Source organism: Ranitomeya imitator, chromosome 10 (genome assembly GCF_032444005.1).
Source record: "Ranitomeya imitator isolate aRanImi1 chromosome 10, aRanImi1.pri, whole genome shotgun sequence".
NCBI lineage: Eukaryota > Metazoa > Chordata > Amphibia > Anura > Dendrobatidae > Ranitomeya > Ranitomeya imitator.
Window position 1 is genome coordinate 89,748,147 of NC_091291.1, and position 144,179 is coordinate 89,892,325.

A 144,179-nucleotide genomic window follows, 5' to 3' on the forward strand; every position below is an offset into this window, starting at 1 on the left:
TGTAATCTGATGTCTTATTGCAGAGAAATTCATGTTTTTCTTATATGTAAATGAGCTGTTCAGGACTATGGGCTGGACACTGATCTACATGAGAATCTGCCTCCAGTGTGATGTCCGCTCTCTGCTCTCCTGATCTCACTGCAGAGCTGTGTGTGATTATAACTGACTCATCTACAGGCTCCTCTCAGCTTCTATCTCACAAGTGGACGGGATGCAATACAGCAGAGCTCAAGAGCTGCAAAAAATGTGTTTGTAGGAAGACAAAGCTCAGTTCTCCTGTTCTGTTTTAGTTACATGTCTCACACTGGTAACTCTCCCTTTTTATGATAATCTCTGGAGGCAGATTCTCTAATTCCTGCAAATAGCCTGGAACGGCTCATTTACATACAAGAAAAATGTGGATTTCTTTAGAATAAAACATCAGATTGCAGATATTTTGGTATCATTTTATTCAGCTTCCTATGACTTGCATGCCCATACTGTATAGATGGCTTATGTGGGTGGGAGAGACAGGGATAGTTTGTTAGAGGTTAACTCCCCCTGGAATGTAACTATTATGCACACTTGCCAGGGTCTAGGCAAGCACTAATGGCCCAGTGGCCAATAAATCAGCTATGCACTATAAAAGATAAATGCTCTCACTGTACGAGAATAACAGCACATAGATAGGCAGAGTCGGCTCTCTTTGGATCCTATATGGATCCCCATTAAATATGTGTTATGGATCCCCATTAAATATGTGTTCACCATAGGTGAACATATATTTAAGGTGACGTCAATATGTCTGAAACTCCGCCCTACCAGTTGTCAAAACCCACGCCCATGTGCAGCCAGCCAATTAAATTGATGAATGGGCGGGGTTTATCACAGGTGGGCAGGGTTACGTCTGCCAAACTTGGGAATTATACACCCAGTGAGAGCCATTAAGAGAATTCAGTGGCTCTCACTGGGGTGCCGGCTCCGATCGCCCACAGCATGGAGCCGACTCTTTTTCTCAGATCGTTCACGAATGACCCATCACTACTGAGCACCGAACGCAGCGTCTACTGCGGGCGGATCACGTGTCGATCACCGCTGCTGCCTCTCAGAGCCGTGTCATGTTATACAACGATACTGAAATCTGTTTCTTATTCTGTAGTTTCTTTTTTTCTTTTTTCTTTGCAGGGTTAACGTCAAAAATAAAAATCATAATAATAGAATACACTACCGTGAGGAGCCCTGACGTGAGGCCTAAAATCGGCTACAAAAGTTATAAAACTGCCCCAAAATGGGCACCGAAGGGCATTATCGAAAGGGTTAAAGAACCTTGGGCCACTGATCTCATGTTGCAGACACAGATCAGGGCCCCATATCACACTCAGGTCACTCCAGTCTAGCCCAAATGGGATCAGGGCATCAAAATGGGCAAATAGCCAATTTTCTTAGCATTGAATAAGTAATTGGTGTTTTTCAGGGGTTAAATGACTGTGGGCCGCTGATCTCACACCACCATTACACAGACAGTCATGGCCCAGATCAAAAAGTGATGATGTTGAGGCATTTTTGACTGTGTTCCCAAGGCTAGTAGAGCGGGAGAAACTGCTGCTAGAGCAGCGGGCGAAGGTGCTGACCCCATAATTAAGAGGTAAACCCCAGAAGGCTTCTTATGACCTGGCCTTACAGGATGCAGAGGAGTATGTCAAATTAAAAATTGAGATATTGTCATGTCCAGGAGTGACTATGTTTGTTAGAGCTAAAAGTGTCCACCACTGGGGGTATTGCGGTGACAAACCCCCTCGCTCCCAAATGTTCGACCTACTACATCTTGTACAAAAGTGGTTGCAGCCGGAGTCCTCCACCCCAGCCCAGATTGTTGAGCAAGCTGTTATGGACCGATTCATCTACTCCCTTCCAAGGCCGATGCAGGCCTCGGTTGCCCAGGGAGACCACCGGAATGTGGACAACCTGGCGGGCCTAGTGAAAAGTCTTTAAGGAAACAGGGCGGTGTTGCCTCCCCGTATTGAGGTACCCAGAATCTGTTGGAGATTTCACGGTCCTGGGCATATAGACATCCGTTGTCCTATGTCCACCAAACAGATGGCCTGCAAGGTATGGAGCCACTGTTCATACTATGTTTATATCAATCAAGAATCCAAAGAAAATGTCATGTGCTCAACATGCATATACAGGGTGGGCCATTTATATGGATACACCTAAATAAAATGGGAATGGTTGGTGATATCAACTTCCTGTTTGTGGCACATTAGCATATGGGAGGGGGAAAACGTTTCAAGATGGGTGGTGACCACGGCGGCCGTTTTGAAGGTGGCCATTTTGGATCCAACTTTATTTTTCCCCATGAGAAGAGGGTCATGTGACACAAACTTATTGAGAATTTCACAAGAAAAATAATGGTGTGCTTGGTTTTAACGTAATTTTATTCTTTCATAAGTTATTTACAAGTTTATAACAACTTATAAAAAGTGCTGCCCATTGTGTTGGATTGTCAATACAACCCTCTTCTCTCACTCTTGACACACTGATAGCAACACCGCAGAAGAAATGCTAGCACAGGCTTCCAGTATCCGTTGTTTCAGATGCTGCACATCTCGTATCTTCACAGCATTATCAACACATTAGCCGGATGATGGGACGACTACTGTCCCATCATTGGCCAATGTGTCAATCACTGTCACTGTAACAGGCATAGCCGGATGGGACTTGTAGTCCCATCGGAAGATGCCTGCACACGCACACCTCCGGCAGACACCCGCACACCCACGGGATTTGAATCCCCCTCCAAACCTCAGCTGGCGGTCGGCTCAGCCAATGAGCAGAGCCGCGTGGCTTTGGCGGGGGATTTGAGTCCCGCGCCACTCATTGGCTGAGCCCAGGGGCGCTCAGCCAATGAGCATTGCCACGCGGCTTGGTGGGGGATATGAATCCCTGCCGCCATATCAGAATACTCATAACTTGGGTGTTCCAATATGGCAGTCGACGTAGTTCTGATGCGAGCAGCTGGGAGATGAGCGGCTGGCACTGCTCATCTCCCGGCTGCGTCGCCGTGACCTTCCTGCAACGTGAGATGAGCTGCGGCTACCGTTGGGAGATCAGAGGCTAGCGCCGCTGATCTCCCGATGGAATAGCTGTGCAGCTATTGTCACAGCTTCCTGTTGTGGTGGATTGTGGTAGCGACACAATCGCCGGAAGCTGTGACAGAAGCGATTGGTAATTATATACTAGATGTCTCACTGATTTTGTATATATATATACATATATATATATATATATATATATATATATAATGGATTCATTGGCTGAAATATTGGTGGAAATGATATATATATATATGTATATATATATAATTTCCACCAATATTTCAGCCAATGAATCCATTATATGTCCATTTTGCAAGCCGGCAAGAAAATCTCGCCATACGGATGTCACACGAATACTTTTTTGAGAAAAAAAAAATCGCATCCTCGCATTGTATACGGATGACATATGGAGCACTGTTCATGAACATTTCTGCGTATCTTACAGATTTTTTTTTTTATACGCTGTGTGTGACGCTGGCCTTAAGCCCAGAATATTCTATCAGGTGTGCAGCGCAGAGGTCCTAGTCGACCCACACTAGGTGTGTATGAAATGTAACTGTGCTCCTTTCTTATGTTGTTGGGGTACTCGGGTTCCATTGTTAGTAAAAAAAATAAAGTAGTTCCTTGACAACATTGTCTGGTTCCTGAGCTGTGTCTGGTAGCTTATCTGGCTCAGGTACAAGGTATAATGACGGCGTAAAGCAGGGCTCCACTTACAATAACCCAGTGCAACATTTGATAGTGGCAGAAATTGACGCTCTTTTTAGTGCACCAGTTCATTTTGCTCCAGTCTGCAACAAAAGCCGAGTCCTTCATACCCCAAACAGCTCTTCATTTAATACCACCTAAATCCGCAATCTGACCATCATATCAAGATAGGAGTTTATCTAATGTGCACAGTCGATAATGTAGATATTAATTCACTCATCGTTTGCTGCATTTCGCCATTATCTGCACAGTTCCATCCTCTGCACTAGGTGACCACAGATGTAGCCGGATCACTCACCATTACCCGTCAGGACGGGAAGTCGCTCTGAGACTCCCATCATGGCCATCATTGGAATGTACAGCGAAGCCCACCACTGAAGGCGCCGAGTGGTCCGGCTAGTTACATCACCAGCACCTAGTGCAGAGGAGGATGAACTCCAGTTGAAGCGTCTCCCTACTATACAAGCTATGGGGGATTCTGGGAAGTGTTACGGGATGGTGGGGGTTGCGACCCCTGTACAATTGCTCTTTTTACTATTGCTGCCTTGAATAATACATAGTTTCCGATAAAAAGACTTAGTACAGCTTCCATATTGGTGTTGACTTTTTATTTATCGAAAATATATTAAAATACAAATAATTCATTTGCACTGAAACGTATAGTAAAAAAAGAATAAAATTACAGTGACGTGAGGTCCCAATTGTGTAAACTCTGCCAATGTGTTACCGAATGCGCCATTTCTAGATGTATTGGTATAAGGTGGTGTGCCTTTACACACATTTCCAATGGCTTAAACCTAGGATCAATGTAACTATTCTACAGAATTTAGGCCCCTTTCCCGTGCAAATGTCAACGAATAGATAGAAGGGGGCTGGCTCAGCTATGTAAATGAGTAGTCAGCCTGCCCCCTCTACAGAGCGCGGATGACAGGCTCAGCCCAGGAAATGCCCCACTGCGCTGACTACACGACAATAAGTCGGGGCTGCCGGGGCAAAGCGCCGAAAGTGACAAATCAGTGCAACTTTGCTGATCAGTGCATTAGAATGATATATGAAGTTACACCAGGAACACATGGAAACAGCGGGTTTGTTGTAAGTGAATAACCAACCCCTTTACTAGAATATATGATGAAAGAGCAAAAATGACAAATAAGACCATGGAAAATGGTACTGTAGTGTTGATTTTTTTACATGTTCGACAGATTTTGTAGGTAGGAGATGTACAAGGGGCTGTTTTATAATTAGTATTGTGCTATACTGATGCTTTATATGATTGTACAGAGTGGATAATGAAAAATATACAGGCAGAAAATGGAGGAAAAAAAAGTAGACAATTACGTGAATTAGTCTATTGAAAGTAGTAAACCGGGGTGTTCACACCCAAAGAGTGAGGAGGAATAAAGGCAACATAGAAACTATGCCGGAGTAGGAGGTGGTGATGGCCGAGCTGGTCAGGCGAGATCTGTAGAGGTCCAGCAGCTGCATGATCACTCCATTGGTCCATCCAAAGCCCAGCTGCAGAGAAGGAGAAGAGCGGACGGTGAGAGGACTGGCATCAAAGTGCTCACAACCAGCTGGGGATTCATGGCCAACAGTATATGTGTATTTAAAAAAGCATTCCCTCCATGGACACAATGCCCCATCTACAACAAAGGTATGGAGTTGTGATCGAGATCTCTCATTCTATGGAGGAACAAGTGGCTATTTGCAGAGTTCTATCATCAATCAGAAATGTACCCGGCATTCTGTAGACTGGTAATGCCTGCCCACTGTGCGACATCCCCTTAAAGGAATCTGTCACCAACTTTCTGCTACCTCATTTGAGAGCAGCCTAATGTATAAAGAGACCCCAATTCCAGTTATGTGTCACTTAGTCTACTGGGTGCAGCCGTTCTGACACAGAGTTCTTGGTTGCAACATGTAGCAGAGCTCAGAAAGAAGCCCGAGCCCACACCACAGCTCTTCCTGTACATTGTCTATTGACAGTGAGGTGCTTATGAGAGGAGGGGGCGTGGTCAGACCAGGGTTCATGGAAGCTATAGTCCTGGCAGTGATAATCTTCTGCTGATAATACCTTTATTGTCTGGAAACAACAACACGCAGTGTAATAAATGACACATGGCGGAAATCACTGCCTCAGCCCCTACCTCATTCTGTCCTCAGATTACATAGCAAAAATCTGCTGACATATTCCTTTTAAGAAAAACTAAGTTACTCTTTACCAAGTTTATAGTTTTTTTTTAATTTCTTGTTAATCATCCGGTCATCTTACCTGTACTTCATATTCCCCTCCGCCACCTGGTTTACCATCACCTTCAACATTATACTGAGGAAAGACAAGGAAAGCAACAGTCAGCACAATGTGGTGTCAGGACAATCATCCATGGATCCAGCACCATCTACTGCGGCGTTCACCTCGGATTAATTATTGTCCAAATAGTTTATTGGGGATTTAGTTAAAAAAAAAGTTCAACATAAAGACGATTCCTGTGTGTAACCAATAGGCTCCTATACTATTAAAGGGGTTGTGTGGCCTTAGGTTACAAGTCTGCAGGCACTCTATGTGACTGCAGACTTGTGATTCTTCACATCGTGAGCACTGCGGGCTGTGAGATTCCTCCAGCACTAGGAGCAAGCAGTGAGGCCACAGACGCGCTCCTGTCACGGAGAATCCTCACAGCGAGCAACGCACATGGTGCGAGGATTCACAGGTCTGCAGTCACATAGAGTGACTGCAGACTTGTAACCCAAGGCCACACAGACCCTTTAAGAAGTATGTAGATGCGAGGTCTGTGAACGTAGAAGAGAAGGGTTAGACGGAAAGCGCTGGATGTGGCATCATTGGGGAGGTTGGCATATGTGACTGGGTGGCAGGCTGCTGGCTGGGCAACAAGGGGCTGTTATGTGTGAGTGAGGGGCCACAGAGAACAGCGGCCTACAGAGAGCTGCCAAAGGGGCTCTACCAAAAACTAAAGACTTTCCTCTTAATTCAGAGACTGTGAAGGTCATTAATAATGGCATTTTGGCCCTAATTCATCACAGCAATTTCACCAGAATTCTGCCATAAATTGCTTTGAAAAGTTACAAATTTTTATGCCACACAGAGTTGTGCAAAACTTTAGCGCATTTTTTCACGTTCACGCCAGTTTCTCCCAGCTCACCTAATTTTTGACGAGCTGTGGCGCTCCTTAGAAATCTTACTCCTGTAAAAGACTGGAGTAAGAAATTCAGCATGGTGCACAACACTTGACAGATGCTCCTGATTCATTACGAGACATATGCCTCTTATTGAATCAGGAGCGTCTGACTCCAGCATGCCCCCTCGTCAAAAACCCCACCCCCGCCAGTCTTGATTAATTGGGGCCTAGGTGTTTAATCTGGTGAAGCCACTTAATTGTGTTGAGCTATTTAAAGGGGAGCTATCAGTTGATTCATGGTGCCCAAACCACAGGCAGCATCAGTCGGTGTCTGGCTGTACGACTGCAGTCAGGTAGGTTTTTTTCTGAAACATTTCAGAGAAAACAGTTTAAAGCAGCGTGGAAGCAGAGAGTAGACTATAACCGGCATCGCCCTCAGACGGCTTCTTCCCGAACGTCCCAATTGATGAACAGGTCCCTCCCAGTAGTGTTGCCTCCAAAGGGGACAGTTGCCCCGAGCCCTGTGCTCAGTGGGGCCCACCCAGCGCTACAGCTACTCCTAACTATGCGGTGCATGCCGATATAGCTAAGCCCTACAGGAGTGCAGAGAGTCATGATCTCATTGCATTACCGCTCTTCTTTCTGTGGACCACAGGCTGCTTTATACCTGCAGTCTACAGAACTGGCCAAGGTGTCCCGTGCGTGCCCCGGGACTGTGACATCAGCGCGTTGGTCCACCCGCACTCTGACAGAGGACTCGTTAGGATTGAGGATTAGATGACGATATGATGATTTTTATTTTGATCAAAACTTGTTGTGAAACTGTGAGGGCATGACAGTATGTTGGGGCCGTTAAACAAAGTGGGAGCTAATTTGGGGAAATTAAGTATAGGGGAGTTGTCTGCACATCATACTGTGTATAGGGGAGTGGAGGGCCATCATACTGTGTATAGGAGAGCCAAGGGCCCATCATACTGTGTATAGGGGAGCCGAGGGCCCATCATACTGTATATAGGGGAGCTGAGGGCCCATCATACTGTGTATAGGGGAGCTGTCTGCCCATCATACTGTGTATAGGGGAGCTGAGGGCCATCATACTGTATATAGGAGAGCCAAGGGCCCATCATACTGTGTATAGGGGAGCTGTGGGCCCATCATACTGTGTATAGGGGAGCTGAGGGCCCATCATACTGTGTATAGGGGAGCTGTCTGCCCATCATACTGTGTATAGGGGAGCTGAGGGCCATCATACTGTATATAGGAGAGCCAAGGGCCCATCATACTGTGTATAGGAGAGCCAAGAGCCCATCATACTGTGTATAGGAGAGCTGAGGGCCCATCATACTGTATATAGGGGAGCTGAGGGCCCATCATACTGTATATAGGGGAGCTGAGGGCCCATCATACTGTGTATAGGGGAGCGGAGGGCCATCATACTGTGTATAGGAGAGCCAAGGGCCCATCATACTGTGTATAGGGGAGCTGAGGGCCCATCATACTGTATATAGGGGAGCTGAGGGCCCATCATACTGTGTATAGGGGAGCGGAGGGCCATCATACTGTGTATAGGAGAGCCAAGGGCCCATCATACTGTGTATAGGGGAGCTGAGGGCCCATCATACTGTGTATAGTGGAGCCAAGGGCCCATCATACTGTGTATAGGGGAGCTGAGGGCCATCATACTGTGTATAGGGGAGCTGAGGGCCATCATACTGTGTATAGGAGAGCCAAGGGCCCATCATACTGTATATAGGGGAGCTGAGGGCCATCATACTGTGTATAGTGGAGCCGAGGGCCCATCATACTGTGTATAGGGGAGTGGAGGGCCCATCATACTGTGTATAGGGGAGCTGAGGGCCCATCATACTGTGTATAGGGGAGCGGAGGGCCATCATACTGTGTATAGGGGAGTGGAGGGCCCATCATACTGTGTATAGGAGAGCTGAGGGCCCATCATACTGTGTATAGGGGAGCGGAGGGCCATCATACTGTGTATAGGGGAGCGGAGGGCCATCATACTGTGTATAGGAGAGCCAAGGGCCATCATACTGTGCATAGGGGAGCCGAGGGCCCATCATACTGTGTATAGGAGAGCCAAGGGCCCATCATACTATGTATAGTGGAGCCGAGGGCCCATCATACTATGTATAGTGGAGCCGACGGCCCATGATACTGTGAATAGGAGAGCCAAGGGCCCATCATACTATGTATAGGGGAACCGACAGCCCATCATACTGTGTATAGTGGAGCCGAGGGCCCATCATACTGTGTATAGTGGAGCCGAGGGCCCATCATACTGTGTATAGGAGAGCCAAAAGCCCATCATACTGTGTATAGGGGAGCCGAGGGCCCATCATACTGTGTATAGGAGAGCCAAGGGCCCATCATACTGTGTATAGTGGAGCCAAGGGCCCATCATACTGTATATAGGAAAGCTGAGGGCCATCATACTGTGTATAGGGGAGCTAAGGGCCATCATACTGTGTATAGGGGAGCAGAGGGCCATCATACTGTGTATAGGGGAGCTAAGGGCCATCATACTGTGTATAGGGGAGCAGAGGGCCCATCATACTGTGCATAGGAGAGCCAAGGGCCATCATACTGTGCATAGGGGAGCCGAGGGCCCATCATACTGTGTATAGGAGAGCCAAGGGCCCATCATACTATGTATAGTGGAGCCGAGGGCCCATCATACTATGTATAGTGGAGCCGACGGCCCATGATACTGTGTATAGGAGAGCCAAGGGCCCATCATACTATGTATAGGGGAACCGACAGCCCATCATACTGTGTATAGTGGAGCCGAGGGCCCATCATACTGTGTATAGTGGAGCCGAGGGCCCATCATACTGTGTATAGGAGAGCCAAAAGCCCATCATACTGTGTATAGGGGAGCCGAGGGCCCATCATACTGTGTATAGGAGAGCCAAGGGCCCATCATACTGTGTATAGTGGAGCCAAGGGCCCATCATACTGTATATAGGGGAGCTGAGGGCCATCATACTGTGTATAGGGGAGCTAAGGGCCATCATACTGTGTATAGGGGAGCAGAGGGCCCATCATACTGTGCATAGGAGAGCCAAAGGCCCATCATACTATGTATAGTGGAGCCGAGGGCCCATCATACTGTATATAGGGGAGCTGAGGGCCATCATACTGTGTATAGGAGAGCCAAGGGCCCATCATACTATGTATAGTGGAGCCGAGGGCCCATCATACTATGTATAGTGGAGCCGACGGCCCATGATACTGTGCATAGGAGAGCCAAGGGCCCATCATACTATGTATAGGGGAACCGACAGCCCATCATACTGTGTATAGTGGAGCCGAGGGCCCATGATCTCATTGCATTACTGCTCTTCTTTCTGTGGACCACAGGCTGCTTTATACCTGCAGTCTACAGAACTGGCCAAGGTATCCTGTGCGTGCCCCGGGACTGTGACATCAGCGCGTTGGTCCACCCGCACTCTGACAGAGGACTCGTTAGGATTGAGGATTAGATGACGATATGATGATTTTTATTTTGATCAAAACTTGTTGTGAAACTGTGAGGGCATGACAGTATGTTGGGGCCGTTAAACAAAGTGGGAGCTAATTTGGGGAAATTAAGTATAGGGGAGCTGTCTGCCCATCATACTGTGTATAGGGGAGCGGAGGGCCATCATACTGTGCATAGGGGAGCCGAGGGCCCATCATACTGTGTATAGGAGAGCCAAGGGCCCATCATACTATGTATAGTGGAGCCGAGGGCCCATCATACTATGTATAGTGGAGCCGACGGCCCATGATACTGTGTATAGGAGAGCCAAGGGCCCATCATACTATGTATAGGGGAACCGACAGCCCATCATACTGTGTATAGTGGAGCCGAGGGCCCATCATACTGTGTATAGGAGAGCCAAAAGCCCATCATACTGTGTATAGGGGAGCCGAGGGCCCATCATACTGTGTATAGGAGAGCCAAGGGCACATCGTACTGTGTATAGTGGAGCCGAGGGCCCATCATACTGTATATAGGGGAGCTGAGGGCCATCATACTGTGTATAGGGGAGCTGAGGGCCATCATACTGTGCATAGGGGAGCCGAGGGCCCATCATACTGTGTATAGGAGAGCCAAGGGCCCATCATACTATGTATAGTGGAGCCGAGGGCCCATCATACTGTATATAGGGGAGCTGAGGGCCATCATACTGTGTATAGGGGAGCTGAGGGCCATCATACTGTGTATAGGGGAGCAGAGGGCCCATCATACTGTGTATAGGAGAGCCGAGGGCCCATCATACTATGTATAGTGGAGCCGAGGGCCCATCATACTGTATATAGGGGAGCTGAGGGCCATCATACTGTGTATAGGGGAGCTGAGGGCCATCATACTGTGCATAGGGGAGCCGAGGGCCCATCATACTGTGTATAGGAGAGCCAAGGGCCCATCATACTATGTATAGTGGAGCCGAGGGCCCATCATACTGTATATAGGGGAGCTGAGGGCCATCATACTGTGTATAGGGGAGCTGAGGGCCATCATACTGTGTATAGGGGAGCAGAGGGCCCATCATACTGTGTATAGGAGAGCCGAGGGCCCATCATACTATGTATAGTGGAGCCGAGGGCCCATCATACTGTATATAGGGGAGCTGAGGGCCATCATACTGTGTATAGGGGAGCTGAGGGCCATCATACTGTGTATAGGGGAGCTGAGGGCCATCATACTGTGTATAGGGGAGCTGAGGGCCATCATACTGTGTATAGGGGAACTGAGGGCCATCATACTGTGTATAGGGGAGCAGAGGGCCCATCATACTGTGTATAGGGGAGCTGAGGGCCATCATACTGTGTATAGGGGAGCTGAGGGCCATCATACTGTGTATAGGGGAGCTGAGGGCCATCATACTGTGTATAGGGGAGCAGAGGGCCCATCATACTGTGTATAGGAGAGCCGAGGGCCCATCATACTATGTATAGTGGAGCCGAGGGCCCATCATACTGTATATAGGGGAGCTGAGGGCCATCATACTGTGTATAGGGGAGCTGAGGGCCATCATACTGTGTATAGGGGAGCTGAGGGCCATCATACTGTGTATAGGGGAGCTGAGGGCCATCATACTGTGTATAGGGGAACTGAGGGCCATCATACTGTGTATAGGGGAGCAGAGGGCCCATCATACTGTGTATAGGGGAGCTGAGGGCCATCATACTGTGTATAGGGGAGCAGAGGGCCCATCATACTGTGTATAGGGGAGCTGAGGGCCATCATACTGTGTATAGTGGAGCTGAGGGCCATCATACTGTGTATAGGGGAGCTGAGGGCCATCATACTGTGTATAGGGGAGCAGAGGGCCCATCATACTGTGTATAGGTGAGCTGTAGATCCATCATACTGCGTATAGAGGAACTGTACATGGTGACTCAGGACATTAAATGTTAAGTGGAAGTATTGTTATAGGGGCACAGGTTATTATGACTGTCAACGGTGCGCATGGGACTTTATTATTTTCTAGGGGCAAATTTTGGACACTTATTTAGTGCACTTGCAGAGGGTATTAATATTTTCTAGGGGAAAATTTTACCATCTAGAGGGCATTTGGCTTTGTGAGTGGCAGAGCGATGGCCAGTTTCATGTGAGGTCACAGTGATGCATATTATGTGGGGGGCACAGTGGTGGGCATCATTATGTGGGGCATTGAGAGGAGCCGTTATTGTACCACACAGTAGGTGCAGTAATAGGGACACATACGGCAGCAGCGGCTCAGTATTTGGGGTATCAGCAGAATGAGGAGTTTGTGCAGGTTGGAAATAGATGGGGATGGTGCAAAAAATGTGAGAAGTGAAACGTGTCTTTGTTGTATTCTCTGCAGCTGAGTCATTGCTGGAAGAAGTTGTCATGTCGGTCTGGGCCAGAAGGAAAAGACGGGAAAAGTGAACAATTCCATCAGAAAGAACGTCAGCTGCAAGTCACCATCTATAACTGTACTGTAATCTCTTATATGTTCTGTAGGACTGGTATCTACCACTGACCATATGGCGGTAATATCCATGTTGGTTTTTGTACAGCGGGTTATTTGTTTTAATTAAACTTATTTTAAGGAGTTTGTACATTATGAAAGTATACATTTTTTCCGTTAGACCATGCAAAATGTAACAATTTTAAAAATTTAAAAAAAGGAAAAAAATTACCTTAAAAATGTAAAAATGTCCTGGGTTAGACATTGTTGTGATATACTTAAACGATCCCTATATTTCTACAGTCACACATTTCGATTAAAAAGATGTCCGACTAACATCTCCAGAGCGCTCCAAGGGGCAAAGCAAACAGAGCGCTGCAAGGGGCAAAGCAAACAGAGCGCTGCAAGGGGCAAAGCAAACAGAACGCTCCAAGGGGCAAAGAAAACAGAGCGCTGCAAGGGGCAAAGCAAACAGAGCGCTGCAAGGGGCAAAGCAAGCAGAGCGCTGCAAGGGGCAAAGCAAACAGAGCGCTGCAAGGGGCAAAGCAAACAGAGCGCTGCAAGGGGCAAAGCAAGCAGAGCGCTGCAAGGGGCAAAGCAAACAGAGCGCTGCAAGGGGCAAAGCAAACAGAGCGCTCCAAGGGGCAAAGCAAACAGAGCGCTGCAAGGGGCAAAGCAAACAGAGCGCTGCAAGGGGCAAAGCAAACAGAGCGCTGCAAGGGGCAAAGTAAACAGAGCGCTGCAAGGGGCAAAGCAAACAGAGCGCTGCAAGGGGCAAAGTAAACAGAGCGCTGCAAGGGGCAAAGCAAACAGAGCGCTGCAAGGGGCAAAGCAAAAAGAGCGCTGCAAGGGGCAAAGCAAACAGAGCGCTGCAAGGGACAAAGCAAACAGAGTGCTGCAAGGAGCAAAGTAAACAGAGCGCTGCAAGGGGCAAAGCAAACAGAGCGCTGCAAGGGGCAAAGCAAACAGAGCGCTGCAAGGGGCAAAGCAAACAGAGCGCTGCAAGGGGCAAAGCAAACAGAGCGCTGCAAGGGGCAAAGTAAACAGAGCGCTGCAAGGGGCAAAGCAAACAGAGCGCTGCAAGGGGCAAAGCAAACAGAGCGCTGCAAGGGGCAAAGCAAACAGAGCGCTGCAAGGGGCAAAGCAAACAGAGCGCTCCAACAGGCAAAGCAAACAGAGCGCTGCAAGGGGCAAAGCAAGCAGAGCGCTCCAAGAGGCAAAGCAAACAGAGCGCTGCAAGGGGCAAAGCAAACAGAGCGCTGCAAGGGGCAAAGCAAACAGAGCGCTGCAATGGGCAAAGCAAACAGATGCTACGAAGGGCAAAGCAAACAGAGCGCTGCAAGGGGCAAAGTAAACAGAGCGCTGCAAGGGGCAAAGCAAACAGAGCGCTGCAAGGGGCAAAGCAAACAGAGCGCTGCAAGGGGAAAAGCAAACAGATCGCTGCAAGGGGCAAAGCAAACAGAGCGCTCCAAGAGGCAAAGCAAACGGAGCGCTGCAAGGGGCAAAGCAAACAGAGCGCTGCAAGGGGCAAAGCAAACAGAGCGCTGCAAGGGGCAAAGCAAACAGAGCGCTGCAAGGGGCAAAGCAAACAGACGCTACAAGGGGCAAAGCAAACAGAGCGCTGCAAGGGGCAAAGCAAACAGAGCGCTACAAGGGGCAAAGCAAGCAGAGCGCTGCAAGGGGCAAAGCAAACAGAGAGCTGCAAGGGGCAAAGCAAACAGAGCGCTGCAAGGGACAAAGCAAACAGATGCTCCAAGGGGCATAGCAAACAGAGCGCTGCAAGGGGCAAAGCAAACAGAGCGCTGCAAGGGGCAAAGCAAACAGACGCTACAAGGGGCAAAGCAAACAGAGCGCTGCAAGGGGCAAAGCAAACAGAGCGCTGCAAAGGGGAAAGCAAACAGAGCGCTCCAAGAGGCAAAGCAAACAGAGCGCTGCAAGGGGCAAAGCAAACAGAGCGCTGCAAGGGGCAAAGCAATCAGAGCGCTGCAAGGGGCAAAGCAAACAGAGCGCTGCAAGGGGCAAAGCAAACAGAGCGCTCCAACGGGCAAAGCAAACAGAGCGCTCCAAGGGACAAAGCAAACAGAGCGCTCCAAGGGCCATAGCAAACAGAGCGCTCCAAGGGGCAAAGCAAACAGAGCGCTCCAAGGGGCAAAGCAAACAGCGCTCCAAGGGGCAAAGCAAACAGATGCTCCAAGGGGCAAAGAAAACAGAGCGCTGCAAGGGGCAAAGCAAACAGAGCGCTCCAAGGGACAAAGCAAACAGAGCGCTGCAAGGGGCAAAGCAAACAGAGCGCTGCAAGGGGCAAAGCAAACAGAGCGCTGCAAGGGACAAAGCAAACAGATGCTCCAAGGGGCATAGCAAACAGAGCGCTCCAAGGGGCAAAGCAAACAGAGCGCTCCAAGGGGCAAAGCAAACAGAGCGCTCCAAGGGACAAAGCAAACAGAGCGCTCCAAGGGGCATAGCAAACAGAGCGCTCCAAGGGGCAAAGCAAACAGAGCGCTCCAAGGGGCAAAGCAAACAGCGCTCCAAGGGACAAAGCAAACAGACGCTCCAAGGGGCAAAGAAAACAGAGCGCTGCAAGGGGCAAAGCAAACAGAGCGCTCCAAGGGACAAAGCAAACAGAGCGCTGCAAGGGGCAAAGCAAACAGAGCGCTGCAAGGGGCAAAGCAAACAGAGCGCTGCAAGGGACAAAGCAAACAGATGCTCCAAGGGGCATAGCAAACAGAGCGCTCCAAGGGGCAAAGCAAACAGAGCGCTCCAAGGGGCAAAGCAAACAGAGCACTCCAAGGGACAAAGCAAACAGAGCGCTACAAGGGACAAAGCAAACAGAGCGCTACAAGGGACAAAGCAAACAGAGCGCTACAAGGGACAAAGCCATATTACAGAGTCATGTTGTCAGCTTTTATAATGGAGCAACCAAAGAAATGTATGGGCTAATGCTGCACATACAAGTGGATTTTATGCAGAGACATAAAAAGGCTTTTCTCAGACTCCTGTGGAAAAACTTTTTTGCAGACACCATAAAGTGATACATCAGCTTTAGACACAGCTCAGAGCTATCCCACCTCTCGTGTCTCCCCTTTTCCCCATAGTTTGTAAGCTTGCGAGCAGGGCCCTCACTCCTCCTGGTATCTGTTTTGAACTGTATTTCTGTTATGCTGTAATGTCTATTGTCTGTACAAGTCCCCTCTATAATTTGTAAAGCGCTGCGGAATATGTTGGCGCTATATAAATAAAAATTATTATTATTATATGGACTCCGTAGCATAGCACCATGCAATCTTTCTGCACTTGACTCTGCCATGTGTCGGGGGTCTTATTCTGTGAGGACCTTGGAATAACCAATAGCAATGAGCGAACATGTTCGGATAACCTTTATCTGAGCATGCTCAGATGTTATCCGAGTATCTAGTTTGTGCTCGGATAATATATTCGGGTCCCTGCGGCTGCATGTTTTGCGGTGGTAAACAGCCACAACACATGCAGAGATTGCCTGTGTTTTTGCAATCCCCGCAAACATTGCAGCTGTCTACCGCCGCAAAACATGCATCCGAAGGGACCCGAATATATTATCCGATGATTCGAAAACTAACAACTTACTTTTTCAAACATCGCTTTATACTTCTTATAAGCATCGTAGTTGACCTTGACCCATTTTTGTGCTAAACTAAATGCAATCTCCTTTGCTTTTTTAGACTCGGTCTTCTCCAAACCTGCGAGAGATAATACAAGAATTACAAGTCATACATAGGAGATGTGGTCATGAACCGCATTTTAATCTGTGACATGTTTGCAATTAACAATACAGTTGTATAGTGCTTCAGAGTCATTAATAGGACCCGTCACCTGGTCAAAAGGGGACAGTTCTGCACCTATTTTATTCTTACTGCTCCCTTGAGTTTTCCAAATTTTTTGTTATTTTTGGGGGGAAGTGAACTAAAAATTGCACAAAGAGAATCTTGCACCATTGTGAACTTGCACTGACAACTTTACAACAAATTTGTCATTCATCTCAGAAATTGTACATCATTTCTTTTGCATCTAAAGTGTCTCTCACCTTCAATGACCATGTGCTGTAAAGGAGGCCAGGCATTTGGAAAATCCCACTGCTGACCAGTTTCGTGTAAGGATGTTGGAAGTCCGTTCTGATAGGATAGTGCTTTACTTTTCTGGCAAAATTCATTACTGCATTTTAGTTTAAATATATAGAAAATGAATGCATAAAAAAAGGGTTGAACAACTCGAAAACACAATATTAGCAAGAGGTGTGCATGTCAGTCATGATTCGGTAAAGGCTTTGGACACCTTCGAGATGAAATTTTTTTTTTTTTTTTACTTGTTACATTTAGTTAAAAAATCAAAACAAAGAAAAGACAAAGTGTGCATATACCCTAATGAAAATAAATAAGTAAAAAAGCAAGTGCATTAAATAACATAGGGTATTTAGTAAATAATGTTTTTGATTTTTTTTAAAAGAGCGTAAAGCTGTCCCACCGTGGCAAGGTGTACCCAATTGTGACAGTACCTATTATCCAATGTTAAAACCTACCTAATATGAACAGTGGCAGAGAGTAACGGGGTCCCAACCGGACACCCAGCTTTGGAGGGACTATATATGAATTGCACAACTCAAGGAAAAGGGGGCCACACCCTATTTATACTGAATACAAAAATAATGAAGAAAAACAGAAAACAGACAGAGTATGACTTGAAAACATGCATGATGTAAAAGCATGTTCTCACTGGCCATGGGAACAAACAAAAAGTGTGAACATTCTTTTATATCATGCATGTTTTCAAGTCATACTCTGGCTCAGCTTTCTTTTTTTTGTTACATTTAGTTAATACAACTTCACAAAGATTCAGGCTGTAATCTTTACTCTTCCCTTCATTTTCATATGTAGCCTCTAGCCTTATGCAAGTTTCTGATTTTTCTGTTGTCTGAGTGTCCTTTGCAGTAATATAGGCTGGATCTGAGGTCTGGGTAATGCAGTATTCATTAGCATCTATCTTTCACTTTGCTTTCTCTGCCCCCATAAGACTTTAGATGCTTTCTCCTCTGCTCCCCATAAGGCTTTAGATGCTTTCTCCTCTGCTGTTGTGAATTCTGCTCTTGGGCTCCCTCCGGTGGTTATGAGTGGTAGTGCTGCTGTCTGTGGATCGCAGCATTTATAAGGTGTGTTCACTTTTTGCAATTTGGACTCAGCTATTTAGTCCTGCTTGATCCTTTAGTCAGTGCCAGTTGTCCATTGTTTTTGGAGGATTCACATCCCTTACTGGTCTCTCCTGTTTGCTGTGCTTTTCAACAAAGATAAGTCCTGGCTTTGTTTCTGCTGTCCACATGCTATGGGCCTTATAGTTCAGTGCATTTTCATGTTTTGTCTTGTCCAGCTTGTCTGTGAAAGGATTTTTTGCAGCCAAGCGGTATCTCTGGAGATGCAGATATACCCTCCATGTCTTTAGTCAGATGTGGAGTTTTGTATTTTCTGTGGTGGATATTTTCTAGTGTTTTAATACTGACCACATAGTTCTCTGTCCTATTCTTTCTTTTTAGCTAGTAAGGCCTCCTTTGCTAATCCTGATTTCAGTCTGTGTTTGTCATTTCCCTCTCCTCTCACAGTCAATATTTGTGGGGGGCTGTCTATCCTTTGGGGATTTTCTCTGAGGCAAGAGAGTTTTCCGTTTCTATCTTTAGGGGAAGTTAGTCCTTAGGCTGTGTCGAGGTGTCTAGGGAGTGTTAGGTACATCCCACGGCTATTTCTAGTTGCGCTGCTAAGTTCAGGGTCTGCGGTCAGTACAGGTACCACCTTCTCCAGAGTACGTCACATGCTGCTCCTAGGCCACCAGATCATAACATCTGCCCCGTAAGACTTTAGATGCTTTCTCCTCTGCCCCCATAAGACTTTAGATGCTTTCTCCTCTGCTCCCCATAAGACTTTAGATGTTTTCTCCTCTGCTCCCCATAAGACTTTAGATGTTTTCTCCTCTGCTCCCCATAAGACTTTAGATGCTTTCTCCTCTGCTCCCCATAAGACTTTAGATGCTTTCTCCTCTGCCCCCATAAGACTTTAGATGCTTTCTCCTCTGCTCCCCATAAGACTTTAGATGCTTTCTCCTCTGCTCCCCATAAGACTTTAGATGCTTTCTCCTCTGCCCCATAAGACTTTAGATGCTTTCTCCTCTGCCCCCCATAAGACTTTAGATGCTTTCTCCTTTTTCCTCTAACCATCTAACACTGAGAGAAGAGAGGGGGGAGCAGAGTGCTATCAGAAGCTGAAACATTTGCTCTGATAGATTAGTACCAGTTTTGGAAAACACTCATCTAGATAAATGACTTGTAGATACAATGCAGCAGTAAACTGGTAGAAAAGTTTAAATGAAGAGTATTTAGAAAGTTGCTTAACTTTGCATTCAATTCACTAACTCCATGGATTATAATGGCACTTGTTCTGCACTACACGATTGATGGATGTCTGTAATTAGGCCCAGTCAGTCACAGATCTTATCTACAACAGCGGAGCTCCTCCTAAGGTACCGTCACACTTAGCGACGCTGCAGCGATACCGACAACGATCCGGATCGCTGCAGCGTCGCTGTTTGGTCGCTGGAGAGCTGTCACACAGACAGCTCTCCAGCGACCAACGATCCGAGGTCCCCGGTAACCAGGGTAAACATCGGGTAACTAAGCGCAGGGCCGCGCTTAGTAACCCGATGTTTACCCTGGTTACCAGCGTAAAAAAACAAACAGTACATACTTACATTCAGCTGTCTGTCCCTTGCCGTCTGGTTCCTGCACTGACTGCTGGCCGTAAAGTGAAAGTGAAAGCACAGCACAGCAGTGAGTCACACAGCGGTGACTCACCGCTGTGGCTGTGCTCTGCTTTCACTTTACGGCCAGCAGTCAGTGCAGGAACCAGACGGCAAGGGACAGACAGCTGAATGTAAGTATGTACTGTTTGTTTTTTTACGCTGGTAACCAGGGTAAACATCGGGTTACTAAGCGCGGCCCTGCGCTTAGTTACCCGATGTTTACCCTGGTTACCAGTGAAGACATCACTGAATCTGTGTCACACAAGCCGATTCAGCGATGTCTGCGGGGAGTCCAGCGACAAAATAAAGTTCTGGACTTTCTTCCCCGACCAGCGACAGCACAGCAGGGGCCTGATCGCTGCTGCCTGTCACACTGGACGATATCGCTAGCGAGGACGCTGCAACGTCACGGATCGCTAGCGATATCGTCTAGTGTGACAGTACCTCTATTCAAACCCTTTCAATTCCACAAGTCACAATGGAATTCACAAAATGTAGAATCCCCATGAGTAATCACATATATCCCCCCAAAGTATAAGCTAAAAGAAGTGATTTTGCCCTGTAGGCAATCAGTTTTTCTGGATGAAAATTGGACAATTTTTCTTATAGACTGTGAGGGGAATAAAGCAGAATGCGCTAGTCTCTGTTTTTCAGATGAGACTTGGTCATTGAATTCAATGAGCGCATTAAAAAAAAAAGAGAGATACATTGCTGACTCCGTAGATTAAAAAGGGAGGATTTTTAGACTCTCGTTTGAACTTAGAGATGACCTTAATTAAGCTCATCTCTGACTATGGTCGAAGAAAACGATAATAAGACATCAGCCAACATAAGGTTGTCTACAGCTCCTGAGATTTCTCACTGACCTTATACAGGGTTTGTTATAAAGTATGACACATCAATATTAGAAGGAAATGGACAAACCTCCAAATAGGAGACCGCTTTATCTACGACTGTGCTGTCGGTATAACAAGAAGCCCAAAGTGGAGCCAAGTTGCTTGGGTAGAAGTTTTGATTTCTACGAGCGTCTTTTATATAATAGTCCAGCCAGATCCCCAGACCCTCGTCCCACAGGACAGCCTGGACGGCCTCAATTCGCTGATCCAAAGCAGACGAAAATTTAGATGCCTTATCAGCCATACCTACAGCAAAGAACAGAAAATAAATCATGCCAAGATGCAGACATGTTCGGTACGTAAGGATATCACAAAACTCAGCATTCAAGTAGAGAGAACCATCCAGTGGAGAATTATTCAAGTCAAAAGGAATCTGGGCCTAGAAAAATCTAAATCTCATTTAAATTAAAACAAATGTGTGTATATCTCATAGCCCAGTTTTAACGGTGGACTATGGGATTGACAAAAATAGTCAGTGTCTACATCTGACACCAGCTGTTGTGGTGGTGCCATGCATGACACCGCTCCATTCAAATGGGACATAGGACATGCGTGGAGACCAGCGGTCATACATTTATCAGCTGTGGATTGTGATGAATATTCTTTGTAGGCCAGTTCCCTGTAGGGAAGATACATTACAATGTTCATGCATTTGACATCTACTTGTACGACGTGGAGCTTCAGGTCCTAGTTTGTGGTTAACTCTACTCCATATTTTTCATCTTTGACCACTAGGTCTTCTGTGAAACAGTGCTGCCAATATCTTTCGTGAACACAGGCGTACATAGTGATTCCAAAACACCTTCTTCCCCTAGTTCATTTTACATGGACATCAGTTCAGGTTATGGCTCTTTAGTTTTGGAGGTTTCTCACCCAGATCAGTGTAGAATTTAGCCAATGTTCTCTCAACCCGACACAAGATGGCATTAAGGTCGACAGGGATGACTTCGTTGGTTTTTGTGTCCAGCAGACTGTTGGTAGAACCATAGAACCAACGTGACGAGAAATCCCAACCGGACTCAGCCGCTGCCTTCAGCTCGGAATATAAAAGCTGTTTTGCATCTGAAGAAAGAGTAATAAGTTGGTGACAGTACATGACACCAGCGTGAGTTAATAGAAGGCAATCTAAAGAGTGTCATACCTGCTGTGAGACCGTCAGCCAACTCATAATCCTTAGAATACGACTCAGGTCTACAAAAAAAAATATGTTTTTCTAAATGTGTTAGCTTCATTTGATGTTAGCTTAGACAAGTTTCATAGATTAATTGTTAGCATGTCTCTAACGAGTCATTATCTCAGATATGATGGCCATTATTATGCTGCGTGAAGTGCTCCACCTCACCCAAGACTTCGTATGTGGTGCTCCGATCCCTACATCAATCTCTAATAAAAGGAATCATTTTATCAATATATTTAGGGTTTTGAGTAAGTTTAAGGCCCTGAATGAGGGAGACCACTCTATTAATAGAGGTTGCCCACAGGCTATAGGAAATCTGAACTTTGGGGCCCAACCGATCATGAGAATGGAAGTCCTGTGTAACTAGAGTAGCAATGTGTATGTGTGACCACTGCACCCTTCAGTATTTAAGAGAGCGATGATCACATAAATGCACTTCCACACCTGAAGTCAATGCAGTGGTGGCAATGAATGCACACTACCTCCACGTTCACACCAAACTTTGGACCCTCCCTTGCAGGATCTCTGGGGGGTCTAACCATTCATAATCCCACCGATCACCTATGCCTCTAAGAAGGTGACAAATGTTCATGGCATAATCCCGCAGAGTCCCATAAGGGAAAAGGGGTTTCTAGACCAGACAACCACTCTTGTGATCACGTGTAGCCCTTGTAGAGAGACCACTGAATGTTAGATTCCATGATTTTGTTCTCCATATGCCGGCTCTTGGATCACCGTACCTTGGACCTCCTGCCGGCACATAATAGCGATTTAATTTATAGGTCTTTCCATTCAGCTCCACAGAAATACTCCGATTTGTCATCCAAAAATTATACTCTTTTTCCAAAATGTTGATGTTATTCCTTAGAGAGAAGAAAAGTGTTATGTTATTAGTGTCTGTAATCAGACTAGACGGCAGATCCGTGATGCCAATACCTGAGAAAGGTCTCGTCGTTGCGAGTCGCCATGTAGCTCTCCATCATCAGGGTTAGGAATGGTGGCTGGCTCCTATTCAGATAATAAACCCTGCCTCCATTGGGGATAAATCCATAACTGTTTGATCAATAAGTAATAGAACATTTCTTAATTAGTTTTTAATTTTTCCATTTTTATTATAAACTACCAGTATACATGCGTAAATGCCGCTGTTCTCCCGAATAGGACTTTTTTCTTTTTTACACAGCATCCCTCCATTCCTGACATATAGCCCATCTTCTCTGTATATAAATCTAGTCTTTTTAGCCAAGTGGGCATGGACCTCATGAAGCCTCCCACAAAGGGATAACTTGAGATATACAGTACATACAAGGAACAAAAGGCCATAGTTCAGGATTAAAAAAGAAAATCCAAATTCAGAAGAACAGCGGCATTTACGCCAGGTAAAAAAAAAATTACAGGTCCTCTTTAATTATTACACAAGTGTAGTTGTGTTTTGTTCATAATTCATACATGATTTGACAACTTGTAAGTTACTTATTTATCTTTTTTAATCTAATGAGCTCCGAATTCCCTGCAGAATTATCTGGTACCACCACTAGGGGAACTTGTGAGCTTATTGCATATTATTAATTCATTCATTGGACATTCATGGTATGCAGTAAGTTTCCAAACTCCTCCCCTGCGGAACCAGAATGTTATTATTGAATCGTATGCAGGTTTTTCAGAGTTCTTCATCGGAAAAATGAAGCATCAACCCATCTAAAGATATACATTTCTCCAGCAGAAAATGGTGATTCTTTCAATATGAAAATTAAAACTTTGATGTCGTTTGTTAAATTAACTAAAATTGTGATCTTCTTCCTCTTTGGTCCATCACCTGTCCACCATGTACAAGAAGTTTTCTATCATCCCTCTGGCCGTGTCGTACATCTCTGACAAAAGAAGTCCATTGATCACCCAGTAGGAATCCCTAAGGAACAATTTATAAAAAAAATTAATTAAAAAAAAATCTGGAATTGTACGCCAATCTGACTATGTGACAGTATCTCACAAGTAATAAGACACCCATATACTATGAAAATGGTTCAGCAGAAGGAGAATCCGTTCTAGACACAAGCTGTGGGGGGAATCAGGAAACCTGTTGGGTCAGGTCACCTTCGTTGCAGCCATCTTGAATGCCGCCATCTTGTATGAAACTTGAATTTTTTAAAATGGTAACGTAAATGTGCGATACATCAAACCCGTAGTGAATTTTACAAAAAAAAATTAAAATAGTGAGCTTCGTGGTAACTTCACCCTATTTGTTTTCATGTTACAACAGTAATTTTTCTTCTATCCGCGTGCTGTGAAGAATGGCGGCATACCAAGCAGAATGTGTTGGGATCACGGTCTGTCAAACCATTTTTGGTTTCTGCGGGTGCTACCTTTCTTTTGAGACACCCTGTATATTACTTTATTTCCAATCCATCACTTACAAGTGAATTACTCATGGGCCAAGGTACACTTGGAAATCTGTAGAAAGTCATTTTCAGTGTAAAGATGGCTTGTCCGGTGCAAAAACCATCTTAAAGGGAATTGGTCACCAGTTATTTACTACCCTATCTGAGAGCAGTATGATGTAGAGGCAGAGATATTGATTCCATTGATGTGTCACTTACTGGGCTGCTTGTCGCAGTTTTCATAAAATCACTGTGTAACCCCGCCCACACCACTGATTGGCAGCTTCCTGTGTACACTGTGCATAGGCAGGAAACTGCCAATCGCTGGTGGGGGTTGGGTTTTACAGAGCTCATGAGCATGGAGGACTATGTGGCAGCATGCTTACTAGTCCTCTAGGTATACTCTTAGTAGAAGACTAAGTGATACTTCACTGGAATAAGGATCTCTGCCCCTACATTGTGCTGCTCTCCTATTAGGTGGCAAAAACCTGGTGACAGATTCCCTTTAAACCTATAATTTAGAACTTCCCCAGATTTTTCACCCACCAGTAGTAAAATTCTATGAATCGACCTCCTGGTACTATAACTGGGTTTGGGACATAGATTTGTGAGTGACGATCTGGTTGATTCTTAACATTTAGACTTATCTGAAAGATAAATGTGGAAGACTCGGTTATGATCTGCACTTACAGTCATTATGATTACAGATAATGAATCGTCATTCTGATTTTCTTTGCTTACCTTTCTCCCCAAAAACTTCCAGAGATCATGAAGGTCGGCAGCCCAAGAACGCAATTTTGAATCAGTGATATGATTCAAGAATTGAGGACTGTCAGGAAAAGAAAATTGAAAAGTTACGGTAATAATTCAAATTTGACACTGTAGAACATACTGTTCTGGCAAAAATTAAGAGACCACTGCAAAATGTTCAGCTTGTCTGATTTTTCTCTTTATAGGTATATTTTTGAGTAAAATGTAAATTGTTCCTTTAGTCTATAAACTTCTGACAACATGTTTCCAAATTCCCAAGCAATACATTTTGTTTTTTTGAAAAGGAGAAATGGTCAAAATTAAAAAAAAACAAAAAAAACAGTGCTTTCAGACCAGAAATAATGCAAAGAAAACAAGTTCATAATTATTTAGAAACAACATTACTAATGTTTTATCTCATGAAGAGTTCAGAAATCAATATTTTGTGGAATAACCATGATTTTTAATCACAGCTTTCATGCGTCTTGGCATGCTTTCTACCAGTCTTTCATACTGCTTCTGGCGCAAAAATGTAAGCAGTTCTTCTTTGTTTGATGGCTTGTGACTATCCATCATCCTCTTGATTACATTCCAGAGGCTTTCAATGGGGTTCAGGTCTGGAGATTGGGCTGCCCATGACAGGGTTTTGATGTGGTGGTCTCTTAATGAGGAAATATGACGTCATTGGAATCACTGAAACTTGGTGGGACGATACACATGATTGGAATACAAGGCTAGAAGGATACAACTTATTTGCAAGAAACAGACTTGATAAACGAGGAGGAGGTGTCGCATTATATGTTAGAAAAGCGTATATCTGCACAGAGATTGAAGCTTCAGAGACTGGGAGTTCCGTGGAAACTGTTTGGGTAAGAATACATGGAGAGAACAAAGGAAAGGGCACCATTGTAGGCATTTACTAAAGGCCGCCTGTGCAAGCTGAAGATATGGATGAACTCTTTATGCATCAAATGGCCAAGTTGTCCAAAAAATATGACATAGTGGTCATGGGAGATTTCAACTATCGAGACATGTGTTGAGAATCTCTCTCAGGTAAAACAAATTCTTATCCTCTCTTGCTGACAACTTTATCTTCCAAAAGGTAGGAGAAAAAACAATGAGATCTAATCCTTATAAACAAGGAGGAAATGGTTGAGGAGATAAGAGTTGCTGGGACCCTAGGAGGTAGCGACCATGCTATTTTAGTATTTGGATAACTAGAAGAGCAAGACCTGTGAAGACTCAGACTTCAAGGTTGGATTTCAGAAAGGCAGATTTTAAGGGACTCAAAGAGAATAGGAGGGATCCAATGGCTGGATGGGATATTCTTAAGGACAAAAATGTCCAGGAAGGTTGGGAAATCTTAAAAAATGAGATTCTCAAAGCACAATCGTTAACAATTCCAAAAAGAGGGAAGAATACAAAGCATTTAAGGAAACCAGGATGGATGAACACAACTTAAACACATGCTAAAAAGGAAAAAAGAAATGTTAATCAAATGCAAAGAGGGATGCATATCTAAACAAGAATATAATGCTGTCCGCAGAACCTGCAGGGCACGAATCAGATTAGCTAAAGCTGACAATGAATTAAGGCTTGCAAGAGATGTCAAAAGCAATACAAAAGGATTTGGGGGATGTGTCAAAAGTAAAAGAAAAGTCAAAAATGCTATAGGTTTTTTAGAGGATGAAAATTATGAAATGGTAAGAAAGGATGTTGAGAAGGCCGAACTTTTAAATTCCTATTTTGCATCTGTTTTCTCTAAGAGAGGAAATGTAACATCAACTGATCTTTACTGTCCTATTAAAGGAGTAGAAGAATCCAGGATATCTATAAACAGAAATATAGTGAGGAAACACTTAGCTAACATAAATGAATTCTCCAGGTCCAGATGAATTACACCCCAGAGTACTAAAGTAGATAGCAGAAGAAATTTTTGAACCACTCTCCATAATCTTTGAAAATTCTTGGAAAACAGGAGAAGTCCCAGAAGAGTGGAGAAGAGCAAATGTTGTTTGGATCTTCAAAAAGGGGAATAAGGTGGACCCAGGGAACTATAGACCCATGAGTCTGACTTCCATACCAGGAAAGATCTTTGAACAAATTATTAAACAACATGTATGTAAGTACCTGGATAAGAATGAAGTGATTAACCAGAGTCAGCATGGCTTTGTAACTAATAAGTCATGTCAAACTAACTTAATTTCCTTATATGACAGAATCACTGACTGGGTGGATCAGGGAAATGCTGTAGATATAGTATATCTTGACTTCAGCAAAGCATTTGACAAAGTATCTTACACCATCCTTATTGAAAAAAATGACTAAGTATGGAATGGATAAGGCAACTACTAGGTGGATTCATAACTGGCTTAGTGATCGGACCCAAAGAGTGGTCGTAAATGGCTGCACATCCAGTTGGAAGAATGTCTCAAGTGGGGTACCACAGGGCTCTGTCCTGGGCCCTGTATTGTTCAACATCTTTATCAATGATTTTGATGAAGAAACTGAGGGTACCCTGTCACGATTCCCCTGACCGCTGTCACCAATTGGTCAGGATTCACACCGTGACCGTCACCCCTACGTCACGGCTTGAGGTGACTTTAGGCCAACAGACGGCTATCACATGTGCAGGGGGCTTATCTTAGTTATCCCTCCACTCCACGATGTGATGAAAAACCACACACAGGGCTATTGACCTCTTAGTTTAAAGCAGGGGCTTATTCTAGGTATCCCACTGCTTTTCCATATACCACGAACTGCAGGGATTTATGTATATCCCGCTTACAGTTCCACTTAACACTTGCAGCTCTCTGGCGCCCCCTTACTCTCAGGTCAGATTAGGTACTGCACCCTGGGTAATTAGTCGCCAGAAAGGCTGCCTGCTATGTACTGGCTATTGGGCACGCTGCAGCGATGCGATAACTACTCCCACTCAGGCAGGAACAATAATTATCAATGCCGCAGTCGCTTCAACGTAACCCAAAAGTCAGCGCACTCTCGCTGCCACCAGCTTCGATTAAACGGGTCCGAAGCTAACCCAACACAGTAGCGTAATTCTCTTCAAGAGACTTAGGGTACGGTTTAGAACAGGAGAATGAACTAACATATAATAGTATATCCCATTAAAAAAATTAGGCAGTGCTTTATCAAAAATATTTTATAAAGATGTTACAAATGAGACAATTGCAAATATGTACAAGGGTAATTATAACATAAAGGGAATAAATGAGAAAAGATAACACTCACATGTTCAAAACATTGCAGGCAACCAGGCTAGTGGAGTTTTCCATATGTCCCAGCTCATTAGGACGGGCTGCTGGCTTCAGGAGAAGACAAGAAGTCCAGAAGAAGAAATCAAGCAGAGAAACTGAGCTGGGGATGTGTGCAGACAGTTATAACTTCAAGGCTGTGACATCACAGAAAGGCTGGCTTATCCAGACCCTCCTCTCTCTACCTTCTGAGTAAACATGAAACTATTTTCTCTGATTTCTATAACTTCACTACAAAACATGTCAGAGTCCTAACAAACTCATAATTCATCTCGGATTAATGTGAGCATTCTAATGAGATCAAATATGTCCTATCTGGGATACATATTTACAGAGAAATCCCTACTTCTTTATCAGATGGAGTTAGAAGCCCGAGTTTTAAGGGATGGGTAGGTACACCGAGTGGGAATACGAATATATATTTTCGTGTTCTTAACGTAAACATGGTGCATAATATCGTACAAAAACCAAACAAAGGATCTTTCATGAATTTTGGAGCCATTTTTCCTGTTCTAGCTGGAGGAAGATTCTAACCTGGTCGTAAATTCCTCTCAGCCATAAAACTTCCCCCAGTACATTGGCCAAGCAGCTCTCAGCTGAATGAAAGGGAAAGGGCTTGAAGCTACAAACTGTGGCAGTATCACTCCAAGAAGGGGGGCTTAGCCCACGCAGGCTAGCAAGAAAACTAACTTATGATATACATTTTCCTCACACCTCCCCCTTCAGGTCTGCGCTAGGGAGGCAGGACCTGATGGTTCTCCTCCATGCGCACCTCAGCAGGTTCACCCTGGTGGGCCAACCCATCACCATTGCCATGCTCTGGCTTCAGGGTGTTCCCGCCTACCCGGTGCCCCAGGTAGTGAACCTCACTCATGCCCATCTGACACTTTCCCAGCTTGATAGTCAGTCCTGCTTGGTGAATTCGCCTGAGCACCTCCTCGAGATGCTGCAGGTGTTCCTCCCAGGAGAGACTGAAGATGGCAATGTCATCCAAGTACGCCATGGCGTACTTCTCCAGTCCCTGAAGCAGGAGGTTGACCATCCGCTGGAAAGTGGCAGGGGCATTCTTCATGCCGAATGGCATGACCGTGGACTCGTACAGTCCAAAGGGTGTGATAAAGGCGGACTTCTCCTGCGCCTCGGGGCTCAGGGGAATCTGCCAGTATCCTCAACTCAGATCCATTATTGTTAGGTAATTTGCGCCAGCTAACTTCTCAAGCAGCTCCTCGATGCGCGGCATTGGGTGCGCATCCGAGGCTGTGATGGCGTTGAGCCCCCTGTAGTCCACGCAGAACCGGGTGGTCCGGTCCTTCTTTGGCACGAGAACTATAGGTGATGCCCACGCGCTCTTTGACCTTCGAATCACCCCCAGCTGTAACATCTCATCGATCTCTTGGCGCATAGTCTGCTGCACCTGGTCAGAGATTTGATAGGGTGTTCGCCGTAGTGGGGCGTGATTCCCGGTGTCCATTTCGTGGACTGCTAACTGAGTCCTCCCAGGTCGGTTGGAGAACACGACCCGGAAGGGTTCCAGTGTGGTTTGCAACTGCAACCGCTGGGATTAAGTTAACGAGGCGCTTACCTCCACGTCCTCGATGGACCCATTGGCCTTGGCTTGGGCCAGCATGTCCAGGAGGGTGTCTTCCTCCCCGTCTTCGGGTAAGCTGCAGACCGGTAGGACGAAAGGTTCGCGTTCGTGATGAGCCTTCATCATGTTGACGTGAAAGGCCTTTCGCCTACCCCGAGCGTGGTCAAGCGTGACCACGTAAGTGACCGGGTTGAGCTGTTGGTGGATGACGTATGGGCCCTCCCAGGCTGCCTGAAGCTTATCCGTTGGTACGGGAACCAGCACCCACACCTTTTGACCCATGTGGTAGGTCCGCTCCCGGGCGTTCTGGTCGTACCAGTGCTTCTGATCAGCCTGAGCCTGCGTCAGGTTGTCATGCACCAACTGCGTCAAGGTCTGCATCTTGTCACGGAAGCGCATGACATACTCCACTATGGACACTTCAGAAGGGTTCGGCTCCTCTTCCCAGGATTCTCTTACCAACCCAAGGGGTCCCCGGACTCGCCTGCCGTACAGGAGCTCAAAGGGGGAGAACCCCGTCGAGGCCTGCGGAACCTCTCGGTAAGCGAACAGCAGGTGTGGGAGGTACCGCTCCCAGTCGCGCCCTTGAGTCTCAACCAGCATGCGTAGCATCTGTTTGAGGGTACCATTGAAGCGTTCACACAAGCCATTGGTCTGTGGGTGATACGCACTCGATACCAGGTGCTTCACCTGCATTCTCTTACAGAGAGCCTCCATTAGGCGAGACATAAATTGGGTCTCTTGATCAGTAAGCATTTCCCTGGGAAATCCTACACGTGAAAAAATAGCCAACAGGGCATCCGCCACCTTATCTGCCCTAGTTGACGACAGAGCTACTGCCTCTGGGTACCGGGTAGCATAGTCTACCACAGTAAGGATGTATTGCTTTCCAGAGCTGCTGGGGACGGCCAGCGGGCCCACAATGTCCACCGCGATCCTCTGGAAAGGCTTCTCTATCACTGGCAAAGGGATCAGGGGAGCCTTAATAGCAGGCCCCGCCTTCCCCACTCTTTGACAGGTGACACAGGAGCGGCAGTAGTTTGACACATCTGTCCCCATCTTAGGCCAATAGAAGTATTGAGACAGCCGGGCCTTAGTTTTGCTGATCCCCAAGTGAAGAGCTAGCGGGATCTCATGGGCAATCCGCAACAACTCACCCCGGAATTGCTGTGGGACGACCAGCTGTCTTTCCCTCAACCACTCCTTTTGTGATTCTCCGGGTACTGTCTCCCGGAACAACCTTCCTCGTTCCCAGAACACCCTCTCCTTATCAGCCTCGGAGAAGAGCGTCCCGGCAAGTTGTCTCAAACTCTCTAGGCTCGCATCTGTGTGCAGAGCGGCCTGAAACTCCTGGCTAGGGGAAGCCAAAAGCGATGTCAGGGTCCCTTCCCCACGGGAACCCTCTTGGACCTGCTCTGGGTCCACCTCTGGTTCAGTCACAGTGATGACTGAGGAGGGTCCGGAAGGCAGACAGTTATCTGCGTTCCGGGCACTCTGACTGCGGGTGACAGCAGCTACTTGGCTGTCTCCCCGGGGATTTCTAAAGACCCATCAGCCAGCGCTGCTATGGGCTCTACCTCCCCATCCACCCCCAACACTCCAGGGGCAGTGCTAATTATGGGCCAGTTACCTTCCTCGGTGGCACTGGTCACCTTCATGGCGTCACCTTGCTCACGGTTCCCATGCATCTCCCCATTTCCTGTAGCACCGACACTTGCCCCTGTTAGGGGTTCCTCAGCCGTCTCACTCCGCAGAGCGACGTGGCTGGGCACGCCTGTACCTATGGACACATTAACCTTCACAGAAAAATCATTATCAGGTTCAGCTGGCACAGGTACAACATTTTCACCATCAATCCTAGGAAAAAAATGGTTAATAGATGCATCATTACAAGATAAAGCATGGTCAGGTAACACACGCGATTTCCCATCATCATCATCATCAGGGTTAACTTTACCCTCATTAGTAGATTGGGGAGGGGTGTCAGGGACGTAGTATGCAACCATCCTCCCCAAATCAGTCCCCAACAAAACATCAGTGGGCAAATTATCAGACAGCCCCACTTCCTTCACCCCGCTCCCGGCACCCCAATCAATAAAAACCCGGGCCATCGGTAAGGGACAGCTGATGCCCCCAATCCCAGTGACAGTTAGGGTTTTCCCCGGAATGATTTCTTCAGGGGCCGCCAGTTCGGGTCGGATGAGGGTTCGTTCAGCCCCGGTGTCCTTGAGGCCTGTCGCAACATGGCCTCCCACAGTGACGTGCTGTACATTGTCACACACCCTCCCAACCACACCACCCACCAAAAGAACTGCTGCATTAGGCCCTGGGGCATTGGCTGGGGTGTTCTTCTGCTTGGTTGGGCAGGAGGGACTGATATGACCAGTCCGCTTGCAGTAGTAACACTGGCGAGGTTCGGTGGTAGGTCTGGTGTTGTTGGCCACAGGGCCAGGACCTCTGGTGTGTTGGCTGGCAGGGGTACTGGCGTTGGTTGCAGGCTTACCCCCTCTCCAGCTGGTGGTGACTGGCTTCCGCGCTTCCGATCTACGGTTGGCCTCATAGGCATCGGCAATCTGCGCTGCTTTCGTCACGTCTTTGGGTTCTCTGTCCATCACGAACTGTCGCACCTCAGCTGGGAAAAGATGAAAGAACTGGTTTTTGATCATCAGGTCTCGCAGCTGTGCAAAGGTGGTCACTGACAGTCCTTGGGTCCACTGGTCAAAGTGGGTCCCCAGTCCATGCACCACATCACTGTAACTGTCGTGTGGGCCACGTTGGAGGGTCCGGAACTTTCTACGGTACACCTCGGGTGTAAGCTGGTACTTGGCTATCAGAGCCTGCTTGATGGCCTCATAGTCACCATCTTGTTCTTGAGGGAGGGCAGCAAACGCCTCCAGAGCTTTACCTCTCAGCCCTGGTGTCAGGTATCGGGCCCATTCATCTGTAGGCAGCCGGTACTGTCGGCAGGCTTTCTCAAAGGCCCGCAGAAAAGTGTCCAAATCCCCGTCCTTCTCCATAACAGGAAAGTGATCAGGCCGGGGCTTCGGTGTCTGAGCGCTGCTAGGCTCACGGTTGGTCTGGGACAACCCCTGCATTTGCAGTCGGGCCATCTGCAGCTGGTACTCCCGCTCCGCTTGGGCCTCTTGCTCGGCTCGCTCCTGGTATTGCTGGATCAGCTGCAGACGTCTCTCTAGGTCATCTGCGGAGCATTGTTGCAGAGCCAGCTGCAGGAGGAGGTCTGCGCCCCCCTGGTTGCCAGTAGGGCCCGTATTCAGTGGTTGGACCTCTGCTGCAGCACCATGTTCGCTTGTGCTGGCCTCTGCGGCCTCTGGGCTCTGAGATTGGTCTCGAGCGGCTTCCCATTGCACCAGAACTGCGACCAGTTGGGCTTTGTTTTTGCCCGCAAAGTCAATGTGCTGTGACTTGCATAAGGCGACAAGGGTGTCTCTGGTCTGCTGCTCATAGAAGGTTTCTCCCAGCACAACCATGGTTGCCAAATAAAAGATAGGATAGAAAAACGAAGAGAAAGGGAGGGGATAATTACCCGTACACAATTGTCTCAAGACTAATAAAACACTGAGTTCGTTCTCCAAACTTATTTGCGCAGAGTCCTCGTAAGAACTTTCTGCAAGTTTTTAGTGAGAGGAATGATTACTCAAACCAAATCACTAATGCTCTAAGATATCCCACCGCCTTGCCACCAATTGTCACGATTCCCCTGACCGCTGTCACCAATTGGTCAGGATTCACACCGTGACCGTCACCCCTACGTCACGGCTTGAGGTGACTTTAGGCCAACAGACGGCTATCACATGTGCAGGGGGGCGTATCTTAGTTATCCCTCCACTCCACGATGTGATGAAAAACCACACACAGGGCTATTGACCTCTTAGTTTACAGCAGGGGCTTATTCTAGGTATCCCACTGCTTTTCCATATACCACGAACTGCAGGGATTTATGTATATCCCGCTTACAGTTCCACTTAACACTTGCAGCTCTCTGGCGCCCCCTTACTCTCAGGTCAGATTAGGAACTGCACCCTGGGTAATTAGTCACCAGAAAGGCTGCCTGCTATGTACTGGCTATTGGGCACGCTGCAGCGACGCGATAACTACTCCCACTCAGGCAGGAACAATAATGCCGCAGTCGCTTCAGCGTAACCCAAAAGTCAGCGCACTCTCGCTGCCACCAGCTTCGATTAAATGGGTCCGAAGCTAACCCAACACAGTAGCGTAATTCTCTTCAAGAGACTTAGGGTATGGTTTAGAACAGGAGAATGAACTAACATATAATAGTATATCCCATTAAAAAATTAGGCAGTGCTTTATCAAAAATATTTTATAAAGATGTTACAAATGAGACAATTGCAAATATGTACAAGGGTAATTATAACATAAAGGGAATAAATGAGAAAAGATAACACTCACATGTTCAAAACATTGCAGGCAACCAGGCTAGTGGAGTTTTCCATATGTCCCAGCTCATTAGGACGGGCTGCTGGCTTCAGGAGAAGACAAGAAGTCCAGAAGAAGAAATCAAGCAGAGAGACTGAGCTGGGGATGTGTGCCGACAGTTATAACTTCAAGGCTGTGACATCACAGAAAGGCTGGCTTATCCAGACCCTCCTCTCTCTACCTTCTGAGTAAACATGAAACTATTTTCTCTGATTTCTATAACTTCACTACAAAACATGTCAGAGTCCTAACAAACTCATAATTCATCTTGGATTAACGTGAGCATTCTAATGAGATCAAATATGTCCTATCTGGGATACATATTTACAGAGAAATCCCTACTTCTTTACCAGATGGAGTTAGAAGCCCGAGTTTCAAGGGATGGGTAGGTACACCGAGTGGGAATACGAATATATATTTTCGTGTTCTTAACGTAAACATGGTGCATAATATCGTACAAAAACCAAACAAAGGATCTTTCATGAATTTTGGAGCCATTTTTCCTGTTCTAGCTGGAGGAAGATTCTAACCTGGTCGTAAATTCCTCTCGGCCATAAAACTTCCCCCAGTACATTGGCCAAGCAGCTCTCGGCTGAATGAAAGGGAAGGGGCTTGAAGCTACAAACTGTGGCAGTATCACTCCAAGAAGGGGGGCTTAGCCCACGCAGGCTAGCAAGAAAACTAACTTATGATATACATTTTCCTCACACACCCTAATTAAGTTTGCTGATAACACAAAGCTAGGAGGGATAACTAATACTACAGAAGAGAGGATTCAAAAATATATAAATAATCTGGAGCAGTGGGCAGCAACTAATAGAATGGTTTTTAACAAGGACAAATGCAAAGTACTACATCTGGGCAATGCAAATGAAAAAAACATTTACAGAATGGGAGGAATAAGGCTAAGCAACAGTACATGTGAAAAAGACTTGGGTATGCTAATAGATCACAGACTGAACATGAGTCAACAGTGTGATGCAGCAGCAAAAAAGCCAAATGCAATTCTGGGATTATTAACAGAAGCATACAGTCTAGAATAGATCATGCAGAGTCATTATTGCCCACTACTCCTCTTTGGTCAGACCTCATCTGGAATACTGTGTCCAGTTTTGGGCACCACATTTTAAAAAAGGCATCAACAATCTGGAGCAAGTTCAGAGAAGAGCGACCAGAATGGTGACCGGTCTGCAAACCATGTCCTAAGAGGAACGGTTGAAGGATTTTAGCAGGGAATGTTTAGCTTGCAAAAAAGAAGACTGAGAGGAGACTTAATAGCTGTCTACAAATATCTCAAGGGCTGCCTGTGACATTGTAGAAGGATCATCTTTATTCTCATTTGCACAAGGAAAGACTAGGCACATTGGGATGAAACTGAATAAGAGGAGACACAGATTAGATATTAGAAAAAACTTTTTGACAGTTAGGGTGATCAATGAGTGGAACAGGCTGCCACAAGAGGAGGTGAGTTCTCCTTCCATGGAAGTTTTCAAACAGAGGCTGGACAGACATCTGCCTGGGATGATTTAGTGAATCCTGCTTTGAGCAGAGGGTTGGACCAGATGACCCAGGAGGTCCCTTCCAACTCTAACATTCTATGATTCTATGATAATTTTTGTCAGAGCTATTTGTCAACCAAACCTCCGAGAGCAACCTCAGTGTATAACAAATGAAGAAATTATCCCCATGTGGAGTAAAAAATGTTTTTATTGAGAATAATCTCAAAAACATAATTAAATAAATAATGTAACTAAAAGGGGGATAAAAAAAATCAAGAAAAATGGTGGTGACAGCAGTAATAGGTAGAGATGAGCGAATTTGCTCGGGTTCCCTCTTATTCGGCAAGCTGCAGAGGGAACCCGGCTTCCTGGATCGCGCTGGCCCATCAGCTGATCGGCGCCACAGTTGTATGTGTCGCAGATGTGTGACAGTCACGACACATGCATGGAGAGCTTAACAAACAGGCTCTCCATGCATGTATCATGATATTTATATATATACGGTATATATATATATATATATATATATATATATACATACATATACACACAACTATAAATAAATAAATATACATATAAAGAGAAAAATCAGAAAAACTGAACATTTTGCAGTGGTCTTAATTTTTGCCAGAACTATATATATTAATTTTCCTATGTATAAGTCAACAGGGCAAGGTGAAACTAGTTCCAATAAATAGTACAAGTGCATAAGTCTGTAATGAGAACCGCAGCAAATATAAAGTAACATATTGAACTGCTGACTAGATACATCTTCCCCGTGCCCCAATGCACGTTTCGCTCTGCTTCCTCAGTAGTATGGTAGGTCGGAGAGAAGGAGTGGTTGCCTATTTAGCATAAAATCACATGGGATCCAAAAGTGCAGTACTAATAAAGACTCGGGAAATCTCGCATGGATCAGGTCGGAGCAGACACAACTTCAGGAACCAGCAAGTTAGAAAAAGATCTAGTGTATGAAGTCCCAGATAAGTAAGCATGAATGAAAAATCTCCAGGGTATTTAATCTGGCACATAAATAAATAGGTACAGGTAGCTTAACGGACCTACGCATTTTGACTAGACGCAAAACTATGAGTAAGGCAGCTAGCCGAAACTCATAGGTCTGTTAAGCTACCTGTACCTATTAATTTATGTGTCAGGTCAGATACCCTGGAGATTTTAAACAATTTCATCAAATGTTAAGTTTCACTCATACTTATCTGGGACTTCGTACCCGCTAGATCTTGCTGGTTCCATAAGTACAATGACCATTTAAGTTTGGTAAAAGGGAATTGCAGAAATCTTTGAGTATACCTCTTGTGCCAGTCCTGAGGGTTCCACTCTTCAAACTCTGTTCCAGGAGGAGCAAAAGACGTGTTCACAAACTCGATCAGCTGAGCCCGATCAATGGTATGGTTTTTCAACATATTCTGAAACTTGCTTATTATTTCAGCTGGAATGATAGGTGTGATATTAGCGCAGTAGTGCGGGTTCTTCACTGCATGCCGTATGTTATCTGTATGATCAGCTGCTTATTAGGCCACAGTCAGGGTTCTGTTTATGACAATGCTATGGCAAGCTCTGGATTTAATACAGCACCCGCAGTAGTCTACGGAGCCATACTGTACATCCTCATGCCTCGGATTTTATTTTTCCAAGACCTAGAATTGAAGTTTTATTTCTAAGAAAAACTCCCATCCTCGTTCTAGAAACGTATCAAGTACAAAACTAAACATTTATTCCAGCAACTCCTCAACGGGCAAAGGTTGCTGATGTGATCTTGCCCCCGGACCTTTGTCCAGTAGCGCCTGACATGTCATGGACTTCTGTGTTATCAGGCTGTTTTCACACTGTAATCTTACTCCGCTACAAGATACCGCAATTCATTACTATGGGGACATGTTGAGTATTTGCTGCAAATATTTCTGCCGCAAATACCAGAGTGTCGGCAAGAAAAACACTGCGTTAAATACCTATAGACAACATTTTATACAGATTTGGTGTGTTTTATGCTCGGCTTTTCCCCCCCCATTTAGTTAAATAGGTGGAAAATGCTGCAAAAAATGCAGAATTGACAGGTTTCAGAATTGGAGTTTCAAATCCACGCGGTAAAAATAAGCAGCGTGTGTTAGATCTCAGAAATCTCATTCATGTTGCTGATTGTATAAAACGCTGTGTTTTTTCCCTTGGTGAAAATACGCAAAGTATGTACAAGCCCTTGGAATAATAGAGATAGTCATGTTTTGTTTTAGAATAATGAAAACGTAAGGCCGCCATACACACTGGATTAAGGCAACCTGAACACGCTGATTTCGGTGGGATTGACCCTCTATCTAATACCTCCTGACTTCTCCTTTAAAGGGGCAATCAGATGCCTGTATAACACAGACGACGATCTCATCGTAATGCTTGGACTGGCTGTCGGCTCTCATTACCTACGCATGGCAGCATTTATTTCTATGCAGCTGTCATGATGGGGTGAGGACAGCCGCCGGCCAGTCCAGGCACTGCGATGAGATCGTCGTCCATGTTATATGCCCTAAATATGATATTGGGGGAATTTCAACAGGAGATCCATTTTTTTGGCATTGAGGCAAGCCTCTCTCATAGAACACACAGGAGTGTTCTACCAAGAAGACTATTCCTGCGTATCGAAGAGACGGTAGAGATAGGTGTCGGCCATCTGTTCACTTTTAATAATAAGACTCATTGCAATGTAAGGGTATATACTGTATCAAGACAGGAGAACTGGAAAACGGAATGTATACCAAATAGAGAGATATCTTTTTTTTTACGTATGTCAGCTCCACACAAAATCATTTCTGTCGAATTTTGTTTGTGTGATTTGTAGAAGAGAAGACCGGGCTGCCAGAACTGCTGAAGTGCTGGGTCCGGAACTGCTGGGGCCGAGCCTCCTGTTCCTGGGGGGAACGAGATTGCAGCCGGAGCGAGCCAGTAACCAGGATAAAAGGGACTTGGCCAGTCAGCATGTGGTAAAATGGGTTGCATGGCAACGGAAGCGGTCTTCCAGCCAGAATGCTGCTGAGGTACAGGCCGCAAACACTGCGAGGCGAGCGACAGGCCACGGCGTGAAGAGAAAGGGCGGCATAGTGAGGGACTCACTGAAACCAGCGGGTGCACAGGGGAGCGTGCCATGCAGTACAGACGTCTGGGTGTCGGCCGATATCCAGAGAGGCGCACGCCGGGTAAAGCATTGCAGCGCAGCCCTTCAGGTCATAGCGGCTGCTTAAGGAGACCGGCACGGAGAGGAATCCTGCGGAGAAGAGCTCTACTCTCTTACTCCACAGATATATGGACTGGGGGCTCAGCGGGCAAAACCGGAGACCGCCCGCTGCCGCCAGAACATAACATAGTAACATAGTTATTAAGGTTGAAGGAAGACTTTAAGTCCATCTAGTTCACCCCATAGCCTAACCTAACATGCCCTAACATGTTGATCCAGAGGAAGGCAAAAAAAACCCATGTAGCAAAGAGTAAGCTCCACATTGGGGAAAAAAATTCCTTCCCGACTCCACATACGGCAATCAGACTAGTTCCCTGGATCAACGCCCTATCAAGGAATCTAGTGTATATACCCTGTAATATTATACTTTTCCAGAAATGTATCCAGTCCCCTCTTACATTTAAGTAATGAATCACTCATTACAACATCATACGGCAGAGAGTTCCATAGTCTCACTGCTCTTACAGTAAAGAATCCGCGTCTGTTATTATGCTTAAACCTTTTTTCCTCCAGACGTAGAGGATGCCCCCTTGTCCCTCTCTCAGGTCTATGATTAAAAAGATCATCAGAAAGGTCTTTGTACTGTCCCCTCATGTATTTATACATTAAAATAAGATCACCAAGAAGATCACCACAAAATAAGATCAAGAAGGAGAACCGTGTGCCGGGCAAGGACGCCAGCAGGCACCACACTGACCGCCGCCAGCATCCTGCCACCACGGGACCTTCCGCCAGTGACAGGCTGCGGAGTCGCCATAAGTGAACTGTTAATCAGGGACTCTTAGTTAAACAACCGTTTATTTAGCTTTGTAGGCTTTTACCCTGCTGTCTCGCTGAGCAGAGTTCCCTACTCTTGACTAATTAAATATAGTTAACCCCTGCTCTTCAGCATTTGTGTAACTGCATCCCAGCACCTGCATATTACAATTATTTCTCCAATTATACCAAGTAATGTCAAACCAATCTAATCAGTTTTTATGAAGAGGTATGCTATAGGCTGGACCACGGTGAGTCATTGGACGTGGTATATCTCGATTTTTCCAAAGCGTTTGATACCGTGCCGCACAAGAGGTTGGTACACAAAATGAGAATGCTTGGTCTGGGGGAAAATGTGTGTAAATGGGTTAGTAACTGGCTTAGTGATAGAAAGCAGAGGGTGGTAATAAATGGTATAGTCTCTAACTGGGTCGCTGTGACCAGTGGGGTACCGCAGGGGTCAGTATTGGGACCTGTTCTCTTCAACATATTCATTAATGATCTGGTAGAAGGTTTACACAGTAAAATATCGATATTTGCAGATGATACAAAACTATTTAAAGCAGTTAATACAAGAGAAGATAGTATTCTGCTACAGATGGATCTGGATAAGTTGGAAACTTGGGCTGAAAGGTGGCAGATGAGGTTTAACAATGATAAATGTAAGGTTATACACATGGGAAGAGGGAATCAATATCACCATTACACACTGAACGGGAAACCACTGGGTAAATCTGACAGGGAAAAGGACTTGGGGATCCTAGTTAATGATAAACTTACCTGGAGCAGCCAGTGCCAGGCAGCAGCTGCCAAGGCAAACAGGATCATGGGGTGCATTAAAAGAGGTCTGGATACACATGATGAGAGCATTATACTGCCTCTGTACAAATCCCTAGTTAGACCGCACATGGAGTACTGTGTCCAGTTTTGGGCACCGGTGCTCAGGAAGGATATAATGGAACTAGAGAGAGTACAAAGGAGGGCAACAAAATTAATAAAGGGGATGGGAGAACTACAATACCCAGATAGATTAGCGAAATTAGGATTATTTAGTCTAGAAAAAAGACGACTGAGGGGCGATCTAATAACCATGTATAAGTATATAAGGGGACAATACAAATATCTCGCTGAGGATCTGTTTATACCAAGGAAGGTGACGGGCACAAGGGGGCATTCTTTGCGTCTGGAGGAGAGAAGGTTTTTCCACCAACATAGAAGAGGATTCTTTACTGTTAGGGCAGTGAGAATCTGGAATTGCTTGCCTGAGGAGGTGGTGATGGCGAACTCAGTCGAGGGGTTCAAGAGAGGCCTGGATGTCTTCCTGGAGCAGAACAATATTGTATCATACAATTATTAGGTTCTGTAGAAGGACGTAGATCTGGGTATTTATTATAATGGAATATAGGCTGAACTGGATGGACAAATGTCTTTTTTCGGCCTTACTAACTATGTTACTATGTATGTTACTATGTAATGGTTTCCTATACACCAAACCTTACCATATAAAAAAAAGACTACTGATCTATACGTGACATAGAAACTTGTGAGACTTATTAATACATGACAATTGTTAGACATTGTATATACTGTATATCATACTTTTCTGTGCAGTTTTTTAAAAAAAGGTACAGTGACACTTACCTGCAGGTTTGTGGCACCCTGTGGTATGTACTGAACATAGGAAGAAAACTCTGAAGTGGTACAATTACTGTCACCAGCTTTTGTTACCCCATTTGAGGGCAGCATGATGTAGGGACAGAGATCTTGATTCCAGAAATGTGTCACTTATTGGACTGTTTGCTGTAGTTTTCATAAAATCCCTGTTTTGTATCTAGCAGTTCTCTGAATGCTGAGCTCTGCATAGCCCCTTCCACACCACCGATTACACAGTGTACAAAGAAAGCTGCCAGTCAGTGTTGGGGGTGGACTTATACAGATCTCATCAATATGGAGGACTAAATAGCAATCCTCTAGTGATAATCGCCTGCTGTTAAGTGAGTGAAAACTTACATGAATCAGCCCAGTAAGTGATACATCACTGGAATCAGGGTTTTTACACTATGCTACTCTCTGATTAGGTGGAAAAAAACTGGTGATAGATTTCCTTTAAAGAGAATCTTTCGGCTCAAATTGACTGTATAAAATAATCACAGCGCCTTGTTGAGGATATTGCTGTTATAATAAATAGCACTTTTAGGGATTTAATTGCTGCTTCTCTTTTACAGGAACTGAAGTTTCATCAAATATGCTAATTTGGCTTCTTGGTGCACCCCGGGTGTGGCCAAGAGGCTTAGTCACTGTTCCGCCCACTGGTGATGGACAGTGCCACCTGGAGCAAGCGCTGTCTGCAGAGAAAGACCCCACCTTCTGGTGATGAACAGTACCACCTGGAGCAAGCGCTGTCTGCAGAGAAAGACCCCACCTTCTGGTGATGGACAGTACCACCTGGAGCAAGCACTGTCTGCAGAGGAAGACCCCACCTTCTGGTAATTGACAGTGCCACCTGGAGCAAGTAATGTCTGCAGAGAAAGACCCTGCCTTCTTGTGATGGACAGTGCCACCTGGAGCAAGCACTGCCTGCAGAGAAAGACCCCACTTTCTGGTGATGGACAGTCCCACCTGCAGCAAGCACTGCTTGCAGAGAAAGACCCTTCCTTCTGGTGATGGACAGTGCCACCTGCAGCAAGCACTGCCTGCAGAGAAAGACCCCATTTTCTGGTGATGGACAGTGCCACCTGGAGCAAGCACTGCCTGCAGAGAAAGACCCCACCTTCTGGTGATGGACAGTGCCACCTGGAGCAAGCACTGCCTGCAGAGAAAGACCCCACCTTCTGGTGATGGACAGTACCACCTGGAGCAACCACTGCCTGCAGAGAAAGACCCCACCTTCTGGTGATGGACAGTGCCACCTGGAGCAAGCACTGCCTGCAGAGAAAGACCCCACTTTCTGGTGATGGACAGTCCCACCTGCAGCAAGCACTGCTTGCAGAGAAAGACCCTTCCTTCTGGTGATGGACAGTGCCACCTGCAGCAAGCACTGCCTGCAGAGAAAGACCCCATTTTCTGGTGATGGACAGTGCCACCTGGAGCAAGCACTGCCTGCAGAGAAAGACCCCACCTTCTGGTGATGGACAGTGCCACCTGGAGCAAGCACTGCCTGCAGAGAAAGACCCCACCTTCTGGTGATGGACAGTACCACCTGGAGCAACCACTGCCTGCAGAGAAAGACCCCACCTTCTGGTGATGGACAGTGCCACCTGGAGCAAGCACTGCCTGCAGAGAAAGACCCCACCTTCTGGTGATGGACAGTGCCACCTGGAGCAACCACTGCCTGCAGAGAAAGACGCCACCTTCTGGTGATGGACAGTGCCACCTGGAGCAAGCACTGTCTGCAGAGAAAGACCCCGCCTTCTGGTGATGGACAGTACCACCTGGAGCAACCACTGCCTGCAGAGAAAGACCCCACCTTCTGGTGATGGACAGTGCCACCTGGAGCAAGCACTGCCTGCAGAGAAAGACCCCACCTTCTGGTGATGGACAGTACCACCTGGAGCAAGCACTGTCTGCAGAGAAAGACCCCGCCTTCTGGTGATGGACAGTACCACCTGGAGCAACCACTGCCTGCAGAGAAAGACCCCACCTTCTGGTGATGGACAGTGCCACCTGGAGCAAGTAATGTCTGCAGAGAAAGACCCTGCCTTCTTGTGATGGACAGTGCCACCTGGAGCAAGCACTGCCTGCAGAGAAAGACCCCACTTTCTGGTGATGGACAGTCCCACCTGCAGCAAGCACTGCTTGCAGAGAAAGACCCTTCCTTCTGGTGATGGACAGTGCCACCTGCAGCAAGCACTGCCTGCAGAGAAAGACCCCATTTTCTGGTGATGGACAGTGCCACCTGGAGCAAGCACTGCCTGCAGAGAAAGACCCCACCTTCTGGTGATGGACAGTGCCACCTGGAGCAAGCACTGCCTGCAGAGAAAGACCCCACCTTCTGGTGATGGACAGTACCACCTGGAGCAACCACTGCCTGCAGAGAAAGACCCCACCTTCTGGTGATGGACAGTGCCACCTGGAGCAACCACTGCCTGCAGAGAAAGACGCCACCTTCTGGTGATGGACAGTGCCACCTGGAGCAAGCACTGTCTGCAGAGAAAGACCCCGCCTTCTGGTGATGGACAGTACCACCTGGAGCAACCACTGCCTGCAGAGAAAGACCCCACCTTCTGGTGATGGACAGTGCCACCTGGAGCAAGCACTGCCTGCAGAGAAAGACCCCACCTTCTGGTGATGGACAGTACCACCTGGAGCAAGCACTGTCTGCAGAGAAAGACCCCGCCTTCTGGTGATGGACAGTACCACCTGGAGCAACCACTGCCTGCAGAGAAAGACCCCACCTTCTGGTGATGGACAGTGCCACCTGGAGCAACCACTGCCTGCAGAGAAAGACCCCACCTTCTGGTGATGGACAGTGCCACCTGGAGCAAGCACTGCCTGCAGAGAAAGACCCCACCTTCTGGTGATGGACAGTACCACCTGGAGCAACCACTGCCTGCAGAGAAAGACCCCACCTTCTGGTGATGGACAGTGCCACCTGGAGCAAGCACTGCCTGCAGAGAAAGACCCCGCCTTCTGGTGATGGACAGTGCCACCTGGAGCAAGCGCTGTCTGCAGAGAAAGACCGCACCTTCTGGTGATGGACAGTGCCACCTGGAGCAAGCACTGCCTGCAGAGAAAGACGCCACCTTCTGGTGATGGACAGTACCACCTGGAGCAACCACTGCCTGCAGAGAAAGACCCCACCTTCTGGTGATGGACAGTACCACCTGGAGCAAGCACTGCCTGCAGAGAAAGCTCAGGCTAGCTAGCCCTGTGAATCACCAGTGAGGGAGGCAGAACAGTAAATCCAGTGGACAGAACGGTGCTCTGAGCCTCTTGGTCACAACAAGGGTGCACCAAGCATCCCAATCATTATATTTGATCAAACTTCCAATTCCTGACGAAGGCAGACGCCGAAACGCGCATCGGGGCTTGGCATATCCCAGGGACTTACATCCTACATAGCAGGTAAATACCAGGTGGCTCGTTTTTCATCTATGTTTGGTTTTTTTTGCACATATAGTAGTTCTCTAGCCCGCATATTGCTCACTATTACATGGGCTGCCATATTATGGGTCATACCACATATTGATATTCTTCCTTCATCTTTTTCTATCAGGTTGTAGCCACTTTATTGATTTTGCACATGCACCTTATATTCTAGATCTGGTATTACCGCCATTTATGGCTGTATAGCATTTATATAAATAACTTTATATATATAAGAAAAAACTCCCATTGTGGTCTTTTGAATTATTTTTGAATCATTTTATTGCCATATTTATGTCCCTGGTGTAGTGCCTTTTTATGGTATTTTCTCACCGTACCACTTTTCAATTTATATATATTTTAATAAATATTGTTATATTATACCCTATTTTCGGACTTTGTGTCGGGTTTTTTCTTCGTCTTTAGTGTTTTTTTGCAGAACAGAAGCAGCGATTAGATCACTAAAGGTGCTATATTTTTATAAGGACTGCATCCCCCACAAGGCTGTGTGCTTAGAATAGATTATACTGACAGACTCCCTCTAGTAGGTGAATTGCATGTACTGTATAAAACATGAAGCTATTAATGTAGAATCCAAAATGAAACTGACCGGGTGCATACAGGAGGCCCATGTCTACAAAATGTTTATCATCGGTGAAAATCTTGGCAAGCTGGACATGATGGAGGACTTCCCCTGTACAATAGATGTTACTGAGAAAAGAAGGAGCAAAGAGAAATCATGAAGAATGTTAATGATCATAACTTCTATGGGAGGAAATATGGGAAAAAGCAGGGAGTATTGAAGGGAACCCATCATGTCCAGAAACACTATGTAGCTAATGATATAGGGTTAATCTGCTGATGTATAGCATTAAAATACTGACTTACTGGAGCAGCGGCTACAGGGAAAAAACATTTTATATTCTCCCTGTGTCCGCACACTTATCATCAGGGTGGTGCACAGAGTGGTTACAGTAGTCACTCCCTACACAGTGAGCGTGCGGTTATATCACTCCTCAGCACTGACTGGCAGCCTGCTCTGCACACACAAGCTGCACACACGCTGCGGAGCTGGCTGTCAATCAAAGTGGGGAGTTTTCTCACTGGGCTGAGCAGAGACTGTAACCGCTCCTTGAACCTTCCCAATGACTGGAAGCAAGAGGCTGCAGGGACGATATAAGCTCATTTTTTTCCTGTAGCTGCTGCTCCAGTAAAGCAGACAGGGAGGATTTTAATGATATTTACCTGCAGCTTAACCCTTTATCTGCAGGTAAGTATCTGGACATGACAGGTGTCCTTTAAAGTTGTTGTCAAAACATCATTAATTTTTCATCTTAACACTGAATGGTATACAAATGTCTGAACCCCGCAGATCACAAGATTGGGGGCCTGTTTTGTTGGTTTAAATGAAGCAGCAGTCGCACATACAAGATGTTGTTCCATTTTAAGGTTTATATCCATCAACCTCATGAACTGTGAACAAAGCGGCACTGCTAAGTGTCTCTATCCAAACTAAGGAAATGGGACCCCGATTCTAGTGACCGGTGGGGTTCACAGAGACACTTATCTGGTTCATAGCTGATATGTGTCAATCTTAGGACAATCTATTTACCGTAATTATGTAATTCATCAGTAATTACATGTAAGAACTATGTAGCAAAAGAGATCAATAATGAGTATTTTGCTACCTCATCAGAGAGCAGCCTGATGTAGGAACAAAGACCCTGATTCCAGTGATGTGTCACTTTGTTTACTGGGTGCAGTAGTTGTAATACATAGATTTTAGATGTAGCATGAAGCAGAGCTCAGAAAGCTAACCCTGCCCACACCCCTGATGAGCAGTTTTCTGTGTGGTTGGACCAGGAGACAGAAGAGCACCAGTCGGGGCAGTGATAATCTCTTGCTGATAAAACACTCATTGTATTGAAACAACAGCACACAGTCTAATAAGTGACACATCCCTGAAATCAGAGTCTCAGCCCTTATGTCATGCTGCCTTAAGATTACATAGCAAAAGCCTAACATACCCTTTAAATGGTCATTGAATAGGAATGTTACAGTCCAGAAGGAAAAGTAGAAAATTAGAGCGAAAAAACAATAATTCCTACTAATATGATGTATATAAATAAACTACCTGTGACTCTAGTAACTACTCATGGACAAGCCATGAGACAGAGAAGTCAGACGTTCCTTGGTCAGTACTAATAGAGCACGTAGTAAACTAATGGAAAAGACGATGGCGTAAGTCAAGTCACAGTCAGAATATCAGAGAAATAGCGGATCTAAGTAAAGGGGCAATAAGAAACGGGTAGTCAGAACACGGTCCAAAGGTCAGGCAGCAGTAGATCAGAACTCATAGAACAGGAATCAGGCAAACACACTCCAGAGAGCAGAAGCTTTGACTGGCAGTGATCTGGGAGATTCGGGAGGAGAAACGTAATCAGGGCTGCGTGACAAAGTCTCAGCCCTAACATTCTTAGACCCGGTCTCAATGTGATGGAAAGATTGCATCTAGAAAGAAAAAAAAAGCACCAACTGACCTGTCCGGGAGCTAAACATTGAGCAGATTCATTGTCAGCTAATTTTTTAAGATATGTCACCACAGTAACCGGATCAAGAGCTCCCTCCAAAAAGAGGTCGCAATTCCCAACATCATAATTTCTCTCAACGGACGAAAATTTCCTAGGAGAAAAATGCGCATGGAACCTTGAGAAAAGAAAACAGCCCCTTCCCCAACCTCTGAGGCATCCACCACTACGATGAACGGTTTCCGGAGTTCAGGTTGGATCAAAACTGGAGCGGACATTATTATTATTATTATTATACATTTTTATAGCGCCATTTATTCCATGGCGCTTTACATGTGAATACGGGCAAATATAGACAAATACATTAAACATGAGCAGATAACAAGGCACACGAGTACATAAGGAGGGAGGACCCTGCCCGCGAGGGCTCACAGTCTGCAGGGGGTGGGTGAGGATACACTAGGAGAGGGAAGAGCTGGCTGTACGGCTGTTCAGTAGGTTGAGGTTGAGGTTGAGGTTGACATGAAGCACTCCTTTAATTTATCAAAGGAAGCAATAGCATCCAACGACCAAACCTTAAGATCTGCCAGCAAGGGGTTTAATGATCTGAGAAAAACGCCTAATAAATTTTGTATGGTAATTGGCGAATCTAAAAATTGTTGCAATGCTTTCAGGTCACGAGGTTGAACACAATTAATTATAGTCTTGACATTCCCAGGGCCCATCTTAAATAGAGATGAGTGAACATCGTCGGCTCCCTCCTTATTCGGCAAGGTATAGCGCTTACCGAAGAAGCTGCATCGGGAACCCGGATACCTGGATTGTGCCGGCTGATCAGCTGTTCGGCACCGCAGCTGCATGTGTCGTGGTGTGTGACAGTCACAACACATGCATGGAGAGCCTGTATGTTGTGACTGAGACACAGCCGCAGATTAACTAACAAACAGGCAATCCCCACATGTATTCAGGCTGTCTAGCAGCCGCAAATCATGCAGCTGCAGGGACATAAACAATCTACAAGCACACCCAAGATACTCGGAGAACACACGAGCATGCTTGGAAAACTCGAGTAATGAGCACACTCGCTCATCACTACAAGAAACCACAATCCATTTGAATGCTGCTGTTTGAGATAGCCGGAGCTCACCTTTGCCTGTAGAATTACCCCTTCATGTAAGGTTAATGCTGAGGAGATCCCAATATAGAAATATGTTGATGGGAAGCAGCATTTATACATTTCATGGAAAAGACGAAGTATTGTTATACTAAATTTATTTTCACTAAATTTATTCCAATGGACGTATCCTGTCACATCCAGACTCATAATTTAAGGCTTGTGTTTATAAATACTGGATAAACCAGATTGTGGCTCATGTTGTTAATGATCATCCATATATACAATTGTCTAAGGGTCTGTTTGTCTGTAACCGAAATCTTGCGTCGCTGATTGGTCGAGGCTGGCCAGGTGTGACCAATCAGCGTTCATAAATAAACTACATGCATATACTAGAACGAGAATAACAATGAGGACAGTCCGTGAGGGAGAGAATAACATGGAGGTCAGTCCGTGAGGGAGAGAATAACATGGAGGTCAGTTTGTGAGGAGAGAATAACATGGAGGACAGTCCGTGAGGGAGAGAATAACATGGAGGACAGTCCGTGAGGGAGAGAATAACATGGAGGACAGTCTGTGAGGGAGAGAATAACATGGAGGACAGTCTGTGAGGGAGAGAATAACATGGAGGACAGTCCGTGAGGGAGAGAATAACATGGAGGACAGTCTGTGAGGGAGAGAATGACATGGAGGACAATCTGTGAGGGATAGAATAACATGGAGGACAGTCTGTGAGGGAGAGAATGACATGGAGGACAGTCTGTGAGGGAGAGAATAACATGGAGGTCAGTCTGTGAGGGAGAGAATGACATGGAGGACAGTGTGTGAGGGAGAGAATAACATGGAGGACAGTCTGTGAGGGAGAGAATGACATGGAGGACAGTCTGTGAGGGAGAGAATAACATGGAGGTCAGTCTGTGAGGGAGAGAATAACATAGAGAACAGTCTGTGAGGGAGAGAATAACATGGAGGTAAGTCTGTGAGGGAGAGAATAACATAGAGAACAGTCTGTGAGGGAGAGAATAACATGGAGAACAGTCTGTGAGGGAGAGAATAACATGGAAGACAGTCTGTGAGGGAGAGAATAACATGGAGAACAGTCTGTGAGGGAGAGAATAACATGGAGGACAGTGTGTGAGGAAGAGAACAACATGGAGGAAAGGTGTGAGGGAGAGAACAACATGGAGGACAGTGTGTAAGGGAGAGAATACAAATTTTCCCCGTTTTTAAGTTTATCATATGGTAAAATAAATGGTGCCTTTGAAAACTATAAGTCATCCTGTAGAAAACAAGCTCTCATACAGCGATAGATGACTAATGAAGTTTTGACTCTTAAAATAAAGACAGGAGAAAACCAATGGCAGTGCGTCCAATGGGTTAAAACATAAATGTAAGCACCAATGTTTATATGAATACTAGATGGTGACCCGATTCTAATGCATCGGGTATCTACTATATAATCGTCTAATTCTGTCTGTTTGTCTGTAACGGAAAACCCGCGTCTCTGATTGGTCTCGCCAGCTGCTCACGACCAATCAGCGACAGGCACAGTCCGGCCACGAATTGGCCCGGGATTTGAAGCACGCTTCGCTGATTGGTCGCGGCCGGCCGGCCGTGGCCAATCAGCAATATTGGCTCAGGATTTAAATCCCGCTGCGCTGCTAATGTATATATTTTACCCGGAAAATCCGGTGTATTCATTGTACTATTCTTGAATCTTCATAAATAAACTACATACATATTCTAGAATACCCGATGCGTTAGAATCGTGCCACCATCTAGTGATGATAATTGGCCAAAAAGGGGATGTAAATTTACTGTTAGCCTATAAACCTCGTTTCTGACGACTGACACTGAGATCAGAGCTATATCCTTGCATCTCACACACCGAGAAGTCCGCTCTAAGGTATGGTGGGGGCGTGTCTTTTCTTCAGTGTATTGTTGCCTGCTCATGATTGGTCAGCATCACACAAGGAGAAGAAGAAGTACACTCCCCCAGTGAAAACTATCTGATGACGCCCACTTGGACTTAACACATATTAACTCATTGGGTGGCAAATACATTGCCATTTTCTACACAATGAACGGTGAAATAAAAGAAGAAGTTTTATTCTGCTCTGCAGCAACTATTACATTGTGTGTCCAGTTCAACATGAAAAATTTGGTGGAAGGTCCAATTTAAAGGGTGACCAATTTACTCACCCAACTACTTGTAAAATACTGCATGCATGATAAGATCTGTCATTTTCTGCTATCTTGTCTTTGAGATGAGATAACGGAATAATGGATAATTAATGGTTAGTTACTGTATATGACACTTCAGAGTTTTGAAGCTCAGACTCCATAGATGTGTTTCTCTTTCCTGCTGTAAAATGGGAGTGTATGTAATACTCCTTTCTCTATACAGGAAATGTTATTTTTCCTCTTCACGGATAAATGGTCACCACACTTCCTATTTATCTTTCTGGTGATATAGGATTCCTCTGAGAACTTTGAATATTCCAAGATGTTGTCCTGACCAAGTTTCAAAGTTTTCAACTCTATGTTTTAATATTAGGCTGTGTGCAAACGTTGCAGATTTGCCTGCGGATTTTTCTGCACTAAATCCGCACCTCTTGGCAGAAAACAGAGGTGCGTTTTTTATGCGTTTTTGGTGAGTTTTTTTTATGCGGATTTGTATGTGTTTTTGAAAGCTTAATGAAGATCTCTTATTGAACAAAAAAAAAAAGATTTGTCATGTAATTTCTTGTCCAACCTCCTCTTTTACATTTGTCCAACCCACACTCCATTACACACAGATAGATAAATAGATAGATAGAATAGATAGAAGGAATGAGATAGATAGATAATAGATTGATAGATAGATATATTGATAGATAGATATATGGATAGATAGATATATGGATATATACATAGATATATAATAGCAAGGCCGATGTTTATTAATGGACAATATGTTTAATTTTTGGAAAAAAAATGGCATGGGCTCCCACGCAATTTTCTGCGCCAGAGGAGGAAAGCCGACGGCCGGGGGCATTATATTTGTAGCTTGGGAATGGCGTAATACCCATGGCCCCTTCCCAGGCTATGAATATCAACCCGCAGCTGTCTGCGTAGCCTTTATTGGCTATTAAAATAGGGGAATCCCCCCAAAAAATTACATGGGGTCCCCCTATATTTTATAGCCAGAAAAGCTACGCAGACATCTGCTGGCTGATATTCATAGCCTAGAGAGGGGCCATGGACATTGGCCCCCCCAGCCACAAATACCAGCACCCAGCCGCCCCAGAAATGGCGCATCTGGCAAGATTAATTTGGAGACAAATTAAAAAAATTGTTGGATATACAGATATTATAGCTGAAATGCCCCTTTGGGAAAATAGCTATTTTCCAACGCTGTTGAATCACCCGTCCACCGCCTTCTGGGTGATGCATGGTGTTACCTCGGTGGGGGATTTACATGACCGGGGGACCTTTGTGTCCTTTGAACAGCTGCTGACTAAACATGATATTCCGAGATCCCAATTTTTTCGTTTTTTACAATTAAGATCAGCTTTCCAGTCATATATGAGGGGGGTGGTTACGGGCCGCACAATCTCGTCTCTGCCTCTAATAGGAATCCTCAAATCCCAGGGACCCCAGGGCCTCATTTCCTCTTTATATACCTACATGCTATCAGTAGGTGCGGAATCAGTTATAAGACTCATTAAGGAGAAATGGGAGAGACTCATCCCTGACACACAGGAAGAAGAATGGGAGGAAATTTTAGAGTCCCCGATGAAGGTATCCCCGTCGGTTAATAACAGAATGACACAATTATACATAATGTACCAATCATATCTAACTCCCGTGCGGCTTTTTAAAATGGGTCGACTTCACTCTGCGGAATGTCTGCGCTGTCACCTGTCAGATGCGGACTTTGTTCACATGATGTGGAGCTGCCCGGTCATTCTTCAATATTGGAAGGAGGTGACCTCATTACTCTCCTCTATAGTATTGGCCCCTGTTCCTCTTGAGCCACTAAATTGTTTTTTTGGGGTATGGGATGAGGAGACTTGGGGTCATCACGTTGCAATTTTCTTACGAGAGTCACTTTTCATGGCAAGGAAGGTGGTGGCAATGCGGTGGATGGGGGGTTCGTGTCCCTCACTCAGAGCCTGGATTGAGTTAGTAAATTCGATTATCCCATACGAACGTACACTGTATCAAAATAGAGGATGCCCGGGTAAATTTGAGAAGATCTGGAGCGGCTGGAACTCCTCTCACCTCACTTTATAACTCATGGTTATTTATACTAGTGTAAAGTGTCAATTCTCTCTAGGTATCATGCAGAAAGGGACGTAGGTTTATTGTTAGGCGGCAGAAAGGTAGTTAGTAAGATACAGTTATACTTAAGATTTAATAACTGTAAATTTTTCATGACTCCACGTCAGATATGTACGCTTTCAATGGAGTAAAAGATATGTTGGACACACACTATGATATTCAGTTATGTATACATTGTACGTACTCAATATTGTATGTAATACTAAGGAGTATAAATTTGTGTATTATGTTGTTGTTCTTTCAACATTATGGTTAATAAACGAATTTAAAAAGAAATGGCGCATCTGTAAGATGCACCAATTCTGGCATTTAGCCCCTCTCTTCCCACTTCTGTGTAGCAGTGGGATATGGGGTAATAAGGGGTTAATGTCACCTTTGTAATGTAAGGTGACATTAAACCTGGTTAATAATGGAGAGGCATCAATCAGACACCTATCCATTATTAATCCTATAGTAGTGAATGAGTTAAAAAGAAAAAGAAAAAGACACAGCCAGAATAATGTATTTTAATATTTTTAATTTTACCATACTCAATCGCCGGCAAAAAATAAAAAATAATAAACCGACCGCATACTCCCTGTCCAATGCAGTCCAATTATTAATGAGTGTCCCACGACGATCTCCCCTATAGAACAGTGACATCAAGTGATGTCACTGCTCTATAGGCCTCTAGTGACACACTGACAGGAGACAATGGCTCCTGCAGTGCATTACTGAAGAGGTTACTGTAGTTCATTCTCTCGCTTTATGGCAAAGCTGCGTGAGAAATTTCCCACACAGCAGTGCCGCAAGTGAGAGTAGGAACTATTTCTCACAGCGGCGGATGGATACAGTGCGGAAGGATACCTTCCGTCATTGTATCCTGGAGCCCCTGGAGAGCGGTTGCATCAGCTGATGTGGCTGCTCTCCACGGGAGATCGTCGTGGGACACTCGTATTTATTGGATTTTTGCGGATCCGTGAGTATATTGTTTGTTTATTATTTTTAATATTTTTTACAGGTGAGCAATTGCTTCGGGGATCAAGGTGATGGTGAGTATGTACTCTATGTTGTATGTTCTGTATATTATATGTTCTGTATGTACTGTATGTTGAATGTTCTGTATGTACTGTATGTTGAATGTTCTATATGTATTGTATGGTGTATGTTGTATGTTCTATGTTCTGTATGTACTGTATAGTGTATGTTCTGTATGGTGTATGTTCTGTATGTACTATATGTTGTATGTACTGTATGTACTATATGTTGTATGTACTGTATGTTGTATGTTCTGTATGTTGTATGTACTCTATGTTGTATGTACTGTATGTTGTATGTACTGTATGTTCTGCATGTTGTATGTTCTGTATGTACTGTATGTTGTATGTGTTTTTAGTTTTTTTACACTTGAACAAAGTAGCCGGATGAAGGGACTATACTGTCCCATCATCCGGCTACCTGTCACTGTGGCAGGCATAGCCGGATGAGACTAGTAGTCCCTTTGGACGACACCTTCCTACATAGAGCCCCGCACACACCCACACACAGACACACACAGCCCCGCAGACGCCAGCACAACCCCACGATCCCCGCTCACAGACACACAGCCCCGCAGACACACACAAACACAAACACACAGACACACACATCTTCTCCGCACACACACACAATCTCCGCCCACACACAGTCTCCGCCCACACACTCTTCCCCCTCCCGATCTGCAGAGTTTCTCGCACCCAACTCCACAACAAAACTGCAGATCTTTTTTAAACCTGCGGTTTTGCTGCGGATTGGCCTGACACAATGGAAGTCAATGGATGCAGAAACGCCGCAGATCCGCACAAAAGAAGTGACATCCTGCGGAAAATAAAACGCTGTGTTTCTGTGCGGATTTTTCCACAGCATGTGCACATCAAGTGTGAGGTTCCCATAGACCTACATTGGTTGTGCGCTACACTGCGGATTTGATGCAATTCCGTGCGGAAAAAAAACGCTGCGGATCCGCAATAAAATCTGCAACCTGTGCACACAGCCTTAGGGTGGAGATGTCTTTGTAAAACACAAGAAATCTTTTTCTGTTATACTTCTTTGGTTATGTCTGACTTTGCCAGTGTCTTTGGGGAGGTATTTAGTTTGTTGCTTTTACTTGTATTGCTTCTAATGTCCTTGGCCATTTCGAAATGAGAGTTTTATTATAATAACTCTACGTGGGAAACTCCTGTTTGTTGTCTGTGGAGCCTCCTATATCCAATATGTCTGTTTAGGGCATTGGTGGACACAGACAGAAAAGTGCCCCATTATTGGAACACTTTATGGGCCATTTTCAGTCCAAAAACTCATTATAATGCACAATTCCACCTGCTTTGGAGGTTTTTGTCCTGGAGCCCCGTTCGGTTGCCCCAATGATATGTCCGCCCCTTGGCAAAGGTAAATTCACCTCCACCTCTTTCACCTTTGAGTTAATCAATTTGAGCATTTCTGTTCACCTCATAACTGGACCTGCTCATCCACATCACTCTCCATCCTATGTGATTTTCTTGTGTTTTTACGGCAATGTTCCTGTATTGTGCATTTTTTGCTTTACAATACTTTCCATCGTGCCTTTTTATTGTCTGGCAATCTCAATGGCTGTTTTGCTCTATAGTAAATAGTTATAACTGACATTTTATTGCCGTATTTCTTGTGTCGGTATTACTTTCAATATGTTGTGTATCAATCTGATATTGTATCATTTTATGCACATGTCCGTTCACGCACAGGCCTCCTCTATGGTGCATGCCCTAAATGCTCTACTCTATTATTTCACCTTAAAGGAAATGTCGGCACATGTGAATTCCTTCTTTAGCGTCAACGTCTCTTTTTTGTTTCCTTCCCACATTTTTGGGAATGGGCAGTCTGGGAATGTGATCACGCTATACCGATGTGCGGTCTCCTGACCTCCCTTTGCCACACCCTGTAGGGATCTGCTTGCTATCACACGTAGCACGTGCAGGTAATGAATGTAGGAGACCAATATCTGCAGTTTACTCACTTTTGAATGTATTAGGGTACGTTCACATTAGCGTCATGCGACGCTGCGTCGCCGACGCAACGCACGACGCATCGGAAACGCACGCAAAAACGCAACTTTTATGACGCAAGCGTCTGACGGATGCGTCGTAAAACGCAGCGTTTTCGGTGCGTTTTTGGTGCGTTTTACCAAAAAACGCAGCGTTTTACGACGCATGCGTTGGCAAACACTGATTGGATCTTGAGCCACAATTTAGTGTCTAGACACTAGATAACACCACCAATGAATAGAAGAGGGTGGGTCTAGTGTCTAGACAATCGATAATGTCACCAATGGGTAGATGGGGGTGGGTATTAATGTCATAGTGGTATATATACCCCCGCATACCTTATTTCCAACCATACAGCATCAAGATGGATCGTTCCATGGAGAGTATCTACCTCACTTTTGAGCTGGAATTAGCCCTTGCTATAGCTTATGCTTTTGCCTGTCATGAACAGAGGAGAAGAGACAAACTACGGAGAAGGAGTCGGCGGCGTTTTTGGCTTCACCCTATAGTGGAAGTCCGAGAGAGTCGTGGAGCGTACCATTGTCTTTTTGGTGAATTAAATGAGAACCAGGACAAATACTTAGAATACACCAGGATGACAAAAGACAGCTTTCGATATCTGCTGCGTCTGGTGGAAGGAACCATTTCCAGGCAGGACACGCAGCTCCGTAAATCGATTTCCCCTGAGGAGCGTCTGCTGGTGACTCTACGGTACGTAATGGAATGTGAAGGATTTATATGTTCTAGCCATTTTTTAAATTAACATGTTTTTGTTTTGCGGGGTGGGTGATTGTAATTAAAAATGGAAAATTCATTCATAACAATTAAATTAATTATATTTATTTATTTTTCTTCTTGTCAGTTTCCTGGCTACTGGAGAGACATTGAGATCACTGCATTTCCAGTTTCGGATTGGAGTCTCAACACTGTCGGGTATTATTGCAGACACATGCCGCGCATTGTGGGACAACCTCCGGGAGGAATTTTTGCCCATCCCTACACAAGAAATATGGCATGCCAACGCCCAAAAATTCCACAAAGTTTGTTCTTTCCCTAACTGTATCGGAGCTGTGGATGGGAAGCACATTAGGATTACCAAGCCGTCAAGAAGTGGATCTCTTTTTTATAATTATAAAAAATACTTTTCCACTGTGCTGATGGCAATTGCTGGTGCGGACTGCAGGTTTCTCGCTGTGGACATTGGAGCCTTTGGTCGTGCAAATGATTCACGGACATTTAAGGAGTCTGATATGGGCCAAAGATTGTACAATAACAATTTTAATTTCCCCCATCCACGACCTCTTCCCAACACTGACGGCCCGGACCTGCCATTTGTTGTTGTTGGTGATGAGGCTTTTCAAATGAGTGGCAACCTACTGAAACCGTACTCCAGTCGTGGGTTGGACCGTACCAAAACTATATTTAATTATAGACTGTCCAGGGCCAGAAGAACTGTGGAGTGCGCCTTTGGCATCCTGGTCTCCAAATGGCGTATATTAGGATCCGCTATAAATTTGAAAATTGAGACAGTGGATGAGGTGGTGAAGGCGTGTGTGGTTCTCCACAATTTTATTATTGATAAAGAGAGAGTCAACGTGGAACTCGATGAACACATACAAAATCCATTGCCTGATTATCAAGATCATCCTCTGCGGACAACTGTGGAGATTGCTCATATGAGGGACCAATTTGCTGCATACTTTGTTTCCGATGTTGGCCGTGTTTCATGGCAAGATGAAATGGTCTAATTCTGTATGTTTTATTATGATGTCATGTAAACACTGTTGTGTTCATCATTTAACCATCCTATGTATGGTGATTCTATGGTTATTGTTTTAATGTTCCCTGGATGTATAATGTGTTGTGTTTTCAAATACACTTCTTGAGCCTTTCAGTTTTTAAAAAAAAAAATTTCATACGTTTATACATATTAATAAAATTTAAAAAATCCAAATTTATTGAAATTTATTGAATTTATTGAAAGTACTAATGTGTGTGCCACAAAATTTGTGTGTTTCATAGTATTGAGGCATAACATAATCTGCTCCCACCTTGTCAACCATTTTTATTCCTGCAGACTATTTGCATATGGAACAAGGCTTGACAAGGAGGGAGACGATCATGTTTGCTAAACTCTACAGAGTGAACACTATTGTACTCAGGATGCTATAATACGTCCAGAGTCAAATAGTGGTGACACTGTCAACATTGCTTCCATCTCACCTGAACAATATTCTTAAGGTACATTTAACAGCGTCGCTGTTTGGTCGCTGGAGAGCTGTCACACAGACCGCTCTCCAGCGACCAACGATGCCGGTAACCAGGGTAAACATCGGGTAACTAAGCGCAGGGCCGCGCTTAGTAACCCGATGTTTACCCTGGTTACCATGCTAAAAGTAAAAAAAAACAAACACTACATACTTACCTACAGCCGTCTGTCCTCCAGCGCTGCGCTCTGCTTCTCTGCTCTCCTCCTGTACTGTCTGTGAGCTGGAAAGCAGAGCGGTGACGTCACCGCTCTGCTTTCCGGCTCACAGACAGTACAGGAGGAGTGCAGAGCACAGCGCTGGAGGACAGACAGCGTTAGGTAAGTATGTAGTGTTTGTTTTTTTTACTTTTAGCATGGTAACCAGGGTAAACATCGGGTTACTAAGCGCGGCCCTGCGCTTAGTTACCCGATGTTTACCCTGGTTACCAGTGAAGACATCGCTGGATCGGTGTCACACACGCCGATCCAGCGATGTCTCCAGGGAGTCCAGCGACGAAATAAAGTTCTGGACTTTATTCAGCGACCAACGATCTCCCAGCAGGGGCCTGATCGTTGGTCGCTGTCACACATAACGATTTAATTAACTATATCGTTGCTACGTCACAAATAGCAACGATATCGTTAACAATATCGTTATGTGTGAAGGTACCTTTACACTACGGTGTGTGAAACGTCCATCGCCGTCAGCTTCCCGTACTGTGCCAGCCCTAAAGCACAGCACAGCGTTTAAGGCAACGGTGTGCTCAGCTTTACGGGCGGGAATCACAGTGTCAGTGCGGAAAGATGACGGCGAGGGACTTGGTAGACACCTTTTTATATTAGTGGGGTATTGTAAACTTTTTATTTCAGTGATTAAAACAGTGCACTACCCAATTTTCCCTTGTTTAAAACAAAGACATCGCTGGATTGGTGTGAACTCACCAATCCAACAATGACAGCTTCTGATAAGTTACCCAAAAAATATTCCAAATCATTTGCTGATAACCAAAAAATCACAGCAGGGGCTCAATCGTTTTACGATTTCAGAAAAGACAAAGTTAAAACAACTATATCCATACTGAAATCGTTGTGTGATGGTACTTTGCGTGACATATTGAGCAATGCTGTTTGTGTTTGTAACATCTGAGTACAATGAACGACAGCCATATAAGAAAATGATAAAAAAAATAGAGATAATATTGTCACACATTGCACATCTGGTGTTACAAAGACACGATTTGTGTGTACGGCGCAAGGTGTGATTTGGTGCAAACTTTATTTGAGACAATAAAAACCAAAATTTTTTTTTTAAAAAAATATAACAAATTTATTTTGTGTTACAAAAAAAAAAAAAAAAGGGAACCCGGTTTTAAGGGGTGCCAATGTCCGCAACCAAAGGGGATTCATATCCCCCAGTTTTTTGTGATGAGGAGACCGAGGAGGAGGAAGAGGGGGAGGAAGCAGCATACTCTATGACACTAGACGGGATGCCGACATCAGTCCAGCCAGTGGATGGTGGTGGCGAGACTGCAACAGAAGCAGGTGAGAGAGGAGGAGGGACGACCAGTGTCCTTGGCTGGCTACTCCGGCTCTGGGTCGACCCAGGCTGTGTAGATGGTGTACTCCTGGTTGACCCAGGCTGGGTACTGGGTGTACTCCGTGTAGACCCAGCCTGGGTACTTGGTGTGCTCCGGGTCGACCCAGGCTGTGTTCTGGTGGTACTTTGGGGAGCAGCCATAGCCAAGGACGTAGTGCTTGTGGTCGTCATGGTCTTCTTCTTCTTCTTTTTCCTCCTCTCTCCCTCTGGGTGGGGGTCGGCTTCCCGTCTGTGCCCCCTTGAAGGCCTGTCAGGCTCGGAACTTTGGGGCTCAGTTCTGTGGTGGCGGTGGCGGCGGCGGTGGCCCTCGGCACGCGGACCTCTGTGGTGGTGCTCTGCAGCAGGAGTCGGAGTCATGGCAGCCAGCGATGGTACTGCGGGCATATTTGTCGCTGACTGCATGACCCGAGCCTGCTGCAGAGCACTGACATATAAATTGTTGCAGCCCTGCATGAACGAAATCTGGAGTTCCGGCGTAAGATGTTCCACCATGCCGTTGTGAATGGCACTAAAGAAATGTTTTGCCGGCCTCGAGAGATCCGTTTCGATGTTTTCAAGACGCCGTTCGATATTGCACATTTTATCGCACAGCGCCTTGAAACCATTCTGAAATACGGTACTCAGATGTAAAAATTCGGACATGGGCGCCCTGTCCGAGGCCCGCTGACGCTGTCGGGAAGACCCAAAGGACGGAGCAACAGAGGCCTCGGCCAGAGGAACATCTGATGGACCGGCTGCCGGTTCGCCAGATTGTGTTGTTGCAGACCTGCTCTCGCTGTGGGATGGCCGCGACAGTTCAGATGGCGCTTCACAAAGGACCGCTCTTGAGGGTCGTCTTGAGGATTGGACAGTCTCGCGGGTGCTGCTGTGTGTTCTGTGAAAACATAAGGAAACCATTAGTATAAAAAATATCACATTTCACATGCGTCAGAACATTTTACCGCCAGGTATCCATTACCGCCATTAATATTACACTATTTTTAATATTGACACTGCATATGCACCATCAATATTAAACAAACGGTATTTATTTAATTCTAAAGAGTCACCCATGTTTTTAGTTTGCAACGCCAGACAATTCTGCTTAGGTTGGAACTGCCATGACGTCACGGTCATGTGAACGAGACGTCATCACAGGTCCTGCGAGCTGAGCAACCATGGGAACCTAACCAGCTTTGCAGTGGAATGTATGCCGTATCTATTATATTTAACTTTATTATGTATAAAAAATCGTAGATACACCTGGCAAGTGTGAGAAGATAAGAAATGAATAAAAAATTCAAGGTCAACGAGTGGTGAAAAGTTTAAAAAAAAAAAATTTTTTAACTTCAATCAAAAGCAGAGGATGAAACATCTGCACAATACAATAAAAAAACTATCTACGCGTTTCAGGTCTGATGTTCCCTGTCACCTGAAACACGTAGATAGAGTCTATTGTATTGTGCTGATGTTTGATCCTCTGATTATGATTCAAGAGGAGAAAAGTATGTATTTTTGCACAACTCTGTGAACTAGCCTTTTTTTACTTCATTTATATACTTGGTACTTGGCAAAATAAATGGCTGGGCAATAAGCAACGGGACTGGAATGTAGTATGTGAATATGCATGTTGTGAAAACTAGGTGTGTGAATAGGTACTATACTTACTCTCTGCTTTCAAGGACCGGTCGCAAGAACTGCAGTATACGGTTATGCTTGTACACCGAGGTCCTTGAAGCGCCAGCACCACTACGAGCCTGTCCCTCCTTTTTCAGGCCCCTCTTGAAACGGTCCTTCATGGAGCGCCATCTGGTCCTCAATTGTTTAACTGTGTATTAAAAAAAAAAAAAAAAAAGGTTTTAGATAATATATCGAAAAAGATTACGCAACCGTGTGCAATACCAATCAAAGACATCACAGACGGTTGTGTAATCCTGGCATGATGGGTCACAGCACTATTTTTTAAATACTTACGGAAACTGGCTTTGGCCTTGGCGTTAGCGCTGTCGAAGCCATCCCACAGCGTTTGTGCCACCTCCAACCACAGACGCCGCAATATGCCCTGGTCCGCGTGCTGGGGGTCACGGCTGTCCCACAACGGGCCCCGTGCTTCTATGGATGCCACCATTAGGTCAATGTTAAGTGGCTCATCCAGGGCCCGTTGTGAAACCTAGAAAAGAATGGAAAATATGAAGGTTTGAAAGAGAAAAAAATTGTCCCTATCACCTCCACCGACACCTACTACACACAACACCACACCCTACCACCACCCCCCCAAAACCCGCAAAAAAAAAAAAAAAAATAAAGGTTTGAAATAAATACTTACGCTCCGTCCTGCAACCACAGCTTGGCCCCGTGGTCCCTGCTGCTGCTCCCTCTCTTCCTCCTGGTTCTCCTCCTCACTTGAAGAAGCCTGCAAAATAGTTTAACAAAAAGTTGAGTGACCCATCTACAAATGACAGCGAAAATATAGCAAGCAATAGTAGATCATGTACTCACCGGACTCCTCAGCGGTGGGGTGCCGGAATCACTGCCGCTGGCCATGACTAATTAAAGCAGTTCTGAAATTAACAAAAAAATAACATTGACTATGCTCCTATGCACTATCATGCAATAAATAATATTAAAAAAAAAAAAGCATTTAAACCACAAATAACATTGCACTCCAACTGAACTAACGATGAGCAAACTACACTGCCACATTGATTAGATTAAAGAAACAATGGCAGAGACAACCCAATGCCAGAGTACAAAAGGCTAAAGATAAGAAAATTAACAAGTACACAATGTAGTAATCCCAAAAGATTTTTTAAAAAAAGAAAAATTACAGTATGCACGGATCAACATAAAAAACACAATATGTGGTTGTAATAAAAAATATTTCAACACGAAAAAAAATAAGGGCAGAAACATAAATACTTTACAATGAAACCAACAGTGCCGGAGAAAATAGAAGGGGATACAACGCCATACATCGCAACCAGAAACATACAACTATGTATTTACACAACCACAGTGCTGAAAATAATACACAAATTGCAATAAAAATGTAATAAAAGGCCGCAAAATCATTCTATACTACCATACTTTACAAAACAACCGACAGGGCCAGAGACAATGAAACGCCATCATATAACGGAAGAATAAAACAGCACAACTGAATACAAAAACAACACCAAACCAAAAAATGGAAACTCAAAATCAATCTTGGAAAGAACACTAATCAAGGCCGCAGACAATGAAACGCCATCCTATACACAATGCCGTACATCAAAACCAGACCAAAAAGACCACAATATCTTTAGCCACAGTGCAGAATATAAAACACTACTTGCAAAAAAAATTGTAAAAACATGTAGAAAATGCACATAATCATTCTATACTTACATCTCTGGACAGCGGATGAGAAGACAGTTGCTCTGATGTGTCTGGTCTGATGTTGCCTAATAATTCCAACCACAGTGCTGAAAATAATACACAAATTGCAATAAAAATGTAATAAAAGGCCGCAAAATCATTCTATACTACCATACTTTACAAAACAACCGACAGGGCCAGAGACAATGAAACGCCATCATATAACGGAAGAATAAAACAGCACAACTGAATACAAAAACAACACCAAACCAAAAAATGGAAACTCAAAATCAATCTTGGAAAGAACACTAATCAAGGCCGCAGACAATGAAACGCCATCCTATACACAATGCCGTACATCAAAACCAGACCAAAAAGACCACAATATCTTTAGCCACAGTGCAGAATATAAAACACTACTTGCAAAAAAAATTGTAAAAACATGTAGAAAATGCACATAATCATTCTATACTTACATCTCTGGACTGCGGATGAGAAGACAGTTGCTCTGATGTGTCTGGTCTGATGTTGCCTGTTGTGTAGCCGGCAGCAGAAGTGACAAACAATCCTACATTTTCTTTATATATGGGGGATGTTTTTCTCACTGTTTGCACTGTCTAGACACTGTCTAGACACTTTTTTGTTTCATTTTATGTTACGACGCATGCGTCGCACAACGCATGCACGACGCACACCCGCGACGCAAGTGCGTCGTCAATACGTTTCAATGGGAAATTGTAACGCATTGACGACGCACGAGCGACGCTCGCGTTTTTTTGGCGCTCCGAAAATGCAACATGTAGCGTCTCCGACGCCACCCAGGTGCGGTGTTACGACGCATGCGTCGTGCGTTTTACTGAAAACGCACGACAACGCAACGCATGCGTCCCCAATGATAAAGATAGGGGCGCATGACGCATGCGTTGTCGTGCGTCGGCGACGCAGCGTCGCATGACGCTAATGTGAACGTACCCTTAGGTTTGATTCTCCTGACACTTGACCATCATTATAATTTACTTTGATATATACTGGGTAAGCGACCCTAAATATCTTATTATAACTGTGTGCATTTTTAAGATTTTTTTTTTTAAACATTATTTTGTTTTCTTCACTATATTTAAAGAAAAAACGTTATTTTAATTTTTATTTCATAAATCAATAGTGCACATAAAAATAAGCAACCTTGTTATTTATCTTATTACAGAAATTTGCTTCTTTCCCTTCTCGGACTGATATTTCACTCTTAAATCGTGGTTAAAATCTGTATTCAGTGAAGACAGATTTCCCACTGCTGAGATAGGAAATGGCAGGTTGGTGATTTTTAAACTGTTATGAGGGAGGAGGAGCTAGAAGCAGACACAGATGCAGTTCTCTATTGAACTTTACGAGCAACAACTGTTAGGCTACGTTCACATTAGCGTTGCGCGCCGCTGCGTCGGCGACGCAACGCACGACGCACAAAAAACGCGCGCAAAAACGCTGCGTTTTGCGACGCGTGCGTCGTTTTTTGACGAAAATCGGACGCACGAAAAATGCAACTTGTTGCATTTTCTTGCGTCCGACGCTAGCGTCGGAAACGACGCAAGTGTCGAAAAACGCAACCAAAAAAACGCACGCGTCCCCTATGTTAAACATAGGGGCGCGTCGCCGCTGCGTCGCCACTGCGTCACCGACGCAACAGCGACGCACATTAGCGGAACGCTAATGTGAACGTAGCCTTATCTCCTATCTCAGTAAGGGGAAAGTCTGTATTCACTGAAGACACATTTTCCTTGTGAATTGAGAATTTTGAGAATGAATGATCAATCCAGGAGGAGAAAGAAGACGATTTCTCTATTAAAATATATCACAAAGTTTCATATTTTCATATTGCCTTATCAAAAGAATAAAAGTAAATCAACGGTTCTCTTTACGTATATGATATAATAGCTTTGTGTTCCAGTTTACATTGGTGTTTTTTACTTTGCTTAATTGTATGTCATAATTATGCTAATGTGAGATGTCTATAAAAACTAGCTTGCTACACTGTACACTTGCATGACAAAGGCTCACGTGTTTGAGTCGTAATGTTGCCACCTATTCCCATGGACTAAGAAATCACCAGGGTTTTCATTTGAAGCCTGTTATTGGGTGTTGCCCACTTTCTTTGAATTTCTTGTGTACTATAAATTGTTGGGTTATAACGTGTTCACTCGCACCAATATATCTATTCCAATTATATATAGGCATTCAGATGTTTAGAGCTTGGGTTATTTATTTCTTTTTATAACCTAACACTTCTTTACTCTTCCCCACAACCTTATCCTTGACCTGTCTGGTGTGTTCGTTGGTTTTCATGATTCTGTTTGATCCCTCGCACCAACATATCTATTCCAATTATATATAGGCATTCAGATGTTTAGAGCTTGGGTTATTTATTTCTTTTTATAACCTAACACTTCTTTACTCTTCCCCACAACATTATCCTTGACCTGTCTGGTGTGTTCGTTGGTTTTCATGATTCTGTTTGATCCCTAATGTTCTCAATCAATCCTCAGAGGCCTTCACAGAACAGCTGTAATTGTACTGAGAAGAAATTACACATAGGTGGAAACAAGTTACTAGTTATGTGACTTCTGGAGGCAATTGGTCAGTCAGGATTTTATTTAGGGGTTTCAGACGACAGGGGGCAGAATACATATGCACGTTAACATATTCAGATTTATATTTTTAAAGTATTTAGAAAACCTCATTTATTTTACACTTCACAAATCCTTGCTCCTTTCTGTTGAATATCACATAAAATCTTAATTAAATGCATTTTAAGTTTATGGGTGTAATGTAAAAAATGTGGAAAACTTCATGGGGAATTAATGCTTTTTCAAGGTGCTATATATATTAGTTCTTAGGATCTACCACCAAGATAATCAATTCTAATGTTCCATCATTAAAATCAATCAGAAAGCAGAGTTACAATATGGAAATTATACTAATTTCTTACCTGTCACATGGAGGAGGAAGGTCTTCAGTGTGAATACGTTTCTGCAAGACACCAAACAGCACACAGAATGACAGCAGCCATCGTGCCCAGTCCATGATATGTCATACAGACTACAAGCTACGCTCCTTCTCGTTAGTCAGGGCAGTATATTTATTATCACGCGTTATTAATAGTTAAGCTTTGGCACTCATCCCTGTGTCTTCGTTCTCCTACGCCCATTTGCTACGTCACTTTGTAACCCTTTATTTCTTGACAATATTAGGTCCTAACTACTGATCTAAGTGCAAAGTCTCAGCCTTGCAGATACTTTCTCTGTAAACAAAAGTTGAAGAAACCTTGAAAAACATAGAACGAGAAGAAGATAAGTGTGTCCTCTTAATTATCTAAAATTGATTTTTTTTAGACTAATATAGAATATTAATTGAAAAAAAAAAAGTTCTATTCCAGCATTTACTATAACTTGTCTTTGTACTAGAGAATCTTTTAGAAAACTTATACATGTAGAAAAGAAAAGCATGTTCTGCCAGACAGAGTAAGCAGGAATAGGTCATGGTGGAAAGTGAGGTCAGAGATAGCAGCCGCACTTGGCTCTGGTGTTTGGGGGAGGTGGACACCCCACCGCCCAAAGAAGACACACATATTATAAATAGCTCATAGTAATTAGGAACCTGTGTGACAGATTTTGCATTCAATATACTCTTCTAGCTGCAATAGTAACCATTATTTTAATTTTTATTTCAGAAATAAATAATAAACAAGGAAATAAGAAACTTTGTAAGGGTACGTTCCCACGGTCAGTAAACGCTGTGGGTTGGAAGCTGCATACATCCGCAGCGTCCAACCCGCAGCAGCCAGATGTTACAGCATAGTGGATGGGATTTCAAGAAATCCCATGCCCAGTATGCATGCATGGCAGCCTCTGGCTCACCTGCAGAGCCATACATGTGACGCGTCTTTCCAGATCGCAGCATGTCTGTTTATTTAGCGGAGACGCTCAGTCTCCACTGTGCAAATTACCCATTCACTTATGCCGGAAATACACCTACACTGCAGTTCTCGCGATGAGCTGTGGTGATCGCGAGAACTGCAGTGCAAGTGACCACCGGGGACATCTCCAGTGATCGTCTTCAAGCTCTGCTGTGTCTGGATGTCAGGCTGAATGGTGGCATAATGCCACCGTTCAGCCTAAGGCATCCAGATGTAGAAGAGATGGGACAGTATGTATATCTTCTCGGTGGACAGGTAAGGATATTGTTGCTTTTTTATTTTAATTCTCTTACAGGAGACGAGGGCCCTGTGGAATAGGCGATGCAGTAAGTATGGTTTAATTAAGATCTATTAAAGAAGTTTGTGTCATTATTTCAATTAAAATACTTTATTCTGGCTGTGTCTTTATTTACCATACAACTAACAATTACTGTATGCCTCTCCATTACTAAGCCGTGGACTTGATGTCACCTGACAATATAAGGGTGACATCAACTCTACAAATATTGCCCCACTTGCCACCACTACAGGGCAAGTGGGAAGAGATGGGTAAAGTGCCACAATTGGCGCATCTTTGTATTTGCCAGTTGTGGGGCGGCTGCGGGCTGCTATTTTTAGGCTGGTGAGGGCCAAAATCCATTGGCCTCGCCAGCCTAAGAATACCAGGCCACAGCTGTCTGCTTTTTCCTTGACTGGTTAACAAAAATAGGGGGACCCCACGCTATTTTTTTATGAGGGGATCCCACTATTTTTGCTAACTATCCAAGGTAAGCAGACTGCTGTGGCCTGGTATTATCAGGCTGATAAGGTTCATGGATATTGCATCCTTACCAGCATGAAAAACCAGTCCCAGTAATCTGCTTTACACTGGCTGGTTGACAAATATAGGGGAACCCCACGCTACTTTTTTTTTAAATTATTATTTATTATTAAAAAAGGAGGGCGCCTCTCTCTGTGCTTTCCACCTCTTCCTGTGTCGTGTACTTCTGGCTGTGCCACAAGATTCACCATTATTTAAATTAGCACACATGCGTAATAAGCTGTGTTCCCGCACTTAAAGGGGTTGTCCACTACTTTCAATTAACCCCCCAATGTATCCCCCCCGGGGCCCATCATTAATTTTGTAAATACCTTGTGTTGCCTTTTTTTGCCTGTAAGCGGCGCTATGCCGGCAGCTGAGTCCGGGTCACGTGACCCCCAGGCTGCAGCCGCCGCTAATTTCTGCCGACGCCACGTCAATTTCCAGACTATGGAAATTGACGTGACATCATCAGAAGGAGTGCCCCAGCCTCCACAGACAGCGGTCACTCATCAAGCGTGACTGGCCTGTGGGCGGTGCTGGGGGCTGCTGGGATGTGCGGGCGGGGATAGGCTGGGAGGTGCAGGCTGTGCTGGGATGGGCAGGGCTGTGCTGGGATGGGCGGGGCTGTGCTGGGATGGGCGGGCGTGATGGGGTCTGCGTGGCTGCGCCGGGATGTGCGGGCACCGGGCGGTGCGGTGGGGCTGCGCTGGGATGTGCGGGCGCTGGGCTGTTCTGGGGTCTGCGGGTGTGTGTGGTGGGTCCGCTGGCCGTGCTGGGGTCTGCTTCGGGCGGGGGGGGTCATTGGTGTGTGTGTGTGTCTCTGTGGGCAAGCATCGTCCGATGGGACTACAAGTCCCATCGGGCTATGCCTGCTACAGTGACAGTGAGTGACACATTAGCCAATCATGCCGCTAACGTGTTGAATGTAAAAAAAAACAAAAACACATATACAGAGATACAGTCATGCATACAGACATGCAACATACATACAGACACACAACATACAACAGACAGACATACAACATACAGACATACAATATACACCATGCAACAAACAACATGCGACATGCGAAATGCAACATACGACATGCAGCATGCGACATGCAACATACACCATGCAACATACAACACATACATACAACATACATATAGACATACAGTACATACATATCCTTCCTCTAGTGTTAGGGTCGTGACCGACCCGTTTTAGGTTTTAAATGCATACAAATTCTACATACATTTGTTTATCGCATCAAAACTTTTTGACTTTTTCAGGAACTTATTTTTAAACAAAATACAATAAAATAAAACTATTTTACTAAATTGTAAAATGCTCTTATTAAAATTATAACATCTGTGTTTTTGGGGTCAATTTCGACCCAGGTCTAATATAAGAGTAAAAAAACAATAATAAGTCCCAAAACTGAACTCATAAACACAATATAAACCAACAGCCCACAGCCAGCTCTACCTCCAACAACTTGAGTTAGGGACATGTCCAGGCATGTATGGCCAAATCAGCTTAGAGTTGGTACTTTGCAGAGTATACATCTCCTGTTTACACATGCAACAATGAGGAGAAGATTTGATGTAAGCCAAATTCTGGATTATATCTTAGATGATAATGAAACAGAGGACACACAGCAGCAAACTGATACAGATGAACAGGTTTCTGAGGAGGAAGATGATGTGGAGTATCAACCGGAAGACACAGACAGTTCTGATCAGTCTGATGAGGAGGTCACTGGTGCTGAAGCTGCTCCCGCTGAAAGATTCAAATCCAAAAGTGCCAAGATCAGTTGGAGCCCAGTACCTCCAGATGTACATGGCAGGGCAGATGCTGCAAATGTCATAAAAATGACCCCTGGGATCACAAGGTTTGCTGTAACAAGAGTAAGTGACATCAAGACATGTTTTGATCTGTTTATGCCATTGTCAATAAAAAAAGTCATTATTGCTATGACAAACCTTGAAGGGAAAAAAGTCCACGGCAACATGTGTAATGACCTTCATGATGATGTCCTGGATGCCTACATTGGTGTTCTTCTCCTTGCTGGAGTGTACAAATCCTGCAATGAGGCCACTGGGACGCATCGACAGGCAGGAATATTTTCCGGGCAACAATGTCACTTCAAAAGTTTCAAATTATATCAAGAGTCCTTAGATTTGACAACAGAGACACCAGAACAAAATCTGACAAATTTGCTCCCATCAAGGATGTTTGGGAGAAATGAGTGCAGCTCCTTCCACTGATGTTCAACCCAGGGCCAGAGGTGACAGTAGACGAACATTTTCTCCCTTTCCATGGAAAATGCCCCTTCCGGCAATACATGCCAAATAAGCCAGGCAAATACGGCATAAAAATCTGGGCAGCCTGTGATGCAAAAACTAGCTATGCATGGAATCTACAGATTTACACAGGCAAGTCTGCAAGCGGCATCCCTGAAAAAAACCAAGGAAAATGTGTAGTCCTCGATATGACTACCGGACTGCAGGGTCACAACATTAATTGTGACAATTTTTTTACCAGCTATGACCTTGGACAAGAACTTCTCAGGAGGAAAATCACCATGGTGGGCATAGTGAAAAAAACAAACTTGAGCTGCCCGCTGAATTGTTGCAGATGAAGGACAGGGCTCCACTTTCCTCAAAGTTTGTTTTTACAGACACCACCACTGCTGTTTCATACTGCCCGAAAAAACGATGGAATGTGGTACTGATGTCCACACTTCACAAAGATGCAGCTGTGTCATCAGGAAGTAACAAAAAGCCCAGAATCATCCTGGACTATAACAAAAACAAAGGAGGAGTGGACAACCTGGACAAGCTGACTGCCACCTACACTTGCCAGCGAATGACTAGGAGATGGCCAATGGTTGTATTTTACAACATCCTTGATGTGTCAGCATGCAATTCATTTGTGTTGTGAACCCACATTCACCAAGGATGGAATTCAAAGAAAAAAAAACAAGCGGAGCATGTTTCTTGAGGAACTAGGAAGATCCCTTGTCAAGGCGCACATTGACCAAAGGGAACGAGTGCCCCGAGACCCACAGCAACACAAAGAGCATCATCATCAGCATCCTCCTCAACCAGGCCTGCCTCAACATCAACCACAACAGCCACAACCCCAGTGAGACCACCTGATTCTAAAAGAAAGAGGTGTCAGGTCTGCCCTAGCAATAAGGACAGAAAGACAAACATATCGTGCTTCGCCTGCAAAAAATACCTCTACAAAGAACACACAAAAAGTGTAACTTTTTGCCACACATGCATCTAAATACTAATGCATCTAAAAACTAGTACTTGATTTCTGTTGATTTGATTTGATTTGCTTTATTGATTGTTGTTTGTTTGTTTGACCTAGAAAAGCTACTTTTTATTATTATTGCTATTAACCCCTTCCCGACCCATGACGCCACGTAGGCATCATGAAAGTCGGTGCCAATTCGACCTGTGATGCCTATGTGGCGTCATGGAAAGATAGCGTCCCTGCAGATCGGGTGAAAGGGTTAACTCCCATTTCACCCGATCTGCAGGGACAGGGGGAGTGGTCGTTTAGCCCAGGGGGGGGTGGCTTTACCCCCCCGTGGCTACGATCGCTCTGATTGGCTGTTGAAAGTGAAACTGCCAATCAGAGCGATTTGTAATATTTCACCTATTTTAACTGGTGAAATATTACAATCCAGCCATGGCGGATGCTGAAATATCATCGGCCATGGCTGGAAACACTAATGTGCCCCCACCCCACCGATCGCCCCCCAGCCCTCCGATCTGTCCGGTACACTGCTCCGGCTCCCCTCCGTCCTGTGCTCCGCTCCCCCCGTGCTCTTGTCCGCTCCCCCCATGCTCCAATCACCCCCCCCCGTGCTCCAATCACCCCCCCTGCACTCCGATCCACCCCCCCGTGCTCCGTTCCACCCCCCTGTGCTCCGTTCCACCCCTCCCGCGCTCCGATCCACCCCCCATGCTCCGATCCCCCCGTGCTCCACCCCATCATACTTACCGGTCCTGCCGGGGTCCGTCCATCTTCTCCCTGGGCGCCGCCATCTTCCAAAATGGCGGGCGCATGCGCAGTGCGCCCGCCGAATCTGCCGGCCGGCAGATTCGTTCCAAAGTGCATTTTGATCACTGAGATATAATCTATCACAGTGATCAAAATAAAAAATATAATAAATGACCCCCCTCCTTCGTCACCCCAATAGGTAGGGACAATAAAAAAATAAAGAATTTTTTTTTCCACTAATGTTAGAATAGGGTTAGGGTTAGGGCTAGGGTTAGGGCTAGGGTTAGGGCTAGGGTTAGGGCTAGGGTTAGGGTTAGGGTTAGGGCTAGGGCTAGGGTTAGGGTTAGGGTTAGGGTTAGGGTTTCGGTATGTGCACACGTATTCTGGTCCTCTGCGGATTTTTCCGCTGCGGATTTACCGCGTTTTTTCTGCGCATTTCACTGCGGTTTTACAACTGCGATTTTCTATTTGAGCAGTTGTAAAACCGCTGCGGAATCCGCACAAAGAAGTGACATGCTGCGGAATGTAAACCGCTGCGTTTCCGTGCAGTTTTTCCGCAGCATGTGTACAGCGATTTTTGTTTCCCACAGGTTTACATTGAACTGTAAACTCATGGGAAACTGCTGCGGATCCGCAGTGTTTTCCGCAGCGTGTGCACATACCTTTAGAATTAGGCTATGTGCACACGGTGCGGATTTGGCTGCGGATCCGCAGCGGATTGGCCGCTGCGGATTCGCAGCAGTGTTCCATCAGGTTTACAGTACCATGTAAACCTATGGAAAACCAAATCCGCTGTGCCCATGGTGCGGAAAATACCGCGCGGAAACGCTGCGTTGTATTTTCCGCAGCATGTCAATTCTGTGTGCGGATTCCGCAGCGTTTTACACCTGTTCCTCAATAGGAATCCGCAGGTGAAATCCGCACAAAAAACACTGGAAATCCGCGGAAAATCCGCAGGTAAAACGCAGTGCCTTTTACCCGCGGATTTTTCAAAAATGATGCTGAAAAATCTCACACGAATCCGCAACGTGGGCACATAGCCTTAGGGTTAGGGTTGGAATTAGGGTTGTGGTTAGGGTTAGGGTTGTGATTAGGGTTATGGCTACAGTTGGGATTAGAGTTAGGGGTGTGGGGGGGGTTAGTGTTGGAGGTAGAATTGAGGGGTTACCACTGTTTAGGCACATCAGGGGTCTCCAAACGCAACATGGCGCCACCACTGATTCCAGCCAATCTCGTATTCAAAAAGTCAAATGGTGCTCCCTCAATTCCGAGCCCCGACGTGTGCCCAAACAGTGGTTTACCCCCACATATGGGGTACCAGCATACTCAGGATAAACTGCGCAACAATTACTGGGGTCCAATTTCTCCTGTTACCCTTGTGAAAATTAAAAAATGCTTGCTAAAACATCATTTTTGAGGAAAGAAAAATGATTTTTTATTTTCACGGCTCTGCATTGTAAATGTCTGTGAAGCACTTGGGGGTTCAAAGTGCTCACCACATATCTAGATAAGTTCCTTGGGGGGTCTAGTTTCTAAAATGGGGTCACTTGTGGGGGGTTTCTACTGTTTAGGCACACCAGGGGCTCTGCAAACGCAACGTGACGCCCGCAGACCATTCCATCAAAGTCTGCATTTCAAATGTCACTACTTCCCTTCTGAGCCCCGACGTGTGCCCAAACAGTGGTTTACCTCCACACATGGGGTATCAGTGTACTCAGGAGAAACTGGACAACAACTTTTGGGGTCCAATTTCTCCTGTAACCCTTGGGAAAATAAAAAATTCTGGGCTAAATAATTATTTTTGAGGAAAGAAAACGTATTTATTATTTTCACGGCTCTGCATTATAAACTTCTATGAAGCACTTGGGGGTTCAAAGTGCTCACCACACATCTAGATAAGTTCCTTTCAGGGTCTAGTTTCCAAAATAGGGTCACTTGTGGGGGTTTCTACTGTTTAGCCACATCAGGGGCTCTGCAAACGCAACGTGACGCCCGCAGAGCATTCCATCAAAGTCTGCATTTCAAAACGTCACTACTTCAATTCCGAGCCCCGGCATGTGCCTAAACAGTAGTTTACCCCCACATATGGGGTATCACCGTACTCAGGAGAAACTGGACAACAAATATTGGGGTCAAATTTCTCCTGTTACCCTTGGGAAAATAAAAAATTGTAGGCTAAAAGATCATTTTTGAGAAAATAATTTTTTTTTTTTTATTTTCATGGCTCTGCGTTATAAACTTCTGTGAAGCACTTGGGGGTTCAAAGTCCTCACCACACATCTAGATTAGTTCCTTTGGGGGTCTAGTTTCCAAAATGGGGTCATTTCTGGGGGATCTCCAATGTTTAGGCACACAGGGGCTCTCCAAACGTGACATGGTGTCCGCTAATGATTGGAGCTAATTTTCCATTTAAAAAGCCAAATGGCGTGCCTTCCTTTCCGAGCCCTGCCGTGCGCCCAAACAGTGGTTTACCCCCACATATGGGGTATCAGCGTACTCAGGACAAACTGGACAACAACATTTGGGGTCCAATTTCTCCTATTACCCTTGGCAAAATAGGAAATTCCAGGCTAAAAAATCATTTTTGAGGAAAGAAAAATTATTTTTTATTTTCATGGCTCTGCAATATAAACTTCTGTGAAGCACCTGGGGGTTTAAAGTGCTCAATATGCATCTAGATAAGTTCCTTGGGGGGTCTAGTTTCCAAAATGGGGTCACTTGTGGGGGAGCTCCAATGTTTAGGCACACAGGGGCTCTCCAAAGGCGACATGGTGTCCGCTAACAATTGGAGCTAATTTTCCATTCAAAAAGTCAAATGGCGCGCCTTCCCTTCCGAGCCCTGCCGTGTGCCCAAACAGTGGTTTACCCCCACATATGAGGTATCGGCGTACTCGGGAGAAATTGCCCAACAAATTTTATGATCCATTTTATCCTATTGCCCGTGTGAAAATGAAAAAATTGAGGCGAAAATAATTTTTTTGTAAAAAAAAAGTACTTTTTCATTTTTACAGATCAATTTGTGAAGCACCTGAGGGTTTAAAGTGCTCACTAGGCATCTATATAAGTTCCTTGGGGGGTCTAGTTTCCAAAATGGGGTCACTTGTGGGGGAGCACCAATGTTTAGGCACACAGGGGCTCTCCAAACGCGACATGGTGTCCACTAACGATGGAGATAATTTTTCATTCAAAAAGTCAAATGGCGCTCCTTCCCTTCCGAGCCTTACCATGTGCCCAAACAGTGGTTTACCCCCACATGTGAGGTATTGGTGTACTCAGGAGAAATTGCCCAACAAATTTTAGGATTCATTTTATCCTGTTGCCCATGTGAAAATGAAAAAATTGAGGCTAAAAGAATTTTTTTGTGAAAAAAAAGTACTTTTTCATTTTTACGGATCAATTTGTGAAGCACCTGGGGGTTCAAAGTGCTTACTATGCATCTAGATAAGTTCCTTGGGGCGTCTAGTTTCCAAAATGGGGTCACTTGTGGGGGAGCTCCAATTTTTAGGCACACGGGGGCTCTCCAAACGTGACATGGTGTCCGCTAAAGAGTGGAGCCAATTTTTCATTCAAAAAGTCAAATGGCGCTCCTTCCCTTCCAAGCCCTGCCGTGCGCCCAAACAGTGGTTTACCCCCACATATGAGGTATCAGCGTACTCAGGACAAATGGACAACAACTTTCGTGGTTCAGTTTCTCCTTTTACCATTGGGAAAATAAAAAAATTGTTGCTAAAAGATCATTTTTGTGACTAAAAAGTTAAATGTTAATTTTTTCCTTCCATGTTGCTTCTGCTGCTGTGAAGCACCTGAAGGGTTAATAAACTTCTTGAATGTGGTTTTGAGTACCTTGATAGGTGCAGTTTTTAGAATGGTGTCACTTTTGGGTATTTTCAGCCATATAGACCCCTCAAACTGACTTCAAATGTGAGGTGGTCCCTAGAGACACCCCTCTCCATGCGTTGCCCCCTATGTCTTCGTAGGAAATTTAAGGTAGACAGCCAACCTATAATTAACTGTCCTGCGGAGTTCGGAGTAAGGCCTAGGGTCAGTTACTCCCACGGTGCTCCGGCCACCGGCTACACGCCTCAGTAGGATGTTGCCTCGGTCTCACGGCACGACTCCTACTGGTACTCCTTTGTGCTTGATCTCGTTTGTCACTGTTCCACAATATCCTTCCTTTCATGTCACTTTCTTAGGATACCGCCGCGGGGTGTGCAGGCGCAGTTCCGTAACGTTCTGCTCTGTTCGCTAGGCACCTGCCAGGTTCCCACGCCTGACAGGGACCCCCCTGTGTCTTCTCCCTGCAACGCCCCCTGCCACGGGATGTTGCCTGAATCCAACCCTGTCAGCTTCTGACTAACTTTCTACCCAACCCCTAGTTTTACCAGTGTGAGGAGTGGCCCAATAAATAAAGCCTTTTTCTCCCCCTAGTGGCCGGAGTGTGAAGTGTAATGTGTGTTGGTGATACCTGGTCAGGAGAATTCCTTCAGTGCCATCAGACATACCATCACTCCCCTTAGTGGCAGAGCGTCATACTGCAACGACCAGATCTCTGGGGTGCTGCATTAGCATTTAGTGAACCTAGCAAAAAAGCCTAGCAAAAAACAAGTGTGGGATTGCACTTTTTTTGCAATTTCATCGCACTTTGAATTTTTTTCACACTTTCTGTTACACAACATGGTAAAACCAATGATGTAATTCAAAAGTAGAACTTGTCCCGCAAAAATAAACCCCCACATGGCCATATTGATGGAAAAATTATGGCTCTGGAAAGAAGGGGAGCGATAAACGAAAAAAGCTCCAGGGGTGAAGGGGTTTAGAAACATGGATATGGACATATCTACGGAAATAGATACAGATATATAGATATATCTCTGTATCTATCTATCTATCTATCTATCTATCTGTGTGTCATGGAGTGTGGGTTGGACAAATGTAAAAGAGGAGGTTGGACAGAAATGACATCACAAATCTTTTTGAAGAGAGAGGAGGGAGAGGTTTTGGTGTGTTTTGGAGTGGGTGTGCTAGGTTCGGGCTTAGTGGCAGTGCAAAGCATCATGGGACTTGTAGTATTAGACCACAATAACTCAAAAGAAAGGAAGTTGGCGATTAACCCCATGGGAGCTGGATCCAGCACTGAAGATGTGCTGCTACAGCATGATAAAAGGTAATATTGCTAAAATAAACACAGTGGATGTTTTCAGTGGCACATAATAGCAAGATTTATGAAGAAAAAAAAAAGTTATAGTATTGGACAACTTCTTTAATACGCATGTAACTAGGAAGATAATGCGGTTTTACCGCATCTAATGAAAGAATTGTGCAATAAAGACAAATAAGAATATAACATATTAAAACAAAATTTATTGAAATAAATGATAATAATAGCTGATGTAATAAATGGAGCATGTTTTATAAAAAGTGTGTAATATCCAATCTTCAATAGGAGAGGAAAATATAGTAAAAATGCCCTGAGATAAATAAGGAGCCAAAGAAAAATCAATTATATACTAAAAAATAATAATATCAGAAAAAATACTATAAATTTATACTAAAGATATATATATATATATATATATATATATATCAAAAAGAGTGCAAATCTCAATAAAGCACCTTAATAAAGACATAAACAAAAAATATATAAATAATAAAAAATATGTACGCAATATAGTGATGAATATTAAAAAAAAAACAAATAAACACAGCATTAATCTGCAAAAACACTGAGTGCTGAAGTGCAATATCCACAGTGGTATAACAGGTAAATGAGCACAAGGTGCTAATGATATAATGATATATAAACAAAGTGCTGACAGAAAGTGCTGAAGTTCATACAAAGAGGCAAAGTGCTAATGAGAAAGCAGTAAAAGCTTTTTGTTTATGTCTTTATTAAGGTGCTTTATTGAGATTTACACTCTTTTTGAGATATATATATGCAGTATACATTTTTAGTATTTTTTCTGATATTAATTTTTAGTATACAATTGATTTTTCTTTGGCTCTTTATTTATCTCAGGTCATTCTTACTATATTTTCCTCTCCTATTGAGGATTGAACATTATACACTTTATATAAAATGTGCTCCATCTATTATATCAGCTATTATTATTATATGATTATCATTTATTTCAATAAAAAATGTAATATTTTATAATCCTATTTGTCTTTATTGCACAATTCTTTTATATATGATCCTAATTTATTTATTGTGCTTGACTTATATTTTTTTATACAATTTGTTCCACCTTTTGATAATCGCATCTAATGAAAGTCTATGGGTACTTTACGCAGGAGAGATGGAGCGTCTCCGCTACATAAATTGACATGCTGCGGTCTGGAAAGATGCGCTGTATGTCCGTTTTTGCGGGTGAGCCGCGGGCATCGGTGCACTCATAGTGGAAATGGGACTTCTTGAATTCCCATCCACTATGCTGTAACAGCTGGACGCCGCAGGTTGGACGCTGCGGATGTACGCAGCGTCCAACCTGCAGCATTTACTAACCGTGGGAAGGTACCCCAATATATCTGCAAACAGAAAATCTTTTTTTTTCTTCCCAGAAGCCAACTTTCAGTTAGCTTTCCTTCAAGAGACAAAAAACGCATGTAATGAAAAAAACGCATTAAAAACGCATGTGGAAAAAAAGTGTCAAAAACCAGTGACCTCAGATGCAGATTTCACCTGCGTCAAATCCTGAGCAAATACTGAGCCATTCCGGATCGTGTGCACATACCCTAATAAATCTTATCAAAGAAACCTGATTTTTCTTCCAGGACTGATCAATTGTTTTCAAAATTCTCAAATCACAGGTAAAATCTTTATTCGGTAAAGAAAAATGTATGTAATAGGAGATGGCAGTTGGTGCTGATAAGATTATATGTAAAGGTTAGGAGAAGGAAAAGGAGGGAGGAGCTCAGCCTCTAGCTCCTCCCTCCCCTCTACGTGGAATCTTATCAGCACCAACTGTCATCTCCTATCTCAGTAATATAATAATCTGTCTGCACTGAATACAGATTTTACTTGTGAATTGAGAATATTGAAAACAAATTATCAGTTCTGGCAGAGAAAGAAGCAGATTTCCCTGATAAGATATTACAAAGTTTCTTATTTCCATGTGTACTATTAATTCATGAAATGAAAATTAAATTGACAGCTACTCTTTAGCCCCTTCCCGACATCGATGGGCATCGCAGAGGGAGGGAGCTCCCTCTCTGCCCCCATCAGCACAATGCAATTCCGATCATGTTGTGCCGATGGTGTCCCTGGGCCGAAAGATGGCTGCGGGGTCACCCAGGGAAGTGGCCTGTAAGCTCCTGATCAGCGCAGGAGCGGACATAACTCCTCCCTGCCTGCTATGCACTGATTAATGCCCTGCAATGCAAAAGTATTGCCAAGTATCAGATCAGCGATCAGAGCAGGGAAAGTTGATGTCCCATACAGTAAAGGCCTTAATTATAGGACTAGAGATAGAGCTTACAGGTCTTTAGCTAATACAAAAAAAATGTATAAATAAATACCGTCCCAGCTATGTCCAGTGAGCACTATAGTAGGCAGGTTTCAGATATCGGATACAGAAAAATTAATATAAACATGGTAGAATTATAATAAATCCGCCAGCTAATTTTTATAGGTTTCGTCATTTTGCTTGGTTAACAGCAAATCAGACCTTGTTTATCCTATATTGGTCTTTCTCTTAAAAAAAATAGTAACATAATATTACAGCAATCACATCACCGATTTTTGTTCTATAATCCAGCTGGCCTAGAGGTTTTCATTTGGATGGCAATATTGACTTATCGGATTGCTAGAATCAATGTCGCTCACCACGTCTGCAGCGTTGCTCCTCCTGGGTGTGCGGCAGTAAGGTGGTTCTGCTTCCAAAACATCATATATACCCGAAGTCCCGCACTCCTGATCACCGGTCTCTTTATTAAACCCTTGCCTATATCCAAGTAAATAAAAGCAGGTTAATCGGACACCATCCCCCTCCTATGCGTCTAGAGCAGGCCGGAGCGAGCCATCCCCTCCCCCCAGACAGCGTACGTGCAGGCCGACATGACAGGGGTATGGAGCAGAGGGGTAGAGGGTGGGGTTTTGTTTAAGGGGAGGGGGGTAATATGCATTAAGGGGGTTTATAGGGCAATGAGGGGTTGGGGTTTGGCCAGTTCCCGCTCTGGAGGCAAGCAGGAGATCCCGCCCTGCTGCCCTGTATTTTGTTTTCTCGTTTGGTGGGTTTTGTCTGAGCTAGTTGCTTTGGGTCATAGTGGCTTGAGGTGGTGGGAGGGGTCCTTGGAGTTGGTGCTAAATTGGCCTGGGCGATCCGTCGGAACACGGATTCTTCAGTTGGTGTAAAGTTTGGTTTCGGGTCTGGTGGTTCGGGGGGATCTTGGCAACGGTGGGCCGGATTCCCATGTTTTAAGTGGACATTGGTAACCCTTCGGGGTACTTTGGTGCTCCCGAGCCAGGGTGGTAATGGGTGGGAGTAAATTATGGTCTGTTTTCTGTCCACTCTCTATTATGTTTTACCACCAGTTTGGAGCTTCAAGGACCCTCCCCACGTTACTTTACTGTTATGTTTGTATGTTTATAATAAAGGCCGCTGTGGCCAATTATTATCAAAGTTTAGAATCCTGTCGTTATTTGGGATGGAGTTTATCTGGTGGGAAATCGGGGGGGGGGGGGGGGTTGGGGCTAAAGGTGGGAGAGCCCTATCGAGCTATCGACCAATACCAATGTCATGATTTGTAGATCTTCTGCAGCAAAAAAACAAAATGTTGGCAGGAAAAACGCTGCATAAAAAATATGTGCATTTTCTAATTATTTTTATTTTTTTTACCGTACTTGTGGTTTTTCCTATAAATTTGAAAGTGGAAATTCCCTGGAAAAAAACACTGAAAGAATTGACAATCTGCAGATTTGATATATAAAAAACCCAAACCGTTTGACTGTTCAAATCATGAAAAGGAAAATTCACCAGATTTCAGAAGTCTCTTCCAGTTTGCTGGTACTGTAAAACGCAGCGTGCGAACAAGCCTAAAATGTTCATTATCTCAGCCTGACACCACACCGGACGTTTTCTCATTCAATATTTCCCCAATGTATGGAGTTTGTCAGGACTGCTGAACACATGATACATTGTTTATGTGAACACAAGAGATAATGATCAGGAAACACCGGGCACAGAGGACAGTTCTGGATCAAGTCATAGTAACCGTTATGCTAAAACCGTAATCCATCAATGCCAATATATGAGACAATGCCGATGTTTAATCCCCAGGACGCTCTGGTCTCTGATGTGAAGATCCAGGATGCAGCCGGATCAGCAACCGTCATTTTCTATTTCCTCCTTTGTTGCTAATATTAAAAAGTAATCTTTGGTAGAATTAATATAATTTTTTGAGGGTTTCTTGAGGATCTCATTACCTGGTGGTCCCCCACCGATCTGCTCAGAATTAAAGGGCTTAAAATATATTTTTAAAAAAAGTTTACCGGTACTTTAACTTTTTTAATCCCAATCTCTCTGACTTGTGTTCTTCCTTATGCTGGTCTGTGACATGCTTTGACACCGATGATCCATTATTTGCATTTTCTTTTGTACGGTCAGAAATCTGTTTTCATTATGTTTTTTTGGGGGGCATGTGGTATAACTCCGCATTTTTTATATCACATTCCTCGTATGGAAAAGTTTATGTCTGCTATGTTCATTTATGTAGGACCTAAAACTATGAGTAATCTGTGCTATGTAGAAAAGTAAAAGCTTGGCACAGCCACAAAATAAAGGACCCTTGAATTGCAGGACTCGTGGACACCGTGGTGCTCTACTTATAAATACAGGAAAGATATATATATCGTGGTACCGTGTTAGCCAGTAGATAGAAAAATATTTAGAATTGAGAGTCCTCAGTGGTTGATACCTTTTAATGGCTAACTGAAAAGATGGTAACAAATTGCAAGCTTTCGAGACTACTCAGGTCTCTTCATCAGGCAAAGACTATAAGAAATTCTAAAGAATCACATATTTATACACAAGACAGCACAGAACTGTCATCGTGGGAGAGTGATAAGTGATAAACAGTTGTGTCCATAAATATTGGAAAGTTCCTAGATTAGGCGTGAATGTTTTGTTATCCTCTGATTGGGGTCTGGTTCTGTGATGATGACCCCACATAGTCTGAAGTGCAAATTCTTTAATTGATGTAAAAAGACATAAATCCATGCAACACATTCATTCCTGCACTAAGTGTGTCAAAGGTCGTCATAAGTTTATACTTACTCCCAGATTCTCCTGTCTCCCTGAGATTTGAAGCTGCCTTTCAATACAAGTAATTTCAGATCCAAGGTGCTATGATCAAGCATACAAAAATGTTTGGCCACAGGTAGATCCATTCTTTTTTCTTTTATTGTATGGCGGTTATAATATACGTTTTGTTTTGTTTTTTTAACTTTTTTTTTGCATAAGAAGCCTATAAAGAAAAAATGCACCAAAACCATAGAGTTCAGCAGCGTCTCTAGACACACCGAGGGCGGAGATTTCATGGAATCACATCCACTTTGCTTAGACATTTAGACCATGTTCACATGTAGTGTAAATGCAGCGTTATTTCAACATTTTTATTTGCACTGAAATTTTGCTGTGTTTAACTGTCCAAGCAAAAAGGATTTAGTTTAATGAAAATTGCAACCCCTGTGGTCTAAAGACGCTGATGAATTGTGCGTCTTGGTGCTTTTTTGCTTTTTTTCTCTCTTGTCTACTATGTAGAGCCTGGAAAAAAAAAAGTAAAACACTGCGGTTACTTTTTATAAGTGCAGAATCAATATATACAGTGGGGCAAAAAAGTATTTAGTCAGTCAGCAATAGTGCAAGTTCCACCACTTAAAAAGATGAGAGGCGTCTGTAATTTACATCATAGGTAGACCTCAACTATGGGAGACAAACTGAGAAAAAAAAATCCAGAAAATCACATTGTCTGTTTTTTTAACATTTTATTTGCATATTATGGTGGAAAATAAGTATTTGGTCAGAAACAAAATTTCATCTCAATACTTTGTAATATATCCTTTGTTGGCAATGACAGAGGTCAAACGTTTTCTGTAGGTCTTCACAAGGTTGCCACACACTGTTGTTGGTATGTTGGCCCATTCCTCCATGCAGATCTCCTCTAGAGCAGTGATGTTTTTGGCTTTTCGCTTGGCAACACGGACTTTCAACTCCCTCCAAAGGTTTTCTATAAGGTTGAGATCTGGAGACTGGCTAGGCCACTCCAGGACCTTGAAATGCTTCTTACGAAGCCACTCCTTCGTTGCCCTGGCGGTGTGCTTTGGATCATTGTCATGTTGAAAGACCCAGCCACGTTTCATCTTCAATGCCCTTGCTGATGGAAGGAGGTTTGCACTCAAAATCTCACGATACATGGCCCCATTCATTCTTTCATGTACCCGGATCAGTCGTCCTGGCCCCTTTGCAGAGAAACAGCCCCAAAGCATGATGTTTCCACCACCATGCTTTACAGTAGGTATGGTGTTTGATGGATGCAACTCAGTATTCTTTTTCCTCCAAACACGACAAGTTGTGTTTCTACCAAACAGTTCCAGTTTGGTTTCATCAGACCATAGGACATTCTCCCAAAACTCCTCTGGATCATCCAAATGCTCTCTAGCAAACTTCAGACGGGCCCGGACATGTACTGGCTTAAGCAGTGGGACACGTCTGGCACTGCAGGATCTGAGTCCATGGTGGCGTAGTGTGTTACTTATGGTAGGCCTTGTTACATTGGTCCCAGCTCTCTGCAGTTCATTCACTAGGTCCCCCCGCGTGGTTCTGGGATTTTTGCTCACCGTTCTTGTGATCATTCTGACCCCACGGGGTGGGATTTTGCGTGGAGCCCCAGATTGAGGGAGATTATCAGTGGTCTTGTATGTCTTCCATTTTCTAATTATTGCTCCCACTGTTGATTTCTTCACTCCAAGCTGGTTGGCTATTGCAGATTCAGTCTTCCCAGCCTGGTGCAGGGCTACAATTTTGTTTCTGGTGTCCTTTGACAGCTCTTTGGTCTTCACCATAGTGGAGTTTGGAGTCAGACTGTTTGAGGGTGTGCACAGGTGTCTTTTTATACTGATAACAAGTTTAAACAGGTGCCATTACTACAGGCAATGAGTGGAGGAAAGAGGAGACTCTTAAAGAAGAAGTTACAGGTCTGTGAGAGCCAGAAATCTTGATTGTTTGTTTCTGACCAAATACTTATTTTCCACCATAATATGCAAAAAAAATGATAAAAAAACAGACAATGTGATTTTCTGGATTTTTTTTTCTCAGTTTGTCTCCCATAGTTGAGGTCTACCTATGATGTAAATTACAGACGCCTCTCATCTTTTTAAGTGGTGGAACTTGCACTATTGCTGACTGACTAAATACTTTTTTGCCCCACTGTATATATATATATATATATATATATATATATATATATATATATATATATATATATACAAGAAAAAACGAGAGCAGCACAATGCTCACCGGTGGGTGCCAAGCCTCCTGGATAGGACCATCCACATGTCCAACCACGTAATATGCCAAGCAGAAAAAGAAGGCAGCACTCCAACAACAAATGAAGGTGAAAAAAGGCTGTGAAGTTTATTTCAGACCCACATCTCGCGACGTTTCGGCTCGCACTGAGCCTTTCTCAAGCAATGGGTGGTAACAAGTTGTGTCCTTATATACAAATAATCCTCAATCATTTACATAATACATAGCCATACATGTGTTTACAGTTATTATGATCCATATACATTATACTTTAACAGTGCTCCATGTGTTGCCCTAATATATAAAGTGCATAGTGCTAAGGTGCTTTTAATTTCTCTCCTTTCCACATGCCCACGAGTATTGCTGCTTTTAAAGTTATTCATATCTTATTGTTTAATGTACATAAAATGGTTCATGACCTCACATATTAATAATGCATAGCGCTTACCCTGCCGAATAGATGGAGTCACATGGAGGACTAACATACCGCTGATTTTCGGCGTTCTCTAAAGCTTACTGCGCATGTCAAAACCTCCCATTCCCACGTGTTGGGACGCTAGCCAGTGAGATGACAGACGCTCCTTCATTTCACCCGCGCCTGCGCACAAGAACTATGTCTGCCCCGCACTTCCATCTTAGTTGTGGCAGCGCCGAGCTAATATATTCTACAAAAGAGCTCTCTCAATTAGTATTCCTTCATGCTTTCGCAGTTAATCTATCTTAGATATCAATAGGGCCACTATAACATTCCACCTTTGGCTAGCAGGAGGGCACCTTATTCAGGCTGTCTCCCGCTGCCCATGGGCCTCTACCTTGACCTATGACCTTCTCAGACCACATAATCTCCGTAAGAGGACCCATATCAGTGTGCCATTCTTATGCCCAGCATCTAACAAGAACAGAGATACTTTCAGTATTAAATTGTTATATGCGATGTTAGATGCCAAATTGTATATTTATTGATCATATAACGACAATCTCGACTGGCCAGCACACCAACATCAGGAAAATATAAGAGGAATATTTATAAACTAGAACAAATAAAGAAAATAAAATATATTAATAATTATATCCTCCTCCGTGAACATCCAATCTAGCAGCAGGGCAAGAACCTTTTCGCTGGGAGCGGAGATATATCTAAAAAAATACAAACATAACATTTAAAAATACATATGCCATGGACACTATTTTGCTGAATATGGAATATTTGCAAGAAGAAAATAAGAAATTGCAACTAAATACTGAAGGAGTGGAACAAAAAATTAAGGCATTAATAACGATAGAAGAATGGAATATTTTTAAAGAAAAGGTTGACAAAGAAAGTGTAAAATTACGTAATGAATTGGAAGAGGTAAAGAGAAAAAAATGGAATAGAGATCTGGAGGACTATGAAGCGGGACATATTTATTCATGGCAGAGAGAGGGTAACAAACCCATGTGGAAGAAAAAAGGTGGACATGGAAGAAACCGATATAATGATAAAAATGTGGGACATGTCTTTAATGGTGATTTTTCTTATAGACCAGGAGAAAATAACAGAAGGACCATCAAACACAAGAGGAGAGGAGGCAAGCGGCACCACCGGGAACAGAAAAAAAACGGAGAAAAACAGACTTCAACCACAGAGACAGGCGGCCAACAAGAAACGAGATCAGACCTCGTAGTAAACATCTCAGAAAAGGTACTTACTCCGGCACAGATCTCTATCCTCAGTAAAGGACTATCATTTTCTCCCTGCTCACATACTAACTGGTTTAATGTGCAAATGGACTTGGAGAGATTTTTTAGATCTATAAAATTGAAAGAGTGGTTTCAAGATAAAAATATAATGAATACCGTAGAAAATAGTGAGTTCAATTCAAAATCTATGGGGCTTAGAAAATGCAGTGAGTTTATACCGCCAGTAAATTCTGCAGTTATCAATGCCTTTGAAAAGGTGGTAAGAGGGGAGATAGAGGAATTGAGGAATGGGGCTATTAAAAATTTCAAACATCCGAACATTACGGTGGAGGAAACTAAGGCATTGAAGGAGCTTGTCCATGATGACGACATCATCATTAAACCCGCAGATAAGGGGGGTGCTGTCGTCATCATGGACAGGCATAAATATATTGCAGAGATTGAGGGCCAACTTAGAGATGGTACGGTGTATCATAAATTGGAGTGTGACCCTAAATTTACTATTATGGCTGAAATTAAAAAGTGTCTAGAAGAAGCAGTAAAAAAGAATGTAATAGATCAAGAGCTTATGGACTATCTATATATAGAATTCCCAAGAACACCTGTAATATATACGACCCCTAAAATCCACAAAGCACTGAAGGACCCTCCTGGACGACCTATAGTGTCGGGGGTGGACTCAGTGTTTAGTAGGATGGGAACATTCCTAGACAAGATCCTCAACCCAATTGCCAGAAAAAGCAGATCATATATCCAAGACACAACAGATTTTTTTAAAAAATTAGAAGACATAAAATTAGAGGGAGAGATAATTTTGGCGTCTTTTGATGTCATCTCACTCTATACATCAATTGAACACCAAACTGGATTAAAAGCAGTAGAAAAGAAGTTAAATACAATAGAAGTGTCTATGGAAGGGAAACAATTTGTACTGAAATTATTGGGAATTATTTTGGGGCGGAGCTACTTTCTTTTTGGGGATACGTTCTATTCGCAACAACGCGGTACAGCAATGGGGGCCAGTATGGCCCCCGCTTATGCAAATCTTGTAATGAGTGTCCTGGAGGAGGATCTCGTCTATGTGTCCCACCACTTCCAGCATGTGCTGGTGTGGTGGAGATACATAGAGGACATCTTCCTCCTATGGACAGGGACAGAAATAGAGTTTACGTATTTCCATGAGTATCTAAATACGGTAGATAGAACTATTAAATTCACGCTAATATCTTCAAGGACAAGAATACAGTTCCTAGATGTCTTGATAAGACAGGAGAACGGGGAACTTACCACAACCTTATTTGTCAAAGAAACAGATAAAAATAACCTTCTAATGTTCAATAGTCAACATCCCAGTAGTATGATTAGGTCAATACCCCTCAGCCAAATGCTGAGGGTACACAGAATAGTAAAAGAAGAAAATGAGATCGAGGGGGTAATAGAAAATTTGGCACAAAAGTTCTTGAAAAGAGGGTATCCGAAGAAATTACTTAATGGAGTTAAGCATGGGATACTCAATAGAAATAGAAGTGAATTAATTAAGAAAAATACAGAGAAAAAAAACGTTAAATAGAATCCCATGTGTAATGACGTATACGGAAGAGAGTGGACCTATTTCGGAGGTGATTAGGAAACATTGGGGTATGTTGGGCAAATGCCTACCCAATATTAAAGAGTTTAGGGAACCTCCACTCTTCTCATACCATAGAAGTAAAAATCTTGGAGATTATATGATAAAATCAGATATTGGTTCCCTTAAAAATACTGGCCAAACCACAATTACAGGTAACATAGTAACATAGTAACATAGTTAGTAAGGCCGAAAAAAGACATTTGTCCATCCAGTTCAGCCTATATTCCATCATAATAAATACCCAGATCTACGTCCTTCTACAGAACATAATAATTGTATGATACAATATTGTTCTGCTCCAGGAAGACATCCAGGCCTCTCTTGAACCCCTCGACTGAGTTCGCCATCACCACCTCCTCAGGCAAGCAATTCCAGATTCTCACTGCCCTAACAGTAAAGAATCCTCTTCTATGTTGGTGGAAAAACCTTCTCTCCTCCAGACGCAAAGAATGCCCCCTTGTGCCCGTCACCTTCCTTGGTATAAACAGATCCTCAGCGAGATATTTGTATTGTCCCCTTATATACTTATACATGGTTATTAGATCGCCCCTCAGTCGTCTTTTTTCTAGACTAAATAATCCTAATTTCGCTAATCTATCTGGGTATTGTAGTTCTCCCATCCCCTTTATTAATTTTGTTGCCCTCCTTTGTACTCTCTCTAGTTCCATTATATCCTTCCTGAGCACCGGTGCCCAAAACTGGACACAGTACTCCATGTGCGGTCTAACTAGGGATTTGTACAGAGGCAGTATAATGCTCTCATCATGTGTATCCAGGTAACAAACAGCATGGGTGTTTCCCATGTTTATCATGTGTAAATTGTAAAAACGTGATGAAGGGATCTACTTTTGATCACCCGGTTACAAATAAACAATATACAATTCGGGAATATCTTACATGTAACTCTGACCATGTTATATATTTATTAGAATGCCCCTGCAAATTATGGTATATTGGGGAAACAACATGCGAGTTTAAAACCCGCATGAATAACCATCGCTTCTCAATAAGGAAAAAAAGACAAGACCTACCAGTCTCGAAACATTTCGTAGAGCTTAAACATACGGAAAAAGATCTAAAATTTAGAATCATAGATAGAGTTCCAGCCCAAAGAAGAGGGGGAGACAGAATATGTCTCCTAAAAAAATTAGAACTTCGTTGGATTTACGAGTTAAATACACTAAAACCTAAAGGTCTAAATGTAGAATTTAAAATCCATCCATCAATGGTGCTACCCTAATGGGATATGTTTATATGAATTGGGTGTATATACATTCCGGTTATATGGAACATGCAGAATGAAAACTGTTCTACTGCTCCAATTTTAACAAATGTTATGTTTGTATTTTTTTAGATATATCTCCGCTCCCAGCGAAAAGGTTCTTGCCCTGCTGCTAATGGATTGGATGTTCACGGAGGAGGATATAATTATTAATATATTTTATTTTCTTTATTTGTTCTAGTTTATAAATATTCCTCTTATATTTTCCTGATGTTGGTGTGCTGGCCAGTCGAGATTGTCTTTATATGATCAATAAATATACAATTTGGCATCTAACATCGCATATAACAATTTAATACTGAAAGTATCTCTGCTCTTGTTAGATACTGGGCATAAGAATGGCACACTGATATGGGTCCTCTTACGGAGATTATGTGGTCTGAGAAGGTCATAGGTCAAGGTAGAGGCCCATGGGCAGCGGGAGACAGCCTGAATAAGGTGCCGTCCTGCTAGCCAAAGGTGGAATGTTATAGTGGCCCTATTGATATCTAAGATAGATGAACTGCGAAAGCATGAAGGAACACTAATTGAGAGAGCTCTTCTGTAGAATATATTAGCTCGGCGCTGCCACAACTAAGATGGAAGTGCGGGGCAGACATAGTTCTTGTGCGCAGGCGCGGGTGAAATGAAGGAGCGTCTGTCATCTCACTGGCTAGCGTCCCAACACGTGGGAATGGGAGGTTTTGACATGCGCAGTAAGCTTTAGAGAACGCCGAAAATCAGCGGTATGTTAGTCCTCCATGTGACTCCATCTATTCGGCAGGGTAAGCGCTATGCATTATTAATATGTGAGGTCATGAACCATTTTATGTACATTAAACAATAAGATATGAATAACTTTAAAAGCAGCAATACTCGTGGGCATGTGGAAAGGAGAGAAATTAAAAGCACCTTAGCACTATGCACTTTATATATTAGGGCAACACATGGAGCACTGTTAAAGTATAATGTATATGGATCATAATAACTGTAAACACATGTATGGCTATGTATTATGTAAATGATTGAGGATTATTTGTATATAAGGACACAACTTGTTACCACCCATTGCTTGAGAAAGGCTCAGTGCGAGCCGAAACGTCGCGAGATGTGGGTCTGAAATAAACTTCACAGCCTTTTTTCACCTTCATTTGTTGTTGGAGTGCTGCCTTCTTTTTCTGCTTGGTATATATATATATATACTTTTTTTTATAGTACAGAACACACACACACTAGAAACCCAGCTTCATCAGAAATGTATCAAATGAGGGAAAAAGGCCGGGAAAAAAAATGCAGCAGTAATTAAAGATTGCTATTGTGTAGTGTAGTGCACATCCTACAGAAAACAAAAAACACAGTATTTATGCTACATGTGAACACGGCTTTACAGACACAAAAAATAAACTAAACAAAACCATGTCATATAATGAAGCTACATAAAAGATGGTAAAGTTCTGGCAGCTCCGACTTGAATGAATGAACAAAAAATATTCCACGGGTCCCAACTAGAGATGAGCAGGATGTACAAATGACGTCACTCATGCCCTGGCTAATAAAGCCGCTCTGGGGACGTCAGAAGGTAAGAGAGATTCACAGTCTCCCTACCAGCCTCCAGGCAGCCCTGATCTGGACCGCAGTCCTGTGAATCGATCCGTTCATCTCTAGTCCCAACTGTCCTGGATACAGAGGATAGTACTGGATTTTGGTCTATGCCCTGCAGTCTCGGACGTCTGCTTAATTTCACTCACTGTCACTGTCCCTCTGACATCTCTTCCTGCCAGGGGATAAAGAAATGGGTGTGGATGGGGGTGTGGCCAAAATGTGTCATGGCGCGCTAAGCGCACCACATAATTTGTCCCTCATTCTGATCTTCAAAAGTTTGTAGGTACAGTGCCTTGCGAAAGTATTCAGCCCCCTGGAACTTTTCAACCTTTTCCCACATATGCTTCAAACATAAAGATACCAAATGTAAATTTTTGGTGAAGAATCAACAAGTGGAACACAATTGTGAAGTTGAATGAAATTTATTGGTTATTTTAAATTTTTGTGGAAAATTAAAAACTGAAAAGTTACATAGTTATTAAGGTTGAAGGAAGACTATAAGTCCATCTAGTTCAACCCATAACCTAACCTAACATGCCCTAACATGTTGATCCAGAGGAAGGCAAAAAAAAAAACATGTGGCAAAGAGTAAGCTCCACCTTGGGGAAAAAAATTCCTTCCCGACTCCACATACGGCAATCAGACTAGTTCCCTGGATCAGTGGGGCGTGCAATATTATTCGGCCCCTTTACTTTCAGTGCAGCAAACTCACTCCAGAAGTTCATTGTGGATCTCTGAATGATCCAATGTTGTCCTAAATGCCTAATGATGATAAATATAATCCACCTGTGTGTAATCAAGTCTCCGTATAAATGCACCTGCTCTGTGATAGACTCAGGGTTCTGTGTGAAGCACAGAGAGCATCATGAAGACCAAGGAACACAACAGGCAGGTCCGTGATACTGTTGTGGAGAAGTTTAAAGCCGGATTTGGATACAAAATTATTTCCAAAACTTTAAGCATCCCAAGGAGCACTGTGGAAGCGATCATATTGAAATGGAAGGAGTATCATACCACTGCAAATCTACCAAGACCCGGCCGTCCCTCTAAACTTTCATCTCAAACAAGGAGAAGACTGATCAGAGATGCAGCCAAGAGGCCCTTGATCACTCTGCATGAACGGCAGAGATCTACAGCTGAGGTGGGACAGTCTGTCCATAGGACAACAATCAGTCGTACAATGCACAAATCTGGCCTTTATGGAAGAGTGGCAAGAAGAAAGCCATAAAAAGTGTTGTTTAAAGTTTGCAACAAGCCCCCTGGGAGACACACCAAACATATGGAAGAAGGTGCTCTGGTCAGATGAAACCAAAATCGAACTTTTTGGCAAGAATGCCAAACGATATGTTTGACGTAAAGGCAACACAGCTCATCACCCTGAACACACCATCCCCACTGTCAAACATGGTGGTGGCAGCATCATGGTTTGGGCATGCTTTTCTTGAGCAGGGACAGGGAAGATGGTTAAAGGGAACCTGTCACCCGAATTTGGCGGGATCGGGTTTCGGTCATATAGGCGGAGTTTTCGGGTGTTTGATTCACCCTTTCCTTACCCGCCGGCTGCATGCTGGCCGTAATATTGGATTGAAGTTCATTGTATGTCCTCCGTAGTACACGCCTGCGCAAGGCAATTTTGCCTTGCGCAGGCGTGTACTATGGAGGACAGAGAATTAACTTCAATCCAATATTGCAGCCAGCATGCAGCTGGTGGGTAAGGAAAGGGTGAATCAAACACCCGAAAACTCCGCCTATATGACCGAAAACCGGTCCCGCCAAATTAGGGTGACAGGTTCCCTTTAAAATTGATGGGAAGATGGATGGAGCCAAATACAGGACTATTCTTGAAGAAAACCTGTTGGAGTCTGCAAAAGAGCTGAGACTGGGACGGAGATTTGTCTTCCAACAAGACAATGATCCCAAACATAAAGCAAAATCTACAATGGAATGGTTCACAAATAAATGTATCCAGGTGTTAGAATGGCCAAGTCAAAGTCCAGAGCTCAATCCAATCAAGAATCTGTGGAAAGAGCTGAAAACGATCTCCATCAAACCTCACTGAGCTCAAGCTGTTTGCCAAGGAAGAATGGGCAAGAATTTCACTCTCTCGATGTACAAAACTGATAGAGACATACCCCAAGCGACTTGCAGCTGTAATCGCAGCAAAAGGTGGCGCAACAAAGTATTAAGTTAAAGGGGCCGAATAATATTGCACGCCCCACTTTTCAGTTTTTGATTTTCCACAAAAATTTAAAATAACCAATAAATGTCGTTCAACTTCACAATTGTGGTCCACTTGTTGATTCTTCACCCAAAATTTACATTTTGTATCTTTATGTTTGAAGCATGATATCTGGGAAAAGGTTGAAAAGTTCCAGGGAGTTGAATACTTTTGCAAGGCACTGGATAGCAGGGGCAGGCAGCAAATTCCCCCCCCGGCCGCTACCCCAGAAGCTGTGCAAGGCCGGCCACTTGCATCATTCTCATAAGTTGCAGACCGCGGCTTGTGAGACCTCAGCATGCTCCTGCAGGGGGCACAATGATGTCATTGTCTCGCACCCCTCTACAGGCCAGAAGAGAAGACGGAGGCTGCGGTGTCGGGAATCAGGATGAGGCGAGTATAAACTGGCTGTGGGGCCATCATGCTGTATATATGGGGGGAGACTGGGGCCATCACACTGTATATATGGGGGCAACTGGGACCATCATACTGTATATATGGGGGGAACTGGGGCCATCTTACTGTAATACTATATATGGGCACTGGGGCCATCAAACTGTATATATGGGGGTAACTGGGGCCATCAAACTGTATATATGGGGGTAACTGGGGCCATCAAGCTGTATATATGGGGGCTGAGGCCATTATACTGTATATATGGAGGGGGAACTTCAGCCATCCTACTATATATGTGGTGAAAACTGGGGCCATAAAAAAGGGGCAGTGTGGACAATGATACTATATACAAGGGGCAGCGGGGCCCATCGTACTATACAGTGGGGCAAAAAAGTATTTAGTCAGTCAGCAATAGTGCAAGTTCCACCACTTAAAAAGATGAGAGGCGTCTGTAATTTACATCATAGGTAGACCTCAACTATGGGAGACAAACTGAGAAAAAAAAATCCAGAAAATCACATTGTCTGTTTTTTTATAATTTTTTTTGCATATTATGGTGGAAAATAAGTATTTGGTCAGAAACAAACAATCAAGATTTCTGGCTCTCACAGACCTGTAACTTCTTCTTTAAGAGTCTCCTCTTTACTCCACTCATTACCTGTAGTAATGGCACCTGTTTAAACTTGTTATCAGTATAAAAAGACACCTGTGCACACCCTCAAACAGTCTGACTCCAAACTCCACTATGGTGAAGACCAAAGACCTGTCAAAGGACACCAGAAACAAAATTGTAGCCCTGCACCAGGCTGGGAAGACTGAATCTGCAATAGCCAACCAGCTTGGAGTGAAGAAATCAACAGTGGGAGCAATAATTAGAAAATGGAAGACATACAAGACCACTGATAATCTCCCTCAATCTGGGGCTCCACGCAAAATCCCACCCCGTGGGGTCAGAATGATCACAAGAACGGTGAGCAAAAATCCCAGAACCACGCAGGGGGACCTAGTGAATGAACTGCAGAGAGCTGGGACCAATGTAACAAGGCCTACCATAAGTAACACACTACGCCACCATGGACTCAGATCCTGCAGTGCCAGATGTGTCCCACTGATTAAGCCAGTACATGTCCGGGCCCGTCTGAAGTTTGCTAGAGAGCATTTGGATGATCCAGAGGAGTTTTGGGAGAATGTCCTATGGTCTGATGAAACAAAACTGGAACTGTTTGGTAGAAACACAACTTGTCGTGTTTGGAGGAAAAAGAATACTGAGTTGCATCCATCAAACACCATACCTACTGTAAAGCATGGTGGTGGAAACATCATGCTTTGGGGCTGCTTCTCTGCAAAGGGGCCAGGACGACTGATCCGGGTACATGAAAGAATGAATGGGGCCATATATCGTGAGATTTTGAGTGCAAACCTCCTTCCATCAGCAAGGGCATTGAAGATGAAACGTGGCTGGGTCTTTCAACATGACAATGATCCAAAGCACACCGCCAGGGCAACGAAGGAGTGGCTTCGTAAGAAGAATTTCAAGGTCCTGGAGTGGCCTAGCCAGTCTCCAGATCTCAACCCTATAGAAAACCTTTGGAGGGAGTTGAAAGTCCGTGTTGCCAAGTGAAAAGCCAAAAACATCACTGCTCTAGAGGAGATCTGCATGGAGGAATGGGCCAACATACCAACAACAGTGTGTGGCAACCTTGTGAAGACTTACAGAAACCGTTTGACCTCTGTCATTGCCAACAAAGGATATATTACAAAGTATTGAGATGAAATTTTGTTTCTGACCAAATACTTATTTTCCACCATAATATGCAAATAAAATGATAAAAAAACAGACAATGTGATTTTCTGGATTTTTTTTTCTCAGTTTGTCTCCCATAGTTGAGGTCTACCTATGATGTAAATTACAGACGCCTCTCATCTTTTTAAGTGGTGGAACTTGCACTATTGCTGACTGACTAAATACTTTTTTGCCCCACTGTATATACAAGGCAGTGGGGACATTACATTGTATATAGGGGCTATGTAGCCATTTTACTATATGGGAAGCTATGAAGTCCCCAATGTATAATAAAGGGCTTTGGGGACCACCATATTGTGTATTGGGGGCTGTAAGACCATCATTCTGTATAGGCAGAGCTGTGTGGGCACTCAGGACATTATTTGTTATAAATGGGAACATTAATAGTTTTGATCGAGGCACTCAGGTTCCAATATTTTTTTGGGGTGGGGACATTGTTAACTTGAAATGGACACTCAAGGGTATTTGTTGCTGGAAGGGGAGATCGGATATTATATCCTTCAAAGGAGCATACAGGCCTTTGTACAGTGGGGGTATTAATACTTTCTATGGGACACTTAAATTTTTGGGGGATGGAGTAATCATAGTAATGAGACAGTTTTTTAAATATTGTGGTCAGTATTCTATGCCTCAGGTGCATGCAGAGTGGGGAGTTTTTGTAGGTTGGGAATAGATGGAGTCGTCACTAGAAATGTGAGAAGTCAAATGTGTTTTTGTTGTAATATGTGCAGACGAGTTGTGGCTGGAGAAGTGGTAATGGAGGTCTGGGCGAGATGGAAAAGATGGGAAGAGTGAGCGACCCAAAACAGAAAGATAGTCGGCTGTAAGTCACTATATATAACTGTACTGTACTCATGTGTATGTTCTGCGGGACTGGTATCTACCAATATACGGTTACAGTAAGGTGGTAATATTGCTCTTTTTAGTAGTCTTTTTTTAATTTTTTTATTTAGTAACAGCTGAATTTGTTTCAGTCATTATGTAGCAGAAGTGTATGGTGGTGTCATTGGTGTCTGTGTAGTGTTTTCTTACAGCATGTAAAGGTAATGGTCATATTACCGTATATACTTATGTATAAGCTGAGATTTTCAGCACAATTTTTTGTGCTGAAAACGCCCCCCCCCCCCCCCCCCCCCGGCTTATACAAGAGTCAATTGTACAGAACGCTGGCTGGGAACGGCGGGGAACGGCGGGTGACAGGAGCCGGCGGCTGTGGCACAGTGACAGATGCAGCCGCCGGCCATCAGAAGACATTATACTCACCCTCTGTCGCTGCATCTCCGTCCCTGCATCTCTGTTATCTGGCGCTGGCGTCTCTCCTCTGCTCAGCAGTCATGTGGTACCGCTCATTAAGGTAATGAATATGGACGCGTCTCCACTCCCATAGGCGTGGAGCACATATTTATTACCTTAATGAGCGGTACCACGTGACCACTGAAGAGGAGAACCGCTGGTGCCGTGACAACAGAGATGCAGGCGCGAGGAGGGAGAGTATGGCAGGGAGGGGGGGCAATGTGAGCCATGCATATAACCAGGGGAAGGGGTGGCTCTGAGCCATGTGGGACCGGGGGAGCTGAGCCATGCGGGACCGGGGGAGCTGAGAAATTCGGGACTGGGGGAGCCGTGCATAAAACAGGGGGAGCCACACATACCAGGACAGCGACGGGGGAGCCACGCATGGCAGGACAGGGATGAGGGGACAATGCGTACCCGGCTTATACTCAAGTCGGCTGATACTCGAGTATATATGGTGCATTATATTATGTATTTGCTGTGTAGTGGTGATGGTGGTGGACATTGAATAGTTTTGTTTTGGTCTTTTATAGTAGTAATTTTTATAACATTGGTCTTTGCATTGTATGTTTATGGTTAGCAACAGTGATATACTGTAATTATATATAGATGCTCTTTTAAATGGTTATAGGGGGGTTAGATGGGGAGTAGTGATGAGCAAGTATACTAGTTGCTTGAGATTTCCCGAGTATGCTCTGGTGTCCTCCAAGCATTTTGGCATGTTTGGAGATTTAGTTTGTCAACATAGCTGCATGATTTGCGGATTCCCTAACAAGCAGGCAATCCCTGCATGTGTTCAGGCTGCCCAGCAGCCGCAAATTATGCAGCTGTGTCGACAAAAACTAAATCTCCGAGCATGCCAAAATACTCGGACAGCCGCCCGGTCCCCACACCTGAATCTGCTTGAGCACATTTGGGGCATCATGTCTCGCTCCATCCACCAACGTCACGTTGCACCACAGACTGTCCAGGAGTTGGCGGATACTTTAGGCCAGGTCTGGGAGGAGATCTCTCAGGAGACCATCCGCCGCCTCATTAGGAGCATGCCCAGGTGCTGTACAGTAGGGAGGTCATACAGGCAGGTGGAGGCCACACAAAATACTGAGCATCTTTTCCTTGTCATGAGGCATTTCCACTGAAGTTGGATCAGATCAGTAATTTGATTTTCCACTATGATTTTGAGTATCATTCCAAATCCAGACCTCCGTGGGATATTAATTTTGATTTACATTGATAATTGTTAGGTTTTATTGTTCTGAACACATTGCACTATGCAATGAATAAAAATTTGCAACTGGAATATTTTATCCAGAGATATCTAGGATGTAGGATTTTAGTGTTTTCTTTATTTTTTTTTTAGATATACACACACACACACCTCACATCTCCTCATCGATCTCCCGCTGCTCTGAGCACCCGCACATGTCAGCACAGCAGTTGCCATGTAGTGACGTCATCTCACCCCCCGTCAGAAGCAAAGGGGAATGATGGGGAGCGTGATGCCCCCTCTCTCATCATTGCTGTCAACTGATACATAGAGTCTCCCTGCTCCGCTGCCAAGTATAACTGTATGGGTGCGCTGCGCACGCTGATACAGTTAACAGTAGCGTAGCTCCAGGTGGGCCCCTCAGAACGCAGAGCTACTGGCTAGACCTCAAAATAACAGTACATGCAAGACAACCCAGGAATCTCACAGAACTGAAAGAATTTTCCAAGGAAGAATGGATGAAAATCCCTCAAACAAGAGGTGAAAGACTTCTGGCTGGCTACAAATAGCATTTACAAGCTGTGATACTTTCACATGTTTAGTATTGAAAGTGAAACCATATTCGTAAGTGAATAACTTCTTCTAGTGCAATAAACCTCATATAGAAGAGAGTGCAGGGAAAACTCTTATAGCAGGACAATGTCCAGAACTCTGGTCACCGACTACACAGAAGTCATAGATTACAGAAGAAGGAATGGATGGATGGATATCGCTTGGGTAATACTTACATGGTTGAGCGACACAACAGGAGGAGGGGGAAGCAGTAAGCGAACATTCCTAACCAGCTAGCAAGTCAGCCATGTCAATGCACAGGAGGGGCTGCAACAGCCGATCTGTCATGTGATTGCTGGTACATCTAGGAAGAGACTAACCCTGGGCTGGAATATTCTCAGGTTTCAACACAAAAAGGATATATAGTTTGGAGGGTGTGTAACCAGATTCCCTTTGTTTAACCCCTTCATTCCTCAAGCCTGTTTTCACGGCCATGACTATTCTGACCACTGTCACTTTATGTGGTTATAATTCTAGAACGTTTCAACAGATCCCACTGATTGTGAGACTGTTTTTTCATAACATGTTGTACTTCATGATAGTGGTAAAATTTGATCGCTATAACTTGCATTTATTTGTTTAAAAAAATGGGTATTGTTTCTCCTTATGGAGAGTGACATACCATCTCTGGCTGATCAAGGTAAGGAGGCTTATTCGCCGTGCAATGCTCCTCTGGGAAATATAATATGCAAATTGCCTCTTCTGAGAAAAAGAGGACTTAAACTCTATAGTGCCACCTGTTGGAAGTAGCGATCCTACAAGTCACAGTCAACTCTTTACCGAGTCGTGCAATATGAGTTAGGATAAAAGCCAAATCAGTATCTCAATTCGCAGACATGGTGTTTCGGGCTGTTGGCCCTCGTCAGTGCGAAGCATGAGAACTAATTTGGCTAGGTGAGAGGCTCTGGACTGGGGTCTAAGGGGTATCGTTTCTCCCAGTTGCCCCCATTTGTCTATAGAAACGTTGAAGATCCCTCTCTAGTTGGAACGAGTCCCATTTGGGAGTTGGGCAAAAGGATAGGCCCATGTTCAAGACCTTGAGCTCTAGAGGAGAAAGGGTGTAGTCAGAGATATTTACTACAGAGTTTGGACTCCTACCTGTGATCTCAACGTCATGTGGCGATCTCCGTTTCTTCTTCCTTCCCCTCCTTGTGGGCGCGCGGCTTGTCCTAAAAAACGCGGTCCTGTTGTTTGGGCCTCACCAGTCTCGCTGCCGGATCCTGCAGAGGAGCCCCCAGCTGGCGAGGAGCCCCCTGGGGGGTAATTCCCTCCTGGTGTGCGTCGATACCTTGATCTTGTTCGGCGGGGAACTGTATCCTCCCATCGATACACTTTATTAGATAAGTAGTCCTCGGTGTCCCTTTGGAATTTTGTACGTTTCCTTTCTTCTAGGGTTCGTTGGTAGGTGGCAAGGTTGGAGTCTATTTTTTTTTTGAGCGTAGAGAGTTCTGTAGTGTTCAGGGCAGACGTTAGTTGAGTTTCTATGCTCTATTTTTTCTTTGGTGTTTTTTATAGCCTCCTGTAGGTATTCAATAGTCAATAGTATTATGTCAAAAGAACACTTGTTTAGAATTTTTTTGAATGTGGCACAATACTTTTCATTGTCTGAAAATAATGTTGGACGTAGGTTGCAGCGTAAACCTCGAGGTATTCTGGCTTGTCGATGGTATTCTCCCAACGTTGCACAATGTAGGTTGTAGCCAATGAGCTTCTTCCTCTCCTTCTCCCAATCTCTCGATTTCACGTCCTTGCTTGGTAGATGGAGAAAGTCAGTCTTCGTCTTTATCTTGGATAGAATGGTAGAACCTGTAGATTCATCATACACGTATGTCTCGGCTGACATGGATTCGATTGGTGCTTATAACACCTAGCCAAATCAGTTCTCATGCTTCGCACTGATGAGGGCCAACAGCCCGAAACTTTGTCTGCGAATTGAGATACTGATTTGGCTTTTATCCTAAGTCATATTGCACGACTCGTTAAAGAGTTGATTGTGACTTGTAGGATCGCTACTTCCGACAGGTGGCGCTATAGAGTTTAAGTCTTCTTTTTCTCAGAAGAGGCAATTTTCATATTATATTTACCAGAGGAGCATTGCACGGCGAATAAGCCTCCTTACATTGACAAGCCAGAGACAAGCCACCCTGTAGGAGTCATGTGTTTTTTTCTCTCAGGAACAGGAGTGAATAAAAACCTTTCCCCAATTGGTCTAGAGGAACTTCTAACAAGATGTTCTTCTTTAACAAGTTCACAATCTCTGTCTCTAACTCTCATTGTTCTGGCGGAGATGCTCAATGGGCAGTTATCACAAATCTCTCTGGCGGACACGAGAGGAACTCCAGTCTCAAGCCTGATCATATTATGCTGAGGAACCAGACACTGGAGGAAATTCTTCTCCAGACTGCAAGGAAGAGAGAGAGAGAGAGACCCCCATCTGGGAAACAGAGTCATTTGAGGGGGTTTTCTGCCCTCCTGGGAGGGACCACTGAACAGAAATTTCTTAGTCCTTCTGGATCTGTCATGCCACCTTTCTTGCTTTCTGAACGTCTTTTTCTGGATAGTCTTCTTCCTCCAGAAGGACTGCTTAAAAAACAAAAGGGGGATTTTGGGAAGCCCTTTTTCTTATCTACTGCCTTCTCCAGGATGTCATCCAGGGCTGTGCTGAATAAAAAACCTCCTTCACGCAGTAGAGAGCACAATTTCCCTTTCGTCTGTATATTCCCTGGCCAGCATTTTAACCAGACGGCTCTGTGACTTGAGTTGGACAATGCCGCAGACCTGGCTGCTAATCTGGCGGAGTCTGATCTCCTTTCATCACCGGGAGTGTGGCTAAGATGGACTATCGAGGAGCATTGTTTTCTTACCTGGTCTTCTAGCTTATTTAACCAGACCATGAGGGATCTGGCCGTACAAGTCGCGGCTATGGCTGGTTTTAACGCCCCCCGCTGAAAACGCTGATGTACCCTTAAAGGGAACCTGTCACCCCGAAAATCGCGTGTGAGGTAAGCCCACCGGCATCAGGGGCTTATCTGCAGCATTCTGTAATGCTGTAGATAAGCCCCCGATGTTACCTGAAAAAGGAGAAAAAGACGTTATATTATACTCACCCAGGGGCGGTCCCGCTGCTGGTCAGGTCAGATGGGCGTCTCTGGTCCGCTGCGGCGCCTCCTACCTTCATTACAAGACGTCCTCTTCTGATCTTCAGCCACGGCTCCGGCGCAGGCGTACTTTGCTCTGCCCTCTTGAGGGCAGAGGATAGTACTGCAGTGCGCAGGCGCCGGAAAGGTCAGAGGCCCGGCGCCTGCGCACTGCAGTACTTTGTCTGCCCTCAACAGGGCAGAGCAAAGTACGCCTGCGCCGGAGCTGTGCCTGAAGATCAGAAGAGGACGTCTTGTAATGAAGATAGGAGGCGCCGCAGCAGACCAGAGACACCCATCCGACCTGACCAGCAGCGGGACCGCCCCTGGGTGAGTATAATATAACGTCTTTTTCTCCTTTTTCAGGTAACATCGGGGGCTTATCTACAGCATTACAGAATGCTGCAGATAAGCCCCCTAATGCCGGTGGGCTTACCTCACCCGCGATTTTCGGGGTGACAGGTTCCCTTTAAGGAAGGTAAAAATCTTCCTATCTAAGGGATCATTCAACAATCCTGTATCCTCCTGGGGCAAAGAGGATTTCCTTGAGGTTTTGGAAATAGCCACATCCAATATGTGTATGAAGGAAATCGCCCAGCTCTTTTTTTTTTTTTAAAGCCGTTATAGTGTCTGCCATTACTACCTCCTATGGTCAGGCACTCCACAATCTGAATTCTCTAAATGTAAAGAACCCTTTCCTGTTTAGCTGCCAGAATCACCTTTCTTCCACCTGTAATGAGGCCCCTAGTCCTCAGTATGGTCTTTGGAAGGAATAAGTCATGTGTCGGTGTTTTGTACTGGCCACACATATATTTATATATCTAAATGAGATCCCCTCTGAGGCATCTTTTTTTATTATTATTATTATTATTATACATTTTTATAGCGCCATTTATTCCATGGCGCTTTACATGTGAATACGGGGCAAATATAGACAAATACATTAAACATGAGCAGATAACAAGGCACACGAGTACATAAGGAGGGAGGACCCTGCCCGCGAGGGCTCACAGTCTGCAGGGGGTGGGTGAGGATACACTAGGAGAGGGAAGAGCTGGCTGTACGGCTGTTCAATAGGTTGAGGATCACTGCAGGCTGTAGGCTTGTCGGAAGAGATGAGTCTTCAGGTTCTTTTTGAAGGTTTCTATGGTAGGTGCAAGTCTGATGTGTTGGGGTAGAGAGTTCCAGAGTATGGGGGAAGCACGGGAGAAGTCTTGGATGCGGTTATGGGAAGAAGAGATGAGAGGGGAGTAGAGAAGGAGGTCTTGGGAGGATCGGAGGTCGCGTGTAGGTAGGTACCGGGAGACCATGTCACAGATGTATGGAGGAGACAGGTTGTGGATGGCTTTGTATGTCAGTGTGAGGGTTTTGGACTGGAGTCTCTGGGCGATAGGAAGCCAGTGAAGGGCTTGACACAGGGGAGAGGCTGGGGAATAGCGGGGGGACAGGTGGATTAGTCGGGCAGCAGAGTGTAGGATGGATTGGAGTGGTGCCAGAGTGCTAGAGGGGAGTCCAGAGAGTAGGAGGTTGCAGTAGTCGAGGCGGGAGATGATAAGGGCATGCACTAGCGTTTTTGCAGTGTTGCGGTCAAGGAAAGCACGGATCCGGGAAATATTTTTGAGTTTGAGACGACAAGCCATAATCAACATTAACAGATATAAACACTTGAAATAGATTGCTCTGTTTGTTATGACTATATAATATGAGTTTCACTTTTTGTATTGAAGAATTAAAATAAATTAACTTTTTGATGATATTCTAATTTTGTGAGAAGCATTTGTCATTTGCATTCACCTCCTCATAGAAACCCAACATGTTCGTTAGACATGACTTAACCAGCATGGATTCATGAAGGATGTCAGTTATTATAATATCTACATTTCTGCAGATCATCTCATATAATGCCCCCAAAATTTTGCACACTACTGATGTCAGGCTTACCTGACTTACTTCCTCTAGCTGAAGGCAATAACCTGCCCCCGAGTTCAGCGTTGGGCTGGAGCACCTCGGGCCCACCGGCGAAAATCATTCTTGGGGCCCACTATGTAGCTACATAGAAATAAATACAAGACTACAGATTGTGCGGTAAAACACACCAATATCAGGGTATAATATATAAGTTAGTACACGTCTTAATTATGTAGCAGGGGTTGTGGTAGCCCCCTCATAGAATATAATGTAGCCACCCTCATAGAATACAGGTCCTTCTCAAAAAATTAGCATATAGTGTTAAATTTCATTATTTACCATAATGTAATGATTACAATTAAACTTTCATATATTATAGATTCATTATCCACCAACTGAAATTTGTCAGGTCTTTTATTGTTTTAATACTGATGATTTTGGCATACAACTCCTGATAACCCAAATAACCTGTCTCAATAAATTAGCATATCAAGAAAAGGTTCTCTAAACGACCTATTACCCTAATCTTCTGAATCAACTAATTAACTCTAAACACATGCAAAAGATACCTGAGGCTTTTATAAACTCCCTGCCTGGTTCATTACTCAAAACCCCCATCATGGGTAAGACTAGCGACCTGACAGATGTCAAGAAGGCCATCATTGACACCCTCAAGCAAGAGGGTAAGACCCAGAAAGAAATTTCTCAACAAATAGGCTGTTCCCAGAGTGCTGTATCAAGGCACCTCAATGGTAAGTCTGTTGGAAGGAAACAATGTGGCAGAAAACGCTGTACAACGAGAAGAGGAGACCGGACCCTGAGGAAGATTGTGGAGAAGGACCGATTCCAGACCTTGGGGAACCTGAGGAAGCAGTGGACTGAGTCTGGTGTGGAAACATCCAGAGCCACCGTGCACAGGCGTGTGCAGGAAATGGGCTACAGGTGCCGCATTCCCCAGGTAAAGCCACTTTTGAACCATAAACAGCGGCAGAGGCACCTGACATGGGCTACAGAGAAGCAGCACTGGACTGTTGCTAAGTGGTCCCAAGTACTTTTTTCTGATGAAATCAAATTTTGCATGTCATTCGGAAATCAAGGTGCCAGAGTCTGGAGGAAGACTGGGGAGAAGGAAATGCCAAAATGCCTGAAGTCCAGTGTCAAGTACCCACGGTCAGTGATGGTGTGGGGTGCCATGTCAGCTGCTGGTGTTGGTCCACTGTGTTTCATCAAGGGCAGGGTCAATGCAGCTAGCTATCAGGAGATTTTGGAGCACTTCATGCTTCCATCGGCTGAAATGCTTTATGGAGATGAAGATTTCATTTTTCAGCACGACCTGGCACCTGCTCACAGTGCCAAAACCACTGGTAAATGGTTTACTGACCATGGTATTACTGTGCTCAATTGGCCTGCCAACTCTCCTGACCTGAACCCCATAGAGAATCTGTGGGATATTGTGAAGAGAAAGTTGAGAGACGCAAGACCCAACACTCTGGATGAGCTTAAGGCCGCTATTGAAGCATCCTGGGCCTCCATAACATCTCAGCAGTGTCACAGGCTGATTGCCTCCATGCCACGCCGCATTGAAGCAGTCATTTCTGCCAAAAGATTCCCGACCGAGTATTGAGTGCATAACTGAACATTATTATTTGATGTTTTTTTTGTTTGTTATTAAAAAACACTTTTATTTGATTGGATGGGTGAAATATGCTAATTTATTGAGACAGGTTTTTTGGGTTATCAGGAGTTGTATGCCAAAATCATCAGTATTAAAACAATAAAAGACCTGACAAATTTCAGTTGGTGGATAATGAATCTATAATATATGAAAGTTTAATTGTAATCATTACATTATGGTAAATAATGAAATTTAACACAATATGCTAATTTTTTGAGAAGGACCTGTATAATGTAGCCCCCTCATAGAATATAATGTAGCCCCCTCATTACCCACTCCACCACCTCCATCATTGCTTTCTCGCAATCACCCCCATCATTGCCAATTCCATCACCTCCATCATTGCCTCCTCCCCACCATCAATATTGTTCTTTCCCCACCACCTCCATCATTGCCTTCTTCCCCACCACCTCCATCATTTCCTCCTGCCCCACCACCCCATCATTGCCCTTTCTACCACTTGTGATTATCTCCCCCACCACCCCCATCATTGCCTCTCCACCACCTACATACACACACCTTTCTGCACGTTCCCCTGCAGACACACACACATCTCTCTGCACGTTTCCCTGCAGACACACACACATACACCTCTCTGCATGTTCCCTTGCAAAGACACACACACACCACCACTCTCATTTCCGCACATTCCTGAGCAGCATCTTCTTCGACGCAGCTTCCTCTCCTGCACAGCCACGCCCTGAATGCTGATGTCATCCAGCTGCACTGCTGTATCAGACAGGAAGCGCCAGGCATGAAGCAGGACAGATCCCTTCAGCTCGGTTCCGCTGCCATTTTCTCCCGTAGGCAGTGGAGCTTCAGGCATTGCCACACATGATGGAAATCTGGCCAGTGGCCCCCTGGAGCCTCAGGGCAGGATAAACAGGCCAGATTGCCTTCAGTGTTAGCCGCCTGCAGGGGCCCCCCTCGACCTCCGTTGCAGCCTTACCAGCTTTATATGTGGTATATTAGCCGCAGTCTGAGGCTAAAGGTGAAATTAATATTCACCCCTCTCTACGCCCATGGGTGCGTGGGGAAGAGGGAATATTATTTTCTCTTTAGCATCAGGGACAGGGTTCTGTCTCCTGTCTCCCGCTGCTGCTCTTCTGGCACCGGCCAGGCACCTCTGGCTCAGGGGTCCCATAGCAGCTGCATGGTGTGCCGCTATTAAAGACATGCCACTGGCTGGGGGCTCCTGAAGCAGCGGGGGCCCTTGGCAGCTGCCGGCCCTCTATGCCAGCAGGTGTCAGTGCCTGGGCCCACTGGAGAATCCTCCAGTTTCCAGTGGGCCCAGTCCGAGTCACTTTCTGATGAGGAGGAATCAGAGGAAGAGTCTTGTAAAACCTCTTTGTCAGAGTCTGCTGATAACACGAGAGACCTTTTATTACTACGCGACGTTTCTCCTGAGTGGGGCAGAGTTCTTAGGGAGTTCTGTTCCTTTGTCTAATGAGAGATCTCAAACTAGCAGAGAAGTTTGGGGATTCCTCCGAAACTGTCTCCTTTATACGGGCCCTGACTTTTTTTGGCCATGTCCTGGTTAACCCCTGGCCACATAACAGACAGGTTCTATCAGTTTTTGTGGAGCATTTTCTGGGGACATCCTAGCCATAGGAGACTAGAGAAAGAAGGAGAGAGAGAAAAATGATAATTACTTACCGGTAATTTGATTTTCCAGAACCATGACAGCACCGTACGTGAGAGATGGCATCCGCCCCCAGGAACAGGAAACCTGCAGCAGAGATAAAAGAAGGGGGCGGCACCTCTCTCCTCAGTTTGTTTCAGGGTATGGAAAATGACCGCCTTGTTAGTACACACACGTATGTCACATTCATTTTGTATAGTCACTTATTTGTTTCTATATATGTATATTCCTATATACATATATATATATATACATATATATATATTTTTGTGAATCACACAACCATCGCCAAGATAGGGCGGGAATTAATGCGATGCTGTCATGGTTCTGGAAAATCAAATTACCGGTAAGTAATTATCATTTTTTCCCTTCACCATGACAGCACCGTACGTGAGGAAGAAATAGAAAGATTCCTAGAGTGGGACAACAGCGGATAGTACTTTTCTCCCAAAAGAAAGATTTGACAAACCTAAGTCTAGCCTATAATGTCGGAAGAAGGTGGAGGGTGAAGACCATACCGCCACTCTACAAATCTGTTCCATGGAAGCGTTTGCCCTTTCTGCCCAGGATGTGGCGATAGCACGCGTGGAGTGAGCTGTAACACCCAGTGGGGGAACTTGACCAGAGGAAGAATATGAAAGTGAAATAGCCACACGCAACTGCAGCGCTCCAGGGGTCTGGTCGTTGCAGTAATATCATTCTCCTCTAGGGGGGGGGTGATGTTACGTTTGAAGGCAACAAAGGAGATCTCTTTACCAGGTATCACAAACATGCAACACATTTCACACTCCAGTCCACCAGGGGCTACGCTCCTATTTATTAGGGCACTCTTCACAATTAGGTAAAACTGGTGGTCTGGATAGGAAAATAGTAAGAAGTTAACTGGGTTTTGCTCAGGCAGTTCCTGTCAGGCAGACAGAGAGGGGAGAGGAACATCCAGCAGTTACCGACAGAGTGGTCCATGACAGAGGTGGGATCCTGTCAGAGGCCTAGACAGAAGGCCAAGGAGCTGCACCTGCCTGACGTGCGGCAGCATCCTAAGAAAGAGACAAGAACAGCGAATTGTGTTGTAGAGGGTGAGAAACGAAGTCATAGCAAAAGGAGAGGAAACCAGAAGGAGTTCTGCCCTACACAGGCTGCCTCCTTCTGAGGCGCAGGATCCGGTAGCCGGAACACCGAGGGAGCAACAGTCTCCATGCCTTTCTCCAGAGACCGGCAGGACAGCTAATTCCAAGTTACTGATCCGCCCTATACCCAGGAGGCATGGTGGCAACTTGTGGAGGCTGGGGCGTGCTAGAGTCCCTGTAAAAAGCCTCAGACCACCAGTCATACTGGTTGTCCTATCCATCCGGGGGACAGAGAGAGAGACATAATATCTAGAACATCTACAACAGTTGTGAGGACCTTATGAGAGGCTCAGCAGTAAGGTACTACAACACCCAGGCGCTAGAGGAAAGACTACTGATTTCCACCTGGTTAAGGGGACTCTGGATTTGCCTCTAAACCGGCCGGACTCTGCCTGCCCTGTGATCTGGTGCTCTGGACTGTGGATGCTGAAGTCTACAGTAAAAGGTAAAGAGACTGCAACCTTGTGTCCTCGTTCTTCATCACTGCGCCTCACACCATACACTATCTACACACTGGGAAGCCCTGGGGACAGGGCCGTATTTGCCACTAGGCACTTGAGGGCACGTGCCTAGGGCGGCGGGATGCGGGGGGGCGCCCTTGAGCTAGGTTTTTTTTTTTTTATAAAACTCCGGGGTCAAGCTTCCGCCACCCCTCCTCCCTCCCTCCTTCCCCCCCTCCTCCCTCCCTCCTTCCCGCCCACCTCCTTCCCTCCCTGAAGACGTAATACTCACCTTCCTCCATCGATGGCTGCAACTGCGTCTCAGCGCCGTCCTGTCTTCAGCGGTCACATGGTACCGATCATTAAGGGTGATGAATATGCGCATATTCATCTCACCTTAATTAGCGCTACCATGTGACCGCTGAAGACAGGAAGGAAGACGCTGCAGAGATGCCAGGAAGTTCTGTGCTGCGCGGTGAGAGGTAAGTATGACAGGGAAAAAAAGTGGGGAGCCGTGCACACAGGGGAGAAGGATGGGGAGCCATGCACACAAGGGAGAAGGATGGGGAGCCGTGCACACAGGGAAGAAGGATGGGGAGCCATGCACACAAGGGAGAAGGATGGGGAGCCGTGCACACAAGGGAGAAGGATGGGGAGCCATGCACACAGGGGAGAAGGATGGGGAGCCGTGCACACAAGGGAGAAGGATGGGGTGCCATGCACACAAGGGAGAAGGTTGGGGAGCCATGCACACAGGGGAGAAGGATGGGGAGCCGTGCACACAAGGGAGAAGGATGGGGTGCCATGCACACAAGGGAGAAGGATGGGGAGCCGTGCACACAGGGGAGAAGGATGGGGAGCCATGCACACAGGGGAGAAGGATGGGGTGCCATGCACACAGGGGAGAAGGATGGGGTGCCATGCACACAAGGGAGAAGGATGGGGAGCCATGCACACAGGGGAGAAGGATGGGGAGCCATGCACACAGGGGAGAAGGATGGGGTGCCATGCACACAAGGGAGAAGGATGGGGAGCCGTGCACACAGGGGAGAAGGATGGGGAGCCGTGCACACAAGGGAGAAGGATGGGAAGCCGTGCACACAAGGGAAAAGGATGGGGAGCCGTGCACACAGGGGAGAAGGATGGGGAGCCGTGCACACAGGGGAGAAGGATGGGGAGCCATGCACACAGGGGAGAAGGATGGGGAGCCATGCACACAAGGGAGAAGGATGGGGAGCCATGCACACAGGGGAGAAGGATGGGGTGCCATGCACACAGGGGAGAAGGATGGGGAGCCATGCACACAGGGGAGAAGGATGGGGAGCCATGCACACAGGGGAGAAGGATGGGGAGCCATGCACACAGGGGAGAAGGATGGGGGAGCCATGCACGCAGGGGAGAAGGATGGGGGAGCCATGAACTCAGGGGAGAAGGATGGGGAGCCATGAACGCAGGGGAGAAGGATGGGGGAGCCATGAACGCAGGGGAGAAGAATGGGGGAGCCATGAACGTAGGGGAGAAGGATGGGGGAGCCATGAACGCAGGGGAGAAGGATGGGGGAGCCATGAACGCAGGGGAGAAGGATGGGGGAGCCATGAACGCAGGGGAGAAGGATGGGGGAGCCATGAACGCAGGGGAGAAGGATGGGGGAGCCATGAACGCAGGGTGGGAGGATGGGGGAGCCATGCACGCAGGGGAGAAGGATGGGGGAGCCATGCACGCAGGGGAGAAGGATGGGGGAGCCATGAACGCAGGGGAGAAGGATGGGGGAGCCATGAACGCAGAGTGGGAGGATGGGGGAGCCATGCACGCAGGGGAGAAGGATGGGGGAGCCATGAACGCAGGGGAGAAGGATGGGGGGCCATGCACACAGGGGAGAAGGATGGGGAGCCGTGCACACAAGGGAGAAGGATGGGGTGCCATGCACACAAGGGAGAAGGATGGGGAGCCGTGCACACAGGGGAGAAGGATGGGGAGCCATGCACACAGGGGAGAAGGATGGGGTGCCATGCACACAGGGGAGAAGGATGGGGTGCCATGCACACAAGGGAGAAGGATGGGGAGCCATGCACACAGGGGAGAAGGATGGGGAGCCATGCACACAGGGGAGAAGGATGGGGTGCCATGCACACAAGGGAGAAGGATGGGGAGCCGTGCACACAGGGGAGAAGGATGGGGAGCCGTGCACACAAGGGAGAAGGATGGGGAGCCATGCACACAGGGGAGAAGGATGGGGGAGCCATGCACGCAGGGGAGAAGGATGGGGGAGCCATGAACTCAGGGGAGAAGGATGGGGAGCCATGAACGCAGGGGAGAAGGATGGGGGAGCCATGAACGCAGGGGAGAAGAATGGGGGAGCCATGAACGTAGGGGAGAAGGATGGGGGAGCCATGAACGCAGGGGAGAAGGATGGGGGAGCCATGAACGCAGGGGAGAAGGATGGGGGAGCCATGAACGCAGGGGAGAAGGATGGGGGAGCCATGAACGCAGGGGAGAAGGATGGGGGAGCCATGAACGCAGGGTGGGAGGATGGGGGAGCCATGCACGCAGGGGAGAAGGATGGGAGAGCCATGAACGCAGGGGAGAAGAATGGGGGAGCCATGAACGTAGGGGAGAAGGATGGGGGAGCCATGAACGCAGGGGAGAATGATGGGGGAGCCATGAACGCAGGGGAGAAGGATGGGGGAGCCATGAACGCAGGGGAGAAGGATGGGGGAGCCATGAACGCAGGGGAGAAGGATGGGGGAGCCATGAACGCAGGGTGGGAGGATGGGGGAGCCATGCACGCAGGGGAGAAGGATGGGGGAGCCATGCACGCAGGGGAGAAGGATGGGGGAGCCATGAACGCAGGGGAGAAGGATGGGGGAGCCATGAACGCAGAGTGGGAGGATGGGGGAGCCATGCACGCAGGGGAGAAGGATGGGGGAGCCATGAACGCAGGGGAGAAGGATGGGGGAGCCATGAACGCAGGGGAGAAGGATGGGGGAGCCATGAACGCAGGGGAGAAGGATGGGGGAGCCATGAACGCAGGGGAGAAGGATGGGGGAGCCATGAACACAGGGTGGGAGGATGGGAGAGCCATGCACGCAGGGGAGAAGGATGGGGGAGCCATGCACGCAGGGGAGAAGGATGGGGGAGCCATGAACGCAGGGGAGAAGGATGGGGGAGCCATGAACGCAGGGGAGAAGGATGGGGGAGCCATGAACGCAGGGGAGAAGGATGGGGGAGCCATGAACGCAGAGTGGGAGGATAGGGGAGCCATGCACGCAGGGGAGAAGGATGGGGGAGCCATGAACGCAGGGGAGAAGGATGGGGGAGCCATGAACGCAGGGGAGAAGGATGGGGGAGCCATGAACGCAGGGGAGAAGGATGGGGGAGCCATGAACGCAGGGTGGGAGGATGGGGAGAGGCATGAACGCAGTGTGGGAGGATGGAGTATAAATATGGAGTATAAATACTGGGCCCTATAAGGGGGACACAGTGTGAGAGGACAGTGTGAAGAGGGGACCGGTATAGAAAGGAGAGGTCAGTGTGAAGAGTATGTACCATAAGAGGGACAGTGTGGGGGTCATATTTTGTGCAGACAATATAGTGAGGGGCAATTTTTTATTTGGGAGCATTATAATGACACTTGTATCTTTAAGGGCGTCATGTGGAGACTTTCTGCAAAAGAGCGGCGAAGATGGAAGTCTGCAGAGACGGCTGTGGATGAGAAAAAACTCATCATGGGATCTGGACAAGATGAAGAAAAGGAGAACGGCCCCAGAGGCGACGTCATCTATCAGGTACCTGGATGTAAATGTTATTTGTGATGCTAACTTTCATGTTTTTATATATGTTAGGAGATTTAAAGGGACACTGTCACCTGAATTTGGAGGGAACAATTTTCAGCCATGGAGGCGGGGTTTTTGGGTGTTTGATTCACCCTTTCCTTACCCGCTGGCTGCATGCTGGCTGCAATATTGGATTGAAGCTCATTCTCTGTCCTCCGTAGTACATACCTGCACAAGGCAATCTTGTCTTGTCTTCCCGAATTTTCTTGAGGACTGTTGTGATTAATGGTATCGGGGGAAACGCATATGCTAGATGAAAGTTCCATCGTTACAGAAGCGCATCCACTCCCTCCGGGTGTTCTCTTGGGTTCAGAGAGTAGAACTTCCTCACCTTCCGATTCCCTTTTGTGGCAAACAAGTCTATTCCTGGAGTGCCCCAGCTGGCACAGATTTTCCCAAATATTTCCTGGTTCAGGGACCACTCTCCTTGATGTAATATGTGACGGCTTAAGAAATCGGCTATCTGATTCTCTTACCCTTTTAAATATGTTCCCGCTAGGGAAAGAAGGTTGTTTTCTGCCCATATGAACAGTTCTTTGGCCTCTGCCATAAGGGATGCTGATCTTGTGCCCCCTTGCCGATTTATGTAGGCTATCGTTGTGTTGTCGGACAACGCCACCAAATGTCTTCCCTGTATTTTTTCCTTTATATGAAGAAGTGCTTTCTTCACCACCGACAGTTCTTTTAGATTGTAAGCTGCTGCTCTCATCGAGGCCCCCCATTGACCCTGTAGGACTTGACCCTCTAGGTGTGCTCCCCACACCCATGGGCTCGCATTGGTAGTTAGCACTACTGGATTCTGCACTGACCAAGGCACTGCGTTGTTTAAATTTTCTGTTCTCAGCCACCATCTTAATGAGTCTTGAACTCTTGGAGATAGAAGAATTTTCCGATTCAAGTTGTATGGATTTTTCGTTTGCTTGGATAGTATCTGCCATTGTAATTCTCTCGTGTGGGCTTGTGCCCACTGGGTCACTGGGATTGTTGCTGTTAGAACACCCAAGAGTGACATTGCCTTCCGCAGCGAAATGGGCTGTCCCAGTTGGAAGAGTTGTATTTTTTTGTTGAATGGCTTGAATTTTCCTCTGTGGGAGGACACATTCCTGTTTGACTGAATCTAAAAGGAAAAGAGTGGTATTCACCTGCGCTGTCTACAAAAACGAACAATAAAATGCAGTGGATGTTGCAATGGGTCCTAAAAGTACTACCAGAATCTTAGGGGAATGAGGAGAGAAAAAAAAAAAAAGGGGGTAAATGTTTGTATTGGTGAATATAGTGAGACTAAATAGATTTATAATATATACTCACTCAGATATTAAATGGAAATGTGCAATGAAGAGACGTGATCCCTGTGTATCTGCAATTGATGCGGGTATTGTGATGACCACGGTTGCTTAATCTTCAGAGGTTTATAGTAGATGCCCCTCTGTGGTGCTGAGTGCGGAGGGAAGCGGTTCCGGAAAGTCTGAGCCACCGCTAGGTGTACCACTATGACAGAGCGGTGGGTTAAGGAGAGAGTGGCGGCAGAAGCCGTGTGACCGCGAAACCTTGCGTGCCCCGGCCGGATGCAGCGCTGAGGTAGCGGTCGGAGAGGGTGGCTCAGACTTTCCGGAACCGCTCACTATATTCACCAATACAAATCTTTAGCCCCCCTTTTTTTTTTTTTTTTCTCTCCTCATTCCCCTAAGATTCTGGTAGTACTTTTAGGACCCATTGCAACATCCACTGCATAACCAATGATTACTCATTAAGTAAGTGCTCTCTTATTCATTTATTCATCTATTTTTCATTTTATTGTTCGTTTTTGTAGACAGCGCAGGTGAATACCACTCTTTTTCATTTTATATACTTTACAGGTCTACACAGAACCTGTCACAATCACCAGCAGCACGCTACATTCAGCAATTTTGTTTCCCCACTAGGGACTATCAGGAGCGCCAGTGCTTTTTACTTTCTTTTTTTGTGAATCTAAAAGGATCCCGAGGAATTCTTGAGTCTGAGCTGGGATTAATTTTGATTTTTTAGGTTTACTATCCAACCTAGCTTGGTCAGTACCTCCAGTACTCTCGTGACTGTTTTTACACAATTTTCTTTGTTGTCTGCTATTACAAGAAAATCGTCCAAATAGGGTACCAGTATTATGTCTTCCTTTCTGATGAAGGACGCTACTTCGGAAATAATTTTTGTAAATATACGGGGAGCTATAGCTACCCCGAAGGGAAGGCACTAATATTGCAGATGGGTGGGAATTTTTGCAATGTTTACCACTAATCTTAGGTATTTTTGGTGTTGGCCAGCAAATGGCACATGGTAGTAAGCATCTGTTAGATCTATTACTGCCATGTACCAGTTCGGGTCGAGTACTTTTATCGTCGTTCTTAGAGTCTCCATTTTGAAGCTCTCCACTTGAATATAGCGGTTTAGTGCCTTTAAGTTGAATATTGCTCTCAGCGAGCCATCTGGTTTTGGCGTGAGCAACAAGGTGCTGTAGAAACATTTCCCTATCTCCTGGTGAGGTACTCTTATTAGGACCTCTTTTTGTATGAGGAGATGGACCTCTCTCTCTAGCGTGGCCTGATTCTTTTCGGCCACCTGGGTCATTTTCATGCGATTGGGCCGGGGGCTGGAGAATTTGAACCATAGACCTTCCGATAATAAGCTGGTTACCCATTGAGAAGCTGGTAATGCTGCCCAGTGGTGGACGAACAATCGGAGTCTTCCCCCCACTGGGATTTTGGCATCATTGGTGTTTGGGGTCAGGTTTGGGAGGAGGCTTACTGAAGAGGAATCCCCTCTCTTTTCTCTCTTTCCAGGGTCTGCCCCGCATAGACCTATCGTCTGAACGGCCTCGGCCGCCTCTATATCCGGACCCACAAAAGGACGAGCGAGAGGTATCCCTCTGGCGCCTAGGAAAGGGAGGAGGCGGAAAACGTTTTTTCTTATCCGATGCCTTCTCTAGGATCTCATCTAAGGCTTTACCAAAAAGATATTGTGCCTCACAGAGTACTGCACAGAGTTTAACTTTCGATTGGAAGTCTACAGTCCAATTTTTCAGCCACAATGCTCTACGTCCTGAGTTGGATAAGGCACATGCACGGGCGGCACATCTGACAGAGTCGACAGAAGCATCTGCTAGGAATCTTGCGGCCCCCTGCAGAAAGGGTAATGCCTCAAGTAGTCTCTCTTTTGGGCATTTGTTTGTAATCTGATTACCCAGTTCCTCTAACCATTTAATCATAGCACGTGCTGTGCAAGTGGCGGCCACCCCGGGTTTAAACGATCATAACGCTGCCTCCCAGGCTGATTTCAGAAAAGCAACTGCTTTCTTGTCAAGGGGATCTCTTAGGGCTCCCATGTCCTCAAATGGTAGCACTACTCCTTTAGAGGTACTAGGAATGGCTGTGTGGTGAAATATGTGTATATATATATCTATATGTGTGTAGTGACATATGTCTAGGGTTATATGTGTGACTAGTGATAATGTGTGGTGAAATATGTGTATATATATATATATATATATATATATATGTGTGTAGTGACATATGTCTAGGGTTATATGTGTGACTAGTGATAATGTAACATCTGTCCTGAAGGCAAGTCGCACCTAGGTGTTAATAGGTACTTCCTTGGGACTAGTAGAAATTGTGTCTTCATATCTCACCAGGAGGTCTAGCTAAGGCCAAGAAGAAAGGAACACTTGACACCCCCTAGTGCTTGGAGGGGAGATGCTAATTGCGGCCTGAGGGCTAGCTATTCCTGGGAACCATGTCACAAGTGTCTCCAGAGGAAAATAATATATATTCATTAGTAGAGCGGCCGTGCCCAATCAAACAGACCGCAATTATGATATTAACCTGGGGGGCCGGTCTAGAAACCTGACCTCAGACCAAAGTTATAAATTTAGGCTGCAGACAGAGAATTGTGTTCACATGATGGGGGCAGCCTGAGAAGCTGGTGTGATCCAATCTACATTCTTCCTACCCTCAGGGAGCAGAAACCAACTACCAGTTAGATAATTTCTGTAAATTTTCTCCTGTTTATTTTGATACTGTTTTGCATAAGTTGTATGTCTTTTTATTATCATATTTTCATACCTTTTTCTTATTGCAAGCATTGAACCTTTTGTTAATAAAGTATAAAACTTTACAAGCTGAACCTTGAATGTTCTAAAAGAATCCATAGCCTAAGGTGTGTGAGCCTTATGAGTGATAGACATATTTTTATTAGTATTGTTAGTTCCGGGACTCATCGCCCGTGTATTCGATGAGTGGTGGCAGCGTGTATGAGCGGGTGTGTGGCCTGGGTCGGTGTGTGATTTATGCTCCCATTACAGCATAGGACAGAGGTTGAATGCTGGACTGAGAGTGGGGAGATAGATTAACCCTTGCAGGCACAACCCCAATTCACGTGTGAGAGCAGGCACGTGACAAATAAGTGACACCACGGAGAAGGGATCAGTGACAGGCTGCATCTAACCTAGGAGCCTTTTCCCTCTTTTCACAGACCTCTTCATCAAAAGGGTATTTGCACTTTAATGCCTGAGGGATAGATATCTTTTTACTTGTTTTTTTCCACTCTCTCGTGATCAAATTTAACCTTCATCAGGCTGCATAATTTTACAACGTTAACAGGCTGCATAGGTACAATTGTACCTTCATATATATTTTATTGAAATTTGGCCAATATATTCTGGACCAAAACTGCAGAGATGTCACGAAATTTCAGCCCTCTACGGCTTTTCGAAAAAAAAAGTTATTGCAATTTTAAAATGGAATAGTTACAATTGTACCTACTCAGCCGGACGAAGGTTAAGATATTATCATGAAAAGGAAAAAAGGTATGCTTTTTTCCTTCCAGATTGCTGAACATAGTGTCCTGAATTGATCGTGGCTCTCTAGGGGTTTCTACCCCCATAGTCGCCCTAAAAAGTGAGCAATTTCCCGATATCTTCAGATTGAAAATAAAGGCGGTCATACTCCTCATCTGAGGAGTCCAATTCTGAGGCATCAGAAGGGGTTAATTCTCCCGGCTCTTCTCCTGAATCTACATCAGACCTCTGGACACTTGTTGGGGGAGGGGGAGGAGGAGGAGTTCCCTTTGTTGCATGGTGTTTTAATTGTTCTTTAACAGTTGATTTAACTTCCTCCCGTATGATTGATTTAATATTCTGCAATAGGGAAGAAGACTCTTCTGCTACTGTTTTATCAATGCATGGCTGGCAGATTTTCTTGCTGTACAGTCTAGGGAGGGTTTCTTTGCATAGTGCACAAGCCCTATTCTTCTGTTTTGAGGAAGCTTTCTTTCCCTAAAAACACATGGTGTAAAGGACATCAGTATGTGTGATTCGCCTTACAAAGGCACTCACCCCTCCAGGACCCTGGGTACCCCGGTAGCTTGTGCCTCTTCATTCATCTTGGCTACAGGTTCTGCCGGTATGTCAGGATCCACTGCGGGCTCTGCCATATTTGGGAGGCAGTTGCTGCATTCACTTTTCCGTTTATAAAGGCAGGAGCGGTGTGCGCGCCTCTAGAGCAACTTCCGCCCGGAAGTGTCCAGCACACTGGCTCCCCCAGTGTGTGACGTCACTTCCTGTGCGACCGGAAGTCGTCACCTTTCACTTCGGCGCCAGCGTCAGTGAAGGACACACCCCCTTTTTCTAGACCAGCTTCCTGAACGGAGCGGTCGCCGGGGAGTCCAGCGGGGGGGGGGGGGGAGGGGGGGGATGAGGCGCGGCACGCAGCAGCTCCCTTGGCCCCAGGATTCCCTGACAGCACCGTACGTGATGCCGTCCAGTACAGCTGCCCCCACCGTGGACCTCAGCCTCCAGACTGGCGATCACCCCCTTCTTTTATCTCTGCTGCAGGTTTCCTGTTCCTGGGGGCGGATGCCATCTCTATCATATGGTGCTGTCATGGTGAAGGGAAAAAAGAAAACACCTTATTAACAGGCTGATCTTTCTCCTAGGTCACTCACCACTAAAAGTGATAAGGCAGCTTTATTCTTCTACAAAGAAAGAATAAGGAACGGAAGCAGTCAGCTCACCATTTGCAGTCTCTTTCCAAGAATGAGTTCCACGCACAGAGCCGCCTGGGTTTAGGCATGCAAGTTCCAAAGAACGAAGAAAAAAGGTACTCCAGCGTAGAAAAATATAAAACTTCAACTTTAATAGAAAAAATTCATAAAAACAGGCACAATGCAGACAACATATAGATCCCAGAGAGCTACCAACCAACGCGTTTCGACACTCTTAATCCTCTTCTCTGCATTGTTTCTGTTTTCATTAATTTTTTCCAGTTTATATTTTTCTACATTGGAGTATCTTTTTTTTCTTCATTTTTTGGAGCTTTATTCTTTGGGTCAGTACGATTACAGCAATACCAAATTTATATAGTTTTTTTCATATTTTGGCGCTTTTACACAACAACAATTTTATAGAAAAAAAGAATTATTTTTGCATCCCTTTATTCTGAGAGCCATAATATATTTATAATATATAGGGATTGTAAGACTCATGTTGGTGTGGTAGTTGGGGGCAGGTATATCTCGCCCAGGTATTTGTCCTATGTGAATTAGGCCACTCAGTATCTTCAGGATGCTAATGGGTTAACAAGTGCAGGAATAAAGGATGACCAGCTGGGGGTTTCCAGCGTCAGCCTGGGGCACACAGATTGCCTGTCTGTGTGAGACAAACGTGAGTGAGAGCTGTGCTCAAGAATTGTGTGATGTTAGCAGGGTGGGAGAAGCCCCCCCAGTTGTTGAGATAGCAACGTGTTGGTTTAGTTAGCGCCGGACAGGCTAGGATTTATTTTTATGTTTTGTTTTATCTATGTTGCTTTCACGTTAATAAATCTGACCTGAGGTCAGCCTGCTCAGAAACCCTGCTGTACGCCTCAGATTCAATGCACAAACCACGTGGCCTTTGACCCCAGCAAAGGCGATCCCGGAGTGTTGTGTCACATTGTGGTGGAGAATGCGGGCATACCGTGGCACAGGCGACAGCATGGAAGACGTGGTGAAAGCCTTAGTACAGTCCACTGCCGTACAGCAGCAGACCACTGCCGCACAACACGAAGCTAATCGCCTGATGGCCGCACAGCTGAAGGAGTTAGTGGACATGACGGTTGCAGACCGCCAGCTTCTCCAACAGGTGGCGCAGCGCCTGGTGAGCATGCCTGACGCTGACCCGGAAGCAGAGTCCAGAAGGATCCATGTGAGTCGATACTGGCAAAAGCTGACTACAGAAGATGACGTTGAGGCATACCTGACAACGTTTGAGCGGACGGCATTGAGAGAGAAGTGGCCGAAGGCACGATGGGCCGATTTGATTGCCCCGTTTCTCTCCGGCGAGGCCCAAAAAGCTTACCATGATTTGGACCCGGAGGTCGCTCAGGACTTTGAGAAGCTGAAAGCTGAGATCCTGGCCCGGCTGGGTGTGACGACGGCTGTCCGGGCACAGAGAGTACATCAGTGGACATACCAGCAAGATAAACCGGCGCGGTCTCAGATGTTCGACCTGATCTACTTGACAAAGAAATGGCTGCAACCCGAGGTACTGACAATACCCAAAATAATCCAGCGGGTTGTCCTGGACAAGTACCTGAGAGTACTGCCACCAGCGCTGAAAAGGTGGGTAAGCCAAGGAAATCCCACGACAGCGGATCAACTTGTGGAGTTGGTCGAGCGTTATTCCGTGGCAGAAGGACTTCCCGACGACACCGCCAGCCCCCGGTCTGTGCCTCCTCCTCGTGGAACCGGTAAGACTGTTCCAGGGACTACGGGTGAAGGAAAATCGCTTAAAACTGTGGGGGAGGAACCCGGGACTGCTCGCACTCCGAGACCGAGAGTATTGGACGGTGGTCTCAGTAGGGGACCTGTTAGGTGTTTCCGCTGCCATGAGAAGGGCCATGTTTCTGCGAACTGTCCTGTTACCGCTGAACCCAAGCAGTGCGACATTATAGACTCTAAAAAACGCATGTCTTTGGTTACACGGCTAGTGAGTGTGAATGCGGGTCAAAATGATACAGCGAAACACCTGTGTGAATTATCTGTTGATGGGAAAAGTGTTGTGGCATTACTAGACTCTGGAAGTGTGGTGACTCTGGTGAAAGCTAGTCTGGTGGCACTTCCATCTGGTCCGTCTGACAAGTTTTCTGTAACGTGTGTGCATGGTGACACCTGTTCGTACTTAACAGCGGTCATATGGATTTCCACTCCCTATGGGTCAGTGCAGCACAAAGTGGGACTCGGTCCCACATTGTTACATGATGTAATCCTGGGCAGGGATTTTCCCTATTTCTGGCAGTTGTGGGAGAATCAGTTGCTCCTTCACGGTAGCTGTACCTGTGAATCTTCTCCCATGCCATCTGGAGGTCCCGAGTCCCTAGAGGAGACCCCACAGGAAGATGTTGCTGGGGAGGTTAGTGAATCTAACCTTCAGTACCCCTTCTCCGTCATGGCGGGGGAAACGGAGGAAACTGAGGAACCTCAGCGAGAGGCGGAGGCAGACAGCCATCCGGCACCCTGCCTGCCAGATTTGGGAGTCCAGTTGGATGACTTCCACAGCGAGGAAATGAAAGATCCTACCCTGACTCCGGCTAGGAAAAATGTAAAAATGATAGATGGGGTACCCGTAGAACCTGACACTAAGCTAGCGTACCCGTATATGGTTCTTGAAAATGATTTGCTCTACCAGGTAGAAAAAAAAAGGGGAAGACACAGTGCAACGGTTAGTGGTACCCAAACCTTATCGGCGGAAGGTACTGGACTTGGCCCACGGACATATAATGGGGGGACATCTGTGGGTACAGAAAACCACAGAAAGGATATTGCATTGTTTTGTGTGGCCTGGAATACATAATGATGTGCGTAACTATTGTGAGTCCTGTCCAGAGTGCCAAATCTCGGCACCTAAACCTCAGTTCCGTAGCCCTTTGGTACCCCTTCCTATCATTGGAGTCCCTTTTGAGAGAATTGGAATGGATTTGGTTGGGCCCCTTCCCCGATCCGCACGTGGGCACCAACATATCCTCGTCATCGTGGACTATGCCACTCATTACCCGGAAGCCATCCCTTTGCGTAACACAGCTACCAAGACGATCGCCAAGGAATTGGTACAAGTGTTTAGTCAGGTTGGAATTCCAAAACAGATACTCACCCACCAGGGGACTCCCTTTATGTCGAGGGTAATGAAGGCTATAAAGACACAGATGATTGGCCTCGGGGAGACCAAAACATCCAACACTGCGGAGACACCATCACGTGTTTCTCAACGCAGTGATTCCAGAACACTGCCCCCATCCCTTATGGGAAATATGCAGATGCATGTAAAGAAGCTGCGGAGACACCATCACGTGTTTCTCGACGCAAGCAGTGAATAGCCAGGCCTTTCCCCGGGAAGGAACAACCACGGGAAGGGCAGCATCCTATGAAGGAAAGCCACCTATGCCAAGCATGGTATCCATCCACAGACAGCTGTTTCGGGGTGTTTGCCCCTCATCAGTGTGGAGTAGGAATCTGGCTATTAGGAGCAGTGCCTAGTAAAAAGGCTATAAAGACACAGATGATTGGCCTCGGGGAGACCAAAACATCCAACACTGCGGAGACACCATCACGTGTTTCTCAACGCAGTGATTCCAGAACACTGCCCCCATCCCTTATGGGAAATATGCAGATGCATGTAAAGAAGCTGCGGAGACACCATCACGTGTTTCTCGACGCAAGCAGTGAATAGCCAGGCCTTTCCCCGGGAAGGAACAACCACGGGAAGGGCAGCATCCTATGAAGGAAAGCCACCTATGCCAAGCATGGTATCCATCCACAGACAGCTGTTTCGGGGTGTTTGCCCCTCATCAGTGTGGAGTAGGAATCTGGCTATTAGGAGCAGTGCCTAGTAAAAAGGCTATAAAGACACAGATGATTGGCCTCGGGGAGACCAAAACATCCAACACTGCGGAGACACCATCACGTGTTTCTCAACGCAGTGATTCCAGAACACTGCCCCCATCCCTTATGGGAAATATGCAGATGCATGTAAAGAAGCTGCGGAGACACCAACACGTGTTTCTCGACGCAAGCAGTGAATAGCCAGGCCTTTCCCCGGGAAGGAACAACCACGGGAAGGGCAGCATCCTATGAAGGAAAGCCACCTATGCCAAGCATGGTATCCATCCACAGACAGCTGTTTCGGGGTGTTTGCCCCTCATCAGTGTGGAGTAGGAATCTGGCTATTAGGAGCAGTGCCTAGTAAAAAGGCTATAAAGACACAGATGATTGGCCTCGGGGAGACCAAAACATCCAACACTGCGGAGACACCATCACGTGTTTCTCAACGCAGTGATTCCAGAACACTGCCCCCATCCCTTATGGGAAATATGCAGATGCATGTAAAGAAGCTGCGGAGACACCATCACGTGTTTCTTGACGCAAGCAGTGAATAGCCAGGCCTTTCCCCGGGAAGGAACAACCACGGGAAGGGCAGCATCCTATGAAGGAAAGCCACCTATGGTTGGGCCCCTTCCCCGATCCGCACGTGGGCACCAACATATCCTCGTCATCGTGGACTATGCCACTCGTTACCCGGAAGCCATCCCTTTGCGTAACACAGCTACCAAGACGATCGCCAAGGAATTGGTACAAGTGTTTAGTCAGGTTGGAATTCCAAAACAGATACTCACCGACCAGGGGACTCCCTTTATGTCGAGGGTAATGAAGGAGCTCTGCAGACTCTTACAAATAGACCCGTTGCGTACGTCTGTCTATCACCCACAAACAGATGGCCTGGTTGAGCGGTTCAACAAAATCTTAAAACAGATGCTCCGGAAGGCGATAGACAAAGATGGGAAGAACTGGGATTACTTGTTACCCTATTTGCTGTTTGCCATTAGGGAAGTTCCCCAGTCTTCCACAGGGTTTTCGCCTTTCGAACTGTTGTACGCCCGTCGTCCCCAGGGACTGTTGGACGTCGCAAAAGAAACCTGGGAAGGTCAAGTCACTCCCTTTAAAACGGTGATCGACCATGTAACACAAATGCAGGATCGTATTGCCGCTGTCATGCCCATTGTTAGGGACCATATGTTACAGGCCCAGGGAGCCCAGAGGCAAAGTTATGATAGAGGCGCTAAGGTCCGTACATTTGCATCCGGGGATAGGGTGTTGGTCCTAATCCCTACGGTGGATAGTAAATTTCTGGCGAAATGGCAGGGCCCATTTGAGGTCCTGGAAAGAGTTGGTGAAGTGAACTATAAAGTGTACCAGCCTGGTAAGAAAAAACCAGAACAGATTTATCATGTGAATCTGACAAAACCCTGGAAAGACCGCTCTGCCCTAACGGCGGCTCTGCCCCGTCCGGTTTGTTCACCTAACGTACCGGAGGTGCAGGTTGCCGAGACTCTCTCGGAACGACAAAAATCTGAGGTTAAGCAGTTTTTGTTACAGAACCGACAGTTTTTCTCGGAAAAACCTGGCCGGACTAAGCTAGTGAAACATGAGATTGTCACAGAGCCTGGCGCCACAGTTCATGTGAAGCCCTACCGGATTCCGGAAGCACGCCGTGAAGCCGTCTCCCGGGAAGTGATGGCAATGTTGGACTTAGGAGTCATTGAGGAGTCGCACAGCGCCTGGTCCAGTCCAATCGTGTTGATACCTAAACCGGATGGCTCCATACGGTTTTGTAATGACTTTAGGAAACTGAATGCGGTTTCTAAATTTGATGCGTACCCTATGCCCCGGGTCGATGAGTTGATCGACTGGCTTGGTAAAGCCCGATACATTACGACCCTGGATTTAACAAAGGGGTACTGGCAGATCCCTCTGGCCGAGGCGGCCAGAGAGAAGACGGCATTTGCTACACCGGAAGGTCTGTTCCAGTATGTCTACATGCCGTTTGGACTTCACGGAGCTCCCGCAACGTTCCAGAGATTGATGGATCGAGTCTTGAGGCCCCACAGACAGTACGCTTCTGCCTACCTGGATAACATTGTCATTTACAGCATGGACTGGGAAACTGACCTCCGGAAGGTACAAGCGGTGATTGATGACCTGCGAGATGCAGGCTTAACGGCAAACCCCAAGAAATGTCACATCGGGCTTGAAAAAGCCCGATACTTGGGCTACGTGATTGGCAGAGGAGTGGTTAAACCCCAGATCGACAAAATACAGGCAATCCAGGGCTGGCCACAACCAGTGAACAAAAAACAAGTACAAGCTTTCCTGGGGATTGCCGGCTATTATCGCCGGTTCATACCCAATTTTGCAGCCATGGCTACCCCCTTGACGGATCTTACCAAAGGGAGGGGTTCCGTCATGGTAAAATGGACCTCAGCTGCTGAAGAGGCCTTCCACAGCCTGAAACGGGCTTTGTGCTTTCAGCCCGTACTAGTGACTCCTGATTTCAGCAGCGAGTTTGTGGTACAAACTGATGCCTCTGATACTGGTGTCGGAGCTGTACTTTCCCAGGTGAGGGACGGAGTCGAACACCCGGTCCTCTACCTCAGCCGGAAACTGAATGTACATGAGCAGAGGTATGCAGTGGTTGAAAAAGAGTGCCTAGCCATTAAATGGGCTCTCGACTCCCTCAAGTATTACCTGGCCGGTAGGAAGTTTAGGCTGGTCACGGACCATGCCCCTCTCAAGTGGATGCACCTCCACAAGGACCGTAATAGTCGGGTAACCCGGTGGTTCCTTGCCCTGCAGGCTTACTCTTTTACGGTGGAGCACCGACCTGGGGTGCAGATGGGGAACGCCGATGCCCTGTCCCGAGTGCACTGTTTCAAGAGTGTTCTTGCTCGACCGGAGTGGTCTGAGCAAGGGGGGGGGATATGTAAGACTCATGTCAGTGTGGTAGTTGGGGGCAGGTATATCTCGCCCAGGTATTTGTCCTATGTGAATTAGGCCACTCAGTATCTTCAGGATGCTAATGGGTTAACAAGTGCAGGAATAAAGGATGACCAGCTGGGGGTTTCCAGCGTCAGCCTGGGGCACACAGATTGCCTGTCTGTGTGAGACAAACGTGAGTGAGAGCTGTGCTCAAGAATTGTGTGATGTTAGCTGGGTGGGAGAAGCCCCCCCAGTTGTTGAGATAGCAACGTATTTGTTTAGTTAGCGCCGGACAGGCTAGGATTTATTTTTATGTTTTGTTTTATCTATGTTGCATTCACGTTAATAAATCTGACCTGAGGTCAGCCTGCTCAGAAAACCTGCTGTACGCCTCAGATTCAATGCACAAACCACGTGGCCTTTGACCCCAGCAAAGGCGATCCCGGAGTGTTGTGTCACAGGATACTATTTTTATTTCTATTTGATCACATTTTATTCCACTTCTTGCTCAGCGGTATGATAAAGCATATGGTGTTTTGCCTTGTTTTTTTTTTTTTACGAAGGGGTTAACTAGTGGGACAGTTTTATAGGTTGGGTCATTCTGGATGGAGAGATCCATGTATACTTTTGTTGTTTATTTTTTTCATAAAAAATATTTATTGATGGGTACAATAGATTCTTATTTTTTATTTTAAAATATATATTTGTACAACTTATTTTATTTATTTATTTTTTTACTTAGTCCCACTATGGGTCTTTCACTTTCTGCAGTCTTATCGCTGTTCTAAAACAATGCAATGCTGGAGCACTATGGAGTCTGGATGCTAATGGAGCGCCCCCACATTAGGGCAATGGGGTACTCGGTACCAGGTCCTTCAGTTCTCGATGGGGATGTCACGGTGGCCCGACCCGGCCCGTGGCCCTCCGAGAGGCGTCCAATGAAATGAAGAGTTTCAATGAGAATAGTGTTCGTGACGCCACCTGTGGTATTCAGTCAGGGTGACCGACGCTGCTTAGGGGTCCGCTGGGGTGATGTTATGGCAGCTATATGGTAAACCTTCCCACAGGTGAAGTATGTCCCCAGGGCTTCCCAGAGTGTAGATGGTGGGTGGTGGATGATGTAAGACGCAGTGAATAATGAGGACACAAGGTTGCAGTCTTTTTACCTTTATTGAAGGCTTCAGCATCCACAGTCCAGGGCACCAGATCACAGGGCAGGCAGAGTCCGGCCAGTCCGAATGCAAATCCAGAGTTCCCCTTATCCAGGTGGAATTCAATAGCCTTCCTCTAGCGCCTGTGTATTGTAGTCCCTCCCTGATGAGCTTCTCGGTGAGGTCCTCACAACTATTGTAGATGTAATGTCTCTTTCTCTCTGTCCCCCTGATGGATAGGATAGGACAAACCCAAATGACTGATGACCTGAAGCTTTATACAGGGACTCGATCATGCCCTGGCCCCTACAAGTTGCCACCGTGCCTCCTGGGTATAAGGTCGGGCAGCCAACGTGGAATTAACTGTCCTGCCAGTCTCTGAAGTAAAGCATAGAGATCCTTACTCCCTCTGTGTTCTGGCTACGGGATTCTGCGCCTCAGGAAGGAGGCAGCCTTTTACAGGGCAGAACTCCTTCTGGTTTCCTCTCCTTTTGCTATGACTTTGTTTCTCACTCACTACAAGACAATTCCCTTCTGATATCTCTTTCGAAGGATGCTGCCACATGTGGGGCAGGCGCAGCTCCGTGGACCCTCGTCCTCCGCAGACCTCAGTCTGCGTCTGGCTCCCTCTCACTCCAGCCAGCTTCTCCCTTGTTCTGCCTACTTTCTATCCAGACCACCAGTTTTACCTAATTGTGAGGAGTGCCCTAATAGATAGAAGCATGGCTCCCCCTGGAGGCCTGGAATGTGAAGTGTGTTGTATGGTTTGTGATACCTGGTAAGGTGATCTCCTTTATTGCCTTCAGACGTAACATCACTCCCTCTAGTGGAAGAACGACATTACTGCAACGACCAGGACCCTGGGGCGCTGCACTAACCTTGTACTCCTGTCTGGACATGCCCCTTTCACTCCTATTGGCTCACTCAACAGACGCCCTCAGATGATCCTAGGTCATTTAAACAACCTGATCACTTCCATTTTTCTCAGCGCTCTGAATCTGAGCGGTGGATACCGCAGACGCTCTCCTGACGCTTATAGCTAATGCTGGCTGATCTCCATTTGGTAGATCAGTAGGGAAAAATGGTCAAAAAGGGCTTTCTTTTCTAATTTTTTATCTATTTAAAATATAGATAACTATCTTCTTTAGCTCTGAGATGTTGATCTGAATTACACTAGGGATGTTACTTAACATAATTCCTCCTGCGTGATAAGATATGTATCTACATACATTTGTTTGTTTTGTAATATTGTGACATGAATCTAAGATGTTTTTTTTTTTAACTGTGTGTGATCCATGTTTTACGATAACTATTGTAGACTTTGTTATATGTTCTCCTTTATTAGACTGATGAAGATCTAGCTTTGACCAAAACTTTTTTTTATTTTGTCTGGAATTTTCTACAATAAAATAATACTATTTTTGTTGAACACATCAATCCAAATGCAGAGTCTTTTTGCATCGTAACTGACGGCTTTGGATCCTACTTCAGCACCATGTTTATTATCACATAATCTTAGCCATGACAACACTATGACCTCATCGACTCCATGATAACACACATTATGACATCATCATTGCCATTGCAACACTATGACATCATCGTCGCCATTACAACACTATGACAACACGGTGACATCATCGTAGCGATGACAACGCGGTGACATCATTATCACCATGACAACCCTAACTGTTGTGAATTCCGCTCTTGGGCTCCCTCCGGTGGTTGTAAGTGGCACTTTTGTGAGTTCTGCTCTTGGGCTCCATCCGGTGGTTTTAAGTGGTATGGCTGCTCCTTGGATTTAGCAGTCTGCAGCTGCTTCCACTGATTGTCTTTCTGCCCGGCTATTTTTGCCTGGCTCTTCCCTTCAGCCAGTGCCACTTGTCAATGGTTCCTGGTTGGATTCACATCTCTTTTGGATTTCCCTGTTATCCTGACCAGTTCAGCAAAGTTAAGTCCTTGCTTGCTCTTTTCTGTCCACAGGTTGTGGACTTATCCGTTCTGTGCTTTCTATGTTTTGTCCAGCTTGTCAGTATGAATTAATTCAGTGAAGCTGGAAGCTCTGGGAAGCAGATTTACCCTCCACACCTTTAGTCAGGTGTGGAGATTTTTGTAAACTCTGTGTGGATTTTTTGTAGTGTTTTATACTGACCGCACAGTATTCCATCCTGTCCAATCTATCTAGCTAGACTGGCCTCCTGTGCTACATCCTGGTTTCATTCTGTGTATGTCTTTTCCCTATCCACTCACAGTCATTACTTGTGGGGGGCTATCTATCCTTTGGGTATTTTCTCTGAGGCAAGATAGTTTTCCTGTTTCTATCTTTAGGGGTAGTTAGTTCTCAGGCTGTGACGAGGTGCCTAGGGAGTGTCAGGAGCATCCCACGGCTACTTCTAGTGTTGTGTTGAGCTTAGGGACTGCGGTCAGTACAGGTACCACTTCCTTCAGAGCTCGTCCCATGTTGCTCCTAAACCACCAGTTCATAACAGTACAAGTGGCCAAAAATGAATTAAATGCATCTCAAAAGAAGGAAAAAAAAATTCTGAGCCATTTTTTTTTCTGTGCTCTGTTTTGTCTTTTTTTCCTCTTGATCTCTGGGTGGTTCAGGATTTATGCTCTGGCATGGATGTTCAGGGTTTGTTTTCTCGTGTGGATCAACTTGCTGCAAGAGTACAGAGTATCCAAGATTATGTTGTCCAGACTCCAGCTTTGGAGCCTAGAATTCCTACTCCTGATTTGTTTTTTGGGGACAGATCCAAGTTTTTGAACTTTAAAAATAACTGCAAATTGTTTTTTGCTTTGAAACCCCGTTCTTCTGGTGATCCCATTCAGCAAGTTAAAATCATCATATCCTTGCTGCGTGGTGACCCTCAGGACTGGGCATTCTCCCTTGAATCAGGGGATTCGGCATTGCTGAATGTAGATGCATTTTTTCAAGCGCTCGGATTATTGTATGACGAACCTAATTCTGTGGATCATGCAGAAAAAACCCTGTTGGCCCTGTGTCAAGGTCAGGAAGCGGCAGAATTATGCTGCCAGAAATTTAGGAAATGGTCTGTGCTCACTAAATGGAATGAGGATGTTCTGGCTGCTATTTTCAGAAAAGGTCTTTCTGAAGCCCTAAAGATGCTATGGTGGGCTTCCCTACGCCTACTGGTTTGAGCGAATCTATGTCTCTAGCCATTCAGATTGATCGGCGTCTGCGCGAGCGCAAAGCTATGCACCATATGGCAGTGTCCTCTGAGCAGAGTCCTGAGCCTATGCAATGTGATAGGACTTTGACTAGAACAGAACGGCAGGAATTCAGACATCAGAATAGGCTGTGTTTTTACTGTGGTGATTCTGCTCATGTTATTTCTGATTGCCCTAAACGTACTAGGAGGGTCGCTAGGTCTGTTACCATCAGTACTGTACAGCCTAAATTTCTTTTATCTGTGACTCTGATTTGCTCATTGTCGTCCTTTTCTGTCATGGCATTTGTGGATTTAGGCGCTGCCCTGAACTTAATGGACTTAGAATTCGCCAGGCGCTGTGGTTTTTCCTTGCAGCCTTTGCAGAGCCCTATTCCTTTAAGGGGCATTGATGCTACACCATTGGCCAAGGATAAACCTCAGTACTGGACGCAGATGACCATGTACATGGCTCCAGCACATCAGGAAAATTGCCGTTTTCTGGTGTTGCATAACCTGCATGATGTTGTTGTACTGGGTTTTCCATGGTTACAGGAACATAATCCGGTGCTGGATTGGAAAACTATGTCTGTGACTAGTTGGGGTTGTCAAGGGGTACATTGTGACGTTCCTTTGATGTCAATTTCCTCTTCCCCCTCTTCTGAGGTCCCTGAGTTTTTGTCGGATTTCCAGGATGTATTTGATGAGCCCAAGTCCAGTTCCCTTCCTCCACATAGGGACTGTGATTGTGCTATTAACTTGATTCCAGGTTGTAAATTCCCTAAGGGCCGACTTTTCAATCTGTCTGTGCCAGAGCATGCCGCCATGCGGAGCTATGTTAAGGAATCTTTGGAGAAGAGGCATATTCGGCCGTCTTCGTCACCATTGGGAGCGGGTTTCTTTTTTGTTGCTAAGAAGGATGGCTCCTTGAGACCCTGTATAGATTATCGTCTTCTTAATAAGATCACGGTCAAATTCCAATACCCTTTGCCTTTGCTTTCTGATTTGTTTGCTCAGATTAAGGGGGCTAGTTGGTTTACTAAGATTGACCTCCGAGGGGCATATAATCTTGTTCGTATTAAACAGGGTGACGAATGGAAAACTGCATTTAATACGCCCGAAGGCCATTTTGAATACCTTGTGATGCCATTCGGGCTCTCTAATGCTCCATCTGTGTTCCAATCCTTCATGCATGATATTTTCCGCAATTATCTTGATAAGTTCATGGTTGTATATTTGGATGATATTTTGATTTTTTCCGATGATTGGGAGTCTCATGTGAAGCAGGTCAGGATGGTATTCCAGATCCTTCGTGATAATGCTTTATTTGTGAAGGGGTCTAAGTGCCTATTCGGAGTTCAGAAGGTCTCTTTTTTGGGTTTTATTTTTTCTCCCTCGTCTATGGAAATGGATCCTGTTAAGGTCCAAGCTATTCATGACTGGATTCAACCCACATCTGTGAAGAGCCTTCAAAAATTTTTGGGCTTTGCTAATTTCTATCGCCGTTTCATTGCCAACTTTTCAGTGTGGTTAAGCCCCTTACTGATTTGACGAAGAAAGGCGCTGATGTGACGAATTGGTCCTCTGCGGCTGTTGAGGCCTTTCGGGAGCTTAAACGCCGATTTACTTCTGCCCCTGTGTTGCGTCAGCCAGATGTTTCTCTTCCTTTTCAGGTTGAGGTTGACGCTTCTGAGATTGGGGCAGGGGCCGTTTTGTCTCAGAGGGATTTTGATGGTTCTTTGATGAAACCGTGTGCTTTTTTTTCCAGAAAGTTTTCGCCTGCGGAACGCAATTATGATGTCGGCAATCGGGAGTTGTTGGCTATGAAGTGGGCGTTTGAGGAGTGGCGACATTGGCTTGAGGGAGCTAAGCACCGTGTTGTGGTCTTGACTGATCATAAGAATCTGATTTACCTCGAGTCGGCCAAGCGGATGAATCCTAGACAGGCTCGATGGTCCATGTTTTTCTCCCGCTTTGATTTTGTGGTCTCGTATCTTCCGGGATCTAAGAATGTTAAGGCTGATGCCCTCTCTAGGAGTTTTTCGCCTGATTCTCCTGGAGTCCTTGAGCCGGTTGGCATTCTTAAGGAAGGGGTGATTCTTTCTGCCATCTCCCCTGATTTGCGGCGGGTGCTTTGGGAATTTCAGGCTGATAGGCTTGACCGCTGTCCAGTTGGGAAGCTGTTTGTTCCTGATGGATGGACAAGTAAGGTGATTTCTGAGGTTCATTGTTCAGTGTTGGCTGGTCATTCTGGGATTTTTGGTACCAGAGATTTGGTTGCTAGGTCCTTTTGGTGGTCTTCCTTGTCGCGCGATGTGCATGCTTTTGGGCAGTCCTGTGGGACTTGCGCCCGGGCCAAGCCTTGCTATTTCCGCGCTAGTGGGTTGCTTTTGCCTTTGCCGGTCCCTGAGAGGCCCTGGACGCATATTTCCATGGATTTTATTTCGGATATTCCTGTTTCCCAGAAGATGTCTGTTATCTGGGTTGTTTGTGACCGGTTCTCTAAAATGGTCCATCTGGTACCTTTGCCTAAGTTGCCTTCCTCCTCAGATTTGGTTCCATTGTATTTTCAACATGTGGTTCGTTTGCATGGCATTCCGGAGAATATTGTGTCTGACAGAAGTTCTCAGTTTGTCTCTAGGTTTTGGCGGGCCTTTTGTGCTAGGATGGGCATTGATTTGTCTTTTTCTTCGGCGTTTCATTCTCAGACTAATGGCCAAACTGAGCGAACTAATCAGACCTTGGAGACCTATTTGAGATGCTTTGTGTCTGCTAATCAGGATGATTGGGTGTCTTTCTTGCCGTTGGCCGAGTTTGCTCTTAATAATCGGGCTAGTTCGGCTACTTTGGTTTCACCTTTCTTTTGTAATTTTGGTTTTCATCCTCGTTTTTCTTCTGGGCAGGTTGAGCCTTCTGATTGTCCTGGTGTTGATTCTGTGGTGGACAGGCTGCAGCAGATTTGGACTCATGTGGTGGACAATTTGACGTTGTCTCAGGAAAGGGCTCAACGTTTTGCTAACCGCCGTCGGTGTGTTGGTCCCCGGCTTCGTGTGGGGGATTTGGTTTGGTTATCTTCTCGTCATGTTGCTATGAAGGTTTCTTCCTCTAAGTTTAAGCCTCGGTTTATTGGTCCTTATAAGATTTCTGAAATTATCAATCCGGTGTCTTTTCGTTTGGCTCTTCCAGCCTCTTTTGCCATTCATAATGTTTTCCATAGATCTTTGTTGCGGAGATATGTGGTGCCCGTTGTTCCCTCGGTTGATCCTCCTGCCCCAGTGTTGGTTGAGGGAGAGTTGGAATATGAGGTTGAGAAAATTTTGGATTCTCGTTTTTCGAGGCGGAGGCTTCAGTATCTTGTCAAGTGGGAGGGTTATGGCCAGGAGGATAATTCTTGGGTTGTTGCCTCCGATGTCCATGCCGCCGATTTGGTTCGTGCTTTTCACTTGGCTCGTCCTGATCGGCCTGGGGGCTCTGGTGAGGGTTCGGTGACCCCTCCTCAAGGGGGGGTACTGTTGTGAATTCCGCTCTTGGGCTCCCTCCGGTGGTTGTAAGTGGCACTTTTGTGAGTTCTGCTCTTGGGCTCCCTCCGGTGGTTTTAAGTGGTATGGCTGCTCCTTGGATTTAGCAGTCTGCAGCTGCTTCCACTGATTGTCTTTCTGCTCGGCTATTTTTGCCTGGCCCTTCCCTTCAGCCAGTGCCACTTGTCAATGGTTCCTGGTTGGATTCACATCTATTTTGGATTTCCCTGTTATCCTGACCAGTTCAGCAAAGTTAAGTCCTTGCTTGCTCTTTTCTGTCCACAGGTTGTGGACTTATCCGTTCTGTGCTTTCTATGTTTTGTCCAGCTTGTCAGTATGAATTAATTCAGTGAAGCTGGAAGCTCTGGGAAGCAGATTTACCCTCCACACCTTTAGTCAGGTGTGGAGATTTTTGTAAACTCTGTGTGGATTTTTTGTAGTGTTTTATACTGACCGCACAGTATTCCATCCTGTCCTATCTATCTAGCTAGACTGGCCTCCTGTGCTACATCCTGGTTTCATTCTGTGTATGTCTTTTCCCTCTCCATTCACAGTCATTACTTGTGGGGGGCTATCTATCCTTTGGGGATTTTCTCTGAGGCAAGATAGTTTTCCTGTTTCTATCTTTAGGGGTAGTTAGTTCTCAGGCTGTGACGAGGTGCCTAGGGAGTGTCAGGAGCATCCAACGGCTACTTCTAGTGTTGTGTTGAGCTTAGGGACTGCGGTCAGTACAGGTACCACTTCCTTCAGAGCTCGTGCCATGTTGCTCCTAAACCACCAGTTCACAACACCTAACATCATCATCAGCATGATCACAAATTTAAACTTTTGGAACCGGGACCCATTCCAAAAGTGTGGACCCCATTAATGGTAAATCATTACAGGATATTCTGACAATATTAACAATAGTAACAACACAGTTGTATCATTTATGGCTCACCCAGAGGAAAACAAATGTGCAGAGTGTGGCTTGTACAGGAGGTTTGTCAGTTCCTCCAGGAGTTCGAAAAGGCTTCCTTATATATGGGAACCTCCAAGACTTTTCAGGAGAATCGGAAATATTTACATAAGGCAGGGAAAAGGTTACTCTGGCCTTCCTGGGCATGTGGCCATGTGTTAGCACTGAGGAAAGGGAGTGCTGAGGCTTGATGTATATTGCAGGAAAAACAAAAGGTGCTTTGTGTATTGATCTCTGACACAACCGTGTACAGGACCTGCAGAAGGACCTGCAGAAGGACCTGCAGAAGGACCTGCACGGATAAGGCTGGGTTCACATTGCGCTAGGTGTGTCCGTCTAACGGACTCGTTTTTAAGTAGTAAAAACGCAATGTAACGCACATACTAACGCGCCCATAGACTTGCATTGTCTGACGCATCGTGACGCATCCCTAAATTGGTATGCGTTTGTCACATAACGTTTTTTTTCTGACGGACCTTCAACGCGGCTTGCAGCGTTTTCGGGTCCGGCCAAGCTAACACACTACTAACGGAAGCGTTCATTCTGCCATAGAAGGCTATGGCAAACGCAGTCAGACGCAAATCATGAAAAATTTCCAAATAGGACCACACGTTTTAATAGCGTTTGAGGGTGGTCACATGTGGTCATGTGACAGGAAATGTGATTTCGGCCATTAAAATATCCCACTCACACAAAGTCTCCTGCACGTGACAGAGTGTTTTGCCGTAGCTAAAATGTAAGTACATTTCTATATATTATATATCTCTGTATACATCATGGGAGTCTGTAATGTCCGTCGGATGTGTGTGTACTAAATGTGTGTGTACTAAAAATGTATTGTTTTGTTGCACACAGATGTCGGATACAGATGTCAGCAGCAGCAGCAGCAGCGTGTCTGCGATTTTTTCGTCTCAGTCGGTAGGCTTGCACTTTAAAAAACCACAATAATGTTGTGTGAAACTCCATTGTATTGAGCTAGGCATAAAAATCCTGTTTATTGTTTTTGTGAATAGGAGTCTTCTGAGCCCGAGGCTGCTAGATCTCCCCCCAAAAAACATGCAAAAACCACAAAGGTACATAGCACACATGTTGAATTTTTCAGGCATAAATTTATTGATCCAATGAATGTTAACATTATTTAATGCTAAAATAATTTTTTTTACATTTTACATACACAATAGGTTGTGGCACAAGGAGGACAAAAAAGAAAAAAGGTCCCTAGACGTCTGTCGTCGCCACAACTGCCAGTGGTAAATATAAAACTAGAAATATTCTATCCAATATTTACCAACAATCTATCTAATCACTTTCTATCTACTATATCTATAAACTATCAACTATCTATCGCTCCATCTATTTGTCTATCTATATCTATGTATCTATCTATCAATATCTATCTATCTATCTATATCTATCTATATCTATGTATCTATCTATCTATATATCTATCTATCAATATCTATGTATCTATCTATCTATACCTATCTATCTATATCTATCTATCTATATCTATGTATCTATCTATCTATATATCTATCTATCAATATCTATCTATCAATCTATATCTATCTATCTATGTATCTATCTATCTATATATCTATCTATCAATATCTATGTATCTATCTATCTATCTATCTATCTATATATCTATCTATCAATATCTATGTATCTATATATCTATCTATCAATCTATATCTATCTATCTACATCTATCTATCTATATCTATGTATCTATCTATCGCTATATCTATCTATCAATATCTATGTATCTATCTATCTATCTATCAATCTATATCTATCTATCTACATCTATCTATCTATCTATCTATATATCTATATATTGCTATATCTATGTATCTATCTATCTCTGTATATATGAATATGGCCATCCAGTGAAATTGACACTATCAACATAACTTTTTGTGTTTACATAGTCCAAGTCAGCGACAAAAAAAAAAAAGGATTGTCGTTGACGAAGAGCCATTGACTATCCACAATGAGACACTTATTAACCTTGTGGAAGCCAACCCCTCCATATGGGACCAGAGCGACAGCTCCCACCATGACATCGTGAAGAACCGGAAGTTGTGGGATCAAATAATCTGTCACTTTGATCCCCGATATATGGAGAAGTCGACAACCTCAAAGAAAAAAAATTGGTAAATATTGGTGACGTAACATCGGAAAATGTTTAAAAAAAAAATTTTTTTCTATCCTATCAACCTATCCACTTGTTGTCGGCTATCTATCTCTCAATTATCAACTATCTGTACACTATATATCTATCTATCTATACACTATTTCTACACTATTTCTTATCTAACAACTATCTATCTACTATTTATATATCAACTATCGTAGCAAACTATGAACAATTTTTCCTATATCTTAACACAATCTACTATTTTTATTTTATTTTTTTTAATTTAAAGCCGATGCTGTCCATACCTGTTGGAAGTCCATCCGCGATCGCTTTGTCCGTGACTACCGGAACAGTCAGAATGCACCAAGCGGATCAAGTGGCAAACGGGTGACACCGTATGTGCATTATGACCAACTGCTCTTTCTTCAGAAAACAGTGTCTCAGCGCTCGTAAGTACAAGAAGGTCTGTGTGCGAGACTAAATTCTTTAAAGGAAAATAAGTAATTTTTGTTTTTGGGTTACAGCACGATATGCAGTACCGCTGCTCCTAGACCAGCAGAGGAACTTGAGCCTTCTTCAGTGGAACCAACGCAACCTGAAGATGTGTCTGGCATCAGCGAGCCACGATCTGCGGATAGAAGCACTGTTGCTGCAGGTGTGAGTGCCCGGTTGCAATCACAGCGTGGACGCAAGCGAGCATCTCAAAAAGATGAAGCAGATGCAATTATCGTGGATGGACTCCAACGGGTAGAGGACATGTGTCGCAGTGAGCTCAAAGACCTGAGGCGAGAAATTACCGAGCTGCAAGCACGCGAGTCTGTCTACTCTGCTAATGAGTGGAAGCTACTTTTATTATCCTATGTGCCTGTAGTACAAAATATCCCGGCACATAGAAACCTTATGTTTCGACAAAGACTTAACGAGCTTGTAGAGGAATTTGTGGGCACCGAGGAACCCGCTCCATCGGGAAGAAGAAGACTGGACATGCCGCCCTACAACCCTCAATATAGAGGCCGGGGTGAAACGAGCGTGGAACCTCAAAGACAATGTAGCAGTCCATCATATAGTTGGGCAGACAATACTCCCGTGCAGTACCAAAGTCTTTAGTACAGTTCACTGTCCACAGCCAGGTGCAATTACCGCGTTGCAATTTTTTTTTTGGGGGGGGGGGTTTTGTTGTTAATTTCTATTTTCCTTTTTTTTTTCATCCCTATGGGATATCATATGTTACACCTGTGTACCAACAGTTTGTTGGGAAAATACAAAAACATTTAGTAAACTGTTTCAAATTTCAGATTCTTGTATGACTTTAACTTTTTACACGACATAAGGTAACTTTTTACACAACATCAGGTTAAACAACATAACTTTTTACACTACGTAACTTTTTACACGACATCAGGAAGACTTTCAATTATTTTCACACGTGTCTGTCTTGCCATGGAACCTGGCCTTCATGTGTGAAGTAGTGTGCAAATTGATCACGAATCCTCATTATTTGTGATGCAGAACGAACTGTAGTCGATTCAATGCTACTGAGGTTCGACTCACAATCATTGGGGTCTACCACCTGGGGTTCATGTCTCGAAACAAAATTGTGCAGACAGATGCATGCCTTCACAACACGGTCCACATTGTCTGGTTGCAGTTGCATGCAGGTTAGTAAAATCCGCCATTTTAATGTCAAAATCCCAAAGGCACACTCCACATAACGTCTAGCCCGGCTCAAGCGATAATTAAAAATGCGCCTGCTGGAGTCTAGACTACGGCTTGAGTAGGGCTTGAGGAGATTTTGTCCTAGTTGGAAGGCCTCATCACCAACTAAAACATAGGGCAAACTTGGGCCTTCGGTCCCCGGAAGAGGTCGTGATGACGGTATGTTTAAACTTTGGCTGTACAAACATTGGCCCATGTTGGAGTCTCTGAATACTCTGGAATCGTTAGTCCGGCCATAAGCTCCAATATCCACAGCAACAAAACGGTACCTGGCATCCACAATCGCCATCAATACTATAGAAAAGTATTTCTTATAGTTATAGTAGAGGGAACCACTATGTGCAGGTTTCTGAATCCGAATGTGCTTTCCGTCCACGGCACCAATACAATTGGGGAAATTAGCCACATCCTCGAACTGTTGGGAAATTGCTAGCCACATTTCTGATGTTGGTGTTGGTAGCACAAGTGGTTGCAAGTTGTTCCAAATGGCATCACAAGTTTCCCGAACCAGTTGACAAATTGTTGACTTCGCAAGTCGAAACTGGTAATGCAGTGACGCAAAAGTTTCTCCGGTAGCCAGATATCTGTTGACATTCAAAAACAAAAAAAAAAAAAATTAGGATTTTAATGATCATCTAAAGGCTAGTTTACAATATAATATACAATTGCAAAATGAACATTAGGCCACACCATACCGAGATCTAGTCTTTGTCAATAGAATGATAAAAAAAATGTATAATTACCTCACAGTCACTACTAAACGTTGCTCCGCACTGATGCTTTCACGAAAAGTGCTGCGATGATGATGTATCTCATCCTTCACATGTGAGAGCAGAACATCAAAGGTCTCAATGGACATCCGTAGATGGCGTTGGAATTTGAAGGGATGATCCCGAAGCTGAACATACAGGGTGTGAAAGGCACCATATGTATTCCGCAAGAAATTCACTTCGTGGATCCAATATCTCCTTTGCGAACTACGCTTTCTCTGCCGAAGTCGCAACCGCATGAAGCGAAATCTGACGAGCTCAGACACAAACATCTTGCTAGCAGAAGTTCACTCAATGCTTTCAAAATGGAGAATGAGTCTGTGCCCACACCCGACAATGACAAAAGGGAAAAAAAAAAAAAAAGAACAACTTTATTGACAGTGACAAACGCAGACAAACGGATACTTCGTAAAGGGACATCAAAATGAAAAAACGCGATCACATGCGTTAACGCTAGCGTTACCGTGACGACGAATTTCACATATTTTTGCTCCGTTTCTGTACATGCGTTTAACACATCCGTTTAACGCCATGTACTTGACGCAATGTGAACCTAGCCTAAGGTCACAGATTATGTGCATCTGTGCAGTTTGTGATACCGCTGAAGGACTGGAATAGCAAGAAGTTACAAAACCTGACCATATGTGTGCAACTCCTGAAACTAGAGGCACAATAGCTGAGACCACTCCAAACTGGCAGGTGCAGCTGTTTTACAATCAATGACAGCGACATTAATTGTTTGTTAGCGATGTTGCGCTATGTTGGGGTCCCACCATGCCATGGTATTGCAGTATAGAGAACAAGCAATCAATAAATCCCAAGTTCCCCAAGGGAACTAATAAATAAAGTAACAAAAAATGTTTTAAAAAAATATGTAAAATTCAAAATGACTCATTTTCCCTCCTTAAAATAGGAAAAAAAAGTGATAGCGCTGCATGCGCAATGATCTGGTCCATTGAAATATAACATTTAACTTGTACAGTAAATGCTATACAGTAAAAAAAAATTGAAATGCCAGAAGTGACTTTTTTTTTGCTGCATCTGTCCAAAAATGCAATAAAAAAAGTGATCAAAACATTGTATGTATCCAATGGCATAAAAAAAACTTCAACTCGCCACATTAAAAAAATATATATATATAGACGCCTTCATACAACTCTATCGACGGAAAAATGAAAACCTTACTGGTCTCAGACATGGCGATACAAAATAAATATTTTATTATTTATTTCTTTTTACAGATGTCAGATATTTTTTCACCACTTAAAGGGGTTGTCCGCTCTAAATTGATAAGTCTGCAGTCACTCTGCATGACTGTAAACGTATGAACCTCCCCAGAGTGCACTGTGCGCTGCGAGGATTTGATGGTTTCAGACCCGGGACCGGAGGGTAGGTATGAGTTATACACACTCCCAGCCAGTGGGCGCGGCCTTGCTGTCTATACACTTGTATGGATCAAGGCTGTGCCCTCTAGTTGGCCACGCCCACTGGCTGGCCGTGACCCTAGACAAGGCGTGGCCTCTGCTTAATACAAGTGTATGGAGCAAGACTACGTCCACTAGACAGGAGTATGTATAACTCATACCTACCCTCCGATCCCGGGTCTGAAACCAGCGATTCATAAGTCTGCAGTTACACATGGTGACTGCAGACTTATCAATTTGAACTGGATAACCCCTTTAAATAATCATGAAAAAAAATGACATTGATAAAAAAAATGAAATTGCTGTAATCATACTGACCGTGAGAATCTTGCTTCTAGCACATTTTTACTTCTGAATAAAACCCGTAAAAGCAAAACCCTAAAAACAATGGAGAAATTACAGAGTTTTTCATCTTTTTCCGCCCTTTCTTCTTCTCCATTTTCAGTATATTTTATGGTGAAGTGAATGGTGGTATCCCAAACTACTTCTGATGTGTTATTTATTAGTGTTGACTAGGAAGTTTTTGATGGGGAATCTTTATCCTGGTGCAGTAGCGTAGCTACCGCTCTGAGGGGGCCCACCCGATCCTACGCTACTGTGACTGTATCGGCGTGCACAGCGCGCTGACACAGTTACATTCTGCGGCAGAGCAGGGGAGACACGATCTCTCTTCTCTGCCGCCGGCCGCTACGGGCCCCTGAAGAGGCGGTGGGGGGCTCTGTGCCAGCAGTGGGCCCCCCGCGTGCCATCACAGGGTCAGCTTGATGTGAGAGGGAGCGTTACGCTCCTTCTCCCATCATCTCCCATATCAGCATCTGACATCACCGACGCCGACACTGACAGGGGACGCGATGATGTCAGTACCTGCTGTCAGGAGATGAGCTCAGAGCACCGCGGGAATGAGGAAGAAAGGTGAGTATTGTTTTTTTATCGGGTGCATTATACTATGTAGGCTGCCTAATGGGGGTGCATTATAGTGTATATTCTGCCTAATAGGGGTGCATTATACTATACTGGCTGCCTAATGGGGGTGCATTATAGTGTATATTCTGCCTAATAGGGGTGCATTATACTATACTGGCTGCCTAATGGGGGTGCATTATACTATACAGGCTGCCTAATGGGGGTGCATTATACTATACAGGCTGCCTAATGGGGGTGTATTATATTATACAGGCTGCCTAATGGGGGTGCATTATACTATACAGGCTGCCTAATGGGGGTGCATTATACTATACAGGCTGCCTAATGTGGGTGCATTATACTATACAGGCTGCCTAATGGGGGTGCATTATACTATACATGCTGCCTAATGGGGGTGCATTATACTATACTGGCTGCCTAATGGGTGTGCATTATACTATACTGGCTGCCTAATGGGGGTGCATTATACTATACATGCTGCCTAATGGGGGTGCATTATACTATACTGGCTGCCTAATGGGTGTGCATTATACTATACTGGCTGCCTAATGGAGGTGCATTATACTATACAGGCTGCCTAATGGGGGTGCATTATACTATACAGGCTGCCTAATGGGGGTGTATTATATTATACAGGCTGCCTAATGGGGGTGCATTATACTATACAGACTGCCTAATGTGGGTGCATTATACTATACAGGCTGCCTAATGGGGGTGCATTATACTATACAGGCTGCCTAATGTGGGTGCATTATACTATACAGGCTGCCTAATGGGGGTGCATTATACTATACTGGCTGCCTAATGGGTGTGCATTATACTATACAGGCTGCCTAATGGGGGTGCATTATACTATACTGGCTGCCTAATGGGTGTGCATTATACTATACAGGCTGCCTAATGGGGGTGCATTATACTATACAGGCTGCCTAATGGGGGTGTATTATATTATACAGGCTGCCTAATGGGGTGCATTATACTATACAGGCTGCCTAATGGGTGTGCATTATACTATACAGGCTGCCTAATGGGGGTGCATTATACTATACAGGCTGCCTAATGTGGGTGCATTATACTATACAGGCTGCCTAATGGGGGTGCATTATACTATACAGGCTGCCTAATGTGGGTGCATTATACTATACAGGCTGCCTAATGGGGGTGCATTATACTATACATGCTGCCTAATGGGGGTGCATTATACTATACTGGCTGCCTAATGGGTGTGCATTATACTATACAGGCTGCCTAATGGGGGTGCATTATACTATACAGGCTGCCTAATGGGGGTGTATTATATTATACAGGCTGCCTAATGGGGGTGCATTATACTATACAGGCTGCCTAATGGGTGTGCATTATACTATACAGGCTGCCTAATGGGGGTGCATTATACTATACAGGCTGCCTAATGTGGGTGCATTATACTATACAGGCTGCCTAATGGGTGTGCATTATACTATACAGGCTGCCTAATGGGGGTGCATTATACTATACAGGCTGCCTAATGTGGGTGCATTATACTATACAGGCTGCCTAATGGGGGTGCATTATACTATACAGGCTGCCTAATGGGTGTGCATTATACTATACAGGCTGCCTAATGGGGGTGCATTATACTATACAGGCTGCCTAATGGGGGTGCATTATACTATACATGCTGCCTAATGGGGGGTGCATTATACTATACAGGCTGCCTAATGGGGGTGCATTATACTATACAGGTTGCCTAATGGGGGTGCATTATACTATAAAGGCTGCCTAATGGGGGTGCATTATACTATACAGGCTGCCTAATGGGGGTGCATTATACTATACATGCTGCCTAATGGGGGTGCATTATACTATACTGGCTGCCTAATGGGTGTGCATTATACTATACATGCTGCCTAATGGGGGTGCATTATACTATACTGGCTGCCTAATGGGGGTGCATTATACTATACTGGCTGCCTAATGGGTGTGCATTATACTATACAGGCTGCCTAATGGGGGTGCATTATACTATACAGGCTGCCTAATGGGGGTGCATTATACTATACAGGCTGCCTAATGGGGGTGCATTATACTATACAGGCTGCCTAATGGGGGTGCATTATACTATACAGGTTGCCTAATGGGGGTGCATTATACTATACAGGTTGCCTAATGGGGGTGCATTATACTATACTGGCTGCCTAATGGGTGTGCATTATACTATACTGGCTGCCTAATGGGTGTGCATTATACTATACTGGCTGCCTAATGGGGGTGCATTATACTATACAGGTTGCCTAATGGGGGTGCATTATACTATACATGCTGCCTAATGGGGGTGCATTATACTATACTGGCTGCCTAATGGGGGTGCATTATACTATACTGGCTGCCTAATGGGTGTGCATTATACTATACTGGCTGCCTAATGGGGGTGCATTATACTATACAGGTTGCCTAATGGGGGTGCATTATACTATACTGGCTGCCTAATGGGTGTGCATTATACTATACAGGCTGCCTAATGGGGGTGCATTATACTATACAGGCTGCCTAATGGGGGTGCATTATACTATACATGCTGCCTAATGGGGGTGCATTATACTATACAGGCTGCCTAATGGGGGTGCATTATACTATACTGGCTGCCTAATGGAGTTGCATTATACTGTACTGGCTGCCTAATGGGGGTGCATTATACTATACAGGTTGCCTAATGGGGGTGCATTATACTATACTGGCTGCCTAATGGGTGTGCATTATACTATACAGGCTGCCTAATGGGGGTGCATTATACTATACAGGCTGCCTAATGGGGGTGCATTATACTATACATGCTGCCTAATGGGGGTGCATTATACTATACAGGCTGCCTAATGGGGGTGCATTATACTATACAGGCTGCCTAATGGGGGTGCATTATACTATACTGGCTGCCTAATGGAGTTGCATTATACTGTACTGGCTGCCTAATGGGGGTGCATTATACTATACAGGCTGCCTAATGGGGGTGCATTATACTATACAGGCTGCCTAATTGGGGTGCATTATACTGTACATTCTGCCGAATGGGGGTGCATTATACTATACAGGCTTCCTAATGGGGGTGCATTATACTATACAGGCTGCCTAATGGGGGTGCATAATATTGTACTGGCTGCCTAATGGGGGTGCATTATGCTATACAGGCTGCCTAATGGGGGTGCATTATACCATACAGGCTGCCTAATAGGGGTGCATTATAGTGTACTGGCTGCCTAATGGGGGTGCATTATACTATACAGGCTGCCTAATGGGGGTGCATTATACTATACAGGCTGCCTAATGGGGGTGCATTATACTATACTGGCTGCCTAATGGGTGTGCATTATACTATACAGGCTGCCTAATGGGGGTGCATTATACTATACAGGCTGCCTAATGGGGGTGCATTATACTATACAGGCTGCCTAATGGGGGTGCATTATGCTATACAGGCTGCCTAATGGGGGTGCATTATAACATACAGGCTGCCTAATAGGGGTGCATTATAGTGTACTGGCTGCCTAATGGGGGTGCATTATATTGTACTGGCTGCCTAATGGGGGTGCATTATACTATACAGGCTGCCTAATGGGGGTGCATTATACTATACAGGCTGCCTAATGGGGGTGCATTATACTATACAGGCTGCCTAATGGGGGTGCATAATATTGTACTGGCTGCCTAATGGGGGTGCATTATGCTATACAGGCTGCCTAATGGGGGTGCATTATAGTGTACTGGCTGCCTAATGGGGGTGCATTATATTATACAGGCTGCCTAATGGGGGTGCATTATACTATACAGGCTGCCTAATGGGGGTGCATTATACTATGCAGGCTGCCTAAAGGGGGTGCAGTATACCATACAGGCTGC

The 144,179-nt window shown here is 45.1% G+C and overlaps 3 protein-coding genes across 6 annotated transcripts; 1 reads left to right on the forward strand and 2 right to left on the reverse strand.

Annotated features, from left to right (window-relative positions):
• Positions 1-4,378: 4,378 nt before the first annotated feature.
• Positions 4,379-98,294, reverse strand: TREH (trehalase). Of its 2 annotated transcripts, XM_069742143.1 has the most exons (17): positions 98,134-98,294; positions 79,556-79,673; positions 65,939-65,979; positions 45,382-45,482; positions 37,001-37,139; positions 24,867-24,954; positions 24,672-24,772; positions 23,564-23,656; positions 22,684-22,800; positions 22,488-22,610; positions 21,712-21,761; positions 21,444-21,632; positions 20,599-20,816; positions 16,922-17,033; positions 16,465-16,577; positions 6,058-6,111; positions 4,379-5,300 (listed from the first exon to the last, which is right to left on the reverse strand). In XM_069742143.1, the coding sequence occupies exons 1-17, from the start codon at positions 98,178-98,180 to the stop codon at positions 5,160-5,162; spliced, it is 1,845 nt and encodes a 614-aa protein (XP_069598244.1). In that variant the 5' UTR covers positions 98,181-98,294; the 3' UTR covers positions 4,379-5,159. The 2 variants fall into 2 exon arrangements, with proteins under 2 accessions (XP_069598244.1, XP_069598245.1); XM_069742144.1 differs by lacking the exon at positions 79,556-79,673 and having other exon boundaries at positions 98,134-98,235.
• On the forward strand, positions 55,760-57,715 carry LOC138651219 (uncharacterized). The gene is made up of 2 exons (XM_069741253.1): positions 55,760-56,488; positions 56,640-57,715. The coding sequence occupies exons 1-2, from the start codon at positions 56,142-56,144 to the stop codon at positions 57,523-57,525; spliced, it is 1,233 nt and encodes a 410-aa protein (XP_069597354.1). The 5' UTR covers positions 55,760-56,141; the 3' UTR covers positions 57,526-57,715.
• On the reverse strand, positions 59,340-63,703 carry LOC138652083 (pneumococcal serine-rich repeat protein-like). 3 transcript variants are annotated; one of them, XM_069742810.1, is made up of 7 exons: positions 63,435-63,702; positions 62,989-63,065; positions 62,101-62,162; positions 61,928-62,014; positions 61,576-61,771; positions 61,270-61,429; positions 59,340-60,496 (listed from the first exon to the last, which is right to left on the reverse strand). In XM_069742810.1, exons 3-7 carry the CDS (start codon positions 62,143-62,145, stop codon positions 59,395-59,397), a joined length of 1,590 nt encoding a protein of 529 aa, XP_069598911.1. In that variant the 5' UTR covers positions 62,146-62,162; positions 62,989-63,065; positions 63,435-63,702; the 3' UTR covers positions 59,340-59,394. The 3 variants fall into 3 exon arrangements, with proteins under 3 accessions (XP_069598911.1, XP_069598909.1, XP_069598910.1); XM_069742808.1 differs by having other exon boundaries at positions 62,989-63,702; XM_069742809.1 differs by having other exon boundaries at positions 62,101-63,703.
• Positions 98,295-144,179: the final 45,885 nt, after the last annotated feature.

Bases quoted from the DNA above. Each gene is read 5' to 3' on its own strand.
- LOC138651219 (XM_069741253.1), top strand. From the start codon at position 56,142: ATGGATCGTTCCATGGAGAGTATCTACCTCACTTTTGAGCTGGAATTA. The intron at 56,489-56,639 runs GTACGTAATGGA...TCTTCTTGTCAG, and splicing joins CGTCTGCTGGTGACTCTACG to TTTCCTGGCTACTGGAGAGA.
- LOC138652083 (XM_069742809.1), bottom strand. From the start codon at position 62,145: ATGGCCAGCGGCAGTGATTCCGGCACCCCACCGCTGAGGAGTCCG. The intron at 61,772-61,927 runs GTAAGTATTTAT...ATTCTTTTCTAG, and splicing joins CTGTGGTTGCAGGACGGAGC to GTTTCACAACGGGCCCTGGA. The intron at 61,430-61,575 runs GTAAGTATTTAA...TTTAATACACAG, and splicing joins CAAGGCCAAAGCCAGTTTCC to TTAAACAATTGAGGACCAGA.
- TREH (XM_069742143.1), bottom strand. From the start codon at position 98,180: ATGTTCGCTTACTGCTTCCCCCTCCTCCTGTTGTGTCGCTCAACCAT. The intron at 24,955-37,000 runs GTATACTCAAAG...TTTTCCTGACAG, and splicing joins CCTCAGGACTGGCACAAGAG to TCCTCAATTCTTGAATCATA. The intron at 5,301-6,057 runs GTAAGATGACCG...CCTTCTCTGCAG, and splicing joins GAGGGGAATATGAAGTACAG to CTGGGCTTTGGATGGACCAA.